Source organism: Impatiens glandulifera, chromosome 2 (genome assembly GCF_907164915.1).
Source record: "Impatiens glandulifera chromosome 2, dImpGla2.1, whole genome shotgun sequence".
Taxonomy (NCBI): domain Eukaryota; kingdom Viridiplantae; phylum Streptophyta; class Magnoliopsida; order Ericales; family Balsaminaceae; genus Impatiens; species Impatiens glandulifera.
Window position 1 is genome coordinate 57,730,506 of NC_061863.1, and position 113,067 is coordinate 57,843,572.

General features: G+C 31.4%; 18 protein-coding genes and 1 pseudogene across 19 annotated transcripts; 14 read left to right on the plus strand and 5 right to left on the minus strand.

The window, feature by feature from the left end:
* The first annotated feature begins 4,016 nt into the window (after positions 1-4,016).
* LOC124925036 (methyl-CpG-binding domain-containing protein 5-like) lies at positions 4,017-4,842 on the plus strand. Its single transcript, XM_047465012.1, has 3 exons — positions 4,017-4,295; positions 4,440-4,568; positions 4,643-4,842. The coding sequence occupies exons 1-3, from the start codon at positions 4,017-4,019 to the stop codon at positions 4,814-4,816; spliced, it is 582 nt and encodes a 193-aa protein (XP_047320968.1). The 3' UTR covers positions 4,817-4,842.
* A 4,114-nt stretch (positions 4,843-8,956) lies between these two features.
* Positions 8,957-11,515, plus strand: LOC124928007 (NAC domain-containing protein 60-like). 2 transcript variants are annotated; one of them, XM_047468525.1, is made up of 5 exons: positions 8,957-9,084; positions 9,252-9,547; positions 9,813-10,066; positions 10,131-10,361; positions 10,789-11,515. In XM_047468525.1, exons 2-5 carry the CDS (start codon positions 9,364-9,366, stop codon positions 11,248-11,250), a joined length of 1,131 nt encoding a protein of 376 aa, XP_047324481.1. In that variant the 5' UTR covers positions 8,957-9,084; positions 9,252-9,363; the 3' UTR covers positions 11,251-11,515. The 2 variants fall into 2 exon arrangements, with proteins under 2 accessions (XP_047324481.1, XP_047324480.1); XM_047468524.1 differs by lacking the exon at positions 8,957-9,084 and having other exon boundaries at positions 9,161-9,547.
* A 2,131-nt stretch (positions 11,516-13,646) lies between these two features.
* LOC124925037 (NAC domain-containing protein 89-like) lies at positions 13,647-17,783 on the plus strand. The gene is made up of 4 exons (XM_047465013.1): positions 13,647-13,702; positions 14,007-14,185; positions 17,224-17,433; positions 17,518-17,783. The coding sequence occupies exons 1-4, from the start codon at positions 13,647-13,649 to the stop codon at positions 17,781-17,783; spliced, it is 711 nt and encodes a 236-aa protein (XP_047320969.1).
* A 2,236-nt stretch (positions 17,784-20,019) lies between these two features.
* On the plus strand, positions 20,020-22,787 carry LOC124928174. The gene is made up of 3 exons (XM_047468703.1): positions 20,020-20,159; positions 20,469-20,655; positions 22,331-22,787. The coding sequence occupies exons 2-3, from the start codon at positions 20,497-20,499 to the stop codon at positions 22,499-22,501; spliced, it is 330 nt and encodes a 109-aa protein (XP_047324659.1). The 5' UTR covers positions 20,020-20,159; positions 20,469-20,496; the 3' UTR covers positions 22,502-22,787.
* A 199-nt stretch (positions 22,788-22,986) lies between these two features.
* On the plus strand, positions 22,987-24,081 carry LOC124928173 (probable CCR4-associated factor 1 homolog 11). Its single transcript, XM_047468702.1, has one exon. The coding sequence runs from the start codon at positions 23,168-23,170 to the stop codon at positions 23,990-23,992; it is 825 nt and encodes a 274-aa protein (XP_047324658.1). The 5' UTR covers positions 22,987-23,167; the 3' UTR covers positions 23,993-24,081.
* A 2,798-nt stretch (positions 24,082-26,879) lies between these two features.
* On the plus strand, positions 26,880-31,972 carry LOC124927061. Its single transcript, XM_047467401.1, has 5 exons — positions 26,880-27,033; positions 27,766-27,841; positions 28,406-31,003; positions 31,082-31,163; positions 31,237-31,972. The coding sequence occupies exons 3-5, from the start codon at positions 30,354-30,356 to the stop codon at positions 31,711-31,713; spliced, it is 1,209 nt and encodes a 402-aa protein (XP_047323357.1). The 5' UTR covers positions 26,880-27,033; positions 27,766-27,841; positions 28,406-30,353; the 3' UTR covers positions 31,714-31,972.
* A 2,264-nt stretch (positions 31,973-34,236) lies between these two features.
* LOC124926725 (probable aspartyl protease At4g16563) lies at positions 34,237-35,939 on the plus strand. Its single transcript, XM_047467006.1, has one exon. The coding sequence runs from the start codon at positions 34,403-34,405 to the stop codon at positions 35,840-35,842; it is 1,440 nt and encodes a 479-aa protein (XP_047322962.1). The 5' UTR covers positions 34,237-34,402; the 3' UTR covers positions 35,843-35,939.
* Positions 35,940-36,577: 638 nt separating this feature from the next.
* On the minus strand, positions 36,578-41,984 carry LOC124925403 (serine/threonine-protein kinase Nek5-like). The gene is made up of 14 exons (XM_047465397.1): positions 41,562-41,984; positions 41,429-41,495; positions 41,270-41,335; positions 41,152-41,198; positions 41,011-41,056; positions 40,850-40,930; positions 40,717-40,759; positions 40,595-40,644; positions 40,392-40,473; positions 40,248-40,297; positions 39,877-39,950; positions 39,307-39,358; positions 38,607-39,224; positions 36,578-38,524 (listed from the first exon to the last, which is right to left on the minus strand). Exons 1-14 carry the CDS (start codon positions 41,657-41,659, stop codon positions 36,866-36,868), a joined length of 3,033 nt encoding a protein of 1,010 aa, XP_047321353.1. The 5' UTR covers positions 41,660-41,984; the 3' UTR covers positions 36,578-36,865.
* Positions 41,985-46,300: 4,316 nt separating this feature from the next.
* LOC124925981 (apoptosis-inducing factor homolog B-like) lies at positions 46,301-48,000 on the plus strand. Its single transcript, XM_047466133.1, has 4 exons — positions 46,301-46,457; positions 46,712-46,968; positions 47,050-47,501; positions 47,592-48,000. The coding sequence occupies exons 1-4, from the start codon at positions 46,345-46,347 to the stop codon at positions 47,850-47,852; spliced, it is 1,083 nt and encodes a 360-aa protein (XP_047322089.1). The 5' UTR covers positions 46,301-46,344; the 3' UTR covers positions 47,853-48,000.
* Positions 48,001-54,223: 6,223 nt separating this feature from the next.
* Positions 54,224-56,042, minus strand: LOC124925983 (uncharacterized protein At2g29880-like). The gene is made up of 3 exons (XM_047466135.1): positions 55,924-56,042; positions 54,817-55,855; positions 54,224-54,741 (listed from the first exon to the last, which is right to left on the minus strand). The coding sequence occupies exons 2-3, from the start codon at positions 55,222-55,224 to the stop codon at positions 54,298-54,300; spliced, it is 852 nt and encodes a 283-aa protein (XP_047322091.1). The 5' UTR covers positions 55,225-55,855; positions 55,924-56,042; the 3' UTR covers positions 54,224-54,297.
* A 9,930-nt stretch (positions 56,043-65,972) lies between these two features.
* Positions 65,973-67,522, plus strand: LOC124925982 (apoptosis-inducing factor homolog B-like). The gene is made up of 4 exons (XM_047466134.1): positions 65,973-66,130; positions 66,368-66,624; positions 66,706-67,157; positions 67,247-67,522. Exons 1-4 carry the CDS (start codon positions 66,021-66,023, stop codon positions 67,505-67,507), a joined length of 1,080 nt encoding a protein of 359 aa, XP_047322090.1. The 5' UTR covers positions 65,973-66,020; the 3' UTR covers positions 67,508-67,522.
* Positions 67,523-78,176: 10,654 nt separating this feature from the next.
* Positions 78,177-79,864, plus strand: LOC124926256 (apoptosis-inducing factor homolog B-like). Its single transcript, XM_047466451.1, has 4 exons — positions 78,177-78,320; positions 78,558-78,814; positions 78,896-79,347; positions 79,438-79,864. The coding sequence occupies exons 1-4, from the start codon at positions 78,211-78,213 to the stop codon at positions 79,696-79,698; spliced, it is 1,080 nt and encodes a 359-aa protein (XP_047322407.1). The 5' UTR covers positions 78,177-78,210; the 3' UTR covers positions 79,699-79,864.
* Positions 79,865-83,172: 3,308 nt separating this feature from the next.
* Positions 83,173-84,481, minus strand: LOC124925038 (aluminum-activated malate transporter 7-like). The gene is made up of 3 exons (XM_047465015.1): positions 84,211-84,481; positions 83,989-84,129; positions 83,173-83,921 (listed from the first exon to the last, which is right to left on the minus strand). Exons 1-3 carry the CDS (start codon positions 84,479-84,481, stop codon positions 83,173-83,175), a joined length of 1,161 nt encoding a protein of 386 aa, XP_047320971.1.
* An 815-nt stretch (positions 84,482-85,296) lies between these two features.
* LOC124925039 lies at positions 85,297-86,217 on the plus strand (annotated as a pseudogene).
* Positions 86,218-88,866: 2,649 nt separating this feature from the next.
* On the minus strand, positions 88,867-90,243 carry LOC124925040. The gene is made up of 3 exons (XM_047465016.1): positions 89,850-90,243; positions 89,281-89,769; positions 88,867-88,872 (listed from the first exon to the last, which is right to left on the minus strand). Exons 1-3 carry the CDS (start codon positions 90,135-90,137, stop codon positions 88,867-88,869), a joined length of 783 nt encoding a protein of 260 aa, XP_047320972.1. The 5' UTR covers positions 90,138-90,243.
* Positions 90,244-91,050: 807 nt separating this feature from the next.
* Positions 91,051-91,959, plus strand: LOC124925041 (putative nuclease HARBI1). The gene is made up of 2 exons (XM_047465017.1): positions 91,051-91,459; positions 91,523-91,959. Exons 1-2 carry the CDS (start codon positions 91,051-91,053, stop codon positions 91,957-91,959), a joined length of 846 nt encoding a protein of 281 aa, XP_047320973.1.
* Positions 91,960-92,459: 500 nt separating this feature from the next.
* LOC124928186 (omega-3 fatty acid desaturase, chloroplastic-like) lies at positions 92,460-94,858 on the plus strand. The gene is made up of 8 exons (XM_047468715.1): positions 92,460-93,184; positions 93,255-93,344; positions 93,438-93,504; positions 93,595-93,687; positions 93,760-93,945; positions 94,027-94,107; positions 94,220-94,357; positions 94,440-94,858. Exons 1-8 carry the CDS (start codon positions 92,691-92,693, stop codon positions 94,614-94,616), a joined length of 1,326 nt encoding a protein of 441 aa, XP_047324671.1. The 5' UTR covers positions 92,460-92,690; the 3' UTR covers positions 94,617-94,858.
* Positions 94,859-95,315: 457 nt separating this feature from the next.
* On the minus strand, positions 95,316-97,396 carry LOC124927423 (zinc finger CCCH domain-containing protein 29-like). Its single transcript, XM_047467827.1, has 2 exons — positions 97,249-97,396; positions 95,316-97,110 (listed from the first exon to the last, which is right to left on the minus strand). The coding sequence occupies exon 2, from the start codon at positions 97,092-97,094 to the stop codon at positions 95,496-95,498; it is 1,599 nt and encodes a 532-aa protein (XP_047323783.1). The 5' UTR covers positions 97,095-97,110; positions 97,249-97,396; the 3' UTR covers positions 95,316-95,495.
* Positions 97,397-108,405: 11,009 nt separating this feature from the next.
* On the plus strand, positions 108,406-111,183 carry LOC124926086 (jasmonate-induced oxygenase 2-like). The gene is made up of 3 exons (XM_047466251.1): positions 108,406-109,008; positions 109,286-109,616; positions 110,796-111,183. Exons 1-3 carry the CDS (start codon positions 108,491-108,493, stop codon positions 111,042-111,044), a joined length of 1,098 nt encoding a protein of 365 aa, XP_047322207.1. The 5' UTR covers positions 108,406-108,490; the 3' UTR covers positions 111,045-111,183.
* Positions 111,184-113,067: the final 1,884 nt, after the last annotated feature.

The window sequence follows — 113,067 nt, forward strand, 5'->3', positions numbered from 1 at the left end:
AAGGGTAGGGCTTGGTTTTGTCGATCCTAGGCTAAGATGAGGCTAGGCTTAATCGTCGGTCCTAGGCTAGGGCTTGGTTTTGTCGATCCTAGGCTAAGATGAGGCTAGGCTCAATCGTCGGTCCTTGGCTAGAGCTAGGGCTTAGTTTTGTTGGTCCTAGGCTAAGATGAGGCTAGGCTTAATCGTCGGTCCTAGGCTAGAGTTTTGTTTTGTCGGCCCTAGACTAAGATGAGGCTAGGGGATGTCAGTCCTAGATTAAGTGTTAAGTTTACCGGTCTTAGGTTAAGTGTCAAGGTTAGTTTTACCGGTCTAGGTCAAGTGGCAAGGTCGGTCCTAAGTTAATTTGGTCTAGGTTTAGTTTGACCAGTCCTAAGCCAATTCTACCGGTCCTAGGCAAATTCCACTGGTCATAGGAGAATTCGGTCGGTCCTGAGTGAATATTGTCGGTCCTCAGTCCTAAGTAGATTTCCTCGATCGAGCTCTGCGGTCCTGTGAAAGTTTCCTCGGTCGGGCGGCACGGTCCTAGGTCAGTTTCCTGGTCCTAAGGCAAAATCTTAGGACCGAGTGTTCTTATTTTGGTCCAAAACTCCAAAAGCCTATAATTTTTGATTGGGATATCGAAATCACAATCCGTAAGCTACGGTAGGTTCATATGATCATGAAGAACAAAAGCCCTAAAATAAATCACGATTTTGAAGATTTTAAGAGAATCAATTTCAAATAACCAATTCTAGGTCAAATTTTGAGATATTTTAAATTAGGCCATTTCAAGGCCTGATTTTTGTTCCATTAACTTTGATATATAGTTAATTCATACCAAAACAAGAACATCATTAAATCATTAAAATAGTTTTTGAAGATTGAATCAAAATTCAACTTTTTTCAAAAACCAAATTTGATCAAAAGGGTGAAACAGTCACATGGGATTCATCCCTACATGTTAACAAACATGTATAGCTACTAATTGAATCAACAAATCCAACTTAGAAGCAAGAACACGAAATTTCAAAATTTTTTTTTTAAACCTTTTTTAAAATTTCATTTTGATCAAACATGATCAAAACATGATTACAGTTACTTAGAAATCCTCCAAACATGTTTATAAACATGTATTACAACTAATTGAATCAACAAAATCAGATTAAAAGCAAGAACACATAATTTTAAAAATCCAAAATTTCAAACTTCTTTTCTCTAATTTCAATTTGATCAAACATGATCAAAATTTGATTACAGTTGTTTGAAAATTATTCAAACATGTATACAAACATGTATAGCGACTATCTGGATCAACAAATCCAATTTTAAACTAAGAACATAAACATTTTTAAAAAATTAGTTTTTCAAAACAAAATTTCCAAAATTTTGTTCTAGGTTGAATTGATCGACTCTTTCTAGCTATAAAGCTCATACATGATTCATATAACAAAGAAATTACACAATCAAGCATAAGAACACGATCAAACTGATCAAACAATAAAATTTGAAGAAAAAATTCAAAATTTTCAATTACAAATCAAAATTTAAGGCTTTTGGAATCATACTAACAACTGAAAAACATTCCTGGGTAGTGTTGGAAGCAATCCAAAAGCCTAGATCGAAGCTTGGATCACTGGAGAAAGTTTTGAAAAAAATTGTTCTTCGCCGGAATCTGCAAATCTTCAATCAGGTTGAATTGATGTGTAATTTGTGAAAATTGTTTGATGATCTAGTATTAGGAGGGTAGGGGGTATTTATAGTAGGGGAAGGTCGGTCGAGGAGGGTTAATTTGAGACGAAATTAACCTCCAGCGAGCTTATCTTTAAATTTTATCCGATAGCTGACAGCCTTATCTACAACGGGATAAAGCCAGAGAATAAGGGGGAAACGTAAGTGTTGACGATAGGAACGTGTAGGCGAAGAAATTAGCGGATTTGATCACCTGTGGCCGAAGCTAAAGCTTCTAAAAAATGGTTGGACGTCGGCGAGTTCGCGATTCTAGCAAAGAAGACGAGCCAAACGACGTCGTTTCGGCTAACGACGTCGCGCGTTCTGTTGGCGGTCAACGGTTTGACTAACGGGGTTAGTCAAGCTCGTTAGTTGATTCAGTGTGGGAGCGTCTGGGCTGTCAGATGAGATTTGAGCGCTTATCTGATGGTCCAGGATTATCATATTTTTATTTTTATTTAAAAGTTATTAAAAATTGAATTTAATTCCTTTAAAATCTATTCTTTTGTCAAAAATTAAAAAAAAAATATTTTAATAATCATAATAACAATTATGATAATATTTTATTTGTTGAGGTGGAATTTTTGAGAATTTTGAGATATTTTATTTAATTATTTTAAATCATGAATTAAATATAAATTATAATTAAATATTTTTAACCCTATTCTTAATCTAATTTGGGTAAAATATATATAAATATTTTATTCTTAAATTAATTTTAATATTTTGAAAAGTTTTCTTAATAAAGGCTTAATTATCACAATAATTAAATTTTAATTACATTTTAATTCTTTTTAAAGTTATTTTAAATATAAAAATTCAAAACATTATTTTAATATTATTAAACATAATAATATTATTTTAAAAATTGGTAAGTCAAATTTTTATATTTACACCTTATTCATTACTAATCAAAATATATTGAATTTTTTTAATAAAATTAAAAAATATTAAAGAATAGTGAAAATAAATAAAAGAACTGAAAAAGTAATAAAAAAATATCAGATTGAAAATAAGATACTACATAAATACTTTAATTATTCCTTATAATTTTTTTATCCATAAATGTGATATAATTATTGAATTTTTGAAATAAACATATATTGTTTAAAATTATTCCATAAAAAATAAATTAGTATACTTATATAATTAAAGTAATACTTTTAAAAAATAAAATATTTAAGTATTTTTGTGAATGATTTTAGAAATAAGTGATTCATATTATAGAAATAAATTATTATTATTTTTGAAAAATAATTATAAAAGTTAAAATCTATCTTTTTTTTTGTAAAGATAATTATAAATATTTGAATATACTTATTAGCATTATTAATAATTCATGTGGATTAGATCAAACAAACATTTGTTTTTTAAAATCTATATATTTTTTTGAAACATATTTTCAATGTAAAATGTAATTCAATATTTAAACCCAAAAAAACTCACAATTTTTTATTATAAAAAAATGGTTGATATTGGGTTATATTTTTACTAAAATTTTAACTAATTATATATTTTCAAGCATTCAATTACTCAATTTATTAACTAAAATATTAAAATATTTTATTTTTATAAAATTTAAATTTTAAATACTAAAAATTATTATTATAGTTCAACTAATTAAAAATCAAACAACTTACTTTTATATAAAAAAAAAACAATTGTATAAAAATTCAAAAATCTTAAATAACCCAACATCAAACAAAACTCTTATATTAATAACTTTAATAATTTTAAAAGAGATTGCAATTAAAAAATAACAACTTCAAAAAATGCTCTATTTTATTGATAAATATTTATTTTATTAAATTATATTCATTATTAATCAAAATAAACTATTCCTTTATAATATTTAAAAATATTAGAGAATAGTGAAAATAACATGATAAAATAAAAGAACTTAAAAATATAATAAAAAATTGAGTAAATGAAATTAAAATATTATGGTACTATTTATTTCTAATTATGGTGATATAATATTACTTTATAATAAAGACTTTATATAGAAGTGATTCATATGACAAAAATAATTTATTTGATTTTTTTTTTAAATGGACATAAAACTTTAAATCTATTATTTATATTTTTGGAAAAATAATTATATTGTAATCTACTCTTGCGGTGAAATCTACTTTATCATTATTAATAATTTCTATTGATTAAATAAAAAATCCTATTTTTTTTGGAAAGAAATTGAAATACTCAACGGTTCACTTTCAATTCAAAAAAAAAAAATCAACATTAAAATAGCATAAAAGGGTCAGATAAATCACAAATCTGTTTACTATTCCGAATTCATAATCTCACCCATGTCGGACCTATTCAATAACCTAGCCGCCGAATCCAGAATCCCACCCATGTCGGACCTCTTCAACAATGCAACTTTGACTAATGATGAACTCCTATCGCCAAACCGCGATATCTCTAAGCCCCAAGAGCGTCCGACGCCAATTTCTGTAAATGGAATGACGCCCAAACGCCCTACCAAAATCCCCTCTGTCCCGGAGAGGCCGGATTGGCTGCCGGAAGGATGGAGATTTGAGCATAAAGTCAGGACTTCCGGCGTTTCGGCAGGATTGTATGATAGGGTAATTAATTAGCTTAGATTCTGTAATTAATTAATTTGATAGATTCTTGATTACAACCAGCTGAGATATCAGATTGAAATGTTATTGATAATTAACTTGGATAATCAAAAACTTATAACTAATGAGTTTTGAGTTTTGTTGCAGTACTACATTGAGCCCATTTCAAAGCATCGTTTCAGGTCGAAGAAGGAAGTTGAATATTTCCTTGAGACAGGGGCGCTCAAACGCCCAGCTTCTAATGCTGTTGTTGATGCTGATGATAATGATGATAATGTAAGCTAGAACATGTTAATTACTTAATAATGTTTCTGATTTTTAATATTTGATTTGATTTGATTGATTCATAGGAAGAAGGAGAACAAGTTGGATGGGATTTTGATCCTAAATGCGTTCCTGAACATGTTAGATGGACACTTGCTGATTCTTCAACTGACCGTTGGGATGCATTTATCGGTGTTGTCATGGTCAATCAACCAACAACTAAGATTTGGAAAGATCGTGTTACCCAGAAAAACAAATAGTTTTTATTTTGTACTATGCAAAGGAAGACCACCTCTTTGAAATCATTAGATGGAAACTGTTGCAATTTAAAAGAGATTATCTACATTTCATAATGGATCTTATTCATTTTATTAAATCAAATTGTTTTTCAATTTTTTATTTGATTTGAGTAGCATTAAAAATTGTTCAAATTATAATGGATTCATTGTTGCTTATTTGGTAAATATAGATGGTATTAGTAAACCTAAATATAAACCTTGACATTTTTTCGAAGATAAAATTATTCAAATAAAGGGCCGAAGCATAGTTACGACAAACGAAACGACAAAATCGTAACTATTATTCTAATCAAAATGTACATAATGATATAATTTACGACAAAATTGTAACCATTATTCTAATCAAAATGTACATAATGATCGGAATTATTCTAGTCATTTTTTTCATGCTTTTTCCGTGGTCTGGATTAGTTAATCATCCCTTCCCAACAAAAATGAATAACATAAATCTTTGGGATCATGTTAAATTACTCAACAAATAATAAATAAACTCGAATTTAAAAAAATAAAAGAAAATAGAATCCCTCTTAAATCCCATCCCTAACCAACATTTAGGAAATCACAAAAAGATAATGTCAATCTAATGAAATTTATTTAATCTTTGATCATAATTCATGTTCATTCTCCACTTAAATTAAACTTCTTAAATTTATGTACTAAAGAAAATTAATATAGAATCCCTCATTTAAATTCACACAATCCCTAGATAACATTTAAGAAATCACACAAAGATATTTGTAATATTAGAAAATTTATGCAAACTTAAGTTAGGCGGCAATTGCATATGCCCATTCTTAATGCCTCAAATTTTTTTAAAATTAAAAAAATATAATATTATTAATTATTTAATTAATAAATATTTTTTTTTATCAATTATATTAATATTTTTTTATATATTATAAAAAAAATTATATAGTGATATTATAATTATATATTTAATTTATGTTTATACTTTAAGAGTAATGATCTTAAGAAACAAAAAAAAATTGAAGTAAATAATGTGGGATACTCTCTCCTCTCCATTAATAATTTATATTTTTTTTTCTTCATTAATAATTTATCTCTCTTTACATATTAATTTATAAATATATATAATTTTGTTAGTTAACTTATTTATTTATATATTTTTGAAAATAATAGGAAAAATAAATAAATTTAATAATAAAAATTATATTTTAGAGTAATAAAAGTAATAATGAATAAATCTAATAAAACATTATTATGTTTTGAAAAAGGAGATTGAAAATAAATATATATTTCATTTAATTTAATTACACTCTCTTATTAACCAATTATTTATTTAACGACAATTTTAAAATGTATACAATAACATTATATAGATGAATTAAAAAGTTGATATTTTGATATTTGAAATATTAGAGTTAGAATTAAGTATCAATTTAAAAAAAATATGGTCCACAATTCTTATTTTTTTTTTGCAAGAGCCTCTAATTCTCGGGTTATGAGTAGCCTTTCTAAATTGCTAAATCAAAACAAAACAAGACAAATTTGAAATGTGATAAATATGATAGGGACATGTATATAAGGGTTCGGGTTAGGCTGAACTCCATTCCGAAAAATAATTATTTTTTTTACGGTAAAAATGTAATATTACCCCTTAATTTCTTAATTTTTTTTTAATTTAATTCATTTTTTTTGTTTATCTAATTCTTAATTTTTTTTTGCAAAACTTATCTTTATCAACGATATTATCCATAATTTTCTTGTTATTTTTTCAAGTTCACCTAAAATTTTTTAGGCTTCAAGGTAGATATTGGGAGAGAAATGAGACCTCAAGGATTCAAAGTGAAGAGAATGAGAGATAAAGGAGTCATCGTCCAACTAGAACCCTTAGAGTTTCAAGCAAGAAAATAAGACCAACGTAGAATAAATAGTCGAATCGTGTTACCATAACTTTTAGGCTTTCAAAACGGAAAGATAAAAAAAGAGGAAAAATAGTCAATTTCCCGAACCCAACGGTAACAAGGAAATAATTGAGGTAAAATGGAGTTTATGCTTTATGATATAACTCTTAGATTTACTATTTAAAAAAGTGTGGAAACCTATTATATACCCACATATTTATGTGGACCTTCTAAATGCATCACCAAGAAATAATGAGCCTATTCAGAGCATGAAAAATCCCATATATAAATGCATTCTTAATGAGATTGTATACGGTATATCTAAAGGGCCAAACACATAAATGGTTAAAGTGGTTCCTTTGCTTTCATTCAATCAAGAAACACTATAATCCTACTTAAAATAGGAGAATTTTCTTTAATAAAAATATGATATAAAATTTAAATTTATAAAAACAATATAAATGATGTGATAAATAATATAGTTTTTTTTCTTCTAGAAAAATAACCCAAAATAAAAAAAAATGTGGTTCACCATCTCTCTTTGAAAACACATATTTGTGTATAGAAAATCAATCAAATATTAAAACATTAATTAATGTATTTGGAAATTCCAAAATGACAATAAGCTAGCACTCCATCCGATTATATTAACTTTCATGATAAAAACTCATATAATGTCAATATAATAGCATGGTGAAGATCTGTAATAGTCGTTTAAAATGGTTGAAAGTTCCTACTTTATTTCAACTAAATTTATAATAAAAAAAAACATTTTAATAATTTATCTTAAAATATTATAAATTAACTCATTTTTTTATCAAACAATATTTTAAAAAAATAGTCCCCCAAAACAAGTTAAAACGAGTTTTGAATGTACATTGAATATGTGTTATTGTCAAAAGACTGTAATATTTCCAACGGTTATTATTTCACAGAATTAATATTATAACTACGGTAATGTCACTGTCGCTATAGAATCAACACTTAATTTTCACAATATTATGTCATGCAGTTTTCCTTTAATAACAGTGAATTTTTAATAGGGACGGTAAAGAGCTTCCTTTACTAATAATAATAATAAATCTTTGTAGTTTATACCTTACATAATCATAAAATTTATACCTTCTATATTTTTCATCAAAAAGATTATGTGGATGTCTATTATAAAGTAAAAGTTGTAAGAAGTTATAAACTATAAAAATATTATGGTCATTACAAATTGATGAACATATTGTCATGGAAAGGCCTATAAAGATTGTGATATTACAACATAGTATTTGTTTTTGTGGATGCACACATTCTAGGAGAGGAGAGGTTGAAGACCATAATCATAATGATGACATGACAGCCTCCAAATCATGACGATCTCGTAGTTCTTGGTCGGTGAAAATGCGTGCTACTTGGGAAACTTGAGAGAGGATTACCTTCATTTTCTACGGAATTGTGTGCAAAAGGATGATGATACTCTTTATTGTGCTGAGACCAATGGTGATGAATGATGATGTTCTTGATAGTTGATACCCATTGTAGACGGGAAAGATCATTTCTTCGTGTGGTGATAGGATCATAGTTACCACGTTGATTGAGGCCATTGTTAAGGCCTCTCAAACGACCTTCAATGAGGAGGTTGCACCAAAGTCAACATACAAAGTACCCACCCGCTACAAAGGAGGAACTTGAGGAATTGATCAATCCTAAGAAGAATGAATGGGTCATTTTCTGAATACAAAATCTGAAAAATTATAAAGAAAATACCAAAAAATGAGAAAATAAACAAAATCACAATGTACAAATTTATCTTCTATTATGAGTAGTTTTAAATTGTCATTCTTTTTTTTTTTTAAATTTTTTGTTGTTGTTGTACTCATTTATTCTATTGTCAATTATTTTTATATTATTTTTTAATAAATATATTTTTATAGTCTTAAAATAGTATTTTACCTTTCAAACAAAGAGTATAAAATTTTAAAAATTGTTTTTTATCACTTTAACTAAAATAACTAAAATAATGACAGTAACTTCTAATTTTTGTTATATATTTTTACTATTAAAAAAAAATTAATGCTGACAATATTATTTAACAAGAATTTAATAATATTATTAAAATTGTTTAAAAAATCATATTAAATTTTATTTTTTTAACAATGAAAATAAAGGATAAATTCGAAAAATAGTAAGAAACCGAAAGCAAAATCCAATCAAAGAGATGCGCGTGGATGCATATGTGTGACAACGGGAGTGTCTTAAAATTCATCGTTCTAGTTATGCAACACGTAGCTGATTGCATGTGATTCTTCACTCTCAGAGTGATGACTCTTCGATTACAGTGTCGGATCAAGTAGAGAGAGGTTTATCGGTGAAGAGGTGAGGTGACTTATAATATATATATACCCTTTGCCCGTCATTAACATAGAAAACACAAATAGGAAGATAAAGATGAGAGGTATAGAATAAAGGAAACAACTCTAGCTGGTGAGTGAGATTCATTTCAATGATTCTTTTGTTGATTCTTTTCTTAATTTCATATGCAGTTTGAAGTTTCTTACCCCTAAAGAAAAGGTAAGATAATTGTGTTTTCTATTATTCGTTTCTTTACACACACACACAACACACCGACCGCGGAGAAAGGCAGAAAAACTTGCTATGGAGGAAACGTTTAGGAAGGAGTTTGATCATATGACGACCAAGTACCCGGGATTTAGGTTTTCACCTACTGATGTGGAATTGATCTCTTTTTACCTTAAGAACAAGCAAGAGGACTTGAATGATGCAGCTTCGGTCATTCCAGTGGTTGAGATTAATAATTTTGAGCCTTGGGATTTGCCAGGTGATTAATAACATGCTCTTTTTCTTTCTTTTTATTCAATAACTTATTTATGTTTGAAATTTTACAACTTCGATTGCTTTAATTGAATATGAAATTGAAATTTTATTCATTGTCTTATGTTCTAAGCAGATGGTAATTAATATTGTATGGAACCAATACCTTAAAGTGTAATTGCTAATAAATTTAGTATATATTTACTCTCTGTTTTTGTGATGCATTCCACATAGATGCATAATTTGATCAGTTTTCCTTTATATGTTCCTAGCTAAATGTCCAATATACTCGGAGTGTGAATGGTACTATTTTACTTCTCGTGGGAGGAAGTATCCCAATGGGTCTCAAAGTAAGAGGGCAACTGAATGCGGTTATTGGAAGGCAACTGGTAGAGAACGGAATGTGAATTCGGGGAACACTCTTGTTGGTACAAAGAGGACACTGGTTTTTCACATTGGTCGTGCCCCAAACGGGGTGAGGACTGATTGGATCATGCATGAATATTGTGTGATCGGCCAATCACAGGTGAATTGTTGATTAACTGATAATAATTGTCAAGTTCTTTTAGTGACATCTCCTTTTTGTTCAGGTACAAGACTCATTGGTTCTTTGTCGTCTGCGAAAGAACAATTATGTTAGCATATTTGATGGTGAGCTGCACCTTGAGCATGAAGCGGAAATTAATGAACAATCTGGCAGTGGCGAAGGAATGAAGGTTGATTATCCAAAACATAACACTAGCAACACCTCAGTTGATCAACAAAATGATTCGGAATTACCCTCTGCTAAGAAATTTGCAGCTGGACCAAGCTCTCAGAAGGTAAAGGTTAACAATTTCACTTACCCATTGTTATCTTATTTGATACTAGATTAGGTATAAGCAATACAATTAGAAGATATTATAAATATGAAGGTTTATTTTGCTTCTTTGAATAATAACTCATTGTAGATACTACTCTAGACTCAACTAATAGAAAACTTTGGCCTAATCTAAATAACCCTTATTCTATCAACAATCTCATTAATCAAATCATTTAAATAATAAACTAAAATAGTTTACTTCAATTTTCATAACATTTTAAATTATTAAATAATCCATTTGTCAGTCTTTTTACTTCATAATAGTTTCTTAAAAAAATGTTAATTAGATGAGTTTGGTGCATCATATTCTAGAATTCAAGCATTCACATTTGGTTTTGCTTCATCACCCACTTTATAATAAGCTAATATATTCTTTTAATGGCCAGATTGATGAGGATGATGAGGAAGATTTATATGCCGAAATACTTAAAGACAATCTCATTGACCTCGATGATGCATTACTTCCTCTGTATCCAAGCAACTTCTTGTTGTCCACATATCCACCCGAGCATCGAAGAACTGCGCAAATACCCATTGAAACTTTCCAGCCGAACACACAAACTGCACAAATACCCACCTTACTGTCGAACACACCACCAGTACAAACTGTAGCAAATCAAAGAGTAAGGATTAACTCAGTAAAAGGACAATCAAGTGCTCAGTCAAGAGGGAAGACATCTGTGACCATCTTCCCAAAACAGAAACAGATCCATGGGAAAAAATTCCCATCTTGCATCGTTAACCTGTTTCAAGACAAAAATATCCGCTTCCGTTATGCATATATATGTGCTGTGTTTATACTGGGTTTGTTGCTTCTGCTTTGGCTCGTGGACATGTTTATGGTTTGAAGAAGGTAGACTTTCTTGGTAAACTATGGTAGATGGACATTAGTGGTCGAATTTTCAAAAGCATGTTTTCTTTTTGTTTTTGTGTTTGTGTTAGTGTTGTTGGAGACACATGTTGTTGCTACCTTTGGTTTGTATGTTTTTAATATCAGAAAAAGGAGCCCCTCTAGTAGTCATGTTTGTCTAAAAGGATTATGTATTATTCTTCTATATGATCATGGCTTATGAAGGGTGGTTTATCTTTAATATAAATTTCACCTTTTCTTGTCGGACCACAATGTATTCGGTTGTAAATTTAAATCATGTTAATAGTATGGCATTTTAAATTAAACAACAAGACAAAATTAATAATTAAAAAATTATCGCAATCAAATGTTAAACGTGTTAGTGAGAATATTAAAAAACTTAATTAAAAATAAATATATAACTCAACTGAAATAATTTGTGTACACTGAAATTTTAGTTGATGATGATAAATGCATACTCCAATAAAATGGTGATGGTCTGATCACCTCTCATATATTGTTTGCATTGTAAAGTTTAATGTGTCGTTGCTAAAATGTGAATTGAACCTCTAGATTTGAGAGTACGAGACAATAAGACTATATTCTTATATTTTCGAATAATTTGGTTATAAATTGACAAATTCAGCTTTTAGAATCTCATTATCTTTTTTAAAGATTTTCATACACATTAATTTTATTAGTTTTATTTATTTGTTTGATTCTCTCTTTTGTTGTTATGTTTTTATTGTTAAGTTTAAACGACTATTTACTTTGTAATAAAATTGCATGAAATGAAACATACAAATTGATTCCACTATTATTAATGTGGAAAAATAATCAATAAGGCTATTCCATTTTAACAAAAAGGCCCACACCCAAGTTCCATAGGTTTTAGTGAGCTATATAGACGAATTTTCTACTAAGGAAGGTCCTTATGACTGGTTGGAGGGATTCGAACTCGACACTGTGGTTCATAACCATGTGCTCTACTACTTAGGCCCTGCCCGTCCCCACTAAATCTGTTATCGGGAGGACCTAAGAAAAAAAAATTCTTAGTCATTTTGGGTTAAGAATATGCAGTGCATTTATGTCTATAAGAATTGTGTGTTTGAAGGTTTGAAGTGGGAGGAAAAGTGAATCAATCTCATTCATATGTTTAAACATTATTATCCTGATATATAATTGTTTTAAATTTACAACTAATTTATATAAAATTTAATTTTTTTTTTATTGTGGAGGACATTTTAACACTTAAACAATTTAAAATGGTTAATTTATATTATAATTTTATGTATGAATATATAAATTATTTGACTAATCATTCAAAATAAACTATTTAATTCACTTTTAAAAAAAAAAAAAAATCATCGTCTTATAATACTATTGTAATCCTCATAAATAAGTTCCCCTTTCAATGTGTTATATTTAAAATCATAATTACATTATTTTAATACTTTTTTGGATTTAATTTGGATAAAATAAATATAACATTTTAATCTCAAATTATTTTTAGATTTTTATTTTATTTTTCTAATTAGGGTCTAATTATTAAAATAATTAATTATAATTTAATTTTTAATCTCTTTTTAATTTATTTTGAATTTAAAATTCAAATATTATTTTATTATTAATAATATTATTTATAAAATAAGATAAGTGAAATTTCCTAATGCTAATTCTTATATATATCATTTTAATCCGATATTTTTTAATTATACATTTTAAGTTTTAAAAACATATTAACCCGGAAACCAACCATCTCACCAACAAAAAGTTTTCGAGTATTAATCATTACAAGAATATTATTATGTTGCCGACACCCAGTCTCACTTTAGTAAACCAAATATTCCTATTTTCGAGGGAAATTGGACTAAATGACCCTAAAGACAGGGGTATTTGCGTCCGTGGTCACTGATAATTAAATTTGATCTGGTGACCACTTTATTTTTTTTGGACGAAATTACCCTTTTCGCGTAACGCGAAGTGGCTTTGCGAAACGCGAAGTGAATTAGGTTAATATAAATACTTAAAATTTCCATTTCCTTCATTTTGCTTCTCTCTCTTTCTCTCTCTTCTCTCTCTTCTCTCTCTCTCTGTTCTTGTTCGTCGGCCGGCGACGGTGACGGCGAAAACTTTGGCGACGAGGACTACGATTATGCCCCATGAATCTACAAAGATAAGAAAACCTTAACCTGAATCGATGTTTATAATACAGATTTATGTTCTTATTTCAATACCTTCATTTCAAACCCTAACTCTAACTCAAATCGATTTATGTTCATGTTTCCAGCATCTCCATCTGAAAACCTTAAATCAATTAAATCTGTTCATATTGGTTCATACTGGTTCATATTGATTCATTTTTTTGTTCATCTTATTGTTCTTATGTCGATGATGATATTTGCAGATCATATGGGTTCTGTTTCGCGAAGTGCTTCTCGTTACGCGAAGTACTTCTCGTTACGCAAAGGGCTTCTCGTTACGCGAAGGGCTTCTCGTTTCGCGAAGGGTTTCTCGTTTCGCGAAGGGCATACTACATAAGCACTACGAATACTAAAGGGTTGATCGTCATGCAAACCGGTAATACTACATACACCCTTGGTGCTTTCATTTGAATTCTTAGTTTTAAATTGTTAAACAAACAAAAGAATTGGAATTGTACCTCTCCCAAACACAGTTAGTGTTTTTTAATCTGAATTTCAGTTTGTGCATTTTGATATGAATGCTTCTAATGTTCACCCCCATCATGTGTAGGGAAAAATCCCGTGAAAAGGGAAGAAATAGAGAGGGTGATAGGGAGAAATCTCGTGAGCGATCTTATGAGAAGCCAAAAGATCGTGAGGAACCGGAGGATGAAGTGGAGGGATTGTATGAACATGAATGTCGTCGACGAGGACAAAGAAAATCAGACAATCATAATAATGGGCGTGGTGGTGCGCAATATGAACAACTAGAACAAATTGACGAGGACAAAGAAAATATTAGGTGAATGATTAGGTGAATGAGAACAATTTTTCATTTCCATAATAGACTACCACCAATATCCAAAGAAAAGATATATCTTATTTGTTCAAATAATAACTAGACTAGTCCTCCATTTTTTGTTTTTTTATAGCTTTATATATGATAACTCTCTAGTCTAGTTTGAAACTTCTTGGTGAGTATGAATGATAAAAACATTACATTTTGGTGAGTTTTGTCTTAAATTTCTATCCCAAATGTAAATAACAAAAATATGTTTATCATTTGATTTCTTTAGGTGACAGGATGAAAGTACAATATTACATTAATAATTAGAAAAACGTTATATATATCTGATTAAAAAAATAAAACAGACAAAAGAAATGAAGCCTCATTTTAATTAGAGAATTTGAGTAAATGAAGCTTATTTTAATGTCCATTAGGATTAAGTTTAATAATGCAAATTGGATTAAAGTCCCTTAATATGAAAGGGAAGTTTATCCAAGTCCAATCTCAATTTCTCTATGTCTCCCCCTTTTCAAAATGCAATTCTATAAATAAACCCTTTAACATATAATTATAGAACACCTAAATGAAAACAACTCAATTGTATTGACTATTGAGAAAATCCTTCATCTATAACGTCGACACTTAGCCGGTTTCCGTCTTGCTGTAAGTACTTCTTCACTGAATCCAGACCCATATGACGAAACATAAAGCCCTTCGCGAAACGAGAAACCCTTCGCGAAACGAGAAGCCCTTCGCGTAACGAGAAGCCCTTCGCGTAACGAGAAGCCCTTCGCGTAACGAGAAGCCCTTCGCGTAACGAGAAGTACTTCGCGTAACGAGAAGCACTTCGCGAAACAGAACCCATATGATCTGCAAATATCATCATCGACATAAGAACAATAAGATGAACAAAAAATGAATCAATATGAATCAATATGAACCAGTATGAACCAATATGAACAGATTTAATTAATTTAAGGTTTTCAGATGGAGATGCTGGAAACATGAACATAAATTGATTTGGGTTAGAGTTAGGGTTTGAAATGAAGGTATTGAAATAAGAACATAAATCTGTATTATAAACATCGATTCAGGTTAAGGTTTTCTTATCTTTGTAGATTCATGGAGCATAATCGTAGTCCTCGTCGCCAAAGTTTTCGCCGTCGCCGTCGCCAAAGTTTTCGCCGTCGCCGGCCGACGAACAAGAACAGAGAGAGAAGAGAGAGAAGAGAGAGAAAGGGAGAGAAGCAAAATGAAGGAAATGAAAATTTTAAGTATTTATATTAACCTAATTCACTTCGCGTTTCGCGAAGCCACTTCGCGTTACGCGAAAAGGGTAATTTCGTCCAAAAAAAATAAAGTGGTCACCAGATCAAATTTAATTATCAGTGACCACGGACGCAAATACCCCTATCTTTAGGGTCATTTAGTCCAATTTCCCATTTTCGAACTGTTTTTCTCTATTTGTTTATAATATATTTTAGGATAGTTTGATTGAGTTTTTCGCTTATATTAAAATAAAAATAAAACGTTCTTATTTCACATTTTATTCACTTCGGTAAAACAATTTATTTTCTTACATATTTCATCACATAATTTTTTCCAAATGAACCTCTAATCTCGTGACTTTATACTTTTACTTTGTCAATCAAATATTTGATTAATATTTAGCATCGTGACCTTACACTCACTTTGGTCAATCAAATATTTGATTCATATTTATTTAACCACTTTCAATTGATACCGGTCTATTATCCATCGGTAAACCACATCCCAATCAAAATTGGTTAAAGATTGTACTTGTTTTTGTTAGGGTGCAAGTTCGAAACATACATATAACATTATTAATTTTATTTTTAACCGTTTTAAGTTTATGAGTGGGTCAACTCACAATCCGACATAAGTATCCATTTACTCTCACATATATATTCAAATTAACACAGCTCTCGATCCGACAATCTAGACACTTTAAAAATTAAGCATCATTATATATATATATATATATATATATATATTAGTTAGTTAAAAAAATCAACTTATATTGTTAAAATGTCCCGTGTTCATCAAATTTGGTGTTGAATTTAAAATATAAAGTGTTTTTTAGCCTAGTTGGTTAAAGGGTTGTGCTTGTTTTGTTAGGTTTATAAGTTCGAAACATACTTATAGTATTTTTAATTTTATTTTTAACTGTTTTAAGTTTATGAGCGGGTCAACCCACAATCCGACCCAAATATCCATTTACTCTCACATATATATTCAAATTAACCACAGCTCTCGACCCGGCAATCCGTACATTTTAAAAATTAATAAACATTATATATATTTAGAATGATTTCTTTGCTAGGATGAATTTAATTATTAACTTTTAATTTTTTTATTATTATTATAAAATGATTACGTGTTCTCAATTATTATATTTTAAAATTCAAAGCTGACGATCTTATTCTCTTTCCAATAACATCTACCACCATAAATAATTTTGATTTAACATATAAAATTTATTGAGATTATATTTATTTATAAATAAAAAAAAACAAATAGTTTAAATATGATTAAGATTCTCTAAATAAAATATTAATTTTTATTTGTACAAAATATTAAAATATTATATATAATAAAAAAGTTACTTTGATAATTTGTAAATTAAACTATTTGAGTCGGTTGTAAAAAAACGATGAGCAAAATCCAATCATAGAGCTGTGGCTACAATGCATATGTGTGAAGCATTAAAATAGCTTATCCTGTCAATGCGACACGTTGCTTCTTGCATGTAATTTTCACTGTCATGGATGACGCCATTCTTCAAAGAGAAGTAATCATATTTGACTAATCATATATATATATATATATACAAGACACATTCTATGTCCTTAACATTAGAAAGCAAAAAGTGAAAGATAAAGAAGATAAGAGGTATGGAATAAAGTAAACTATCTTTTTAGGGTTTATCTTTCTTTTCTTTTTGCTGATTGATTCTCTTGTTAATTAATTTCATATGCAGTTGTTGTTATGGAGGAGGAGAAGATGAGCAAGTTGGAGTTTGATCATATGATGATTAAGATGTCATCTAGGTTCCCCGGGTTTAAGTTCTCTCCTGGGGATGAAGAATTGATCTCTTTCTACCTCAGGAAGAAGATAGTGGAAATGGATGAGTTAGTTTCCATCATTCCAGAGATTGAGATTAATAATTTTGAGCCTTGGGATTTGCCAGGTATATATATATATATATATTTAGTTAGTCTTTCATTGCTAGCTAATTATAATAAATTGTGTGATTTGATTGATTGATTCCCAGCTAAATGTTCAATATACTCTGAGAGTGAATGGTACTATTTCTCTCCTCGTGGGAGGAAGTATCCAAATGGGTCTCAAAGTAAGAGAGCAACTGAATCTGGTTACTGGAAGGCAACTGGTAAAGAACGCAATGTAAAGTCTGGATCCACTGTCATTGGTACAAAGAGAACACTGGTTTTTCACACTGGTCGTGCCCCAAACGGGGAGAGGACCGAGTGGATCATGCATGAATATGGTATGAAGGGCCAATCAAAGGTCAGTTCTTGATTAACTCAAGCTAGCTAGTTAGTCATAGTTAACAGCATCATCTTTTGGTTTAACTATATATAGGACTCGATGGTTATTTATCGCCTACGCAAGAACAGTGATTTCCGCATAACTGATGCTAGGCAAAATAATGATCAGCATTCTCCTGTTGAACCATCTGGTATTAATGGTGAAGGAATTAAGGTGGTTGATTACCCAAAAGATAGTTGTAGCAGCACCTATGCATCTTATTCAGTTGATCAACAAAATGATCCGGAACTAGAATCTGGTTAGTAAATTGGTGAATGATTTGGTTGTTTTCTCGAATTCAAGCATTCACAATTGATATATATTGTTATAATGAGCAGACTGATGAGGAGGAGGAGGACTTGTACCCTGATATACTGAAAGACGAGTTCATTGACCTGGATCTTCATATCTATGCAGCTTCTTGTTGTCCACATATGCACTTAGTCTCAAATAACACGTAGAAACTTTCCAGTTCATGGACACGCCCCGCCTGTACAAAGTGCAGCTAACCGTAGAGTAAGGAAGTGGTGACAATCTTCCCAAAAAAGTGCCATCTTGCATTCTTAACCTGTTTCAATCAAGACAACTATCTGTTGTTTCCGTAATGTTTATGCTTTGTTTGTTGCTTTGGCTTTCGTTGACATGAAGGTATCCTAGACTTTTTTTAAGGTAAACTATGGTAGTAGATGTACACTAAGTGGTTGGATTTTCAAAAGCATGTTTTCTTTATGTGTGTTTTGTTGGTGTTGTTGGAGGCACATGTTGCTGCTGTTACCTAAATTTGGTTAGATTAAGAAGTCATGTTTGTCTAAAAGGATTATGTATTATTCTTGTATGTGATCATGGCTTTTGAAGGTTTTGTTTATCATTAATATAAATTTCCCCCTTTCTTAGACCACAATTTCTTTTTTTTTATTATTATTATTGATTCTCAAATGTTTTTGTTTCAACTTATTTAGAGCTTTACATGTTAAAAATGCAAGTGAAAGAATGAGATAAAATGTTGATTTTTAGTTTATATGGCCATGAAGCTGATAATTTTTTAAACAACAAAATTCATGTCATTTTATTCAAATATTTTAATTAATAAATGATGAGAAAAAATAAAACTTAATTACAATAAATTATGAACTCTAATACGTATAGTGCATTAAAGAGTTTATTTTAATCTCAGTTTTGATAACACTTTTTATACAAGAGTATAAAGAAAATTAATTTTAACATTAATTTTCATAATTAAATATAACACAACATAATAAAATAAATCAAAAAGATTATAAGCATAAACAGATTAATTGACTGAATCTATCTACGACCACCGCTTACACGTGCACGGGGAGTAACTTGGGCACGAACACCAACAAATATTGTTACATTATCTTCTCAATTTTATTTCTTTTCTCCAATTATTAAAAAAACAAAAAAATTTATTATTCGTCCATTCTAGTTAGTAATAGAAGGTACCTATTTATCCTTCCACAATTTATATTTGAGTTTTGAATTTGGTTGGTGCAGAGTCTCATTTAATTGGACGATATTGTTCCGTGATTCACATCTTTTTATCGTGGTTGATTCGTTTGTTGGTCATACTTTTCTATCGTATTTGGTATCTTTTTTATTAGTAATTAAAGAGACAAAATTGTAGGATATGAAATTATTTGTTCATATTTTTAATAATTAATTATTTTATTTGATATTTTATGTATCCTCCTATAATTTTTACAAAATTTACTATTTTGATAATGTACAGACAGACGATCAATTAACATTTATATTATTTTATTTTATTTTTTTATCATTCATTAATTATGAATAATTCAACTGTTACTCAAAAAAGTTTATTAGAAATTCTTTCAATACATTTTCATTTGTTTGCTTACTCTATTTAAATATTTATTGTTTGGACAAATGAATGTGTTTGGAATGACATTCAATAAATTAGATGTTAGGATTTTTGTTTGAGAATTTTAATTTTATAAATGGTTCTCCAACTTAATATTTATATCATTATTTGTTTATATTTGATTTTATATTATTTATTAATTAACTTTCATATGTAACTCACCAATTAAAAAAATAAAAATTAATTCTTTTTTTAAAAAAATATAGAAAAATAAAGAAAGATATTGTCATTGAATTTAAATTTTTAAATAATAATTAATTTGAGTTAAATAAACTAAAACCCGAATTTCATAATGGAATTATAATCTTATTATTATTCCGAACAGCAGCTCCTTTGTCCTCAACTTCTGCCGACCCCTTTCGTGTTCTCATCTCATCACTCGAAGAAAGCAACGCATTGTGCTTTCCCAACGAACAACTCGAACCAGGCCGATTCGCTTCTTGCCGTCCTCCTCTAATCGCCTGGTAGTGACTGAATTTTTCTATTCGTCTCCTCTATTTCCTTGCTTTGTAATTAGCTTCTATTACACCTTCTACATTTCCTGTTCAAGAATTTGTTGTACAAAAGGAAAAAATTATATTGATCTGCTAATTGCTTCTATTTCAGTTTGTTCTACCCTTTCTTCATCTTTTCTCTCTCTCTCTCCATTCTGTTTACTCTCAGCTTCTAGTTTCCATTTTGTGGTTTAGGGTTTACAAATCTGATACATTTACTCACCACTTTATGTTATTTTTATCCACGGGTTTGATTGATTTGAGATTTATTCTGCACAGGTGCGGTGAGAGGAGACTTTGATTGATTATGCCAAGGCCTATGTTGCTTGTGTTTCTTTTGATTATTCTGATAATTACTTCGCAATTTGAATGGAAACAATCACTTGTGAACGATATTGAGGCCACACCAACTATGTCACAGAAGCAACAACTAATCTCTAAGAACGAGGAGGCTATTAAGGAGAAGGTGAAAATTATGTCCTTATTCATATTTTACTTTAGCCATCTTCGTTCAAAATTGAGGAATTTCAATGATTTGCACCATGTTTCTTATTTAAATGCTTTCACTTGATTTGGAGATATGGGTTAGCTTCTGCATTCTATTTTAAGCTAATAGGGAGTATGACTATCTGAAGTTTAGTGAATAAATGTTGTCCAATTGTGTATCAAGTAATTTGATGCACGTTATCCTTATGTGTATTTGTTCTGGCTTGAGAAAAGTGTGAGCCTGGACTAGGTGCTCTTTAAACACTTGTTGAGTAAGCTTCATAGATAGAAGAAATTTTATACCGTTTTTCTTTCTTGGAGGAGGCTAGCTAGCACAACATCCTACTGTGATGACTCACTTCAATCAAGATGCTATGGAAGTGAACATGAACAACCTCAACATCTTAGTTCAATACTCTCACCATGTTGGCTACCTTGGGTGGGTATAGATCAGACAATTTCTTGGACTGTAACCAGTATCCTAAACCTAAAATTACAATTACTTAGAAGCTGAATTAGCTGAAGTTGGTAACAACTAGTGTTACAAGTGGAGAAATGTAGAGAAGAAAGATAAGTTAATATTTAGAGTTTCATTTTACATTTAGTTTATTGACTGTGGGATGAGGTGGGGAGGGTCATGGCAGTAAGATGTTGTATTAGCCTCTTCCAAGGAAAAGTTCGTAGTTGCAAAATAAATAAAACAGAGCATCTCATGCTTTGCTCACTAAAAAATGTTTTTTTGCTGCTGGACATGTTAACAAATTACCCACTGTAACTCTACAAATGGAATTTACTAGGACATGATCTGGGCACTAACTTCTACAAGATTTTCCAAATTTCTATTAACGACCATATTTCATACTCACATTCATCTCAGCTTTGAGTTGAAAATTTATAGTCTGAACTAGTCTAGTCCAAAAGTAGAATGTAAGAAAAACTTTTAAGCCTGCTCAAGTCAAGAGCTATGGAAACAGTCAGTCGTTGATCAGTATGTATGCAACAGAGTAATTACTCTGGAATTCAGATTGACGGGCAAGAGAGTTAGCATGAATTTTAATGCATGGACGGACTCTCTTTTCGTTTATATCATTCATTCATTGTTGCACATTGAGAGGGATAATTGACTGATGACTCCATTTGGCCAAGTCAGTAAATTCATCAAACAGAAGAGCTACTGTGGAAGTTTCTACATTCTCTAGGCATGTTTAATATGTGAAAAAACAATGACAGAACATGTGGTACATACCCATAATTATGTTTTAGGAGTTAAACTTTTTTTTATATAGTGAACCTCGTGTTCTTCCACTAGACTTTTGACAGATAACTTACGGGAATATTCATAAGTGATTCAATTTTTTTGCCATTCCTCTGTTAGAAAATTAGGAGGCATTCAAAGAATGTATGAAACACTACTTGGAGAAACAGTTGTTGTCATAACTTGTAACATAGATCATGTCTTGGCCTTAGGTTGAAGCTCAGCAGCATAATTTATACAGCGATTGATTTTTTTGAAAAGGAAAATATAAATTGTTAAGTGCGACATATGTCCATATCATGTCGTATATCTTTGGTGCATCAAGAAAATTAGTTATATTGTTTTATATCTGCTGAAGATGGAGTCTTATTAAGATATATTTCTTTCTAAACTTGCGCAGATCATCTTATCACAAGAAAAAAATATTCAGAGGCTTAATGAGCTTGTGAGGAGTCTTAGAGAACAATTGCTACAATGTCAAAGTAACAATGAGACAACAAGCGAGACGACGGAAAGCACACTGACTGATAATGTTATTGAGGTTGAGAGGCTGCAGATACCAGAAGACTAAATCCAGATAACACTCTATCGCGTTCATGACTCGTCGACGACATTTCATTCCTTTGCCTGCCTGATTCCTGACAGGTTTCTTTTGTTCTGTAAAGCTTGTATTATAATCATGCAACTAAAATCTTGTATAGTTAGTTATATATATATCTATCTACCAGATTTATCATGTTCTACATACAGAACTAAGTGTTGTATCACACGCATAACTCTAGATTGATTCTTCAAAATGAAAAAAAAAAAAAAAAATTCTGGGGCCGATGCTAATATAAATTTCCTGGTAAATAGTATTTTGAGTTCCCATATGGCTAAGGATAAAGGTATCATCTTCTTCTACCTGTGCTTGGCTGTAAAAATTTTCTTCTTTGGCAAGAAAAAAAAAAGTAACCGATGAGAAAAGTGGTGTTTAAAGTGAGAGTAGGTGGGGGCGGGTGGGTCCCTCTGTCATTAAAGTTAAAGTTGTGTATTTCATGTTCATTTCACCTACATTTCTGTCATCATACCAATCCAATCCAATCCTTTCATCACTTTCTCCTTTTCCAGGTAACTTCTCACTGTTCTAACTCTCTCTCTCTCTATCTGTTAAAAGAGTATTAAATAGCTCTCACAACTCCATTTCTTTTCAAGCTTCAAACTTTTTCCAAGTCCAATTTGAACCAATTGAATCAACATGTCCCAGCCCAAGATATTGATCAGGGAGGTCTGGTCAGGTAATCTCGACTCTGAATTTGACATCATCCGAGACCTCATCGATGATTACCCTTATATTTCCATGGACACTGAATTTCCCGGAGTCGTCTTCCTCCTACCCCCCACAACCACCACCGAATCATCCCCTCCCAGCCTCTCTACCTCTCTTCACTACAAACTCTTGAAATCCAATGTCGACCTTCTCAACATCATTCAGCTCGGCCTTACCCTTTCCGACGCGGACGGAAACCTACCGGAACTAACCACAGGGGAGAGGTGCATCTGGGAGTTCAATTTCCGAGATTTCGACGTGGAACGCGATCCTCACGCGTCGGAGTCGGTGGAGCTTCTGAGACGACAGGGTATCGATTTTGATCGGAATCGGAAGGAGGGGATCGAATCGAAGCGGTTCGCGGAGTTGATGATGTCGTCGGGGGTGGTATGCAACGATTTGGTTAGCTGGGTGACTTTTCACAGCGCTTATGATTTTGGGTATCTGGTGAAGATTCTGAGCAGGCGAGAGCTGCCGAAGGATTTGGAAGGGTTTATGGAAATGGTAAGGGTGTTTTTTGGAGAAAGGGTATTTGATTTGAAGCATTTGATGAGGTATTGCCAGAGTTTGTATGGCGGATTGGAACGATTGGCGACGACGCTAAATGTGGGTAGGGCGGTGGGAAAGTGCCACCAGGCGGGTTCTGACAGCCTGTTGACGTGGCACGCGTTTCAGAAGATGCGACAGATTTACTTTCTTCAGGACGGACCCGATAAGCACGCCGGTGTCTTGTATGGTTTAGAGGTTTTGTAAATTGTTCCAACCCTTTTTTTCTTTTTCTTTTTTCTTTTTTATTAATTCAAATAAGAAGGTACAATTAAATTAAATTCTAGATATTATAATAATTAAAATTTCAAATAAGAAAGATTTAAAAATTTGAAAATTGTTGAGTCATTTTAAATAATTTTAAATAAGAATTTGTTTGAATTCTATTATATATATATTCAAAGTAATGAGAATGGATAAGAGGAGATATACTTCAAAATTATGATATATAGATTATTAATGTTAGGTTGAAATGATAAAAAAAATGTATAAATTATATATTTTTTTTATAATTTTGTGTTTGGTGGTATATAAAAATATAATAAAAAAATAAAAAATTATTTTATTTTTATATTTATATAAATTGTTTTAATATTTATCTTATTTTAAAGTAATAAAATAAATTAACATATAAATATTTTTAAAATAAATAATAATACTATATAATTTTTTATATTTTAATTCTTTTGATTAAATAAATATTTATTAATAATTAATATTATTAAATATATAATAACAAAATCACACCCAAATTAATGAATCTAAATTTTAATTTTTTATATATTAAAATATATAATTATATCTAATAAATTATATAATGTATAAAAAATATATAATTAAAATAAATAATAAAAAATAAATTCAATTTTCGATTTGTCAAATCTTCGAGTTGAATATGGTAAAATTTGAATTCTATTAATGTTTAGATGTCATTTTCTAAACGATTGTTTTGAAGCATCTCGTATTGTTTTGTCATTAAGTTATTTTTTCGATTCGAAAATTAATTTAAAAATCATAATTGAATTTGAATTGGTTTAAAATTCGATTTGAAAAATAAAAATGAAATTCGAATTTGGTGAATACAAATTCGGTTCAGAGTGAACTATTAAACTCTTAAAAAAAATGGACAACAAATTAAGCACATAGTCCGAAACACACTTAACCATTTAACTAAATTTGTCGCCTAACGGGCTTGAACCTAAATTCTTAGGAATACTGAAAATATTCATCATCCCTTGCCGCTAAGTTAGAAAAGAAAATAATATTAAACCCTTACTTCTATTCTATGATGTGTAAGATTAATAAGAATTTAGATAGACCAAGCTGAAAATAAGACTACCTAAACCCAAATCCACTAAAACCAATTTGCCTTAAGAAAATGCAGAGATAACTAATATTACATAACAAGAAGAAGATAGATTCAACATTTGAAGAATGAGAAAAATAAATAAATAGGATTAAAAGGGGAAAGTAAAAAATTATAATTAATTTTTTATACAGGTGGATACTTGTTACAATTTTATACGTGTATATGTTATATCCTTAAAAAGTACTTTATTTATATATTTTTTAACATATTTATAGTTCTGTATATCTAACTGAACAGTCAGATCAGTTATTTATTGAGTTTTCTTAACTATTTTTTTAAGTGATAAAATAAATTAATTTTAATTAGTTAAATAATTATAATATTTTTTATTTTAATTTTAAAAAAATAAAATAATAATGTTTGTAATTATAAATTAAGTAATTAGATGGTTAAAAAATATATAAATAATTTATTTTTATTTATTTTATGTGAATTTTGATTCGATTAAATAAATCTTCATTTAAATTTTGACTCAATTAATTATTATTATTATTTTTTAAATAATAATGTTAATTATTTAAATACAAAATATGTATCAATTATTTTTATAAATATAATATAAAAATAAATAATTAATAGTACTACATTTTATTATTTTAATTAATAATATTATATTTATATAATAATATTTTAAATTAAATAACATATTTTATTATAACAATAATATTAGAATGATTTAATTATAATAAGATTAAAAAAATAAAAATATAGTTTCGATATAAGACCATCTCCAACTGAAAAATTCATTTTCAAACTCATTTTGGTGTAAATGTCACATCAAACAGTAATTTTTCTCCAACCGAAAAATTCATTCTTAAACCCAAAAGAATATTCTTATAATATTCTTCTTTACATCAACTTTTATAACTTTTTAATATTACCTTATATATTTTATAAACTTATAAATTACACCACAATATTATAATATTATTCAATTATTTTAAAATTACAATATATCATTTGGTAATTCTTATAATTATATTTATTATAATATATATAAATTGTTTTTTAATATTTTTATAAATTTTTTGAATATTATTATAAAAAATATTATATAAATGAATTAAAATAATAATTATATAAATAAATTCAATGTAAAATATAGAATAAAAATAAAAATATAAACAAATAAAACATATAAATAAATTTAAATATAAATAAATTATATACATTAATTATATAAATAAGTTTAATATATAAAGTAATTAAATAAAAGTTAAAAAAGCTAAAATGTAAAAAAAAAAAAAAAATGTGATTGTGTACAGAAACAAACAACGCATATTCACGTTTTTAAGAGGAAAAATGAGAAATCTCATTTTGAGTTTCCGTTGTTTGCGAGATTGAAGGAGAAAACCATTTTAAATATAGATTTCCAGTACCATTGGAGTTAGTACCATTGGAGTTGCTCTAAACTTTCTCAATAGCTTAAATTGTTTTAAATATTCGGATTGTCATATCCAACATCAAACATTTAGTTTGATGTCTCATTTATGGGATTACAAACATGTTTTAAATTATTTAAATTTAGATGCATTTGTTTTACGTGTCATATATCTATCCGAGAATGCATGTTAATGACAACTCTCGGTGGAAGCTAATGATATTCGCCGACAAATTTAATATTATCGCCGAGAGCTTTGTCGGCGCTTCGGCGATAAAAATATATTTTGCCCTAATCCGCCGCGGCCTCACTTATTTCTTTTCCTCTCGGCCGCTCCCCCTTCACTCATTTGGTTATCAGAGTTAAGAAAATCGCAGCGTCAATCGGACTTATCAGTTGATTGCTTAATCGGAGCGTCAATCGCAGCGTTAATCGAACTTTTGCTTAATCTTCCTCGCTCTCGACTGCTTCTCCTTCGTACTCGGCGCCGTAAGGTAGGTATATATGCTGCTATTCACTTCTGTCTAAACAAATGCAAATGAAGATAATCCATAATTTCTAGGATGATAACTTATTAGGTAATGAAAAATGGAATTTCTTAGAATTTTAGGGTTCTTAATTTGACTGTAACAAATGAAGATAATCTTGTTGTTCTTAGAATGCTTGCTGAAATGTTTTTAATTCTAGGGTTCTTCAATTGGCTGTAATGTTTTAGAATGCTGCTGAAAAATGTTAAAAGATTGCATCTGTTTTTTTGGATTTCTTGATTATACCTTAGATTTGGATTTCAATCTGGCTCTAGATCTGAATCTAAGTATGTAGTTTCGTTTTTGATGTATCTTTCTTTGGCTAATTATCACTACGTTTGTTTTTGTATTCGCCATATCTATGCTTGCTGTATTATCACCTTGCTTCTTAGGAAGCTTACTAATTTCCGATTGCTAATGAATCTCACTCATTGGGTCTGCATCCAATAGCTTATCACAAATAATGTCTAAACTTCAATTCTACTGTTTTTATTAGGGTTTTACCACTTGGTTGGAATTTTTGCGATTAAATGAAAAATAATGTATGTGATGAGAAGAAGGTGCTGCTCTTATTTGATGTATAGTTCATCTTGAAAAGAAAAAAAAAATCCTGAAAATTAGTATGAATACAAATATTCAGCCATTGTTCTCATTATTCAGCCTTTCTGGGAATGCTGCTAAAAGTTTATTTTAATATACACAGGACTGGACTGGAGCTCAACATATCAGTCTTTCGTATTCTTTGTTGGATCTATTCTTCCAAATTATCAGCCTTTCCGGTTAGTTTTTCTTCATTTCTATGCTGACTATTAATCAATCATTTTCCATGTTTGAATTGATATTCTTTAGATAATAATACAAATTATACTGTGAATTTTGACTTTGTATTTATATAAATTATTGTAATTTTTTCTAACAAACTTAACCAATATAAACTTTAACATAATATGATTCATCGGGCCGTTGCCCATAAGTATCCACTCCTAGTAGCTGAAAGAATTTTAAAATTCATTGATAGTTAGAATAGATTTGTAAATAGCTAGGGACAACTAATTTGTTTTAAATTTAAAATAAAGTTTATTTTATCATTTTATAATTATGATAGTTTGTAGTAGTAACATTTGAATTTATTAATTTTATTTTTATTTTTACCAAAAAGTAATATTATTAATATTATACTATTTTAACTAACACAATAAATTATTAATAAGTTTTCTTCAATTTACGAGGAATCTGATTAGTGCATATAAATTGTATTTCTTCTTCTTGATGTTGTTATAGTACTAGTTGTTAGATTTACTATCTATAGAGATTATATATTTATTGGGTTGGAGACATTACAGTGAAAAATGGAAATTCTGGATAAAAGTTGGATGCCGAGATCATCAACAATATATGATAGGCGTTGAACAATTTCTAAACTTTGCTCAATGCACTACTGGAAGGGAAAAGATTGTGTGTCCTTGCGTTAAATGTGCAAATCGACAATATGAGAGTGTTAATGTTGTGAAGACGCATCTTATTATACACGGTATAAGAAATGACTACGATTTTTGGTGTTTTCACGGTGAAAGGAGGTCCACAAATGATATTGTTGATGTTGATGTTGTTGATAATGATAATGATGACGAATCAAATAACGAAGATGATGTTAACGAGAATATTATAGAAGAGAATACAATGTTTACCAAAGAAACTTTTAACTATGGTGATGACCAGTATATGGAAGATATTCTCAATGATTTGTATCCTAACATAAAAACACTCTAGTTCTGAAGATTCGGTTGACGGTGATAAAACATTCTACAAATTGATGGACGATTCAAAGCAGCCTTTGTATGAAAGGTTCTCGAATTTCAACGGCTTCCACCTTATTGAAGTTGCTTCATATTAAAAATGTTGGTCAATGGACAAATACATCATTCGACCTATTGCTAAATTTGCTCAAAGATGAGATTTTACCAGTAAATTCTCATTTACCTAATTCTTATTTTGAGTGTAAAAAATTTATTACAGATATCGGTCTTACATATGAAATGATCGACGTCTGTAGTAATAATTGTATGCTTTATCGTAAGTTGGATAATGATCTGCAACGTTGTAAGGTGTGTGGCATTTCGAGATGGAAGATTGATAAGTCAAGCGGTGTAGTTCGAAAAAAACAGAATGAAAAACACATTCCAGTTAAGGTGTTATGCTATTTTCCATTAACAACAAGACTGCAAAGGTTATATATGTCTTCAAAAACGGCTTCACTAATGAGATGGTACAAAGATAGTCGAGTAGACGACGAAGTCTTGAGGCATCCTGCAGATTCTATGACTTGGAAGTCGTTCGATAAACACTAAACTGTTTTCTCCTCAAAGCCCTGAAACGTAAGACTTTGTTTGGCTAGTGATGAGTTTCAACCATTTATTAATGGAAAACAACCGTTCAACATTTGGCCGGTTGTTATAATACCATACAATGTACCGCCGACAATATGCATGAACTCAAGTAATTTCATGTTATCCATGTTGATTCCTGGTCTTAAAAGTCCCGGTAATGCGATCGATATTTTTCTGCAACCGTTGATTGAGGAATTGCAGGCCTTATGGCATACAGGTGCTCGAACTTTTGATGCATCAACTTCAGAATATTTTAATATGCATGCTGCATTGTTATGGACTATTAACGACTTTTCTACATATGAAAATCTATCCGGTTGGAGTACTAAGGGAAAATTTGCTTGTCCGTGTTGTAATATTGACACCGCTTCAATGAGATTGACAAATTGGCAAAAAGAGTGTTATATGTGTCATAGGCGTTTTCTTCCCCCTAAACACAAATTCCGAAAAGAACGTGATACTTTTGACGGTAATACAGAATATCGAATGGCCCCCCCTACTATTGTCAGGTACGGAAGTCTATATGCAAGCTCGAAATTTAAAAGACGTTGTTTTAAGTAAACATCATTCAAAAAGAATGAAAATATGTAATGTGCGAGGAGATAATTGGAACAAATTATCTATATTCTTTACTCTACCATACTGGAAATCTTTATTGTTGAGACATAATCTAGATGTCATGCATATTGAGAAAAACATTTGCGATAGCATTATCGGAACAATGATGGATGTGAAAGAGAAGACGAAAGATGGACTGAAGGCTCAAAAAGATTTACAATTGATGGGCATAAGACATTCATTACATCCCGTTGAGGTCGATGGAGTTCTCCAATATCCTGTTGCCCCATACGCACTTTCTCCTAGTCAAAAGAAAAAATTATGTGAATTTTAAAAAAAATTAAAGATGCCAGAAGGATTCTGTTCTAACATTGCGGACTGTATTGACTTGAATGAAAAGAAGATTCGGGGTTTAAAGAGTCACGATTATCATATTATATTAGAATATCTTCTTCCTCTAGCGACACGTGGCTTAATTCCAGAAGATGTCTATGATGCAGTTGTGAATCTATCGAAGTTTTTCCGGTTATTATGTTATAAGTCGTTGAATAAATGTGACTTGGACCAACTTCAACTTGATATTGTTATAACGTTATGCAAGCTCGAAAAAATATTTCCGCCATCTTTTTTCGACATAATGGTTCATTTGCCCGTACATCTGGCGTTCGAAACTTATCTTGGAGGACCCGTACACTATCGATGGATGTACCCTATTGAGCAGTACATGGGTACATTGAAGAATTATCTTAGAAATAATTTTTTTTCAGAGGGTTCAATCAGTGAAAGCTATCTGGTGAATGAAAGTATTAGCTTATGTGCGAGATATTTGGAAGATCAAGATCCTCCGCGTACTTCAGTGCGAGATTCAACACTATCTGTATTTATATGTTTGGAAGAGTTATCAAAGGGAATTAGTTACACGTACGAACCGGGTGATCGAGAGAGGGCTCATTCATACATATTAAAGAACTTTTCGGAGGCAGAATCTATTTACAAGTAAATGCTCAATTATTTGTACATTTTTCTTTCAATTTACATGCATGAACTCAAAATTTTCTTTCAAATTGTATGCAGTGAGTTCAAACGAGAATATGATAATCATTTCATACCAATTGATGAGCGTGATAGATGTTACATAGCCTATTTCAAGACAAAAGTGAGTTACAATTGTTGTATAATTTTATTATATTACATTATTGAGACTAATCTTACTCATCATCTCTTATTAGATTTTTCAGCTTGGGGAAAATATTTCTGAGGATCTAGAAATATTAGGAAGTGGTCCTACTTGCCGTGCGAAGAGATTCGTGTCGTGTCGAGTTAATGGATACAAATTCAACATTGAGAGACACGATGAAGGCTTAACCACTCAAAACAGTGGTTTTACAGTATTGGGTAATAATGATACTGAAACATTGTCCTACTATGGAGTGTTGACAAACATTATACAAATCGAATACTTTAGTGGAAGACGAGTGATTCTTTTTAAATGCAAATGGTTTGATGTCCATTCGGGAGATCGGAGAATAAAAATAGACAAACACGGGTTTATAAGTGTTAATGTGAACCGCACTTTGGAAAATCAGAATCATAAACCGTTTATTTTAGCAAGTCAAGCGAAACAAGTGTTTTACGTTCCATATATGGCATCAAGGCCGGGTTGGAAAATTGTGACGACAATAAATTCACATTATTCGAACGTCTAAGTAAGGTTTCATGATATTTTATTTTAACTTGATTAGTTAGAATTCTGTAACAACTTTTTTTTTATCTAAGCAAAATCAATCAGCGCATGTCTGGACAGTTCGAAGAAGGAGAATCTTTCCGGAATCCATTCCCTTAAGAGGGTGGCTCTAATGATGTATACACTTTTCTTGATTTTTTTTTCTCTCTGTAGTTTTCTCCATTCTGTTTACTCTCAACTTCTAGTTTCCATTTTGTTGTTTAGGATTTACCAATCTAATACATTTACTCACCATTTTATGTTATTTTTATCCACCCTGGATTGGTTTAAGATTAATTGTTTTGATTATTATGATAATTACTTCAATTTGAATGGAAACAATCATTTGTGAACAATATTGAGGACACACCAACGATGTCACATAAGCAACAACTAATCTCTGAGAGAAGTTGAAAATTATGTCCTTAATATGGTGTAGAGGTTTTTGTATAATGTTCCAACATTATTAGATGTTAAACTAATTTATTTTATTTAATAATAATCTATCATATTATATATATCATTTCATTTTGTTTAATTTTATATATCATGTAATGAGTAGTAGATTAAAATCATTATTTTTTTAAAAAACATTTATATTATTTCAAATATATATTATTAAATAAAAAGCTGAATTAAAATTTTTTAAAAAAATTATAATAATTTAATAAATTAAGACGAAAAACTATAAATAAATAAATAAATAAATAACCTATTTTATCATACAAAAAGTTGTTAAGAAAAACTCATAAAATTATAAATAACTGAATAATGTTTTAAAATTATTAATTATTTTCCTAAATATAATATAAAAAAATAAAAAATTAATAATACTATATTTCTATATATTTATTATTTTAATTTATAATATTACATATATACTAATATTTTAAACTAAATAATATAACAAAATTAAATCTTATAAAATATAAAATTATATAAATATTTTAAAATTATTAATTAGATACTATATACTTAAATATTTAAATACCTAATAAAATATAGATTAATTTTTATTTTATTTTAATTTTTGAAACATATTTTTATTAATTTTAAAAATTAATATTTAGTTAAATATATTTTTAATATATTTTAATAAAAAAATAATTATATTTAATATTCAAATTAATAAAAAAAATTAGATAGTAATTTATAACTAAAACATTGTCATTAAAATTTTATTATATTTTTATTATTTTTTAATACTAAATTACTATTTTATTAAAAGATTATAATAAAAATATATTAAAATAATTAATAGTTTTATTAAATTTTTACTATAGTATTATGAAATAATCTTATTATTATTTTATTAGAAAAGTAGAAAATTAAGTTAATTATTTAATTTAAATCAGTTATAATATTAAATTTCATATGTATTAATAATTATTTTGATATTTTATAAATAGACATTAGAAGGAGACATATTTTAAATTCATAAAATTAAATATTTTGAAATATATATTATTTTTTAATTTAAATCATCTATTAATATTTAAAATTAAATTAATATATATATATATATATATTATTATATATAATATTAATTATTAAATAATATTATAAATATAAAATAAATAAATAAATTAAACGTATAAGCTAAATTAAACCTATTCAAATTTAACGATTAAATAGCCTATAAACGAATCTGAGAATAAGCTGGCGTTAATAATAAGAATAAACTGAATGAAACTAGTCCATAATATATGAAGTTTGGATAAAAAATTATAAATATGTCAAATCAATATATTAATATTTTTTTAGGTTGGTTATTTGATAGTTTTTAATATTATTATTATTATTGAATTTTAGGTAAAAATAATATAAAATTAAACGGTGATTATACAGAAATTAGTGAGTGGTCCTAACACCGAGAAAATTAAATGATTTATGGATTGATGTTTCCTTAAATGTGCGGCAACCACCTCCTCATTAACTGACTGACTGACTGACTCCAGCATTTCAATTTTAATTAATTTAATCATCACTAATTAAAGTTTTTTTGGCTTGCCCCTCTGTTATGGATTGGATGTTTGAGCTTGTTTGTTTACGGCAATGTTTTTTTTTTTTTTTAAATAAGTTGGATTTAAAGAAATATCTTATTTAAGTTATGAATCAATCCATCGATTAAGCAAATAAAAATTACTTTTATTTTTATTTCGTAATTTAAATGATTTGATATAATAAGCTAGTTTGATTCAACTTTTTTAATAAAAAGACTAACATTTAGTATTTTTGAGTTTATTCCGACCAAGTCAGCATTGCTCCCTTCCAGGAAGTTTGTGATCAGCATATTATTCATTAAATTTATTACACAATTAAAATTTATTAAAATTAATAAATTTAATTAAACTAGTTTATAATAAAATAAATGAATGAGATATATTATTAGTACATATTTTTTTTATATATAATTTAATTAAAAAAAATAAGATTGATATAAAATATTGAAATCCTAAAATAAAGAAATAAAATTATTGGAACAGTGGCAACGGCTAGATGTCAATGAGAATGACGGCAAGCTTGTTTTAGTGCTCACGTGATGTGTTTCTTCAAGCTCCAGCTCCAGCTTCAGTCTTGCTGGCCTCCACTCTCCATTTCCATTCCTTCTTCTTCTTCTTCTTTTTAACTCCCCATTCTTCACTTCCTCCACTCTCTATGTTCTTCTATCCATGGATCCCCATTCTTCTTCTTCTTCTTCCTCATCATCCCTTCTTCTCTGTTTCTTTCTCTTTCTCCTCGCCGCCCCTTCCTATTCTCTTCCACTTTCCGTTTCCATTCCTCTTTCACTGTCTCCCCCTTCAATCAACAACAACCCATCTGCAAAAACAACAAGAAGTGGTCATTACCCATACCAAAAGCTCGCCTTTTTAGTCTCCCAATCATTAAGCAGAGCCCATCATCTCAAAAACCACCGAAACAACGACGTAACCTCCCTCTCTTCACACTCCTATGGCGGATACTCCATCTCTCTCAGCTTCGGTTCTCCACCACAAACAATCCAATTCGTTATGGATACAGGCAGTGATCTTTCATGGTTTCCCTGCACTAAACGCTACGTCTGCCGTAACTGCACATTCCCCGGAGGAGATAAATCAAGCCTAACCAACCCGCCATTCTACCCCAAATTATCATCATCATCAAAAGTTCTAGGCTGCCAGAACCCAAAATGCGGATGGCTTCATCATCGAAACGTCACTCATTGTGCCGATTGCGATTCAGATTCCTCAAATTGCACTCAGATCTGTTCCCCTTACATGATCTTCTACGGCTCCGGAACCACCGGCGGCTTCGGATTGCTAGAAACACTCGATTTACCTGGAAACAGGCTATTCCCTAATTTCCTCGTCGGATGCTCTGTTTTCTCGTCCAGACAACCCGCCGGAATCGCCGGTTTCGGACGAGGAAAAGCCTCGTTACCGAGTCAACTCGGATTAGACAGATTCTCCTACTGTCTTCTCTCCCGTAAATACGACGAATCAAGCCAGACATCTCCGCTTCAATTAGAAAGTGGGTTGGATTCCGGCGGGAAAACCGCCGGCGTCAGCTACACTCGTTTCGCAAAGAACCCAATTGTCCCCGGAAAAGAGGCGCTCTCTGTTTACTACTATCTCCCCATTCGTAAAATCACAGTGGGTGGATCTACGGTGAAGATTCCGGATGAGTATCTGTTGACTGGGGAAAACGGGGACGGCGGGTCGATCGTTGATTCAGGATCAACTTTCACTTATATGACGAACCCGGTTTTCAAATTGGTGGCGAGTGCGTTTGAGAATCAGGTGAAGAAGTATTCGAAAGCAGAGTATGTAGAATCGGCGGTGGGATTGAGGCCGTGTTTTAACGTTTCAGGTGAGAAAGAGATAAGTTTGCCGGAGATGAGACTGCATTTTAAGGGAGGGTCGGAGATGGTTTTGCCGCTGGAGAATTATTATGTATTGGCCGGGAATTCGGAGGCCGTTTGTTTTGCGATGGTGACGGATTCAGAGCTTGAGTCGCCGTCGAGGGACGGCGGACCGGCGATAATATTGGGAAGTTTTCAGATGCAGAATTTTTATGTAGAGTATGATTTGAGGAATGATAGGTTTGGATTCATGAAACAAAAATGCAAATGAATCCATAGTATATAATATATAATGATAATCTATATCATTTTAATTGACTTGTACACGAATTTTATTATTATTTATCTTAATAATAAACTTTATACAATTTCTACTTTTGTCAATTAGTTGTTTTTACTGTTAATTTTATATTATTGGTTCCACTTGTAAGAACAAAAATGCAATAAAACTTATAACAGCAACCATTTGGTCAAGGAAAATGTGGGTCTTGATTCTTAGCCACTGGCTAGAGACCTTCTTACGAAATGGTGCCGAATATGCGGGGATGGTAGTTTGGCCTCTGTTTTCCCTAATTTGATGCGTCTAAAAACTATCCGAATCGTGGGTCATGTCTAGCCAACGAGTAATTTCTAGTCCCCTTTCTCAGTCGGGTGCTCGAATAATGAGTTAAAAACATCAATGAGTTGAAGGATAACATTTCTATTCAAGTTTCAATGAGGAGGTGGCTCGAGACTTTCCTTGAGATCAAGCATCTCTTTGGGCACGAAGTCGGTTTTGCTATGTCTGAAAATGTTGTGTTACTCGGACCAGAAACACTGTGGTTCTTCTTGAAGAGTATCATGCGGGCACTGGCTGTCACATTAATTTTAGATAAATCATATTTTCAAATGTTATTCCATTGGATTTAATTATTTTTGGAAAATGTCATCTGAATTCAAATGAAACCAATTAATGTACATATATCCATAAAAACCAAATCAAATATGCTGGGTATTTCAAAGCAAGGACAATAATAATAATCAATTCAATAATCACAATTCACAACTGTATATAGTAATATAAGTGTATTCACTAGCTAATGAAAGCTTACTCAGTAGTAGTGATCTCACTGAATCTGTATTGTATGTAACACTATGTACAACAGAATATATATATAATTAAAAAGAATAATTAAATATTCCAAGACACCTCCCACTTCCTTTTAACACTCAAATATATTTGTAAACTTAATAACTGTTTATAATTAATGTGCAGGCATAATGGAATAAGAAAACATACCGGACTTATGAGTAGTTATGAAGTGCGAGTTGTGGAGTCGTGATCAAATTGCATCATTCCTTTCAAACTTCTGGCCAACCATATAGCCGTCTCCCTTGGGGATACCTTGTTATCTTTCCCAAATGGTCTCAACACCACTGCAAGTTCTTCCAGTTTGTGATGCTGAAGCAAATCCGCAGACAATTCTAGTAGTCCTTCAAGTGCCTCTGCTCTCTGTCTGAACGATGACACATCTAAGGCCTCCTCCTTTCCCCCCACCCTTGTCTCATGATCACCTTCTTCTTTTGCACCAACTTCCTCCTTTATGCTCTCCAATGAAGTGGAAGGTGGTTGTTGTTCTATACTCAACTGCTCATCATTTTCTGCATTTTTAATCTCCATCATTCCTTCATCCCTCACAGCATTTATCAGTGTTGTCCCCACATTCACACTTGTGTCTGTGGTTTCAGTAATTATCTGCTGCTCATTACCAACTCGGAAGCTACTATGCCTGATAACATGTATGACGTCATCAAAAGCTGGTGGAAGATGAGCAGCAGCAGAAGATGGCATGACAGTGCCTCTTTTTGGCACGAAACTACTATTGTGGCCAGATGATGAAGAAGAGGAAGAAGAAGAAATGTTTTCAACTGATGATAATAGTTCCTTCACAGTGTACTTATCGTCACCTTGAGAAGATGTAGATAATAGGCTCAACTGGGACACTAGGTCGGAAGTTGCTGTGTCAAGAGGTGTCAAGACTGGCTTTTTTACACTTTCCCCTTCAGATGGGATTAGAGGTTCCACAGGTCCAATGCTGTTCGAATGAACAATTATGTTTTCCAACGAATTATTTAAGACTTCCATAGGTCCAGTGTTAAGCATGCAGCATTCAGGCGAACCTATTTCAGAACTCTTGCAGGGAACCTCTGGATGATGACCTATGGAATCGGACAACTGTTGTTCTGAACACTGTCTTGGGACCTCCAACTGCCCTTGACTACTGCTACGCCTTGAATTTTCATCACCCTTATCAGCAGCAGATATATCAATTAAAATCTGGCTTCCAACCTCCAAATGATCTCCCAAGTTTTGTTTCTCTGAGCAAGGGTCAATAATTTGAGGAGCTTCAGATTCCTTAGCCATAGACATTCTATCATGTCCCTCTGTCTCTCTACTAATAGTACTATCATCATGCATCTCATTTTTCACCAGGGATGGATCGTAAAAACTGGTTGATTTTCTGTTTTCCATCTCAGGAGATATTGCTGTCTCAAGATCAGGAGGAAGTAATTGACTGTCATGGCCGTCTCCTCCAGCAATAAAAGGACCCGTTGCATCATCAGAGAGCTCAAATGCTTGAAATGACATGGACGATGAAACAGAGTTGCTACTGTCTGTTTGCATTCCTTTGGATACTCCGGAAATGATTTTGTGAGATTTTGATACAATGTGACCATTGGACCCAGCAATTTTTGTCAACTCACCTGAAATAATCTTCACATGACTAGGAGAGTTGACACCTATGTGCTTCATCCTTCCTTGAATTGGCGGATGACTGGTCAGACTAGGTGGTGTTTTTTGCCTTGGCTTTAGAGTAAGCCCAGCATCAGCTGCATGACTTACTGAACCAGAGGGTGGTTGCGTCCCTTCATGCCTTGGTCTGACCTTAGGAGAAGAGTCAACAAAAGCTAACTGCAAGTATGACTATTTCTCATCAACAAAAACTTGACAAACTAAATTAACAGTTTGGAGAAGGATGTTTTTACTACAATACCTGATGTTTGAGAGAATGTGATCCCTGGATCCGCTTCACAGAATCAGAGCCAGCCTTTGCAGGGGCAGAAGGTGGTGCCTCTATGCAAGGTTTGGGAACTTGAGGAGAGGGTTCAAGGTTCATTCTGTGGTTCCCAACCCCTCCAGCCTTGAGACGACTACCCCTCAATGGAGAACTGTTTTCCCTAGTTTTTCCTGCCTTCAGAGCCATCATGATACTTTTAATAATCTTAGGGCGTCCAGATTCAGCATTAAATCTACGTACATAGAAGTGTTTCTGGTCTTGTTCGTCTGATTTGTCAGTACACAAATCAGAACCATTCTGCTCTTCAGTTAGGAGAAGCTGATCACAGTCACCATCATCGTCAATAGAAGCCAAATCTGTATCAGTACCTTTGTCTTCAACACTTAATGCTGATGGGTTGTTTTTCTCAATTGAAACTAAGCTTTCTCTATCACTACAAGAACTATTGCTCCCTTGGCTTTCAGCCATGTTTTTTCGACTGCCACGAGCAATGGATAGAGGCTTCTCTGGGGTAAAAGAAGTAGGGGGAACAAAAGTAGATCGATATTGCTCGACATAAGGCTGCAGATATGGATTCTTTAAGATATCTGATGCCTGTTCAAAGGACGATACATATAATGAAGCCTTGATCAATATACTTTTCAAAGAATAAAAGGAGAATTTTATAGATGCTTACATTTGGCCGATGTCCTGGGTTCTTTCTTAACAGGTTTTTTATAAGCGCCTTCCTGAAAAAAGGGGAAAACAAAAAAGGGGATTACAAATAGACACCTGATAATTGTGATTGGGAAATAGAAACAGCACGCATTCACATGAATATTGTTTGTTTGAAGAAGTGAACAGGCATCTCATTTGCAAATAATTAGTCTTAGTTCATTATGTTCCTCAAGGCAGCCGCCTTAAACATACTAAAGTGTTGTATATAGTATGACAACTTGGACAGTCTCTTCTAGTTTAGCCTTCGCATAAAGTAACGAAGAAGAAAAATATCAAGATGTGACTCAACATCTCCTTTGGACCCAACCTACTATTGACCAAGATTGTTTGGATTCTGCTTCAAAAGTTCCATTGACAAAAAGGAATAAGAGTCTGTAGTATGCCATAACATAAATTGTTTGCATGGGCTAACCAATATTTAATGGTCAAACATGATGTTTCAAACTAATCATGCACAATAAACCGTATGAAACTGGAGAGTTAGAAATCGATAATCATATAAAACCACATTATTAGCAGCAAGACTTACAAAGAGGGCGAATAACAAGAAGGTAATGGACCGAAGGATGATCTGTTTATCTTGCTTATCAATCCAGCCATATCCTGAAGTGGAAGAATGGAACTATCATTAGCTCTTATACAAAAAAAAACAACTAGACAGGAAAAAGGTAAAAAAGAATTGGCTCTGGGTTGAAAAAGGCCTCCGGGAGAAAAAGCTTCACCAGTAGACGCTTTCAGTAAGTTTCCATTTGGTACAAGGGGAAAAGAAGGAGAATGATGTGCAATGCTTAGAAGACTTTGTGGTAGAAATGGTTCATGTGAATAGCTTGGCTTACGCAAAAAGCCCAAGTGCAAACAAAGAGAAAACTGCATCTGAGAGAACTGGAAATGGTATCTTACAAATGCCTTAAATGCAGGTCGATGAGCAGCCATCTCATACATACAGCAACCTGTGATCGAGAAGGAAGGTTTCACATATAAAATTGGAATCTAAAATATCCTAGTTATCACTCAATGAAGAGTGTAAAGAAGAATCATACGTACCCAGGGACCATATATCAGATTTGAAACCATATGGAATATCAGCAAGCAGTTCCGGGCACATGTAATTTGGAGTTCCAACTACCTGGTAAAACATAAGTGGAAGAATTGTGACCTTTGAGGTGCATGACCAGCATATATCTTCCCTATGTAATGATATGTTTAAAGGATTAGGCAACACTAATATTTTGGTACTGAAAACATACTGATGAAGTCAAGTCATCTGCCTTCAGAGTTTTAGCAAGTCCAAAATCCCCTGTAACAAAATAGAGACATAAGAGTATGAACCATTTTTCTCATGGAGTTACTCAAAAACCTAAGAACTTACCAAGACGGACATCTTGATCTTTTGTAAGGAAGATGTTGGAACACTGTCAAATGGTTGTTAAACTTCATTATACACTAATCTAAAAAAATATCAGCTGTAATCAAAATAGGTTTCATCAGTAAAAACATCTTACTTTTAGGTCGCGGTGTAAGACGAATTTGGCATGCAAATATTCAACCGCCAATAACAGTTGAGTGTACCACTTCAGTAGTTTCTGGTAATGCACAAATAAAGTAATGCATTAAGGAACATGTTCTTAAAACTCTCACAGATCAATTATGTACCACAAAATACCTCTTCTGGGAAATACTGGCCATTTGATTTTTTCATCAATTCAGCCCTGTTAGCCAATCAAGCATAAAAAATATGTAACTTAAAAGACTGCAGAACAAGTTTATGTAAAAGATCAAAATTTCCGGGTCTATCAAAACTCACATATCTCCACCTTCACAGTATCCGGTAACAATGCATACATAACAACCCTACAAGAAGCAGTGAAGTTCAGTGCATGAAAGCAATCAGTGGGGTTCATTAAAATGAAGAGAAAACAAACCTTTTCAACCCAAGCTTCTTTAAATTCAACAATGTAAGGATGTCTAATCCGCGCAATTAGAGCCATCTGAAGCCAAATTTCAAAAACAAACATTTTGCAGAAACACATTAGAATTTAATACACACAGCAATATCAATTTGATTTGGATATTGATTTTACCTCCTGATGAGCAGATCTCCTACAACGTTCTGTCTGTCTAGCCAGACGAATCTTCTTTAGGACATACCTACAGTTTTGTTAACAATCAGAAATGTACTAGAATCAAAGTGAAATATTTGGAGAAAAGACATACTTCTTTTTCTCCAACTTATGATTGACAAGAATGGCCGCTCCAAAGGCCCCACGACCTATCTGCTCCATGATCTCATACCGATCCATTCTCGAATCCATCTCTCCTTACAGATCCAATGAACACCCAGAGTAGATATTTGTACCAATTCCTCCAATACTATAAGCTCTGAAGGAATAATTTGAAAATGGAATCCAACAATGCAGTCATCTCCATTGCTTTCATACCATTTCTGCTGAAAGATCCCCTCCGAGCATTTCCATATAACTGTATTTGTCGTACGTTACAGTTTGTAAATCAATTGACAAACAGCAGATTTCAGTTGTTGTTTCTATCGTCTCTGATAATCTGCATCAAAATATGCACCTGGCCGCCCTTTCTCTCTCACGCACACTTGTATGTGTAAAAGAGAGTTCGTACAGAAATTTATGTATAATTAAACGTAGGTTAGGTTATTAATCACTGTCTTAAAAGAGAAGAGGAAGAGATAACTCGGATGTTAGGCCCGTAGGAGTGCGAGTGGACAGACTATGTTGTGTGTGTGCGTGAGAGAGAATGGTGTCGCCGACAAACAAGGCCTGATTTTTGTCGCTAGATCTCTTGAGTTGTTTGATGTTGGGTTTTTTAGAAATTTAATTGATTAAAAATACCAATTATTTAAGATTTGTGTACTATTAATTATTATGATTTATTTTTTAAATTTAATGAAAATAATTAAAGATATTTTAATTGATAAATTGAATAATTTAATTATTATAAAAATAATAATGTCATGTATGAATTTTTATTTATTTAAAATAAAAATATAAATAAGATCAAACAAGTTTCACATTGACCACTTGACTTATCCGCATTGTGTTTTTTTTTTTATCAAATAATGGAATCCTATCTTGTTAAAATATAGCAATATTAAGATTTTTGTAATTTAACTTTAAAAAGGTCTTTTTTTTTATAATTATTTTATTTAAAAAATATTTTATTTAGGTTTTTAATTAGTGTTTTATTATAATATTAAAATAAAAAATATTTTTATATTTTAATTAATGGGTGAGTGGTTAGCTAGATAATTAAAAAACTTAAGATGTGATATAAAGTTTTTTTTATATAAAAGAAATAAAAACATAAATTAATTTATTTTTGGTGTTATTTTGGATTTGTAGTGTTTGATAAAAATTATGTTATTTTTTTATTTGTTAAATTATTATAATATAATTTTATAAAAATAAAATAATTTAAATATTTTAGTTGATAATTAAGTAATGGTAGAATTGAAAATAAATAAATATAATATTATAAATAAAAATAAAATCAATATCAAATAAGTCAAATATTTATTTACTAGAAAATGTAATATAACATTTAAACACCACTAACTTCTACTTTAATTAAATTAAAATGATTTCAATCAAATTTAAATTCGAGACTTTAATATGAATTATTTCGGAAGGACATGACATTTGTTATTTGTTGTTGATAGCCCGATTTAATATGAACCACAGACATAGGAGTGGAAGTTGTGATGATTGGTAGTCGGTGAGAAGCTGAGTGGCCCATCTAAAAACTTTTTTTTAATTTGGTTTGAACCAATAAACACAATTTTTAAAATATTATATCTCTAAATGAACAAATATTATTATAAATAAAATTTAATATTATTTTCTTGTAAACAATTAGTTGATTGACAAATGGCAAGGCAAATGAATAATAAAACGGGAGCTTTTGACAGCAAATGCTCTCAACGTCTGTCTGCATTATTGTGGGGATAATGGGCCCATTGCGTTTCTTGCCCCACCCTTTGATGGATAATACTTTTCAAAACAAATTAACTAAATTTATCTTAATCAAGCTATTTTAATCTCATTTTGAGGATATAAATGAAAGAAAAGTAAAATTGAGTAGATTTTGGATGAATTTGTTTTCTAATGAATAAATTATTATTATTTATTAATAGTGTATCAAATAAACTTTTTGTTCAATTAAAGACACTGTGAATCAAATAAATAAATAATTACAATAATTAATATCTCACTGAATTATTCTTATAAACTATCAATTTATTAACTTAATATATTTAATTATTAAAAAAATAAATGATTCAACATGCATAATCAAGTATATTCATAAAAAAAATGGTGTAGTAAAGAGAAAAGTAATATATATATATATATATAAATGGATAAAATAAGCAAAGATAAAATGATTAAAAACAAAGTATAAAACATTAAAATTGTAGTTATTTAAAATGTAATAAAATATATAATAAAAAAAAAGTGAAGAGGAAGAGCCATAGTGTTGTGCTTGGTCTCATGTAATGTTTCTGCATAATAAATATATGGAACCATGTGTCTTTGCATACAGCTAATCTCAAATTAGTAAAATAAAAAATTGAACATTAATTATTTTATTTTTGAGAATTAATTTGCCCAAATACTATTATAATTGTGAGCAAATGAAGACAATCATTTTTATAAAAAAAATATATAAAATGTCAGACTAATATTTCTTAATTTAAAAAAACTTACGACATTATCCTTCAAAATTCTCATAATTTTTCTTTCAATTCTTTAAAATTATATATATGATATGATATTTTGAAAATTTTATAATTATGTATATATTAATTAATTTAATAATATTTCTTTTATTAAAATATAATTTCACTCCTTCATGTTTCAAACTCATTACCTCTCATTATCTTTGAACGTGTTTAATTGAGATTATAAGTGGTGCGTTTAACGTTTGTATAATAATTTATTAGAGTAATTTTGTGTAATAAATTAATGAAAAAAATTATAATTAAATATATTTTATATTTAAATGTAATTTTCTTACTACATTTCCCCCTCTAAAACTCTAACTGAATAAACCGAAATATATAAACTGAATTAAATCATATCAAACCTATCTTAAATATAATTAAATTAATTGTTCCTGAATTAAATTTATCTTTATTTATACATATAAATATAAAAACTTAATTTAAAGCACAATTGTCCTCTCCAAAGTTTTGGAGTCAGGAAATATTAAAACTTTAAATATTAAAGAGAAAACAAAATATTTTTATCAATAAATTCCACCAAAATAATTTTAAAAAAAAAATCATCAAACAACTGTTTATTAAAATAACATGATATAACCCATAAAATATATTTCATTAAACAAGCTCTAAATATTAACTTCAAAACAGAATGAAAATTGAGGTTGGGTGGGGGACTGAAATGTGATAACTATATAAAAATAATAATAATAATAATTTATTTGTAAATGATGATAACTTTGTCAATTAAGGAAAACTAGCATGACACCTCACAACCGTCATAAGTTTAACTACCCACATTTTCATTTAAAACACTTCTATATAAAACCGAACTAGTGACATCTTGATCTCTTAAGTCAAAGCCGACTCTTCATTTACTAATACTATTAAAAACTTATATATAAAATTATATAATCCTTATAGACACGTTATGCACTGACAATATATTGATAGTTTTCATGTGTGATATTATTATAATTTACTTGTTAAAATGATCATATATGATTTTTGTTTAGAGAAATTTTGAGAGTCAAATATTCAGTACAATATAATAGTGTTATAAATGGAACGTTGTTCACGGTGAAAATTTTACGGATAATATGTGAATAAAAATGTTGTATTATGGTAAGTCATTATCGTATGTGTCACGAGAATGTTGAATTGACAAACTCACTTACTTTTACATTGTCGATGAATAATTAGTATCTTGAGTCTTTTGTGGAGTATTACTATGATCGTTGAGTGATTGTTAAGCAGGGTCGACCCTGGGGTAAGCCTAGCAAGCCCTCGGGCTAGGGTAGCCCACTCCTTAGGGCAGCCCATTTATTAAAAATAGTAAGATTTTAATTAAATATATTGCAATTTTGAACATAAGATATTGTAGTCTAATGGTACTTGATAAAAAATTTAAAACCTTTATTTTGGTTATGGGTTCAAACCACACCAAAAACCATTTTTTTATTAAATGTTTTAACTCGACCTAGGGTAACAAAAAATATCGAGCTTTTTTCTAACGGGGGCTGGGACAGCCCAAAACTCGGGTCCGGCTCTGTTGTTAAGCACTTTAGATTTATACGACTAATATGACATACTTTCATATTTGGGTTACTATCTCAATTATTTTCTAGTGGACAATCTGGTTTGAAAATAAATCGTCGAGTTTTCAAAAATCGTAGCCATCGTCTGATGCATATCATTCATAATTATATTATTGTGACGTTTTCTGATATTCGTTCCGAAAAGTCGTTAAGTCGACCAGGGAGTTAATCGTTATTCTCGAAATTTTAAAAGTTCGAAAACATATTAGAAATGTGGTTGTATTATATTATTTTTTTATTTTCTCATTTCATATTTTATTGTTCTTGTGTTTAAACGATTTTTATCATTTTTAATATACATGTCATTTATAAAAAAGATTTATATTTGTCACATAGAACCAATATGAATTTTCTAAATAATAAAAAAAATTTATTTCACTAACTATATTTTAAATTATATTAAAAATTATAATGAGTTTTGAATTATAATTAATAAAATTAACTTAATTATCATTAAAATGTATATTATGATTTTGAATTCAAACATAAATATAATTAAAATGTAAGCTTAATTGTGAAGGATTCTCTTTTGTTGTCTCACATCGTCCACTTCCACTCTGTCAAAAAGTCAAAACCATTCCTTTCTTCTTTGACATGTATATATTTGTATCTGGTCTGGTGGGTGGTTTGAGCCGTGAAGAAGAGAAATTCGATGGAGACCTACAAAAACCAGACCAAAAGGGTTGTCGTCGTCGGAGGTGGCATCGCCGGCTCTTTCGTCGCCAAATCTCTCCAATTTACCGCCGACGTCACTCTCATTGATTCGTAAGTACTCTTTCTTTCCATCTCCCTCTCTCTCGCTTTTGTTCATGTATTCTCCTTACTTTCTTTTCATAAATTTGAACTCCAATTGCACCTATACACCGATTAAGGACCTTGATTCTGTATCTAATTTTGCTAATAACCATTCTACCGACACCCAAAAGAATATTGTGATCAAAAGAGTTAATATTGTGATCAAAAGAATTCCCCCCTTGTTTGATTGTTAATGTGGGTGCAAATAAATGAATCATAAACAGGAAGGAGTATTTTGAGATCTCATGGGCAAGTCTGAGGGCAGTGGTGGAACCACCATTTGCAGAGCGAACACTGATTTACCACAGGGATTACTTAACCAATGGCCTTGTTATAACATCCAGGGCCATAAACATAACTGATACCGAGGTATTAACAGCAGAAGGGCGCCTTGTTCCATATGATTATCTTGTCATTGCCACGGGCAATGCTGATCCTCTTCCACATGCTAGAAACGACAGGCTTAAACAATTTGAACGAGGTAAATATGTTAATTATTGTGAAAAGAGGCTTTGAATTGGCAACTTCTTACTTTTATACATATTCATGATTATTGTGACAGATAATGAGAAGATAAAAGAAGCTAGTTCGATCTTGATAATTGGTGGAGGCCCGACTGGGGTGGAACTTGCTGGGGAGATTACAGTTGATTATCCTGATAAGGCGGTTACTTTGGTGCACAGGGGATCCAGGTTGTTGGAGTTCATTGGGCCGAAAGCTTCTCAAAAGGCTTTAAAGTGGTTGGAGGGAAAAGGGGTTGAAGTGAAGTTGGGGCAATCTATTGACATGAGTTCTGGTTCAGAAGAGAGCAACAAATATGTAACTTCAAAAGGAGAAACTGTCAAAGCCGACTGTTTTTTCTTATGCTTTGGAAAACCTGTAGGGTCGGAATGGCTAAAGGAGACGATCCTGAAGAATAGTCTGGATAGCTCTGGAAGATTGAAAGTCGATGAAAATTGTAGAGTCGTTGGAAAGAGAAATATTTTTGCTGTTGGAGATATTACTGACATCAAGGTAACATTAACAACTGATATCTTCTTTTTTTTATATCATTTGGTTTGATGATTGAAGAGCTCATATAAAATATGTTTCTTTGGGGTGCAGGAACTTAAGCAAGGATATTTGGCAAAAAAACATGCTCTTGTGACAGTAAAGAATCTGACATTGTTGTTAAGTGGGGGAAATGAAAGTAAAATGGAGAAATATAAACCTGGTTCAGCCTTGGCCATCATTTCTTTGGGGAGAAAAGAGGCAGTGGCTCAATTTCCTTTAACAACATTGATCGGAATTGTGCCTGGATGCATCAAATCCAAGGACTTGTTCGTGGGCAAGACAAGAAAGCAATTGGGGTTGTCTCTTGCATAAAGCGACAAGATCATCATCATTTTCATCATTTCATACAAGTTTTATCGGTTACAGTATGTATTCCCTCCCTATGATTTGTTAATTTGATATTTGTATCTTCTGATGTTCCAACTGCAAATTTGTGTTATAATGTATACTACTCCTCTGATTGATTCCCATAATCAATCATATTATGAAACTATCTATCCATCTATGATCAGTTGATCAATAGTAATGCCTAGCCGTGTTGAAATTGAAGACCGGCTAGCTAGGTCACGGGTCATCAATGAGTTTTGGGCCAATCATATCGAGTACATTAACACAGTTGAAGTGCTTTAAAAACTGGTCTGGCATCCTCGCTAAACTGATATAATACAAAAATACAACTGAACCCAAGATAATGGGTTGTAGAGAACCTGATGCTGTGCGAGTCGAAGAGGCGTTTATGCGAAAGTTGCAGCATCCGAAAATATCTCGCAAGTGTCAGATTTCGACGATTGCCTAGTGTTTTTCGGGCGGAAACGTGGTGCTGTGAAGAAGTCATGGCTTTGCCATGAGGTATGATGGTTTAAGGCCATCTGACGACGTTTAGGGGCTCAAAATCGCATTTTTATTAGTTTCGGGTGTTTTTTGCAATTTATTAAAAGTTGTTTATTTCTTTTGCAAGCTAGGGTTTGAGTATTTAAAGAATCTTAAAACACTTTGTTATGGGAAGATTATTAATCAGAAAACGAGGTTTCCTCAATATCTATCAACTTTCGGTATTCGTAAGAATCAACGAATCTTGATAAAGGTTCATCCTAGCCACGCACGCTGCATCAGTTGGTATCAGTTTCCAGTCGACCCTGAGGTATGCCGCCCCAAAGACAGCCGCGCAACCCTACCCCTGGTGCTGATGATGGTGACCTTGCTGAGTTGCGACGTGAAAACGCTGAGTTTCGCCGTGATAACGACGATTTGAGGCGGCAGGTTGAATGGTTGACGCAACGGATGGATGCATCTATGCACATGCACCACCCTGAAGATGATGTTACGGTGACAGATGAAAACCCTCTCGGTGGTCTTCGGAATCGATCCCCTGAACGCCCCAATCATCGCTGGGAGCAGGTTTTCAGGGTGGACATCCCTAAGTTCGATGGTAGTCTACCACCGGAAGAGTTTATTGATTGGCTTTCTCAGGTTGAAGAGATTCTGGATTTCAAGGAAGTTCCTGCAGATCGTCGTGTACCCCTTGTTACGACCCGCTTACATGATCGTGCACAAGCATGGTGGCAACAGTTGAAACAGACACGTGTTCGTCATGGTAAGGCAAAGCTCACGAATTGGGACAAATTCAGGAAGCATATTAGGGCTGCGTTTCTACCATATAATTACGAACGTAACCTGTACCAACGGTTCCAGAATCTTCGTCAGGGTTCTCGTTCTGTGGATGACTATTTCACTGAGTTTTACACCTTTGTGGCTCGTGTTGACCTGTCTGAGTCCCCTCTCCAGTTGGTTTCTCGCTATATTGGTGGCCTTCGCCTCCAGTTGCAGGATATTTTGAATATGTTTGATCCCTTGACTGTTTCTGAGGCACATCAGCGTGCTTCACAGGCTGAGAAACAGCTAGCCAGACGCGGTTCGGGTAGCTTTGGAAAACAGGTTGTCCCCACTAGTGGCATTGGTTCTTCTTCCCAGCCGGCCCATCCCACCCTAGCCCCCCCGCAGGGACGTCCCGGTGGCTTGCGTTGTTTCAATTGTGGTGAAGTTGGCCATCGCCAAGCAGAGTGTCGCAACCCAAAGTCCACCAATCGTGGTCTTTTTACTGAGGTGGATGATCCTGACTCTGCTCTTCCTTCAGATTCAGCCCCAGTGTATGATGTTTATGATGATGAGGCAGCGGAGGAGTATGTTTCTGGTGATGTTGGCCCCCTTTTGGTGATTCGTCGATCATGTTTAACCCCTCGTGCTCCTGACAACGAGTGGTTACGCAATAATCTGTTCTATTCCACTTGTACCATCGGTGGCAAAGTTTGCACCTTCATCATTGATGCTGGGAGTTGTGAGAATGTGATTTCTGAGGTTGCAGTTTCGAAGCTGGGTCTGTCCACTGAACCTCACCCCAAGCCTTATCGCCTGTCCTGGCTGAGTCAAGATTGTGTTGATGCCAAATCAGCCCAAGAAGGGTGCTGCCCCCACTCATCATGCGTCCCCCCTGCCACCTTGTTGTCTCGGGGTCCTTTTCAGACCGCCATGGTTGAATCTGGCATGGTGTTTGCTCTATTTTGTTCGCTGATTACCTGTGGTGCTAGTTCTGAGGTTCCTATTCCAGTGCAGCCGCTGTTACAGGAGTTTGCAGATGTTTTTCCTGAGAATTTGCCTTGTGCCTTGCCTCCTTTGCGTGATATCCAGCATCACATTGACTTGGTTCCAGGTGCTGCCCTACCCAACCGTCCTCATTACCGCATGAGTCCCAAAGAACATGACGAGTTGCGTAGACAGGTGGAGGACTTGCTGACTAAGGGACACATTCGAGAGAGCCTTAGTCCCTGTGCTGTCCCGGCCCTTCTTACCCCAAAAAAGGATGGGTCTTGGCGTATGTGCATTGATAGTCGTGCTATCAACAAGATTACAGTGCGTTATCGGTTTCCTATTCCCCGGTTGGATGACTTGTTGGATCAGTTGGGTGGTGCTTCTGTGTTTAGCAAACTGGATTTTGTCCTTGGGCTGCCACGTACCCAGCGTGGTTCTGATTCGATTTTTGTGGTGGTTGACCGATTCTCGAAGATGGTTCATTTCATTCCCTGCAAGAAAACCTCTGATGCTGTGGCTGTTGCACAGTTTTATTTCAGGGATGTGTATCGCCTTCATGGACTTCCTGCCTCCATAGTTTCTGATCGGGACACTCGCTTTGTGAGTCACTTTTGGAGGAGTCTTTGGCGTTTGGTTAATACTCAGCTGAATTTTAGCAGTGCCTATCACCCGCAAACTGATGGCCAAACTGAAGTTGTTAATAGGTCTTTGGGGAACCTTCTGCGCAGTTTAGTTGGGGATCATCCTAAGGCTTGGGATCTGAAGCTGCCTCAGGCCGAGTTTGCTCACAATCATGCTGTTAATCGCTCCACTGATTTTAGTCCTTTCCATGTGATTTACGGGCTGTCTCCGCGTGCTCCTCTTGATTTGTTAGCGCTGCCCAGCAAGGTGCGTCCTCATTCCACTACTGCGGATTTTGTTAGTCAGTTGGCTCAGGTTCATCAGACCACTCATGACCGCTTGGTTGCAGCTACTGCCAAGTACAAGGAGAAGGCTGATTCGAGAAGGCGTGCTGTTGATTTTGAAGTTGGTGACTTTGTGTGGGCTATTCTGACTAAGGATCATTTTCCAGCTCATGAATATAGCAAGCTTGCTGCTAAGAAGATTGGTCCTGTTGAGATTGTGGAGAAGATCAACCCCAATGCTTATCGTTTACGCCTTCCCAGCCATGTGCGTACCTCTGATGTGTTCAATGTGAAGCATCTTGTTCCTTTTGTGGGTGAGTCTTCTTCTGATGAGGATGATGCGGTTCCAGATTCGAGGACGAATCTTTTCTACCCTGGGGGGAATGATGCGGTGCGAGTCGAAGAGGCGTTTATGCGAAAGTTGCAGCATCCGAAAATATCTCGCAAGTGTCAGATTTCGACGATTGCCTAGTGTTTTTCGGGCGGAAACGTGGTGCTGTGAAGAAGTCATGGCTTTGCCATGAGGTATGATGGTTTAAGGCCATCTGACGACGTTTAGGGGCTCAAAATCGCATTTTTATTAGTTTCGGGTGTTTTTTGCAATTTATTAAAAGTTGTTTATTTCTTTTGCAAGCTAGGGTTTGAGTATTTAAAGAATCTTAAAACACTTTGTTATGGGAAGATTATTAATCAGAAAACGAGGTTTCCTCAATATCTATCAACTTTCGGTATTCGTAAGAATCAACGAATCTTGATAAAGGTTCATCCTAGTCACGCACGCTGCATCAGAACCATTTTTTTAAATCAAACTATAGCCTTAAAATTTAAAAGTGCCAGAGGAGACATTAGTTCTGCACTCTAATAACAACATGACTAGCATTTGGCTGTTGAACTGAATTTCCACCACCTTCTTCTTCAATGGTGTCGGCTACTGCAGTACTTGCGCATGGACATGACGATACAGACACTGACACGGGTGGTTCTTCAACAACACGATCAATATTAGTCTTAAAATGTGCAGTCCGTGCAAGTTCTTTGAACTAACTCCGCCATTCTTTCGGTGCAGTTCACAATGTGTAGTAAACAAGAAGCCATGTTTAGGATTGGCATTATTTGCAGCAGGGGAAGAGTGGCTGTTATAATATCATCATTGTTGGGGATAAATGACAATTTAAGATTATTGTTGGAAGGTTTTCTCAAATTTAGAACTCACCTAATTTTTTGTTATTTTAAGAATTATAGTTATAATATTTTGTTATATTTAAGATTTCTGACGGTGTTAACAATTCTGTTAAATTATTTACAATATTTTTTATTTACAATATTTTTTCTTTATATTTTTTTTTATATCTAGTTAACATTTTCAAGTCTTCAACCACATTTGTAAATATTTCAATCTCCGTTCCTTCCTCTTTCTCCAATTGCATTATCACCTGCAAATGGTAAAAGTTGCATAAATACATAAATTCTCACCTCTTCTTCTCAGTAAGGAAAAAATAGACGGAAAACAATCGCAGCTCTCTTTCTTCTTAATGAGATGATTCTCTTTCTGGCTGTAGCTTTCAGCAGCTTCTCCAACCGAATTTTGGCAACGATTAATGTCTCCGGCGAGTACTTCCGGCGATTTCTAGGAACCATTTTGTGCTCTCAAATCGTCTTTGTGGTTGGAAGTGTAATAGTGATCGTTCTCTACCTGAAATCCGGCTTCTTTCGAATTCAGACAATAATTGTACCTACGAAATTGTATGAAGAATAATGACAATAAACGATAAAAATGAGAACTTTATGATGAACAGAGAAAATAGAGCATTTTCGAGGTTAAGTTGACTATAAAGATGATGAACACAGAATCTTCTACCGACAAAGAAATGAATATTCAAAGGGCAGAAGGAGAGAAGACATTAGTCAAACAAATGAAATTGAGGGAGAGGGTCATCGACTGATTGTCACCCACAGTTTTGTTTGACTGATAATATGCTCGATAAATCGGAGAAGCAATTGTTTACTATCTACAACGTTGCAGGAAGTATTGATCTAAAATATCTTACAATGCCACTATGTTTTCTTCTTTGAAGAGATGATCTTCCGCCTGCAAATAAAAAAAATGGTTTTAGAAGAGAAAATTATGAGCATAACCTATAAGATCAATTGATATTTGAATTACACGAAAAATAGGGCGAGATGATAATGATCGAATCTGAGGAGAAGAGCATTGTCTTGACGAAGAATTATAGCAATGGCAGATTGCTGAGAAGTTTTAATAGACATTGCAAACATTTTTATTAGATTTTTTTATTTGGATGTTTTTCTCTATCCACGGAATAAAAGTTCACTTAACAGCTTAACAGCTTGGTTGATGACTGAAAAAATAATTAATTAAATAATTTAATAATATTTTTGTAATGAGAGATCGCGCACAATCTATCATGACAGCGGTGAAGGATATTGCCATTAAAGCAATTGGAAATGGAGAAAGAGAGAGAAAATCACATTAAAAGATCAAGGAGTGTGTTTAAAACTTGTAAATATTAATGAGATAAAGAAAATATATTAAATAAAAAAATTGTTAAATAATTTAACAGACTTTTACCTAAATTAATACAGTTAGTGAGAAGTCTTAAATATAACAAAATATTATAACTAAAGTTCTTAAAACGACAAAAAATTAGGAGAGTTCTAAATTTGACAAATTCTTTCAACAATAATCTTAAATTTGTCATTTATCCCTTAGGGTGTGTTTGATGAGGGGGAATTGGAATTGGAATTGGAATTGGAATTGAAATTGGAATTGGAATTGGAATTCTAATTCCAATTCCATGAGAATTGGCATTCAATTTCAATTCCTATGTTTGGGAAAATGATAGAATTGCAATTCAATTCCAATTCCTATGTTTGGGGAAATGATAGAATTGTAATTCAATTACAATTCTTTTGTTTGAAAGAAATTATTTTGTGAACATTATTTTGACAAATAATTAAAAGTAACTTTATATCAATAATTTTAAACAAAAATTCTAACAAAAAAACAATTTATTTAAACCAATTTTCAGCAAGACAATTTTTTTACTAAAAAATAGCATAACATCAAACAAGTTATAATAATATTTTGATAGAAGATCAAAGTAACATAGAAAAGTTTATAATTTTGTATGCAATAAGTTTCAAGTGTCTTCCTACCCACATATAAGATAAAAACAGTCTTAATAACAAAAGAAACACGTTAAAAGCCCACAAAATAAGAAATTGGAAATCTCATAACTTGATGATCACTTCTTTATTTGTAACAAAATCCATGCACGCCTCATACGCTCGGGGATTGTTAGAAACACTTCGTACTTCCTCTCGTTTGTTGTGAGTACATCAACCGCTTGTAGAAATTGTGTCTCCTCTAAGTCTGTAATTTTTGATAGTTCATCAAAAACTTGTTGAGCACTTGTCTTTTCAACATTGTATGCCTTACCAACCACGTCAGCCATCTTGGATATTGCAGTGGCCATATCATTATGACGAGTTCTTTTAGAAGGTCGTTCTACACTAGTTGATTCTTTACTTAATTTTGAACAACTCTCTATATCTTCAAACATAGCTCTTGCACCTTCATCAGCCGTTTCAGCTCCACTTCCATTAGCTTTATCTTGTCCACAAATAATTGACAAATCTTCCCAATTCTCAACAATTTTACTTCTATAATGACTCGCATCTGGGTGTGCCTATAAACAAGTCACAAAAATATATATAAAAGTGTTATCTTAAAATAAGAATTCAAGCAACATAAACTAATATACCTTAACATAAGTTGTCCAAACTTCTTCACTATCCACTTTCACCACTTTTCTATCCCAATCCCATCCAAATCCACTCGTACCAAGCATAGCACTTATAACAGCATAATGTTTATCCCAAGTCTTAAGTCGCGATTGTATATTTTCCCTACTAACATTAACATTACATTGATTGTGTAATGCACTAACCGCAGCAGCATATGCAACAGATTTCCATCCATTAGGAGGATGATTTCCTAAATTATGTTGCTCAAGCAATACATTTGTTAGCACATTATCCATCATTGATGTCCATTTGAGATACGATTTAGTCTTCATTCTCCTTATCTTTTCAAAATATAGAGTGAAAATATAAGATTGATTAGAAAAGACACCAACAAAGATTTTATATTGATAAAAGAAGATACACATCACCACAATTATACTAGCTTAACATAAACTAAAATCACTAAAAACATGTAATTAAGTTCTACCACTCCTAACTTGATATTGACTATACATCTCCCTTGCCATATCATCCCTAAAATTTGTCCATTGACTACCACCTTGTACATTTGTTATGACATCTTCATAGTCCACATCAAATACTTCATTTGATTGTTGTGCCAAATCACAATCAACCTCATGCAACAATGGATAATCCAATTCACTTGCAATTTCACGAATGTAGTTATGAAGAACACAACAAGCATTAATAATACGAACCTGTCATTCAAGTAAATTAATTATTGAGACAAATATTTGTGTATATATGTCAAGGAAATAATATGACCAATTCTTATAATTATGTTATAAAAATTCACCTGTGTATTAGTACCAAAAAATGATGGTTGACGAAGTACTGCCCATCGTTTTTTCAGCAATCCAAATGTTCTCTCTACTGAATTTCTTGCTAAAGAGTGTCGTAGGTTAAATAATTCCTTATAGTTAGAAGGACGATTACCATGACTTGACCATTCATTTAGGTGATAACGAGTAGAACGATAAGGAGCTAAAAATCCGGGAGTATTTGCATATCCAGCATCAACTAGATAATAATTTCCTAAATAAAATTCAAATTTATTAGTCTTCTTAATGCTACTAATATAAATAAAATTTAAAAAACAATACCAGTCGGCACAAGAAATGGATCCATTTCTCTCACTAATGCACTTCGTAAAACTTTTGAATCTGATGATGAACCTTCCCATCCAGGAAGAACATAAAGAAATTTCAAACTCTTTTTATCACATACTCCCAAAACATTAGTTGTTATCTGTTGTTTCCTATTTCGATATCTACCTTGATCTTTAAGTGGAATAGTCATCTCAACATGTGTTCCATCCAAAGCTCCAAGGCAATCCTAAAAAAAATTAAAATTAAACTATATAATTTCTAAAATAATCTACAAATATATGTTAAACTTAATTTTGATACTAACCTTGAACCATCTCCATTTATGATCATTCTCATCAACATTCTCAACTTGATTAGGTAATCTTATAAAATCCTTACTTAAACTGAGAACCAAGCGTAGTACTTCATGAAAGCGCCTACTAATTGTCTCTAATGAACGAATATAGATACCTCCAAGTACCCGAAGTTTTACTCCATGTCCTAGTACAAGTAAAAACATGGCTACAGATTCTTCAACCGTCACATTGCTATTATCTTGTAAACCCTTTTCACGCAACAATTCACAAAACATAGTGAAACTGTGTTTTGTGAATCGTAATAAGTCAAAACAAGTCTTGTCTTTTTCTCCATATAATCTTTTTAACAATATTTTTCTTAATGCATTATTTTCCTCAGTGTCATATCGTGGGATTCTTGGTATAGGTTGTTCTTGTAACCAATCCACAATTGTAACAGTTGTTTGAGTTATCACATCAAGAAGTAATCTTCTTTTTTTTAATTGTACTAAACAGTTATCATCCATTAATAAGATATCACGTTCTGCAAAATAAATAAAATTAAATAAGGTTTATATGTATCACATGCTTCATTCACAATTGCAATTAATGGCGACCAATCCACTATTGCAATATGGCGACCAAAAAGATATTGAGTATGTGTCAGCATTAAACTACTCAATCTGAGATTAAAATACTAACTCATCCTAAATTCAACATGAACTTATTAGCCTCAAACCTTAATTGTCACAACTTAGATTTCAATATTTCTCATTTCAACCTGATTTCATCTTATGATCCTAATCTTTAGTTATTAAATTTTAAAGCAGAAAAATCAGAAATGATTTTAGAATCAATCCTAGGAATCAAAATCCTTATAAATAGTCATAATCTTACTAGATATTAACCAACATATTTATCAAACTAACACTTATCATATTCTACATAATCTAATCTTATCATATGCCCCATAAATAGCCACAATATAATCATAAAGCATCAGATATAAAAACAAAGGGTCTACTGCTATTCACAAATACAATACATCACTCAAACTCTATTGCAAAATAGAGGATCCTATCATTAGGATCAAATATCTTTTTCATATGATTTGTGTATTGTAGAAAGGATAATATTCTCAACGAAAAGAATATCTAATCGCATTCAGATCTAGAAACAAAAAAAATAGAAAGTGTTTCCCATAGGCGTTGAAGAGATATATGGAGGTACCTGATGTTGAAGCCGTGAGAGATCGTCGCCGCCAGTGAGGAATCGTCGCCCGTCGCCCGTCGCCGCCCGTCGCCTCCGATTATATAATAGAAGAGAAAGAGATAGATCGGGAAAATGTTACTGGAAAATGTTACTGGAAAATGGAGAAGAAGAGAGAAAAAGGTGAAAGGAAATGAGAAAATGGGAAAATGGGGAAGAAGAGAGAGAAAGGTGAAAGGAAATGAGAAAAACGGTACGTACGGGCTGAAAATGGGGAAGGAGAGAGAGGTGTGAGGAAATTGGTATAATCTGTTTGATTGGAATTACAATTCTTATGTAATTTGACCGGAATTCAAAAGCTAATAAATAAATTGTTTGGAATTCCATCAGAATTTAAATTCCAAATCCAATTCCTAAATTTAATTCTTCAAACAAACACCTGAATTGGAATTGACTCCTCCAATTCCAATTCCAATTCCATGCTCATCAAACACACCCTTATTGTTGTTCATGTGATCAGTTTCTTTGAGCAAACTCTGGAGCCTTTGGGATGTATTCCTCGACATAGCCACATGAAGATCAACCAAACAAGACTTAGTCATAGTCTTCATCGCTAAAGACAAAGTCATTATGGCCTTGCTACATTCTATGCTCAATTCCCTGCAAGTCTCTTGGACTCTCCCAACTACCATTCCTTGATGCCTCATCAATTTCATAGGTATTGTTCTTAATTAGTGCAACATCAATTGAAGGCGCATTCTCAAGTTAGATTTCCAAGTCTCAAGTAAGTTTTCCATGGATGAGAAAACATGAATTTTCCATGTGCAGGTTCCCATCTTGCAAAATTAGCAAAACTTTCTACTTGGATTCTTGAATTGATGATAATGCTTGTGTAATCACAATTAATGATGTTATCAGATAATAAATATTGCAATAATGTTGCAAGTTTTTCCATGTTTAGAACGAGAACATCGTGAAGGTCTTGACCAGCCCAGACAGGGAAGAAGATTATAGAGGTGGCGAAGGAAATAAGTAGGGGTGTTCAACCGGCCGGTTAACCGGTTAATCAGTTAAACGGTTCCGATTAATACTGGTTTTGGCTTTTATTTTACAAACCGGTTAACCAGCCGTTAATGGTATCGGTTTTACCGATTCTGGTCGGTTCTGGCCGGTTAAACCGGGTTTAACCAGGAACCGATAATTCAATTTTTTTAAATTAAGTAATAAATTTATAAAATATATATTTTTAAATTATTGTTTTACTTTCCTATTATATTATTCTCCATCCTTTTTTTCTCTATTATAATATATTATATTATTATTATTATAATATAATATAAATATATTATATTATAATAATATATTTTATTGATATATTTAGGAATATGTTATAATATATAATTTGATTGTAATAATATAATATATTTTATAGCTATCCTGTTAAGTTTGTATGTTTCTTGAGAAAATTCAATAAAATTATGTCGATTAGTCTTTGACCAACCAAGTATAAGCGAATATGATAGAATCCCTTTCTCAACCGATAGAACGGGATGTAAAATCAGTAAATTATAATTTATAACTTTGATTTTAGGAGTTTCCGTATTGGTCATGTTTGAGAGAAAGTTAAAACATAAAGGAAATGTTGAACTTTGAAGACATCAAATTTTAATTTGCTTAACTATTTTGATTTTGTTAATTTATAATTCTTAAAAACAAATTTACATATTTTAATGAAATTATTTCAATTTGTTATTAATTTATTTTTGTAAAATTTTATATAGATTATAATGTTTTTTAAAAATTATTTATAAAATAACTAATACAAATTATAAAATATAAAAATATATAATTAAATTATTACCGGTTTACGGTTAAACCGTTAGAAAAATAAGGAAACCGAAAACCGAACCGTTTAACTGGTAAAAACCGATTAACCGGAACCGCTAGAACCGGTTAACCAATAAATCGTTAAAATGAAACCGGTTAACTATCGGTTGGGTTACCGGTTTTCCGGTTTTTTTTGCACAACCCTAAAAATAACTATACCAATTAGAATGGTTGAGAGTCTCTTAAGAGCTACATCTCTAACTTGTTCAGAATGATGACCAGAAACCGATATCATACTGAATGTTAAAATGGAAGTTGAAAGCCCATAATCATATGCAACCTTCAAATTTGGAAAGAATCTAAGAAATGTGAAAACTGCACCTACAACCACAAACCAAACCAACCAGTTAGTAGTATCTTTAAATAAGTATACACTACAAAAACATGGACAATTAGCGACGCTTTTTACTGACAGGTTTTTCGACGGATAAATCATTTGTGACGGATATTTCATTATTAAAATAAAGTTTGCAAATTAGCTCGTCGGTAAGCATCCGATGGCTATTCAATCTGTCAGAAAATATTTGTGACGGATATTCTGACGTATGTTCAATTTTTTAGCGACGATTTTTCCAATAAATATGCCACATACTTGTTATTATTTCGGACGAAATTTTCAACGGCCAATAAGTTTTTTTTTATATTATTTCCGACGGTTTAAATAAAATTGTAAATATTCTTTGTTACAATATTATGGCAATTTTTATTCCATTCAAAATTAATACTTATTTAATTATTTTATTATTATAGTGAGAAATGATTTTATTCTATATTAAATATTATTTTATAAAATATCAAAAATCAATAAAAAAAATACATTAAAATTAAATATTAATATATCTCATTCTCAACCATGATTTATCACAAATAATTTAATACAAAGTTATAAAACACTAAAACACTATATTCAAATTACACATTAAAAAAATATCTTAATATCCAATCCAAATGCATAATACTCATTAATAACCTGCAACAATATCAACAAAAAGATATAAATTAGATAATTATCTTCACATTATACTACTATTTAAACACAAAATATACCAAAGAACAAAAGAAGTCAATAAAATCACATGAAAAGAATACAAATAGTCATCTAAATTACTAAAATCAACACAAACAAAATATAACAACAAAAAGAATCAATAATGTCAAATGATACAAATTAGCCAACTAGCCTCACAACAAAGAGTAATTAATTTTCCCGAACAAGAAGAATTTGCATAAAAAACTAACACATAGTTGTTCTCCTCTGTTTACCACATCATAAAAGTAAGAATAACAAACATAATAATGTCATGGGAAACACAAATATTCCTCATTCCTACTAGACCTACATACACATTACACACCAAATTAAGTACAATAAATTGTTGGAAATTGCAATATATAAGGATTCCCACAATGAATAAAGAAGTTACAATAACAACCAACCTGGAAAATTGATCGCCCACTCGGATCACCACATATCTTCTTAACGCCTCTTAGATCCACTATCCTAGTAGCTCTCTCCAGGTTTTTCCAAAAATGAAATACAACCTATAAACACACAACACACATATTATCAAAAGTATCTTCAATTTTCAACTTCTTGTTGACCATGACAAACACGCACTTATAAATGTGAGACTCTTTATCAAACTCATCAATAAATCTGATAATCTTTAAATAAGTATATACATTATTTATTAGGTACCTTGTATGGGGAATTTGATTAAATACCCTCAAAGATGAGGTTATTTGATCGGGTGGTGATTTTATAATTAAATTGCGCTCGTGGTTGTATATTTTTTTTAGACGATATTGCCCTTGTAGCGAAACACTAAGGGACTTAGCGTTTCGCGAAGTGGATTAGGTTTAGTATAAATACTCTAATATTATAACAGTGATTCGAAGAAAAATCAAACATCAATAAACATGCTTAAAATAAACGTACCAATTGGAACAGTGCTCGTGCTCGTCGTGGAGCTCATAGTGGATTTCGACCCGTCGCCGCCGAGATCGCCGACGAGATCGCCGCCGGAATTTAGAGAGAAGGAGGAGAAGAGCGGGAAGAGAGAAGGAGAAAAAAAGAAATGAAAAAAAATGAGAGAGATTATATTAAATAGTAAGAGTAATCTGGACATTTCACACATTGTCACTTCGCGAAACGCTAAGGGACTTAGCGTTTCGCTACAAGGGCAATTTCGTCCAAAAAAAATAAATAGACCACGAGCGCAATTTAATTAGTAAATCACCACCAGATCAAATAACCTCAAACTCATCTTTGAGGTTATTTAATCAAATTTCCCCTTGTATGAAGACAAGAATGGCAATGAGTATTGTATGTCCAACTTGTCCAAAAATAGTAGCCATTTTGAATTTTTTATAATTATAAACTATATATAATTTATATCATTTCTTATAAACTAGTAAAAATAATAAATAAACCAAAATCAAACCAAAATTTTGAATTTGACATAAGGTGCACATTTTTTTTAAACTTTATATTTTGTTATATAATTTTTCTTTTAATTCTTTAAAATCGAACATCATTAATTGAGTTTGGGCAAATATATTATATTATATATATATATATATAAATATAAATATAAATATAAATAAAAATAAAGCAGTATGTTCTGAAAATTTTATAATTATGAATATATTAATAAATTTAATAATATTTTTTCATTCATTATTCATGTTTCAGATTATTACCTTTGAGCGTGTTTAATTGAGATTATAAGTTGCGCGTTCAACGCTTTTGTAATAATCTTGCGTAATAAATTAATATAAAAAATTATAATCAAACTTATTTTGTATTTAAACTTTTTTTTTTCTACATTTCTATCATCTAAAACCTTAACGGAGTAAATTGAAATATATAAACTAAATATAAATTGAATCCTATCAAACATATCTAAATATAATTAAATTAATTAGAACAAATAAATTAAGTATATACTGAATTAAACATACGTTTATTTATACATATACATATAAAAAATTAATTTAAAATACAATTGTCCTCTTCAAAGTTTTCTAGTTAGAAAAAATTAAAACTTTATTTAGAATATGAAAGAGAAAACAAAATATTTTTGATCAATAAATCCCGCAAAAAATAATTTTAAAAATAAATCATCAAACAAGCTCTAAATATCTATTTTAACTTAAAAATACAATAAAATTTGAGGGTAAATTTGAGGGTCGGACTGAATTGTGATAGCTATCTAAATAATTTTTATTATTTTTTACTTATTATTTGTAAATGATAATATCTTTGTCAATTAAGGAAAACTAGTAAGATACCTTATAATCATAAGTCTTATGACCTACAGTTTTATTCAAAATGCTTCTAGATGAAATACTCGTGATGTTTTGATCTCTTAAACCGACTATTCATCTTTTAATACTATTAAAAACATATATATATAATTATATAATCCTTATAGACACGTTATGCATTGACAATATATTAATAATTTTTATGTGTGATATTATTATAATTTGTGTTAAGAAAAGAGTCAACAATAACAGGAGGTTGACCAAATATTGTTAACCGCAAAGACCTTCGTTTGATATTAACTCTGTTAGAAGTTAATATTTGTTTATAATCTTCACAAGTCTTCACAAATCTTGAACAAAATCAAGTGCGGAACTGTTTGTTTAGACTTGAAACGACATATAAAGAGATGGAAAATACGGAAAGTAAATAACACATGACACAAAGTTTGTTTATGGATGTTCGGAGAAAAATCTCTTACGTCACTCATTCTTCTCAACCTTGAGAAAGATATTCACTAAAAGATTTGGTTTGAGTACAACGCTTACACAAACTAGTCGGACAACTAGGACTTAAACAATGCATGTTTTCGAACTCCTAGTACACAACACTTTGTTGAACATAACAGATTCTGTCAACTTACAATACTAAAATCTCACACAGAAATAACAGTATGTAATACAACTTAATGATCTAGCAAACTTATAGACCTTTAGAACTTAAAAGTTTGAGCGCTTGATCATAGAAAAACTTAAGACTCGTGAAAGTAATTGAAGAATCAGGATGCTATTTTTTTTTAAAAAAACGGTAGGTGCAAATTGTCCTTCAACTTCTTCTTAAATAAATATCTTTTCAACGAACAAATTTGTTTAAGAGAACACTTGTCCTATTTCGATTGGATGTGTGTCAGGGTAGTACATCAGAGAATATTTGTTAGAACGTGGATGTACTGGATGAAGGTAGTGCGCCGAATATCCTTTAGGAGATCGTGGTGTACTAAGACGTACATCACATGAATTTGAATTATCTTGGCACGTGGCAGTCTTCTATAGGATTAGCTTCGTTGCTGTGTCAGACTGCCAATAACGGATGCTTGATCAAATACCGAATTTGATAAAGTACCGAAAACACTTCATAAAATCGAGGTTCTAGAAAAACCGCAAACGTTTCATATAAAACCGAATTTGATCAAATACCGAAAGTGTTGATATAAAACTGAACTGGTTAAATACTAGACGCGCTGATATAAAACTGAAATGGTTAAATACCGGAAGCGCTGATATAAAACCGAACTAGTTAAATACCGGAAGCGCTGATATAAAACTGAACTAGTTAAATACCGGAAGCGCTAAAATAAAATCGAACTAGTTAAATACCGGACGCGCTGATATAAAACTGAACTGGTTAAATACCGGAAGCTCTAATATAAAACCGAACTAGTTAAATATCGTAAGCGTTGATATAAAACTGAACTAGTTAAATATCGTAAGTACTGATATAAACCGAACTGGTTAAATACCAGAAGCGCTGATATAAAACCGAACTACTTAAATACCGGAAGCACTAATATAAAACTAAACTAGTTAAATACCGAAAGCGTTGATATAAAACCGAACTAATTAAATACCGAAAGCGCTTAGTAGGAGACGAGCCAAATAAAATACCGGAGACACTTCTGCAAAACTGAAGTGAACATAAAATCAAAAGCGCTTGTCTAAAAACCGATTTGGACAAACAACCGGATGCGCTTCTTCAGAATACCGAAGATAGATAAAACCGGAAGTGCTTGTACACAAACCGATTTGGACAACCTATCGGATGCGCTTCTTCAGAATACCGAAGTTGATCAAATACCAAACATAAAACTGAGCGCGCTTTTATAAAGCCGAAGCCGAATAGAAAAACTGGACGTGCTTTTGCAGAAAACCGAAGTTGATCAAATACCGAATTTGATCAACTACCGGACAGATTCCCTTTCCGGTTTTCTTCACTTTGTCATACACAAAATCAATAACACTATTTAATTTTATTGATACACTTAAAATTAATCAAAAACTTTAACTTAACAATTTTTTTCTTTTTGATTATTTAAACTAAATTATCAAAATCTGATAGAGTCATTATAGTGAGTGTCCTAGATTGATTTTATCTAAAGATTTCTCCATTTTTGATTATTTAAACTAGATTATCAAAACTCGGTAATTTTATAGCGTTGATTAATTATCCTAAGTTAATTAACAACTTTAATCTAACAATTTGTTTATTAAAATGATTCTATATGATTTTGTTTGGAGAATTTTTGAGAGTCAAACATTCAGTATAATATATCGTTCTCTAAATGAAACGTTATTTACAGTAAAATTTTACGGATGATATGTGAATAAAAAAATATTGTATTATAGTAGGTTATTATCGTATTTGTCACGAGAATATTAAATCGACAACTCACTTACTTTTACATTGTCGAAGGATAATTATTATATTGAATCTTTTGTGGAGTATTACTATGATTCGTTGAGTGATGTTCAAGATTATGGATAGTTGTTAAGAACTTTATATTGATAAGACTAATACGACCGACATTCATATTTGAGTTACTATCCAAATTATTTTCCGATGGACGGTCTGTTGTAAAAATAAATCGTCGAACTTTTAAAGTTTGTAACCATCGTTTGATGCATATCATTTAAAATTATATTATTGTGACACTTTCTGATATTCGTTTCGGAATGCTAGTAGAGTTGATCGTTATTCTCGAGAACCTAGAAGTTTGAAAACATATTAAGAATGTGGTTGTATTATATTATTTTATTTTTATTTTTTAATATTATATTTTGTTGTCATGTTTAAACAATTTTTATTATTTTTAATATAAATGTATCATTTAAAAATTTTAATTTTTTCATAGAGAATATTTTATTTTTAAGTTATTTTTAAAATTATAATAAATTTTGTGTTATAATTAATAAAATTAACTTAATTTAATTATTAAAATGTATATTATGATTTTGAATTCAAACATAATAAGTTGTGAACCTATTCTCTTTTGTTGTCGCGCATCGTCTACTTCCACTCTGTCAAAAAGTCAAAACCATTCCTTCTCCCTTGATTAGGGCCTAAAAGCCTTTTAAGCCCTATATAAATTTAAATTTTGGGCCTAATTTTTTTTAATTTTAATTAATAAAATAAAATATAAATAATTAATATATAATAATACGAGACTAAAAATAAATAAAAAAATTATTTTTATTATATATATTTAATATTAAAGGAGAAAAAAAAATAATATTAATAATATAATATTATTAAATATGAAAAGACGAGGCCTTTTAAAAATGGACCTATACTAGTGCATTGGTTGCTTTACTTAAACCCTAAACCCTACCCTCGATATATATATATATATTTGTATCGGGGGCGCGGTGGTTTGAGCCGTGAAGAAGAGAAATTTGATGGGGACTTACAAAAACCAGGCCAAGGTTGTCGTCGTCGGAGGTGGAATCGCCGGCTCTTTCGTCGCCAAATCTCTCCAATTAACCGCTGACGTCACTCTCATTGATTCGTAAGTACTCTTTCTTTCCATCTCCCTCTCTCTCGCTTCTGTTCATGTATTCTCCTTACTTTCTTTTCATAAATTTGAACTCCAATTAAGGAGCTTGATTCTGTATCTAATTTTGCTAATAACCATTCTACCGATACCCAAAAGAATATTGTAATCAAAAGAGTTAATATTGTGATCAAAAGAATTCCCCCCTTGTTTGATTGTTAATGTGGGTGCAAATAAATGAATCATAAACAGGAAGGAGTATTTTGAGATCTCATGGGCAAGTCTGAGGGCAATGGTGGAACCACCATTTGCAGAGCGAACACTGATTTACCACAGGGATTACTTAACCAATGGCCTTGTTATAACATCCAGGGCCATAAACATAACTGATACCGAGGTATTAACAGCAGAAGGGCGCCTTGTTCCATATGATTATCTTGTCATTGCCACGGGCAATGCTGATCCTCTTCCACATGCTAGAAACGACAGGCTTAAACAATTTGAACGAGGTAAATATGTTAAATATTGTGAAAAGAGGCTTTGAATTGGCAACTTCTTACTTTTATACATATTCATGATTATTGTGACAGATAATGAGAAGATAAAAGAAGCTAGTTCGATCTTGATAATTGGTGGAGGCCCGACTGGGGTGGAACTTGCTGGGGAGATTACAGTTGATTATCCTGATAAGGCGGTTACTTTGGTGCACAGGGGATCCAGGTTGTTGGAGTTCATTGGGCCGAAAGCTTCTCAAAAGGCTTTAAAGTGGTTGGAGGGAAAAGGGGTTGAAGTGAAGTTGGGGCAATCTATTGACATGAGCTCTGCTTCAGAAGAGAGCAACAAATATGTAACTTCAAAAGGAGAAACTGTCAAAGCCGACTGTTTTTTCTTATGCTTTGGAAAACCTGTAGGGTCGGAATGGCTAAAGGAGACGATCCTGAAGAATAGTCTGGATAGCTCTGGAAGATTGAAAGTTGATGAAAATTGTAGAGTCGTTGGAAAGAGAAATATTTTTGCTGTTGGAGATATTACTGACATCAAGGTAACATTAACAACTGATATCTTCTTTTTTTATATCATTTGGTTTGATGATTGAAGAGCTCATATAAAATATGTTTCTTTGGGGTGCAGGAACTTAAGCAAGGATATTTGGCAAAAAAACATGCGCTTGTGACAGTTAAGAATCTGACATTGTTGTTAAGTGGAGGAAATGAAAGTAAAATGGAGAAATATAAACCTGGTTCAGACTTGGCCATCATTTCTTTGGGGAGAAAAGAGGCAGTGGCTCAATTTCCTTTAGCAACATTGATCGGAATTGTGCCTGGATTCATCAAATCCAAGGACTTGTTCGTGGCCAAGACAAGAAAGCAATTGGGGTTGTCTCTTGCATAAAGCCACAAGATCATTACATTTTCATCATTTCATACAAGTTTTATCGGTTACAGTATGTATTCCCTCCCTATGATTTGTTAACTTGATATTCCAACTGCAAATTTGTGCTGTAATGTGTACTACTCTCTTCTGATTGATTCCCATAAACAATCATATTATGAAACTATCTATCCAACTATGATCAGTTGATCAATAGTAATGCCTAGCCGTGTTGAAATTGAAGACTGGCTAGCTAGGTCACGGGTCATCAATGAGTTTTGGGCCAATCATATCGAGTACATTAACACAGTTGAAGTGCGTTAAAAACTGGTCTGGCATCCTCGCTAAACTGATATAATACAAAAATACAACTGAACCCAAGATAATGGGTTGTAGAGAACCATTTTTTAAAATCAAACTATAGCCTTAAAATTTAAAAGTGGCAGAGGAGACATTAGTTCTGCACTCTAATAACAACATGACTAGCATTTGGCTGTTGAACTGAATTTCCAACACCTTCTTCTTCAATGGTGTCGGCTACTGCAGTACTTGCGCATGGACATGACGATACAGACACTGACACGTGTGGTTCTTCAACAACACGATCAATATTAGTCTTAAAATGTGCAGTCCGTGCAAGTTCTTGAACTAACTCCGCCATTCTTTCGGTGCAGTTCACAATGTGTAGTAAACAAGAAGCCATGTTTAGGATTGGCATTATTTGCAGCAGGGGAAGAGTGGCTGTTATAATATCATTATTGTTGTTCATGTGATCAGTTTCTTTGAGCAAAATCTGGAGCCTTTGGGATGTATTCCTTGACATAGCCACATGAAGATCAGCCAAACAAGACTTAGTCATAGTCTTCATCGCTAAAGACAAAGTCATTATGGCCTTGCTACATTCTACGCTCAATTCCCTGCAAGTCTCTTGGACTCTCCCAACTACCATTCCTGACGCCTCATCAATTTCATAGGTATTGTTCTTAATTAGCGCAACTTCAATTTGATAGGCGCATTCTCGAGTTAGATTTCCAGGTCTCAACTAAGTTTTCCATGGATGAGAAAACATGAATTTGCCATGTGCAGGTTCCCATCTTGCAAAATTAGCAAAACTTTCTTCTTGGATTCTTGAATTGATGATAATGCTGGTGTAATCACAATCAATGATGTTATCAGATAATAAATATTGCAATAATGTTGCAAGTTTTTCCATGTTTAGAACGAGAACATCGTGAAGGTCTTGACCAGCCCAGACAGGGAAGAAGATTATAGAGGTGGCGAAAGAAATAAGTAGGGATGTTCAACCGGCCGGTTAATCAGTTAAACGGTTCCGATTAATACCAGTTTTGGCTTTTATTTTACAAACCGGTTAACCGGCCGTTAATGGTATCGGTTTTACCGGTTCTGGTCGGTTCTGGCCGGTTAAACCGGGTTTAACCAGGAACCGATAATTCAATTTTTTTAAATTAAGTAATAAATTTATAAAATATATATTTTTAAATATTGTTTGTACTTTCCTATTATACTATTTTCCATTTTTTTTTCTCTATTATAATATATTATATTATTATTATTATTATTATAATATAATATAAATATATTATATTATAATAATATATTTTATTATATATTTAGGAATATGTTATAATATATAATTTGATTGTAATAATATAATATATTTTATAGCTATCTTGTTAAGTTTGTATGTTTCTTGAGAAAATTCAAAAAAATTATGTCGATTAGTCTTTGACCAACCAAGTATAAGCGAATATGATAGAATCCCCTTCTCAACCGATAGAACGGGAAGTAAAATCAGTAAATTATAATTTATAACTTTGATTTTAGGTGTTTCCGTATTGGTCATGTTTGAGAGAGTTAAAACATAAAGGGAAGGTTGAACTTTGAAGACATCAAATTTTAATTTGCTTAACTATTTTGATTTTGTTAATTTATAATTCTTAAAAACAAATTTACATATTTTAATGAAATTATTTTAATTTGTTACTAATTTATTTTTGTAAAATTTTATATAGATTATAATGTTTTTTAAAAATTATTTTTTTAAAATTATTTATAAAATAACTAATACAAATTATAAAATATAAAAATATATAATTAAATTAATACCGGTTTACCGGTTAAACTGTTTGAAAAATAAGGAAACCGAAAACCGAACCGTTTAACCGGTAAAAAACCGATTAACCGGAACCGCTAAAACCTGTTAACCAATAAACCGTTAAAATGAAATCGGTTAACTATCGGTTGGGTTACCGGTTTTCCGATTTTTTTGCACAGCCCTAAAAATAATTATACCAATTAGAATAGTTGAGAGTCTCTTAAGAGCTACATCTCTAACTTGTTCAGAATAAAGACTAGAAACCGACATCATACTTAATGTTAAAATGGAAGTTGAAAGCCCGTAATCATATGTAACCTTCAAATATGGAAAGAATCTAAGGAATGTGAAAACTGCACCTACAACCACAAACCAAACCAACCAGTTAGTAGTATCTTTAAATAAGTATACACTACAAAAACATGGACCTTTAGCGACGCTTTTTACTGACAGGTTTTTCGACGAATAAATCATTTGTGACGGATATTTCATTATTAAAATAAAGTTTGCAAATTAGCTCGTCGGTAAGCATCCGATGGCTATTCAATCTGTCAGAAAATATTTGTGACGGATATTCTGACGTATGTTCAATTTTTTAGCGACGATTTTCCCAATAAATATGCCACATACTTGTTTATATTTCGGACGAAATTTTCAACGGCCAATAAGTTTTTTTTTTATATTATTTCCGACGGTTTAAATAAAATTGTAAATATTCTTTGTTACAATATTATGGCAATTTTTATTTCATTCAAAATTAATACTTATTTAATTATTTTATTATTATAGTGAGAAATGATTTTATTCTATATTAAATATTATTTTATAAAATATCAAAAATCAATAAAAAAATACATTAAAATTAAATATTAATATATCTCATTCTCAACCATGATTTATCACAAATAATTTAATACAAAGTTATAAAACACTAAAATACTATATTCAAATTACACATTAAAAAAATATCTTAATATCCAATCCAAATGCATAATACTCATTAATAACCTGCAACAATATCAACAAAAAGATATAAATTAGATAATTATCTTCACATTATACTACTATTTAAACACAAAATATACCAAACAACAAAAGAAGTCAATAAAATCACATGAAAAGAATACAAATAGTCATCTAAATTACTAAAATCAACACAAACAAAATATAACAACAAAAAGAATCAATAATGTCAAATGATACAAATTAGCCAACTAGCCTCACAACTAAGAGTAATTAGTTGTTTTAATGATTTGAAATCCAATATATATCAAATTGCAAAAATATTTTGCACTGTCTAATTATTAACTCATTAAACTAGTTTAAATTTAAATCTTACACTTACCAAGCTAAGAAATTAATTTCAAAACAGTGAATACAAATTTGAAAATTCAAATCAATTTCAAACTATCAAACAAGCATGGTATAAAGTTCTTACTGACATAATTTGAAATCGTGTAGGATCAACTGCGTAATCTGATGACTATTGGAGTATGGTTGAATTTTTGTCTCTTACTAAATTGTTGTATTGACCTTTCTGAAACGAATTCTCGCCCTATTCGTCCTGATTTGACCAATTACACTTGTCAACATCTCAAATTAATGCTTATAATATCACGATTGAAACGCTCCGTAGAGTCGTAGTTGGACGAGAAAATTCAAGTAGAGACGAAAGATTAGTATAGCTAATTCACCTAACTGAAGAAGAACACACGTATTGAAACCTGAGAATTTGGTTCATACATTGCAGTCATTGACTAAACTTTTGATATCATGTTTGACTACTTTACCATTAGAATCTAAAACAATTATTTGTAGAATAATTGATCAATTGCAACGATAGAGGTTAATTTTATAAACAAACCAATTAAATTAAATAGTTAGTTGAAAAGGAAACTACTAGATTTGTGCAGTTTGAGAGATAGGGAGCTTCAATATCCTTAAAATATTTTATTAGAATTCATCTTTTTGCATTTGGTTCAATGTTCCACACTGTTGAGTCCAAATTTTCAGAAAAACAATTAAAGTGGACCATGAAGGTGGAAATTTTATCGAAAAGAACTAACTTAATTTACATTTCATTTCATGTTTACTAATTTACCATTGATTGTGTTACTTACCAATGATATGCTCTCTCTTGTGATCCTCTTCAAAAAGTGAAACAATTATTCCTATATGGGTTCCATCTCTTCCTAAGCCTCCTGCATTAATGTTCAAATAGAATAGAATAAATGTAAGAATGATACTGATTTTTTTTATCTAATGTGAAACGACAATCAAATGCTACCATAAAAATATTTGTTGCGTAGCCAGTTGAACCATCATTGTTTGATATCACCTAGACAGACGTGTGACATTTAAACATGGGTAAAAAACTGGTAATATGTAAAAGAACTTCTTAGAAGGATGATATGTTCATGTATTTACTCAATAAATAAAAAGTGTAAACTACAGCTAATGATTCTCTAGATTTCTAGAGAAAATTCAATTGATATATATAACAAGATATTGTTTCACATTCTTTAAAGAGCAAAGGCTACCCAACAAGTATTTCAAACAAGCACAATATTTTAGGTCACAACAATTAAACCATTCCAACGCTTCTAAGAAGAAATTACAATTGAAATACAGAGGAATTCTTAATTTGTTGACAAGTGGAAGAAGAAGAAACTCATACCTTTGTTCATTTTTCTAGATCGTTGATTTAGTCCGAAGCTAATATGACAAGTATTAATATGTTATCTATAAATTCAGTTCAGACACCATCTCAACGTTATTTGGACAATTTCTAAAAATATTAGATAGAATAGAAGTTAGAGGATGGCAAGACCTAACCATGAAAATACATTAAATACCATTTGAAAATACATCCTAGAGCTGGAACTGAATTTGGAAGAGTCAACTTCGAAAATTTCCTTGAAAACCCTTTCTGTTTATCCAATTATATGAGATCATGACTTAATTAGACAAATATTCATAAATTTGTTGATTTTTAGTGTCCAAACTCAGTTTCAGCTGCTCTATAAAGTGTTTCCAAATGGGATTATATGTTTAATTTTCCCGAACAAGAAGAATTTGCATAAAAAACTAACACATAGTTGTTCTCCTCTGTTTACCACATCATAAAAGTAAGAATAGCAAACATAATAATGTCTTGGGAAACACAAATATTCATCATTCCTACTAGACCTACATACACATTACACACCAAATTAAGTACAATAAATTGTTGGAAATTGCAATATATAAGGATTCCCACAATGAATAAAGAAGTTACAATAACAACCAACCTGGAAAATTGATCGCCCACTCGGATCACCACATATCTTCTTAACGCCTCCTAGATCCACTATCCTAGTAGCTCTCTCCAGGTTTTTCCAAAAATGAAATACAACCTATAAACACACAACACACATATTATCAAAAGTATCTTCAATTTTCAACTTCTTGTTGACCATGACAAACACGCACTTATAAATGTGAGACTCTTTATCAAACTCATCAATAAATCTGATAATCTTTAAATAAGTATATACATTATTTATTAGGTACCTTGTATGGGAAATTTGATTAAATAACCTCAAAGATGAGGTTATTTGATCGGGTGGTGATTTTATAATTAAATTGCGCTCGTGGTTGTATATTTTTTATAGACGATATTGCCCTTGTAGCGAAACACTAAGGGACTTAGCGTTTCGCGAAGTGGATTAGGTTTAGTATAAATACTCTAATATTATAACAGTGATTCGAAGAAAAACCAAACATCAATAAACATGCTTAAAATAAACGTACCAATTGGAACAGTGCTCGTGCTCGTCGTGGAGCTCATAGTGGATTTCGACCCGTCGCCGCCGAGATCGCCGACGAGATCGCCGCCGAGATCGCCGACGAGATCGCCAACGAGATCGCCGCCGGAGTTTAGAGAGAAGGAGGAGAAGAGCGGGAAGAGAGAAGGAGAAAAAAAGAAATGAAAAAAAATGAGAGAGGTTATATTAAATAGTAAGAGTAATCTGAACATTTCACACATTGTCACTTCGCGAAACGCTAAGGGACTTAGCGTTTCGCTACAAGGGCAATTTCGTCCAAAAAAAAAATAAATAGACCACGAGCGCAATTTAATTAATAAATCACCACCAGATCAAATAACCTCATCTTTGAGGTTATTTAATCAAATTTCCCCTTGTATGAAGACAAGAATGGCAATGAGTATTGTATGTCCAACTTGTCCAAAAATAGTAGCCATTTTGAATTTTTTATAATTATAAACTATATATAATTTATATCATTTCTTATAAACTAGAAAAAATAATAAATAAACCAAAATCAAACCAAAATTTTGAATTTGACATAAGGTGCACATTTTTTTTAAACTTTATATTTTGTTATATAATTTTTCTTTTAATTCTTTAAAATCGAACATCATTAATTGAGTTTGGGCAAATATATTATATATATATATATATATATATATATATATATAAATATAAATAAAGCAGGATGTTCTGAAAATTTTATAATTATGAATATATTAATAAATTTAATAATACTTTTTCATTCATTATTCATGTTTCAGATTCATTACCTTTGAGCGTGTTTAATTGAGATTATAAGTTGCGCGTTCAACGCTTTTGTAATAATCTTGCGTAATAAATTAATATAAAAAATTATAATCAAACTTATTTTGTATTTAAACTTTTTTTTTCTACATTTCTCTCATCTAAAACCTTAACGGAGTAAATTGAAATATATAACCTAAATATAAATTGAATCCTATCAAACATATCTAAATATAATTAAATTAATTAGAACAAATAAATTAAGTATATACTGAATTAAACACACGTTTATTTATACATATACATATAAAAAATTAATTTAAAATACAATTCTCCTCTTCAAAGTTTTCTAGTTAGAAAAAATTAAAACTTTATTTAGAATATGAAAGAGAAAACAAAATATTTTTGATCAATAAATCCCGCAAAAAATAATTTAAAAAATAAATCATCAAACAAGCTCTAAATATCTATTTTAACTTAAAAATACAATAAAATTTGAGGGTCAGATTGAATTGTGATAGCTATCTAAATAATTTTTATTATTTTTTACTTATTATTTGTAAATGATAATATATTTGTCAATTAAGGAAAACTAGTAAGATACCTTATAATCATAAGTCTTATGACCTACACTTTTATTCAAAACGTTTCTAGATGAAATACTCGTGATGTTTTGATCTCTTAAATCGACTATTCATCTTTTAATACTATTAAAAACATATATATATAATTATATAATCCTTATAGACACGTTATGCATTGACAATATATTAATAATTTTTATGTGTGATATTCTTATAATTTGTGTTAAGAAAAGAGTCAACAATAACCGGAGGTTGACCAAATATTGTTAACTGCAAAGACCTTCGTTTGATATTAACTCCGTTAGAAGTTAATATTTGTTTATAATCTTCACAACTCTTCATAAATCTTGAACAAAATCAAGTGCGGAACTGTTTGTTTAGACTTGAAACGACATATAAAGAGATGGAAAATACGGAAAGTAAATAACACATGACACAAAGTTTGTTTATGGATGTTCGAAGAAAAATCTCTTACGTCACTCATTCTTCTCAACCTTGAGAAATATATTCACTAGAAGATTTGGTTTGAGTACAACGCTTACACAAACTAGTCGGACAACTAGGACTTAAACAATGCCTGTTTTCGAACTCCTAGTACACAACACTTTGTTGAACATAACAGATTCTGTCAACTTACAATACTAAAATCTCACACAGAAATAACAGTATGTAATACAACTTAATGATCTAGCAAACTTATAGACCTTTAGAACTTGAAAGTTTGAGCGCTTGATTACAGAAAAACTTAAGACTCGTGAAAGTAATTGAAGAATCGGGATGCTAACTTTTTTTTTGTAAAAACGGTAGGTGCAAATTGTCCTTCAACTTCTTCTTAAATAAATATCTTTTCAACGGAGAAATTTGTTTAAGAGAACACTTGTCCTATTTCGATTGGATGTGTGTCAGGGTAGTACATCAGAGAATATTTGTTAGAACGTGGATGTACTGGATGAAGGTAGTGCGCCGAATATCCTTTAGGAGATCGTGGTGTACTAAGACGTACATCACATGAATTTGAATTATCTTGGCACGTGGCAGTCTTCTATAGGATTAGCTTCGTTGCTGTGTCAGACTGCCAATAACGGATGCTTGATCAAATACCGAATTTGATAAAGTACCGGAAACACTTCATAAAATCGAGGTTCTAGAAAAACCGGAAACGTTTCATATAAAACCGAATTTAATCAAATACCGAAAGTGTTGATATAAAACCGAACCGATTAAATACTAGACGCGCTGATATAAAACTGAAATGGTTAAATACCGGAAGCGCTGATATAAAACCGAACTAGTTAAATACCGGAAGCGCTGATATAAAACTGAACTAGTTAAATACCGGAAGCGCTAAAATAAAATCGAACTAGTTAAATACCAGACGCGCTGATATAAAACTGAACTGGTTAAATACCGGAAGCTCTAATATAAAACCGAACTAGTTAAATACCGTAAGCGTTGATATAAAACTGAACTAGTTAAATATCGTAAGCACTGATATAAAACCGAACTGGTTAAATACTAGAAGCGTTGATATAAAACCGAACTACTTAAATACCGGAAGCACTGATATAAAACTAAACTAGTTAAATACCGAAAGCGTTGATATAAAACCGAACTAATTAAATACCGAAAGCGCTTAGTAGGAGACGAGCCAAATAAAATACCGGAGACACTTCTGCAAAACTGAAGTGAACATAAAATCAAAAGCGCTTGTCTAAAAACCGATTTGGACAAACAACCGGATGCGCTTCTTCAGAATACCGAAGATAGATAAAACCGGAAGTGCTTGTACACAAACCGATTTGGACAAACTATCGGATGCGCTTCTTCAGAATACCGAAGTTGATCAAATACCAAACATAAAACTGAGCGCGCTTTTATAAAGCCGAAGCCGAATAGAAAAACTGGACGTGCTTCTGCAGAAAACCGAAGTTGATCAAATATCGAATTTGATCAACTACCGGACAGATTCCCTTTCCGGTTTTCTTCACTTTGTCCTACACAAAATCAATAACACTATTTAATTTTATTGATACACTTAAAATTAATCAAAAACTTTAACTTAACAATTTTTTTCTTTTTGATTATTTAAACTAAACTATCAAAATCTGATAGAGTCATTATAGTGAGTGTCCTAGATTGATTTTATCTAAAGATTTCTCCATTTTTGATTATTTAAACTAGATTATCAAAACTCGGTAATTTTATAGCGTTGATTAATTATCCTAAGTTAATTAACAACTTTAATCTAACAATTTATTTATTAAAATGATTCTATATGATTTTGTTTGGAGAATTTTTGAGAGTCAAACATTCAGTATAATATATCGTTCTTTAGATGGAACGTTATTTACAGTAAAATTTTACGGATGATATGTGAATAAAAAAATATTGTATTATAGTAGGTTATTATCGTATTTGTCACGAGAATATTGAATTGACAACTCACATACTTTTACATTGTCGAAGGATAATTATTATATTGAATCTTTTGTGGAGTATTACTATGATTCGTTGAGTGATGTTCAAGATTATGGATAGTTGTTAAGAACTTTATATTGATAAGACTAATACGACCGACCTTCATATTTGAGTTACTATCCAAATTATTTTCCGATGGACGGTCTGTTGTAAAAATAAATCGTCGAACTTTTAAAGTTTGTAACCATCGTTTGATGCATATCATTTAAAATTATATTATTGTGACACTTTCTGATATTCGTTTCGGAATGCTAGTAGAGTTGATCGGAGAGTTGATCGGAGAGTTGATCGTTATTCTCGAGAACCTAGTAGTTTGAAAACATATTAAGAATGTGGTTGTATTATATTATTTTATTTTTATTTTTTAATATTATATTTTGTTGTCATGTTTAAACAATTTTTATTATTTTTAATATAAATGTATCATTTAAAAATTTTAATTTTTTCATAGAGAATATTTTATTTTTAAGTTATTTTTAAAATTATAATAAATTTTGTGTTATAATTATTAAAATTAACTTAATTTAATTATTAAAATGTATATTATGATTTTGAATTCAAACATAATAAGTTGTGAACCTATTCTCTTTTGTTGTCGCGCATCGTCTACTTCCACTTTGTCAAAAAGTCAAAACCATTCCTTCTCCCTTGATTAGGGCCTAAAAGCCTTTTAAGCCCTATATAAATTTAAATTTTGGGCCTAATTTTTTTTAATTTTAATTAATAAAATAAAATATAAATAATTAATATATAATAATACAAGACTAAAAATAAAATAAAAAAATTATTTTTATTATATATATTTAATATTAAAGGAGAAAAAAAAATAATATTAATAATATAATATTATTAAATATAAAAAGATGAGGCCTTTTAAAAATGGACCTATACGAGTGCATTGGTTGCTTTACTTAAACCCTAAACCCTACCCTCAATATATATATTTGTATCGGGGGCGCGGTGGTTTGAGCCGTGAAGAAGAGAAATTTGATGGGGACTTACAAAAACCAGGCCAAGGTTGTCGTCGTCGGAGGTGGAATCGCCGGCTCTTTCGTCGCCAAATCTCTCCAATTAACCGCTGAAGTCACTCTCATTGATTCGTAAGTACTCTTTCTTTCCATCTCCCTCTCTCTCGCTTCTGTTCATGTATTCTCCTTACTTTCTTTTCATAAATTTGAACTCCAATTAAGGAGCTTGATTCTGTATCTAATTTTTCTAATAACCATTCTACCGATACCCAAAAGAATATTGTAATCAAAAGAGTTAATATTGTGATCAAAAGAATTCCCCCCTTGTTTGATTGTTAATGTGGGTGCAAATAAATGAATCATAAACAGGAAGGAGTATTTTGAGATCTCATGGGCAAGTCTGAGGGCAATGGTGGAACCACCATTTGCAGAGCGAACACTGATTTACCACAGGGATTACTTAACCAATGGCCTTGTTATAACATCCAGGGCCATAAACATAACTGATACCGAGGTATTAACAGCAGAAGGGCGCCTTGTTCCATATGATTATCTTGTCATTGCCACGGGCAATGCTGATCCTCTTCCACATGCTAGAAACGACAGGCTTAAACAATTTGAACGAGGTAAATATGTTAAATATTGTGAAAAGAGGCTTTGAATTGGCAACTTCTTACTTTTATACATATTCATGATTATTGTGACAGATAATGAGAAGATAAAAGAAGCTAGTTCGATCTTGATAATTGGTGGAGGCCCGACTGGGGTGGAACTTGCTGGGGAGATTACAGTTGATTATCCTGATAAGGCGGTTACTTTGGTGCACAGGGGATCCAGGTTGTTGGAGTTCATTGGGCCGAAAGCTTCTCAAAAGGCTTTAAAGTGGTTGGAGGGCAAAGGGGTTGAAGTGAAGTTGGGGCAATCTATTGACATGAGTTCTGGTTCAGAAGAGAGCAACAAATATGTAACTTCAAAAGGAGAAACTGTCAAAGCCGACTGTTTTTTCTTATGCTTTGGAAAACCTGTAGGGTCGGAATGGCTAAAGGAGACGATCCTGAAGAATAGTCTGGATAGCTCTGGAAGATTGAAAGTTGATGAAAATTGTAGAGTCGTTGGAAAGAGAAATATTTTTGCTGTTGGAGATATTACTGACATCAAGGTAACATTAACAACTGATATCTTCTTTTTTTTATATCATTTGGTTTGATGATTGAAGAGCTCATATAAAATATGTTTCTTTGGGGTGCAGGAACTTAAGCAAGGATATTTGGCAAAAAAACATGCGCTTGTGACAGTTAAGAATCTGACATTGTTGTTAAGTGGAGGAAATGAAAGTAAAATGGAGAAATATAAACCTGGTTCAGACTTGGCCATCATTTCTTTGGGGAGAAAAGAGGCAGTGGCTCAATTTCCTTTAGCAACATTGATCGGAATTGTGCCTGGATTCATCAAATCCAAGGACTTGTTCGTGGGCAAGACAAGAAAGCAATTGGGGTTGTCTCTTGCATAAAGCCACAAGATCATTACATTTTCATCATTTCATACAAGTTTTATCGGTTACAGTATGTATTCCCTCCCTATGATTTGTTAATTTGATATTCCAACTGCAAATTTGTGCTGTAATGTGTACTACTCTCTTCTGATTGATTCCCATAAACAATCATATTATGAAACTATCTATCCATCTATGATCAGTTGATCAATAGTAATGCCTAGCCGTGTTGAAATTGAAGACCAGCTAGCTAGGTCACGGGTCATCAATGAGTTTTGGGCCAATCATGTCGAGTACATTAACACAGTTGAAGTGTGTTAAAAAATGGTTTGACATCCTCGCTAAACTGATATAATACAAAAATATAACTGAACCCAAGATAATGGGTTGTAGAGAACCATTTTTAAAATCAAACTATGGCCTGAAAATTTAAAAGTGGTAGAGGAGACATTAGTTCTACACTCTAATAACAACATGACTAGCATTTGGCTGTTGAACTGAATTTCCACCACCTTCTTTTTCAATGGTGTCGGCTACTGCAGTACTTGCGCATGGACATGACGATACAGACACTGACACGGGTGGTTCTTCTACAACACGATCAATATTAGTCTTAAAATGTGCAGTCCGTGCAAGTTCTTGTACTAATTCCGCCATTCTTTCGGTGCAGTTCACAATGTGTAGTAAACAAGAAGCCATGTTTAGGATTGGCATTATGTTACGGTCTGCTTATCAAAACCTCGGTCCTAAAATATTTTATGCACCCGTCTCTCGGCCCAAGTGTGCATATGGGTCAATTTATGTTTTTTATGGAATAATTTTGTTTTGTTTACTTTCTCTCTTATTTCTCTTGAAACCGAATTCTGTTATGTTAGAAGTTGTTGTAACCGAATACTTTTGGGTAAACCAGCCTCTTTAAATGGTGATGCCCACCCCATTTTTTGGGGCTATGAATTGAATATTTTGGAACTTGGTGCTCTAAGTTATCTCTCGGCCCTCCTCCACCTTCTTGGACTACTAGGTGTAATCTAGTGGTATTTCTCTTCTCCCCTTTGACTCTTCTTTCCTTAACCTCGAATTCTCATATCATTTTATGTCCGCTGCGCTTGAGTGTTGAATTTCATCATCGGTTCGATCATCAAGAACCCGTTTCTTGAATTAAAGAACTTGAAAGACCCGGTTATAGTTTAAAGCCTAACAATTGGTATCAGAGCTGACCGATTCTCAACATGGTAGAAACTCGCCAGCAATCAGAAATGGATGCGCTCAAGGCCCTTATTGAAAACCTGTCCCAACAAACAGCTGCGATGCAAGCCGCCATAGACCGAAGATTTGATGCGGCTGAAGAACGTATGGCAGCCTTTGAGAGCGGGGCATCTAGAAACGTGCAAGAACCCCGCCACAGACCCTATGATGATAATTTTTGCCACGGTCCTTCACCATTTAGACCCCAGCACCCTGGCCAGAACCGCGATCAACACTATGCTCCTCCTACTCGGCTAACTTGGGTCGATTTTCCTCGGTTTGATGGGTCGGATGTCGAGGGCTGGCTAATATCTGCCGAGCAATTTTTCAGGGTGGACAAAACTAAGGATGCCACTAAATTAGAAACACCCATTCATTTTTCTGGCGAAGCAAGAATGTGGTACGGGTCATATCTTTAAAACCGAAATCATATGGAGGCCTTATCTTGGGACGTGTTCAAGAGAGACCTTATGACTCAATTCAGGTCATCTATACATAACACACCAATGAGACAGTTGATGAATTTAAAACAGGTTGGGTCGGTTCAAGAATATAATCTCCGGTACATGTCGATCTCTCAAAAGTTATTACATATGTCAAGGGACTACGTCATAGATTGCTACTTGTCCGGTCTAAGGGAGGAAATAACAAACTGCATCAGGTTGCGATTCCCGGATTCTTTAAACGAAGACATAACCATTGCTAAAGTCCAAGAAGCAACATATCGGTCCTTAATGAGCAGTGGTAACTTGTACAGCGCTGAAGCATCGTTGCTGCCCACGCCATCCAATATCAACACAGCTGGGCCGAGCACCAATACCAACTTCAAGAATTCATCATATGGGTCCTCTTCAAATGCAAACCAGGGCCACGTTAAGCAATTAGACCCAGTCTCAATGGATGAAAAGCGAAAGAAGGGCCTATGCTACTCTTGCAATGAAAAATGGCAACCAAACCATATGTGTAAATCAAAGTTATTTATGGTCTCGGCCAATCAAGAAGATCAAGAACCCGACCAAGAACCTGTTTTGGATGATCTACCTTCATGGCTCGGCCCAAGGGATGAACCAGCCATATCTTTACATTCCTTGACCGGGTCTAAAGCTTTCCAAACGCTCCAGATTTTTGGCAAAGTTGGGAACCTGCCGGTGGTGATCTTGATCGATACAGGCAGCACCCACAATTTTATCAATAGCAGGATTTTGGAGAAAATAGACCACAAAAGCATAGCAACCCATGTGCAATCGGTTAAAGTGGTCGATGGGTCTAATTTGTTATGTTCTAGTGTTTGCAAGGACTTGAAGTGGTCGATGAAGGCAATGAATACCAAACAGAAATAAAGGTACTTTCCATGGACGGATATGATATTGTGTTGGGAATTGAATGACTGATTATTCTAGGCCTGTCTTCTTGGGACTTTGAAAAACTGACCCTATCTTATGAGAAGCAAGACAGAACCACGGTCCTAAAGGGGATTCCTCGGTCGCAGACCAGTTTGATGCATGGAAACCAGCTGGAAAAAACTTTAGATGAATATAGTGTTGCTGCTAAAATGCAAATAAAGAGTAAGCCCGAAGGCCAAAGTGTTTCACTCGCGGCAATGACTTTAGATGATATTCCTAACGATCTAATTAAAAGCTATGGCTCCTTTGATGCTGCTGTTATGCTGGTTCGGGAAAAAGACTTGGCCTGGATTTTTGAGCCAAGTATGGAGTTTAATCGAAGTTGGAAGAAATTATTTTTGCACCAGGCGCTGGGGACATTGCAGCAACCAAGGCCAGCTCTAAACACTGAAAAACTCGACCTTGGGTGCACAGAAATTTTAAACATGGGCGGAATGGCGAGGACCCGAGCAGCTCCACTACTGAAACGATTCTGCCGAAAGATTTTTAAGATGACCGGTCCTATGCGGCGAAGCTTGCTGAATATTCTGAAGCCCGACCGAAGCAATTGTTTTGAAGTTGAAGATGCGTACTAGAGGCTGACCAGTCCACGTTCTTTTCGTCGAGGGCGACGAACCTCGAAGGGGGAGATTATGTTACGGTCTGCTCATCAAAAACCTCGGTCCTAAAATATTTTATGCACCCGTCTCTCGGCCCAAGTGTGCATCAAATTCTCTCCTTAACCTCGAATTCTTATCTCATTTTATGTCCGTTGCGCTTGAGTGTTGAATTCACCATCGGCCCGATTATCAAGAACCCGTTTCTTGAATTAAAGAACTTGAAAGGTCCGGTTATAGTTTAAAGCCTAACACATTATTTGCAGCAGGGGAAGAGTGGCTATTATAATATCATTATTGTTGTTCATGTGATCAGTTTCTTTGAGCAAAATCTGGAGCCTTTGGGATGTATTCCTTGACATAGCCACATGAAGATCAGCCAAACAAGGCTTAGTCATAGTCTTCATCGCTAAAGACAAAGTCATTATCGCCTTGCTACATTCTACGCTCAATTCCCTGCAAGTCTCTTGGACTCTCCCAACTACTGTTCCTGCTGCCTCGTCAATTTTATAGGTATTGTTCTTAATTAGTGCAACTTCAATTTGATAGGCGCATTCTCGAGTTAGATTTCCAAGACTCAAGTAAGTCTTCCATGGATGAGAAAACATGAATTTGCCATGTGCAGGTTCCCATCTTTCAAAATTAGCAAAATTTTCTTCTTGGATTCTTGAATTGATGATAATGCTTGTGTAATCACAATCAATGATGTTATCAGATAATAAATATTGCAATAATGTTGCAAGTTTTTCCATGTTTAGAACAAGAAGATCGTGAAGGTCTTGACCAGCCCAGACAGGGAAGAAGATTATAGAGGTGGCGAAGGAAATAACTATACCAATTAGAATAGTTGAGAGTCTCTTAAGAGCTATGTCTATAACTTGATCGGAATGAAAACCAGAAACCGACACCATACTGAATGTTAAAATGGAAATTGAAAGCCCGTAATCATATGCAACCTTCAAATTTGGAAAGAATCTAAGGAATGTGAAAACTGCACCTACAACCACAAACCAAACCACCAGTTAGTAGTATCTTTAAATAAGTATACATTATTAATTAGGTACCTTGTAGGAAGACAAGAATGGCAATGAGTATAGGATGTCCAACTTGACCGGAAATAGTAGCCAAGAAATGAGCTCCAACAACTAGAACACCACTTATTAAAGTTGCTAATCTCCTGTTTAGCCCTTTACCAATGGTGGCACCTAATTAATTAAGATTAGTAAGTAATTATCATCAATTAAGAGAGATCAAGAAAAGATTAAGAGCACTTTGGCAATTATTACCAACAGAAAATTCAAGTACAACAACCACCGTGATCAAAGTCCAAATAGTGTCGACACTATAAGAGTTGTAAACAGGGTGAAGATAGTAAAAAAGTGAAGCAAAAACGACTGCCATCCCCACTTTTACTGAATGTGTAACTCTTCTTGGGTCATCTTTCCCAACTTTCTTCGCTAACTTAACACTGCACATTAACCAACTCTCCATCGCCGCATTCAGGCATGACCACCCCTTTTCTGCGTGACCCGAGTACTCATGAAGAACACAACCCATGATCAATCTGACCACCTTTAAAGTTGGTAAAACTGAAGAACTAATGATAGAGTTTACTTCTAATGGATTGATTGGACATATATGCTGGAATGCTTGGGTATTTATGAAGATAATAATATTAATTTTATCAAAAAAAAATGTTTTAAATTTAATTTAGTATATATATATGGATATGAATCATATGATCCATGTAAATTGCTTTCATTTTATTGGCCTCAATTAATTATAGCATTAATAGACTCTACTAATATTGCATGTATGCTAATATGATCACATACTTTTTACTTTATTGATTCTTTTAATTAATTGGTTCATTTACAAATTTTGCATTTTCACCTTAGTCTATTGCAGTATGTGTAGTATGTGTTGTTTTATTAAAGCTTTCAAATCACTGAATCGTCCTTTGATTAATTATACGGTTTTAAAAAGTAATAGTTAATCTCAACTTTATAAGAATTAACTCTTGGTGAAATGAGACACCTTAAACCATTGTGATAAAAATATAGGTTTTAAGGGGAAATTTGAAGAAATGCCCTACTAATAGCCTTAATTCCAAAAAAGGCCCGTGCATGATAATGTTTGTAAAATGGACATTTTTGTCCTGCGAAAAGTCTGTATTATCCCTTGCGCGCCTGTTTTACCGCTCAATTACGAGAAATGTCATTTACGCATTTTCATCTAAAAAGCGTGAGTTAATTAACGCGTTTTAGATGAAAATGCGTGAATGGTATATTTCTCGCATTTGGTATTTCTCGCATTTGAAAATTTTGGTCTTAATAAGCCTCCCTTTTCTATATTTCTCTATTCAAGCGTCAATGGATGAACGTACCCAATCAGTGAAAGTGCTTGAGATTTGTAAGATACCACCACGAGATCCAAATTCAATTCATAAAGATTCTCTACCTCTTACGTTTTTTATCTCTTATGGCTTAGAAATCTTCCAAGCCGTCGCCTTTTCTTCTTCCAATACCCATATTCACTCCACTGCTTCTCTCAGACTGTCCTTCCTCGACTAAAACAATCTCTCTTTGCCGCCCTAAACTCATATCCGCACCTCGCCGGAAACGTCACTTGGGTCAAAGATGAAAAAATCCCAACTCTTCACTTTTTCCCTGGCGATGCAGTCTCCGTCACTATTCCGAAGCCACCACCGCCGTCAATTTCCAACGCATCTCAAGCAAGGAGAACCTCTACCAAGTAGACAACCTTTTCTCCTTCCTCCCACCTTGTCTGTATCTCCCGAACGGACTGCCGTGATATCCCTGCAGATCACCCTGTTTCCGAACAACGGTTTCTGCATAGGTTACACCTCAAATCACGCCGTGATGGACGGAAAAACTACGACATTGTTCATGAAATCATGGGCTTGGTTTTACAGATCCAGCGGATTCACGAAGATGTTACCGACGGATTTGACCCCGTTCTACGATCGGAATGTTATAAATACAAATTTGAATGATTTGGACGAAGCTTATTTAGCACATTACTTGAAATATGGAGAGAGTTATAAAACACTTATAAAACGGGAAATCATCTCTCTGCCAGATATGGTCATAGGCAATTTCATGTTAACACGGGCGATCTTCAGCCTGTGTGGAACAGAAGCCGGATCTTTCATTTTCAGGATGCTGGAAGAGATGCTAACGGTGGTGGAATCGAGATTTCTAATATGCATTTGCGAGAAATATACCAAATGCGAGAAATACATCAAATGCAAGAAATATACCAAATGCTAGAAATACCAAATGCGAGAAATATATCATTCACGCATTTTCATCTAAAACGCGTTAATCAATTCACGTTTTTTAGATGAAAATGTGTGAATGACATTTCTCGTAATTGAGCGGTAAAACAGGCGCGCAAGGGGCATTACAGATTTTTCGCAGGGCAAAAAGACCCATTTTACAAACATTATCAGGCACGGGCCTTGTTTAAAATTAAGTCTATTATTAAGCCATTTCATCCAATTCCCCGTTTTAAGAATCCTAGTTACCTAAATTTTTCCTCTATAAAGCAAAGTCACTAAATTTGCAGAACCAATGTTTCTCAATTATATATGGTCACATTTTCAGCCACCAAATTCAACCCCTAGCTCCCTAAAATTTATATTGTTTACTTAATAAACGGGAACTGAGAATGTAAAGCAAATGAACTGGCTATAATTAATATCCCATGAATATGACATTTTGTATGGAATGTGAGGAATTATTTTTTATTAATACAAACATATTGTCCTACTATTCACTTAATTTAATATTAAAGATTACAAAATTTAAGTTGAATTCTTATATGTGATAGTAGGATTTCTTGACAGTCCAATTAATGCATATTATTTTGAATTTATTACTTTAAATGTACTTAGTTATATAATATAAGAGTTACATTCCGCGTATTTTTTTGGACCACTTGTTAGTCATATTATATATATATATATATATATATATATATATATATATATATATATCAATTTAATATGATTAATAACTTAATTTATCCAAATTAATCTTAATTAGATTATTTAATTTATATATATATATATATTTCTAATATTTTATTAAATAAAATAAATCAATAACAATATTAAGGGATTATTTAATTAATTAATCATGAGCAGATGACAATGGGGAGTTTGGGCGGTCAATGCATTTATCATCTCGTCCCCGTTTTTATTTTTAGAATTTTTTTACCATCATCTCTACCCCATTTGGTTTTGAGAATTCTTCGCCATACCTTATTCTCAAAAAAAAAAAAATTTATATAATCAAATTATATAAACATATTTTTTAATATAATATATTAAAAAATTATATTATTATAAAAAATAAACTTAAATTTTTTATAAAATATAATGAAAGAATAAATATATTACTGAAGGGGTGCTTGGTTCAAATAAAGAAATGAGAATAGGATTGGGATTGATAGAGGTGTGGAATAGGAATGAATATGATTGATAGAAGTGTAGTGTTTGGTTAATAGTTTTAATCATTCTCATTGATAATGTTTGGATTTACAAGAGAAAAGTTATAAATATAATTTTGTTATTAAAATTATGATTAATATTTTAATTTTTTTTATTAAATTAAAAATATAAAATATTATTATTTTTATAATATAATTGTTTAAAATATATAAAATATTTAAGGGACATAATTTAATAAAATATAAACATTTAATATTTTATTATATTAATTATATTTTTTAAAAATAAAAATAAAAATACTTATAACAAAAAATGTTGAATGTTTCAATAAAAAATAAAAATACTTATAACAAAAAATGTTGAATGTTTCAATTTTTTATTAATTATAAATAAATAATTATCTATTTTATTAAATATAAATAAGATAAGATAAAGTCTTTTAAATAATATATAGTAATAGTAGATAAATACATTTAAATTATTTTCAAATAATATATAGTAATAGTAGATAAATACATTTAAATTAAATATAATGTTTTATTAATAATATATTATAACATGGTATAATTTTTTTAATAATAATTTTTGTAAAAATATTTTATTTTAAATATTTTTTTTATATAAAATTGTTATTTTATTTTTAATTTTATATTTTAATTTTATTATTAATATATAATATTTAAAATTTATTATATAAAATTAATTATATTATGCTGCCACATATATATATATATATATATGTAAATATATATATATATATATATATATATATAATAAATTTGAAATGTAAATATATATATTAAAATATAAATAATTAAATTTATAAAAAAAATAATTTAAATTATATATCAAAATATAAATAATTAAATTTATAAAAATAATAATTTAAAATATATATCAAAATATAAATAATTTAGTTTATATAAATAATAATTTAAATATATATATATATATAATAAATTTGAAATGTAAAAAAAAAAAAAAATTTAAACAGTAAATTAGGTTAGTTTGGGAATAAATGAACAAACTAGGTTATTTTGGGAAGGTGAACGCCAAACAAGGTTAGTTTGGAAAACTGTTCATCAAATCAATATTCTGGAATCAAAACCACCAACCAAACATCTTATTTCATTCCTTTTTCCATTCCCGAATACAAAATCCACATACCAAGCATGTCCTGATTTTATATGTTTTTAATATTCGGGGCATAATCATGATAAAATTGAGACGGTACAAAAATACCATCCCAATTAACTATCGATCAAACTGAGAAAAAACCGTCCAAACAACACAACTCGGTTTGGTTATAGAGGGTGGTTCAAAGGCTCCTTAAGGGCATCTCCAACCCTACTGCAAACTGGGTTTGCAGTAGCCCATTCTCCTCCAACCGGCCTCCAAATCCTCCGCCAAAATAAAGTTCCGGCATATCTAAAGGAAGAAGACTTCATATATGGCGGAAGACTATTCATGCCTGCAATTATCCAAAATATGTGAAAAGGTCCTTGTACTTTTTTATTTTAATTAAAATTTTCTTTAAGTTTTCTTTTATATTAAACATTTATTTAATTATATATATTTATAATCTTTTTGTATTTATTTATAATTTATTTAAGTATTTAATAATTTTATTTATTTATATTATAAATTTATAATTATAAATAATATTGATAAAAAAATTAACAATTTTCAAAAAATATAAAATAATAATAATTCGTTATATGTTATAAAATTTAAAAAACACACTTAAATTATTACTAAAACAATACTTAAAAATAAAAATTACAATAATTAAAATTACAACATAAATAATACAATAATTAATAATCTGATAAATTAGAATTACTTCCTCCAAGATTATTGAAATATCCTGAAAATGTACCCGTCGCGAATGGATCTGGTTGATCTCTTTCAATAAAATTTTACTCGAATCTTTCAATAAAATTTTATTTTCTTCCTTTATCTCTTTCAATGCATTATGATATTGCATTTGTTCATTTATCCTTCTTAGTTCTTCAACCATTTTTTCGCTTGTTTCCTGCATACCATTTATATGCAATGATGTATTATCATCACTTTTTCTTTTCAGTTTTGCCTTTTTCACTCCAATAGGTCTTTCTGACAGAGAACCAATTACTGAATCGTTTAGGTTAAGAGAAAAGGAAGAGACGCTGGGGGATGCCTGCCCAACAGAATCTGGAGTTGGATTTTCTGACTCGGAAGAGGGATAGTTGAAAGATGGATTTCTCCTGCTACTTGAAGAACAATCTTTAAATTTTTCAAAATTTTTTATAATATCCCACACATGCTCGAACTTCCAACCTGATTTGAACTTCGTGTCTTTTGTGAACAACACTTTAGCTTTGAGCATCTGTCAAGTTCAAATAATTAAATACAACGTGCATGAATAATAATTTTAAAAACTATATCAAATAATTAGTTAATACTCACAATATCTTCATTTGAAGCACCACTTTGATGCATATTTTCAACTTGTTTTATGCAAGCATGAAGTCTTCTTGCTGCTTTTTGGATAGTGTCAAGTCGGAATTGCATAGATCTCTTAGTACGCATCTCCCAATGCTCCAATTTTTCTTTGTTGAAAGCATCTTCAATACGAGACCACAATCGGTCACTTGATTTGTACACTCCAATAATTGGATCTTCAGAAGTTTCGATATAAACCCTACATAGAAGGATATCTTCATCGTGGTTATAGGCAGCGGATCGGATAGACATTCTTAACAAAGGTTGTGTATTATACTGAATTCAAATGGTCTGAGGTAGTAAATTATATGTTACCACCGTATGTCAATATATATGTAAAATCCACACACTTATGACACTTACTTAGAAATGACTACACACTAAAACGATTCTCACGTTTCTCTAAAAAGCTGAAAGGATTCTCATGTTTCTCTAAAAAGCTGAAAGGATTCTCATGTTTCTCTAAAAAGCTGAAAGGATTCTCACGTTTCTCTAAAAAGCTGAAAGGATTCTCACGTTTCTCTAAAAAGCTGAAAGGATTCTCACGTTTCTCTAAAAAACTGAAAGGATTCTCACGTTTCTCTAAAAAGCTGAAAGGATTCTCACGTTTCTCTAAAAAGTTGAAAGGATTCTTACGTTTTTCCATAAATTTAATTTTATAAGTGACTATACAACCATCATATTGCAATTACACTACTATAAATATATAACATATAGTTTTCTTATCATTCATAACTTATAACATATAGTTTTCTTATCATTCCGAATGAATTCCAACGTTAGCGATTCATCAAATTCATCTTCTTCTTCTTCAGATGATGATGATATGATGATGAACACTCTTCATCAAGGAGCTATAGTATTATGTCATAGTATCACTCGTAACAATATGATCATCCAACATCTTCTTGAACAACAAAACGAGCAAGTGCTCCATGGTGGTTCAATTCCTGGACATATTAATGTTATTAATCGTGATCGGGAGAATGCCCATCATAGGTTGTACAATGAGACCATGTTTTGTCGGAGATATCGAATGTCTCGCTCATTGTTCATTCGAATTGTTGATGCAGTCAAAGATCATGATCGCTAATTCCAACAACGATGCGACAACACAGGCAGACTTGGATTATCTCCAATACAAAAAATAACTGCTGCTTTTCGTATGTTGGCATATGGTGTTCCAGCAGATGCCACAGATGAGTATATTAGAATTGGAGAGTCCACTGCAATTGAAAGCATGAAAAGGTTCTGTCGAGCTATGGTTGAGATATTTAGCGAGCAGTATCTCAGAAGGCCAACATCAAATGATATTTCTAGACTTCTTTATGTTGGCCAGAAACGGGGATTTCCTGGAATGTTAGGCAGTTTAGATTGTATGCATTGGAAGTGGAAAAATTGTCCAACCGCGTGGGCTGGACAATATACAGGCCGTAGTGGAAAACCTACAATCATTCTCGAAGCTGTAGCAGATTATGATCTTTGGATATGGCACGCATATTTTGGTTTGTCAGGCACCAACAACGATATAAATGTGTTAGAGTCATCTCATCTGTTCTCGGATCTAACTCAAGGTATTTCTCCTCCAGTTCATTATGTAATCCAAGGAAAATAATATAACACGGGCTATTATTTAGCTGATGGCATATATCCAAAATGGTCTACTATTGTGCAAACAATTCATGAGCCTCGTGGTCCGAAGAAAAAATATTTTGCAATGAAACAAGAAGCATGTAGAAAAGACGTTGAACGTGCATTTGGAGTTCTTCAATCACGTTTTGCCATTGTAGTAGGACCGGTACGATATTGGAGAAAAGAAGTGATGCATGATATAATGACTACGTGCATAATTTTGCATAATATGATTGTTGAGGATGAACGTGACCTTACTGCACCTATTCAAATTGAAACGGAAACGCTTTCACCGGAGGTCGAAATGGTGATAGATGAAAATACTCGATTTCAAGATTTCATTTCTCGATATGGAAAAATTAGAAACAGAGAAGCTCACATAGAACTTCGTAATGCATTAATTGATCATCTGTGGGAGGAGTACACCAATTCCGAGAATTGATATCATTTTTATTATTTGTACTTGTGTAAGTTCTTTTTTAATAATATTTAATTTAATATAATTTTTATTTTATAATTTTTGTTTGTTTAAAATATTATTAAATTATATTTATGTGTATGAATTATTAATTTATAAAAAAAATTATAAACAAATGAAAAAAGATTGGGGTTAAATTTATAAAGTTGATAAATATATAGATAATATTAGTAAAAATAAAAAGTTGGTGTAAAAAAGAAAATATTCTTTTGAGTTTGGAAATGAGTTTTGGGGTTGGAGATGAATTACTGTTTGATGTGCGTTTACTGCATTTTGGAGATGAAAATGGGGTGAGAGTTGGAGGTACTTCCATAAAGATGTTGGTCTCAATGTAATTATCTTTCATATTTAATTCTCGATAAAAAAAACAATTCCAAACAGCCAATGAAAAAAATTGCCTAAGCTTATGTGACAAGTACAATTTCTACAAATTGCACAACCATACGCAAAATTAATTAAGGCCACAATAGCTTTAATGAGAGATTTTGATACAGTAGAAAGAAGGTTTAGAGAGAGAGAGAGAGAGACGGAGGGAGAAGAAGGAATTGTGAAGGAACAGGATCTCGTAATCTATCTGCATGTGGACGAGAGAAGCCCTCCTCGTTTTATCTTCTCCCAATTCTCTACTAGTACGAAGAAGAAGAAGTAAGAACTGCTTCTCTCTTCTTTGATAGAATCCAACCAGGGTTTTCTCAATGGCGAAATGGGTCTTATCTGAATGCGGCATAAGACCCCTCCCACGAATCTATTCTCATTGTTCTTTCAGACCCAACAAACCTTCTAACTTGCACATCAACTCGGTTCCCCTGACTGCTGCATCTCCTCTCCGCTCGGTGATTAGGTTTAGAGAGAAAACCTGGGGGCTTAAGGTGAGTGTTCCATTGAAAGTTCAATTTGTAGACGACGAGGGAGAGGAAAGAAGAGAAGAAGAGGGGACATCATCCGAAAGAGATGAGTTCGACCCTGGTGCGCCTCCTCCGTTCAAGCTGTCCGACATTCGAGCGGCAATTCCGAAACACTGTTGGGTGAAGGATCCATGGAAATCTATGAGCTATGTAGTTAGAGATGTGGCTGTCGTGTTTGCTCTTGCGGCTACGGCGGCTTTTTTCAACAATTTGTTCGTTTGGCCTCTTTACTGGCTTGCGCAAGGGACAATGTTCTGGGCTTTGTTTGTTCTCGGCCATGACTGGTAACCAACCACATTTTTTAGGTTTCTTCTATCTGTCTCCTTGATTTTGATCTGTATTTCGTGCTTGTAGTGGTCATGGAAGCTTTTCCAACAATCCTAAACTGAATAGTGTGGTTGGGCATATTCTTCACTCTTCAATTCTCGTCCCTTACCATGGATGGTTCGTCTCGTTTTATCACACCATCAGTTTCATTTTCTGCATTTAACATGTTTGACATAATGCCTGACTTGAGAAATTTGAATACAAATTCAGGAGAATCAGCCACAGAACTCACCATCAGAATCATGGTCATGTTGAAAACGATGAATCATGGCATCCAGTGAGTCAAATCAATTCACCCCAGTACAGTACTTTAATTCTTCTCTGAATCTTGAGTAAACAAACAATATTGAATCATTTTAATTTTCAGCTGTCTGAGAAGATTTACAAGAACTTGGAAAAAGCTACAAAGATGTTGAGGTTCACATTGCCTTTCCCCATGCTTGCATACCCATTCTATCTGGTAAAGTCCTGCCTAATTCCTTTTAGTTGAATCAAATTAATCAAATTTCTGATTTCTTGTTGTCAATGATAGTGGAGCAGAAGTCCTGGAAAGTCTGGCTCCCATTTCGACCCTAACAGCGATCTGTTTGTCCAAAATGAGAGGAAAGACGTGATTACTTCTACAGTTTGCTGGACAGCCATGGCCGCTCTTCTTGTGTGCTTATCTTTTGTAATGGGTCCGGTTCAATTGCTTAAACTCTATGGCATTCCATACTGGGTTAGTTTAGTTTAACCTTTCTGGGACCATTATATTATTATTCAATTTTCACTAATTCATTCTTCTTCACGATATATGCAGATGTTTGTAATGTGGTTAGACCTAGTAACTTACTTGCATCACCATGGCCACGAAGACAAGCTTCCTTGGTACCGAGGAGAGGTAAGAATTGTTGCTAACACACTACATTCTAGATTTGGATCTGATATGTATCGAGATGATAAGTGTATATATGAAAAGAGGGTTGTTAATTGTGAAATGAAATGGGCTGCAGGAATGGAGTTATTTGAGAGGCGGGTTAACGACACTTGACAGAGACTATGGTTGGATCAACAACATTCATCATGATATTGGAACGCACGTAATTCACCACCTATTTCCCCAGATCCCACACTATAACCTAATAGAAGCGGTAAGACTTCACATCTTCTGTTTAATTAGCTGCTCAAACTCGATTGATACATAAATAAACGTTTGCATGTTATATCATGCAGACGGAAGCTGCCAAGCCGGTGTTAGGAAAATACTATAGAGAACCGAAGGGATCAAGTCCTCTACCATTTCACTTACTGGGAGTTTTGATAAGAAGCTTGAAGAAGGATCATTATGTGAGTGACGATGGAGATGTTGTTTATTATCAAACAGACCCTACTCTCATCAAAGCTCCATGAACAGGAAGAAGATTTTGATGACCATTCTTTGAGACTGTTCTGTTATTGACATATTTATATGAAGATTCAGTTACTTAAGCAAGCAACTAGAGGCAGACAGTCTTTTTCCCATATTATATAATTTATACATTTTTAATATGTTCAGCAGCCTGAAATATAATTTAGTGTAACTGGAATCAAATCATTGAAAGAGAAACATTATGGAAATTGTGAAATAAATCTTTTTTTCTTGTTTTTATCTATAATTTTTCTTTCCATTACTCATATTTGAGTTGAGTTATATTTTGTTTGGTATAATATTTTGTTTAATTGGTTCGAATTTTTATAATCTGAATAATTAGGTGGGACGTTTAATGTACATGCTTGCTTTCTCGAGTTTATGTATATATTTTTTTAGTATCAAATAAGATTAAGTTTTTATGTAGAACATTTTCCACTTATTAGTACAGCTTGTAATTTTATTTTATTTTTTTTTAAAGTTTCTCTTGATACCGCATTATTGGTTTATTAGGCTTGTTATTCTTCCATCATCGGTATTAAAACTTGGAGTGATTCTCATGAAATTTCAAGTTAGATTTTTTTTTTATCAAAATGTTAATTTTTATAAATTTGTAATACTATTTTATATAATCCAACAAATAGGGTTTTATATTTTTTTTTAAGAAAATAAACTCAAATTTAAATAAATTTTCAAGATAATAGCACTTAATTAGTTAGTCCTCCATCTTTATTTTCATCTTCCACTAATGATTTGGGCAAACATATGATAACAATAACAATAATAATAATACAGTCAATTAATCATCGCGAATTCATGCTAATTTGAATTAAAATAATAAAGAAATTTGGAGGATTTATTATTATTGCTCTTGCTCTTGCTTAAGCAGAAATCTTCTCCTGCTCAAACATGTAGAATTGTTGGGCCGACCACGGCAAGTTTGAATGAACCCAGGAGAGTCCCGCCGGTGGGTTCAAGGTCGAGGGCGCCATCGTGGTTCTGTTTGTGGTCACATTCCCATTTCTATAGCCAAAAGAAGCCGATTTCTTCAGCTTGTTCATCTCCTCTTCCTTGCTGAATCCCCACTCCAGTTTACCATCGGGAGACCCCCACTCCGCAAGCTTCGATGAAGTCAATCCAGCCGAATTAGCCGCCGCAGTCAGCCCCAGACTGACCGGGCGGTTGCAACTGTTCACGGCTACTCCTCGGTCAATGAAACTCTGGCTTCTATTGCCAGCAAAAGCAGAGGACCTCGAATTCATGCCTGCCATGGCCATGGATGAAGAGTCAAAGTCAAACCCATATGGGGAAGACATCCTGACCGGAGATGATGATGATGATGATGTCAATTCTCCCATCCGATTACTATATGGGGAAGACGAAAGACCGGAAAACTGCCTTTGATTTTCTAAGTTGATCAATTGCAATTGCAATTCCAATTCCAATTCTCTAGACGTCTTAAGTCTGCTGGGCTTGTTCTTGTTCGCTGCCCACGAATTAGCCATCGGGGACATTGGCGGTGTCACCTCTGTTTTGGGCGAGGGTAGAGCCGAACCAGTTAAAGCATACAACGGGCGAAGCTCATCGCGTTTGTGAGCGAAAAAACAGATTTTTCGAGAGCAACCCGTCTCGTCTTTACACAGCCTGGTCCTGTATTGAGCAGGATGAAGCCAAGACTCGAAAACGCCGTGAGCGAATTCGCAAGTATCGGCTTTTATGCAACTACCCTTTCGGAATTCCGGGCAGGGAACGCAAGTGTACTGAAACTTGGTGGGATCGCGCCTTCTCGCGTTTTCTCCAGGGTGAACAAAAGGGCACTCGGTCCAATCGTGGGAGTAGGCCCTGGAACAGGGCTTAACCTTAAACGAGTACATTCTGAAGTCATCTGTGCTGTAAATACCATTGTTAATATCTGGTAAAGGCACTTCAATGGCGTATTCTTTCTTCTCTCCTGCCCCAATTTCTTTACCCATTTGGCTTTGTGGGATTACATAGTTAGTAGGCTCTTTCTCTATATCATCAGTTTCTCCTCTAAACAACATCTCTAATCTCCTCCTCTTCAAATGGCTTGAATTCTTCAACCTAGGAGCAATCAAGTCTACGGGAAGATTACCGTTGACGTCAATAGCGTTGACGTCAGCAGAGGCGTTGATCAAAAGCTCGACGACCTCAGCAGACGAATCCAACCCGCTGGCGGCGGCGAAGTGGAGGGCGGTTAACCCATCAGAGCCAGAAGCTCTGTTAACATCGACTTTCCCGGTTTTAAGAATGTAATTCAAGACCCGGAAGCTTCCATAGATGGAAGAAATGAAGAGAGGAGTCATCTGTTCGAATCCCATCTTTCTGGACCCAATTCTTCTCCCGTACCATAAACCCACTTGGTCGACATGAAAACCCAGGTATTCAACTGCGTGTTTGAAGGCCTCGAGATTGTCAGTGGCAGACAACTCGAGCAAAATCGAAGCATCATCATCCCCCATATCCAAATTATACGACCTGAGAGATTAACAAGAGCGTATAAATAAACAAGGTTTGGAGATTGAGGATGGATTTGTTAGAAGTTGATTTGAACACGAAAGGAGAAGATTTATTAGATGAAAATAGAAAAGGATTCGTTCCTTCCTTCCTTCCTACCTTGAGAAGAAGATTGGATGACTTAAGTTGTAAGAAGAAGAAAGATATGATTTTGAGTTGAGAAAATTGCTGTTTATTTATAATCTGATTCTGGGTTAAGAAGAAGAAGAAGAAGGTGTGCTGCTGTTGCTCTATCTATCTTTCTTTCTTTCTTTCTTTCTTCCACAAATGGTCAAAAGTCAAAATTTCAAAGGCCCTCCTTTTCTCCCTCCTTTCTGCGTCTTTTCATTTTTCTAAAAACTCAAATGAAATGCAAATGCAAATGCAATTGAAACTTAAGCTTGACCTCACAGTTGACGCCAGCCAGGCCGCCGTTTCAAAGACTTTCTTTTTATTTTATTTTCTTTAAACAAATTAAAAAGAAAAAGGATAAAACATTATTATTTGTCCAATCCAAATGATGAATTCAATTAAATTAACCTTCAAACTCTATTTATTATTTTACATTTGTTGAGTTATAAAATGATAATTTATTAATGTAGGAAAGTGGTGCTATATTTGTAACTATATATTATTTTGAAATCTAAATATAACTTGACTATATTAAAATAAATGTAGAATTGTAAATTTAAGAGAAATATGTTGAATTTGAAACTATGACTTGTTAGCTTGAGAAGTTGGACCAAGTTTTATTTTTATTTTTATTTTTATTTTATTGATAATTAATTAATTAATTATATAGACTTGGGAAAGAGACAGGGATAAGTAACTACGGGCTATAACCGGTGGTTGCATAGAAGTAATTCCACGCGGTTCCCACTCGTTTGTTCCCATCTTCCTGGAATCGGACTGCAACTCATTCTTATTATTTTTTAATTTTGAATTACAATGACTTTTATCATAATTAATTTGACCAGTAGAACTTCCGAACATTTTATATAAAAAAATTATATCTTTTCGATACCATTTTTACAATTAACATTTTTCTCCTTCAATTATTTCATTGTATTATTACCTTCTCCTAATTTTTTGGTAAATTATTAATATTTTTGTTCCGATAATTCATTATTTAGTCTCTCCGAGTATTTTGTACTCAACGTTCTCATTTATATTACCGACCTTTTAGGCACTTACTATTATTTCGATCAACTAATTGTTTAATTCACATATTTAACCATCATTTATCATTTATTTCTCAATTAACATTTCACAATTAAAGTCTCCTTACCTCATACCAGTTTACATCGCAATTATCTTAGACCCCTCCTCATTTTAGTTAAACTAACAAAATCTCATTCACAATTAGCTACAATTATTAACTTCACTCCAAACATTTTGTACACAACCATCTCTCATCATTATCCACATACTTTCATTCACATATTTAATCACATCCATTTGTTTCCCTAATCAAACTATAATTAATAATATTGTGATCTCATTTCAAGCATTTTATACCCTCAACCATCTTTTTTAATCAATCATTTCATTTACATATTTAACCACCCTATATCACATTGTATACCTTCTATTCGAACTCTCATTACAAATCTCATAGTTCCATTTTGAAAATATTTTGTACAAAATTATATTAACATCGTTACCGCCTTTAGTCAACTAACAATCTCGTTCACATCATCACATGTTTAATCACACCATTATTTATTTATTTATTTCGTGACACCACTCTAAACATTTTGTACACAACTATCTCATCGTTACCGACCTCTTCGATATTTTTGTAATTAATTATTACTTCGATCAATCGACCTCACTCGAAACATTTTATACTCAATCATCGCATCATTTCCTACATTTTCAATCAACCTTATTTTAAGTATTTTGCACTCAAATATTATTACTTAGTCACCAACTAACTATCCCATTACACATTCATATAAATTTTTATAATGGTTTAAAATTACACTTCACAAAATATATATATATATAAATATATATAATTGATATAATTAACAACTTAAAATAAATCAATTAAATTACATTAAAAAAATATCCATTTAACATTATAAAAAAATAAAACTTATAAAATATAAAAAAAAATGTAAAAAATTCATCATTGTATATTTATAAAAATATTTGTTTTAATTTAAAAATATAAAAATTAAGTAGTTTAGTTCACATATAATAATAAGTTCAAACTTCAAAATTTACTATAAAAAAAAATAGATGCTAAAACTTGTAAATTTATTAATAAATATTATTATTATATATATCATTATTTTAAAATTGAAGATTATTTAATCTACCCAATATTTCATGTTCTATGAACTTTTTGGATATAAAAAGATCTTGAATGAGGAATTATTTTAATCCAACATCATTAAAAAAGAAAAAAATGGAATTATAAATGAATATAACAACAAGAAAAACGAGACATTGCAGTTGGAGTGAGAGAGAAAAAATAAATAATAGTGGGGGGAGAATTATTGGATGTGCAGTGTCATCTTCCACTTTGTTTTGTTGGATGATATCGATGTGGTAATTTGGCATACTTTCTTTATGTCACGTGTGAATTTCTTTTCTCTACCAATTATTAATTGAGCGATGAATACTATATATGTTTTTAATGATCTTATCTTATAAATAATTATCTCAATTTTCAATCTTAATTATTAGATACTATATACAAGTTAGTTTGAAAAAATAAAATAAAAAATCAATCATATTATTATTATTCATATATGATTAAATATTTTAAAAGAATGTTAATTATATATTATTATTCATATATATATAATTAATATAAAAAACAATAATAAACACATTATATTAAAAAGTTACAAAATTAATTATATGAGTAGGTTATTTGAATAATTAATATATATTTTTAATTTATAAATATAAATATATTTTATTCTTTTTGTAATATTTTATAATTGAAATAATTCATTAATTATAAATTTAAAATAATAAAAATTAAACTATTTAAATTTTTATAGAAAATAAATGGTTAAATTTAAAAAGTCTTTAAGAATTTAAATTATTTGAAACTAAAATTAAAGTTTTAAAGTAAGGTTTCAAAATCATAATAAAATTCAGCCTAAAAGCTAAATAAACGGTTATCAGTTTCCATTCAAAGATTTATATGGACTGAACATATTCTTCCTTTTTCAGATATGCTAAGGCCTACATACGTATTGGACTGTCAAGAGGCCCAGCCAGGTCCAGCCCAGCCAGGTCCAGCCCAGCATTCTAAGATCAATTAACCCTTCTCTATCTTTTGACCCATCCACACTTTTCATATCTCATCTTCGATATTTTTTTTAAATGATTTGTGAATGAATTTGGGAGAGGAAATTTGAAAGGATATAACTTGGGTAATTTTATTTTAAAAAAATAATAAATTTTCTCTCTCTTTTCTCTATCTTTTTTCAACCAGTGATGTAGTGACATGTGATTCCCTCTCCATATCATTCCTCTTTTTGTTTTGTACTTTTGCACCATTTTCGATATGAATTATTTATTTTTACGTTTTAATTTTAATTTTTTCAATTTAACCGGAGTATGGAAAGAAATAATGGGTAACCTCTATTCCATTCGAACACTAATAAACACAATTTTTTTTTTTTTTATAACATACATAAAAGAAAATAAAAAAATAATAGTTCTTAATCACTCTATTAATGCATATATTTGGTGGGCATATTCAAATATTTATATTGTTTATTATTCAAATAATCCAAGATTTTTATGATCTTACTAGCTTCAAACTAAGTTAAGATTTCAATATTCAAACTAAGCCAAATGATTACGAATCCAACCTCTAATCATCACCATTGAAAAAGTATTCCCATTTTCTATCTAAATATGCCCTTGATTTATATAATTTTTAGTAGATAATAATAATATATTCAAAATAAGTCAATTTTCAATATTCAAACTAAGAAACAAAATATTTCTTGTTTTAGTATTAAACTAAGCCAAAAGGATCACTCACAACTAATAATATCACCATTGGAAAAGTCTTCATATACCCTACCAAATTAAGCAAAACTAAATCAAAACTAGCTCAATCTAATTAAGCCAAATTAACCAAAAAATTCAAACTAAACCAAACAAAGTCTTTAGATTATTGTTTCAATGATGTTAGGATGTGACAAAAGAAAATGGATAAAGTCCGATAAAAAAGCGACAACTCTCGTTTGAGCGATGAAGCAATTGCCAACAATCGAAGAAGTTTGTGACAACATGTTTTATTGGGTTGAAAGTCTCTTAGACATAGGATATTGGTTGAAGATCAATTTTGGTTCCTTACAAAATTTGACAAAACAAACTTTCTTTCATTTATTTTACGACTATTTTCTTACCCGATTGGATAGAAACCTAAATTACAACGTGAATATAATAAATTGTATTAGGTTCGGGTTTGGTATTGGGTTTACCGAAAAAATACTTACCCATAAATCTAATCAACAATAGTCACTATGTGTCAGATGTAGATTGGTCCATATACATTTGTTGGGTCACTTTCACTTTAATATTTTAATCAGTTCTATTCTTGATTTTTATCATGTGATGTTTGTTTATTAATTATTTGGTATTGATTGTCAATGTTTATGTTTGGATGCTAGTTAATATATATATATATATTATTTGATATCAATCAATTGATGTTAAAAAAAATTACATTATATCTGTTTGATTCTTTCTTAAAATACTTTATATGAAAAATAAATTCATAAATTAGAGTTAAGGTACCTAGAAAATAAAAATAAGAATATATAGTTATAAGGAATATGATTTAAAAATAATGTAAGACTAAAAGTCACAATGAAACTAATATAAATATTAGTATTTTTAATAGCTCGAGATATTAGAATACTTTGATGTTAACTATTTTAAAAATTATTTATTTATTATAAAATACTAGTTAGATATAAAAAAGAAGAAAAGAAACCATAACATAACAAATATCATAAATTATAAAAGTACTCAAATAACTATATCAAACAAAAAAAAAAAATTAACCTATTCACATATTTTCTCACTCAAATAGCTATAATCAAACAAACCTAATATGTTTACTAGGGGTAAACGAGTCAAATTAAGTCAAGTCGAGTACTATACTACTCGAACTCGACTCGATTTGCATTATATATACTCGAACTTGGATTTGAACTCGATCGAGTACCAAAATTTATACTCGAATTTGAAAAACTCTCAAATTAAATTTTATTATTTATATTTAAACATTTCATTCGAAATTAATTAGTTCATTTACTTAAATGTGGAAGAAGATCAATTGCTCATTTAATTGTAAGACAGAATAAAGGAAGAAAGGAAATAGTTAATGATTTCTATTATATATATAAAAGATATTATATATTATAAATATAAATATTTATAATATTTATAAAACAAGCGAATTAGAGATATAAAACTTGAACTCGAGATCGATTATAAAATCGAGCTACTCGAACTCAACCGTGTTAGAGCGGAGCTTTGACAGAGTTAATCAAATAAATTATAAAAATAAAATTATATATATATATATATATATATATATATATATATATATATATATATATATATATATATATATATATATATATATATATATATATATATATATATATATATGTTAGGGTTAGGGTGGGGTAGACTAAAGTTAAGCTTAGGGTTAGGTTATATTAGGTTAGGTTAGGTCTAGGGCTGGGCTTAAGTCCCTCCAGCCCAGGCATAGCTCTTCTCTGCGCCTATGGTAATGCTAGTTTCTACATTCTATTATAACTTTTTTTGAATAGGCTCATCTTAGCTTTCTTAAAATAATAAACTTTAATAATTTAAAGTTAAAAATTAATATTAATAAATGTAGCGTAGAGACATAATTCATATAATAAAAAAAAATGCAAATAAAAATGTGTTAAAATGTTAATTAATTGATTAATTTATTAGTATGTTTGAATGAATAGCTAATGTAATTTTTAATTCATTATTCATTGATGGGAATACTCTTTATTATTTTATATAATAGGTAGCAACGAATGGTTCAATAACGCCTACAATAACTTGGCCGACCTGAATATTAAAATGTGACTTAAAGTATTAATGACACCTAAAGTTCATTTATATATGAATTTTACTTAAAACTGAAATTATTTTCGGTTTCACATACAAAATTTGAGTAAGACCGTAACAAAAGTATTGTGTGGACATTATTTTTTTTTTTTTATTAGAGAAATGATTGTTGAAGGGAGTTTTGGAAAGAATGACGTGACGCAATCTGATTCGTTTAAAAATTAACAAATTTCTCTTACACTTCATTATTTTTCTAATAAGTGATGTAGACTAGTGACACGTATATTTATGTGTCAAATTAAGAAAAGGGTAAAAATATATTTAGTTAAACTTTAAGAGGGTTTATGATGCAAATAAAATTTAGGTGACATTTAGAATTTATAATGAGACTTTATATCTCAATTTAATATTTTTATCCGAAAGAAAAATAAATAAGGAAAAAGGAAAAAGACTATATTACCCTCCACAAGTTGTTCACGGCGCCGAAGTTTTGAAGTGACAAAACAACCAACAACTAAATATTGTAATAATAGACATGTAGTAATTAATAAGTAGTGGACATTATCAAATATGGTATCTTTATTTTCTCATTCCATGTTTTAAGCATGTGCTCAATTATCCCTCTTCATAAATAAATATATAATTAAATAATCAATTCTACTCCTTTTTATGGATAAGTAGTTAAGTACTTCCATTTCTTTTTAAACCTAAAACTTTTAAATACATTATTTCACTCTGAAAATCTTAATTTAGCCCTTGAATTTGTATAAATTATTTCATTTTCTTTAAAGTTGCAATAATAATATTGTTCTGTTCTTATGGGTCCTTGAAAAAGTGAGAGTGGATGGTTGAGAATGACTCATTATTCTCTATGAATTTGGTTTATTTTTTATTTTAGTTTCTTAATATAAAAAAAAATAACATAACTATTACCGTCGTTATCCTTCGTTTCAAATTAATTAAGAAATTTTAGTGGGAATCTATCTTGTAAACCAAACATTTTATACTTGAAATACCTAATTTGTTTTTAGTTTAATATTTCTTAAAAATGAGAAAAAATAAAATTGTTTGGTGACAATGAGTGAAATGTAAAGATGAAAAAAAAAAGTTTTCTATGATATTTATATATATAATTTAGTGGTGTGATATAAATTATTAGGAAAAAGGAATGGTCAAATTTTTCTTAGCAAAAGATGAATGAAAATGAAGTTTGAAAATATATCATTTTTAGTGGTGTTTCCACTTATTAGAAGGTGGAGAAGAAGATACAAATATTTATTAGAATTATTTTTTAAATGAGAAATTGAGTGGGATAAAATAATGAAGACATCTAATTAATTGATCATCATGAAACTAAAATAAAAGATTTGTTTTAGATAGGCTTACAATTTTGTGACCGACACGAAAACAAGACCCGGATCGAACACGAAAAAATTAGGTTAAAGTTATGTATTTTTTGTTCGAGTCAAAATTAGGTCGACCTGTTTAACTTAATTAATAAACAGGTCAAAATGGAGTCGGCCTGAAATGATCCAAAGTAGACCCGATAACCCATTTATAATTTTTTTTGGTTGAATTTTGTGTTATTCTTTCTTATTAACTCACTCATTTTCTTTTGTAAATTTTTTATAAACAGATTTGTGATTTAACTTTATTTTTGTTTTGTGTTAATGTCATTTTAATTTGAAACAGAGATGTATATTAATTATATTGTGTTTGGTTCGAGTTGAGATAGGTAAATCAGGTCAAACGAGTTATTTTTGGGTCAATCACAAATAAACAGGTCATGTTCATGTTAGAAATTTTTTACCCGAATTACTAAACTAGTCTAGTTCAAGTTAATATTGTTAACCCGTTAACTAGACGATCCAAACCCGCAAACTTAAAACTGACCTAAATTCTCACCCTTAATTTTATAAAAAGGATTTGTATTTAAAAGTATATTTGAATTTGTTTATGTTTTTATTTATTTTTAGTTTTGGGTTCAAAATATATTTTGATATTCAAAACACATAATATTGTATTGTTTATTTTTGAGTTTTAATATAATATATTAACTTTATTTTAAAAAAAAAACTTCATATTCATTTATATAAAAAAAATTAAATTTATAAATAATACAAAATCAAACAACTCAATCATAATTTAAATGTTAAATAGTAAGATAAATTAAAATATATAAATAATAATCTTATAATTTATTGAGTGTCACTTCAAAGACTATAAGTTATTTTGTCGGAGGGTCGATTAACAATTTTTTTTTTAATATACATTTCTAATATGGTGAGAAATTCATAAATTTTTTTTAGATGTTCACGATAAGAAAGCTTATCAAAAATAAATAAAACGTCATTTTCAAAAACAATTATTAAAAAAATTAAAAACAATTTTAGAATTGAGAACATTATCTTATTTGCTACTATGAATGAAATGGAGAAGAAAATATCATCAAGTCAATCATAATGTATGAACCCTAAATAACTCACTAAATGTTGAAAATATTTATTTGGATTAAAAAAAATCCACTCAACTGGTAAAAATAAAAACAACCAGAGTATGATAATAAATAACATTGGATGAGAAAAAATAAAAAATATTGATGGCTTTTCTTTATACAGAAAAAAGAAAAATTAATATTTTAAATATATTTATATATATATATAGCTCCTCTTGTGTGTAAACTGAATCGTCATCATCATTGAACGTGCGCGAGCGCGACATATCATTTTTATTGGATTTTTTTAAAGGAATTAGTTGACTTGTTTTTTTATATAAATATTTAAAAGCAAAAAAGTATGTTGCGTGCTTTTTAAAAAATAAAAAAAAATACATTTATTAATAAATTTAAGAATATCAATATTATTATATATTTGTGAAAATACAAATTAAACATAAGCTAGGTTTTATTAAGTTAGGTAGGATGCTTATATAATTAATATAAAGATATATAATTTTATTCTATAGGATTTTTAATCGGTATACCGTTGAACCTCGATAAATGAATGTTCGATAAACGAATAATCCCGTATAATCAATAAATTTATTCGGTCCCAACTTGGTCCAATAGGCTTAACGAATAACCTCGCTTAATACATTAACGAATAAATACAAATGAAGTTCTTATAAGCGCACAAGTTCACCCTGAAAAGAGTTAGGATTCAGACCGAGTACAATTCAATGAAGTTTGTCGACCATAATCACTATATTTTAAATAATATATTTTTATTTATATAATATATCATATACAACTAATCTAACATTTTAAAAATATGAATATAATTAAAGTTTGCATAAAAGTTATAACTACATTGAGTTTTAGGTAAATTGAACTTTAATACGTACAAAATGATATAATTATAAATAAAAAATTAAAAATATCATCTAAATGTATTATTATTTATTTATCAATAAATAAATATTATATTCATTAATCGATAAATAAATAATTTTGCCAAATTAATATATATTTTTTCCCAAATGTATTCATTTATCGAGATTCTATTATAGTTAGACATAATTCATATAATTGAAATGGAATCTCATCAACAAATAAATGTGAAGTAAATAATCATTTATTGTAGTATATGTCATGTAATTATCTACTAACTAATTATATTATGATATAAATTATATATATTTATTGAAAGTTGAAAAACTCTTCTAAACATATATTTTACTTTAATTTAAATAAGAATTGAATCAGTGTTTTTATAATATTTTTAGATTATTGAAAATAGTTTATTCTTAAAAAGAAATAAACTATGAGTGATTAAAAATATATTTATTATTTTTGTATAATATATATTTTCTTATAAATTAAGATTAGAGTTCTCAGTGAGAATAAAGACTAAAGATTACAAATATACTTGTTATATTGAACTAAATTAAAGATTTTTTTGTAAAATCTTTAATACTGATTTACCTTTTTTAGAATAACTTTTAATTACTTATAATAAAAAGGATAATTAAACTATATAACTTATGATTGATTGACTAATGAAAATAGAATAATTAGTATAAAGTTTCAATAATTGAATGGTCATTTTCTTTTAAGATCATGATTTATTCCTAACATTTTTAATGAAAAAAAAATATTATTCTCATAAAAGACTGGAGATAAAGACTTTTTATCAAATTTATTATTATCCTAATATATTGTAATTATTGTGATTGAATAGTTTTAACATATTTTATTCATTATTTTCATTTAAAATATTTTAAGTTAATATAAAGTAAGGATGGTATAGGTTTTCTTAGTTTTCTTAAATTAAAAAGAAAATTTTAAGTTTGAAAGATTTGATAAGTTTAAGGGCTGTTTGAATTAAAAACAAATCTTAAGGACAAACTTAAATATCTTGTACAAATTCAGCTATGGCTAATTGTATACTGTGTCCATTTCTAAATTAAAACATGTTTCTAGAAACGTACTTTTAAATAGAGGTTTATCATAGTCTATTATATGATTTTGAATTAATATATTTTGTATGTGTTTTAATTTTTTTTAATAATTTTTTATTTTATAAAATGGTTCATGTATATTAAAAATAATAAAATTATTTAATTACACCGACAAAGCATAAAAGAATTTTTAATATGTCCTCGAGAAAAATAATTAACTATATATATACCGATTTAAGTGACTTTTCAGAACGAATATTAGAAAACGTCGTGATAATAACATTATGAATTTTATAAATTAGACAATTACGACGAAAAATTCGACGATTTTTATCTAATCAGATAGTCCACCTAAAAATAGCTGAGATAATAACTCAAATAGGTAAGTTTGTCATATTAATCGAAGAAGAGTGATAGAGAGAGGGAATTTTGTGAGGGAATGATTTGACATCACTTTTATTGGTTGGAAAGTGTAAAATTAGGAGGAAAGAGAGAATAGAGATAAATTATTTAATTTTTCAGCCGAATAAGATTATGCCAAGTCATTCCCTCACCTAATCCTTTCTCTTAATCGAATTCATTTAATTTTGTTCGTAATTACCCAAATAATTATTTATTTATATAAATCTATTATTTAAATTAAGAATAAGATTTGATTTGAAAGAGTAATAATATATAATATAAAATATATGTCCTTGATCCACTAGGATTGAAAATCCAACTATCATTGATATAAAGGCATCTTTATCCGCCACGTTCTTCTCATCTTTTTCCCGGGCATCATCAAGATTCTCTCGGACCCTTTCTCTCTCTGAGACCACCACAATTCGATCAACAACAAAAAAAAAAAAAAAAAAAAAAAAAGATGAATTGCCTACAAGACGAATGGCCTGAGCCAGTGGTCCGAGTTCAGTCCTTATCAGAAAGTGGTCAATCCACCATACCCGACCGCTACATCAAACCGCTAGCCCAGCGGCCTGCGATCGATTTCATTAACAACGACGGCGGAGGCGGCGGCGAGGACATGAACATCCCGCTCATCGATTTAGAACCCTTGAATGGAGACGACGCGATCCTCAAAACGCGCGTTTTGGAGAGTATATCGGAGGCATGTAAAGAGTGGGGTTTCTTTCAAGTAATAAACCACGGGGTCCGACCGGAATTAATGGACCAAACACAACATGTCTGGCGCAGCTTCTTTCATCTATCTATGGAGGAAAAGGAAGCCCATTCCAACTCACCTAAAACCTACGAGGGTTATGGGAGTCGACTCGGAGTTCAGAAAGGCGCCATTCTTGATTGGGGAGATTATTATTTTCTTCATTGTCTTCCTCTTAGGTTAAAGGATTACAACAAGTGGCCATCCTCGCCCCCTTCTTTTAGGTAAGTACGAACCTAAATTAACGATAAAAAAAACATAAAAAAATCTAGTCCAGTGAAAAAAGTCGACCTCAAAAACCAAAAGGTCACTATAAAAAGTGCGGAGAGTCATTTTAGTTCTTCGTAATTAAAAACTAAATCAAAACAAATTAGATGGTAGTGTGCGGATCATGACAAATTATAATTAATTAATTAACAGGTTCGATAGTGACTTTTACAATATTAAAAAGTCATATGTTTTTATTCGAAATTAACAAGTTGTAATATTTAATGTATGTAGGGAAGTGCTGGATGAGTATTCAGAAGGGGTTATGAAGTTGTGCAGTAATTTGCTTAGGTTTATGTCGACAAACCTAGGATTGAGACAAGACTATCTCCAAAATGCTTTTGGTGGTCACGACATTGGTTCTTGTCTTCGTGCGAATTTCTACCCAAAATGTCCTCAACCGGAGCTAACCCTAGGTCTGTCATCTCATTCGGATCCTGGAGGCTTGACCCTACTCCTACCCGATCAACATGTCGCCGGGCTGCAAGTCCGAAAGGACGGGAAATGGCTAACTGTGAAACCGGCTAGTCATGCTTTTATAGTCAACATCGGGGATCAAGTTGAGGTAATAATATATCTTACTTTCAATAATACTCACATATATATTATCCACAATGTTTGGCTCATGTGATCTCATCTCATCTCTAGAGACAGATGCATAAGTTTTGAATTACAATTTATTAATTAATTAATTGCATGTCATTAACATTTTATCATGTTAACATATAAAAAAAAAATGTATCCAAAAATTATTTTAATTTTGCCTCCTCTTATATTATTATGTCTCGATGTCAATTATAATCCTTCTGTTCGTAGTTTTTAATTTGAATTGTCCTCTTTTGGATGATTTTTTCCTTGTTTGACCGGTAATTGACCGGAAATAGGGTTGGGTTGGGTGATATTTTTTTCATTCGCCTCCATTTTTACCTCGAATATTAATAAATATAATTAAATATATAACATCATCAACTAATTATATATTCATTTATTTCTTATATTTATAAAAGTTTAAGTTTATTTATTTATAATAATAAGAATTTTCAATATTATATATATATATATATATATATATATATATATATATATATATATATATATTTATAAAAAATATGATAAAAACGGTGTCTCGTGAGAATTTTTCAAAACTGAAAGTATGATAGTAAAAGAAAATCTCCGATGTAAGATGAAGCAGATATAATAAACGCGCCCGTCTTGATGCATAGGATCCATTGATATTCTTAGTCACATTCATCTTTCATAGAAAATAAATTGTTACATATATTGAATATAAAAGGAAACCTGATATATTATAAAAGGTAACATTTTATTCAATTGTGTTTCTTCACTATTAGGTTATTGTCATTAATTATTGGTGGTGTCATTTTCACAATAAGTGTTCTTATCTTTTTAACTATTTCCCGACCACCATGTGACAATTGCTTCATTATATTAATCCTCATGAAACATACACTTCTTTCTATTATAATCACACAATTAAACCTTCATTGACTTACTCGTTATTTTACAATCAAGTTTTTATCTGGTACAGTCTTTGTAAATGCATTTTTCTTTTCTTTAATATAATATTTAATTAGCCTTGTGAATAAATGACAATTTCAACCACATAAATAGTAATAATAATAATAATAATTTTCTTTGTGCCCATACTTACATGTCAATATCCTCATGTGAACATATATATATATATATTAATATAATGTTTGTTTTTTTCTTTTAAATTTAGGTTATGAGCAATGGAATTTACAAGAGCGTAGAACACAGGGTGATAACTAACTCGAACAATGAAAGATTGTCAATTGCTTTCTTCTATAATCCGAAGAGCGATTTATTGATTCAACCAGCTCGAGAGTTAGTGACTCCAGATCAACCGTCCATGTATGATGTGATGACTTTTGACCAGTACAGACTTTACATTAGAACAAGAGGTCCTCAAGGAAAATCTCAAGTGGAGTCACTAAAATCTCCAAGATGATGTTATATAGATGTATGTAGTAATAATTATGTGCATGATTGTAAATCTTATAATAATATATAATCATTAAAAAAAATTGTGAGCCTGTGGTCATTAATGATTAGTTCTTCAATGATATATAATTATGATTTTAATTTTATATAAACTTATCAAGTATAATATTAAATATATATGATTTTAATTAAGTTGGACGTCTAAAGAAAACTTAGGCCACTCTATTAAACAAATCAGTGGCTCAAGTTAATTTATTGGACAAATCGTTAGTTGTAATATTATTCATTTCTCTCATAATTGCAATATTACATGATTAGTGTCACAAAGTCAACATTTTTATTTTATAAAATCACATGTCAATATTCCAAATATGAGATAGTTAATGATGTACTATCTTATTGGGGTCATATATGTCATCATATAGTTTCATGAAATATTGAACTCTTTGGAAATGTTTTAAAATATTAGTATTGTGTCATAGATCATATACTTTCTTATCGCAAATGTTTAGTCTTAGTCTTGTGTTATCGTATACAAATATACTATCTTATTGTGGTCATTTATATTCCATCATTGATATAAACAATTTTAGACCGATTAATATTGTGTCGTCATTTTATAAGATTGTATCCAAATGTTTGGAGAACATGTTGCATGGAGTTCTTAAATTGGTGATTTCTACTAATCATATAGTTTTTATGAAGAGTCGTCAAATTTTTGACGCAACACTTATCGCAAATGAATGCATTGACTCGACAAATTATAAGGGGGATAACTGTGCATTTATTAAGTTAGATATCGAAAAAATATATGATCACGTGAATTGAGATTTTTTAGTCAAATGATATTTTTTTTTTTAAAGAATCAGGGCCCGGAGTATGAGTTGTTTAAGTTGGATATTGAAAAATATTTTTAATATAAATAGAACATAAAATTACTTTTAAAATATTAGACAATTTTATGTTCAATTTATATTAAAAATATTTTTAATTAAGTGGTTGGTTAATAAATTGGAATTATATAACCTACTTAAAAAAATAAATTCTAGTTACAAAAAAAATATCATTCTAAATGAATCACAATGACTTTCTTTTAAAATAAAATATTACAACTTTATTGCAAAATAAACTTAATTTTATTTGTGCTCTTAGACTATTCACAGCAGAGTCAAATTTTTTCATTTACCCTGCCACGTCAGCTTAACACATATTTTAACACCTACTTTTTAGCATATCCTACAACAGAGTGTTATTCAAGGTATCAAAATTATTTTTTCACTTTCTCTCACTTCCAATTTTTTTTACGTGATTGATTGTTTCGCCTTTGAAACTCTTCGAGAAGTTCTTTTTGCCTTTTGAGTAAAGATTTCTCTAACTCCCATTGTTGTTGAATCTCTTCGAGATTGAAAAGGTATGGGGGAATTTCCATATGATGATATGAAGAAAGGTGATACAAACAAAGATGATAATATGGTGGAAAATTTCAGAAATTTTTTGGTGTCCAAATGACACAAATCAAGTCTCTATTTATAGATCTCGAAAAATAAAAAATAATGATATATATATATATATATATATATTGATCAATTATTATGCAAAAGTGTATTTAAAAAAGAAAACAAAAATAAAAAAGTAACCACCAACACTGTCACTTGACACGTTGTGATTGGGCCACATCAAATTTGGTCCCGTATCAAAATTTGATACCCATATTTTAACACTTAATTTTGATACTCTGCTGCACCATTTGATATTATTTTAACACCCATTTGATACCTTATTTGACACCCTGTTGTGGATAGTCTTAGGCAACATTTTCATCACATAGCACAAAACTTCTCAAAAACAATATTTCTTCATAATTTCTTCTAAGAATCCAACATAATGGGTCATCGATTTTGAATACTTTTTGGAGATATGAGATGTGTCATTCCTTAAGAGTAGTATATATATCTATCCCCAAAGTTATAATTCCATTGATAGCTTCAACAATTTCTTCTTTCCTTTATTAGTTATTAGGTTGTTCTAAG

Excerpts from the sequence above, each read along its gene's own strand:
- LOC124927061 (XM_047467401.1), top strand. The coding sequence starts at position 30,354 with ATGCCAGAAGGATTCTGTTCTAACATTGCGGACTGTATTGACTTGAAT. Across the intron at positions 31,004-31,081 it reads GAGGCAGAATCTATTTACAA|TGAGTTCAAACGAGAATATG; the intron begins GTAAATGCTCAA and ends AATTGTATGCAG. Across the intron at positions 31,164-31,236 it reads TAGCCTATTTCAAGACAAAA|ATTTTTCAGCTTGGGGAAAA; the intron begins GTGAGTTACAAT and ends ATCTCTTATTAG.
- LOC124925403 (XM_047465397.1), bottom strand. The coding sequence starts at position 41,659 with ATGGATTCGAGAATGGATCGGTATGAGATCATGGAGCAGATAGGTCGT. Across the intron at positions 41,199-41,269 it reads AAGAAGCTTGGGTTGAAAAG|GGTTGTTATGTATGCATTGT; the intron begins GTTTGTTTTCTC and ends TGCTTCTTGTAG. Across the intron at positions 39,359-39,876 it reads TCTTGTTATTCGCCCTCTTT|GAAGGCGCTTATAAAAAACC; the intron begins GTAAGTCTTGCT and ends CCCTTTTTTCAG.
- LOC124928174 (XM_047468703.1), top strand. The coding sequence starts at position 20,497 with ATGCCAAGGCCTATGTTGCTTGTGTTTCTTTTGATTATTCTGATAATT. Across the intron at positions 20,656-22,330 it reads AGGAGGCTATTAAGGAGAAG|ATCATCTTATCACAAGAAAA; the intron begins GTGAAAATTATG and ends AAACTTGCGCAG.
- LOC124925037 (XM_047465013.1), top strand. The coding sequence starts at position 13,647 with ATGATATTTGCAGATCATATGGGTTCTGTTTCGCGAAGTGCTTCTCGT. Across the intron at positions 13,703-14,006 it reads AGTGCTTCTCGTTACGCGAA|GGAAAAATCCCGTGAAAAGG; the intron begins GTACTTCTCGTT and ends CATCATGTGTAG. Across the intron at positions 14,186-17,223 it reads TCATAATAATGGGCGTGGTG|TTGTTGTTATGGAGGAGGAG; the intron begins GTGCGCAATATG and ends TTTCATATGCAG.
- LOC124925040 (XM_047465016.1), bottom strand. The coding sequence starts at position 90,137 with ATGTCTATCCGATCCGCTGCCTATAACCACGATGAAGATATCCTTCTA. Across the intron at positions 89,770-89,849 it reads GTGCTTCAAATGAAGATATT|ATGCTCAAAGCTAAAGTGTT; the intron begins GTGAGTATTAAC and ends TGAACTTGACAG.
- LOC124928186 (XM_047468715.1), top strand. The coding sequence starts at position 92,691 with ATGGCGAAATGGGTCTTATCTGAATGCGGCATAAGACCCCTCCCACGA. Across the intron at positions 93,345-93,437 it reads CTCGTCCCTTACCATGGATG|GAGAATCAGCCACAGAACTC; the intron begins GTTCGTCTCGTT and ends ATACAAATTCAG. Across the intron at positions 93,946-94,026 it reads TCTATGGCATTCCATACTGG|ATGTTTGTAATGTGGTTAGA; the intron begins GTTAGTTTAGTT and ends CGATATATGCAG.
- LOC124926086 (XM_047466251.1), top strand. The coding sequence starts at position 108,491 with ATGAATTGCCTACAAGACGAATGGCCTGAGCCAGTGGTCCGAGTTCAG. Across the intron at positions 109,009-109,285 it reads TCCTCGCCCCCTTCTTTTAG|GGAAGTGCTGGATGAGTATT; the intron begins GTAAGTACGAAC and ends TAATGTATGTAG. Across the intron at positions 109,617-110,795 it reads ACATCGGGGATCAAGTTGAG|GTTATGAGCAATGGAATTTA; the intron begins GTAATAATATAT and ends TTTTAAATTTAG.
- LOC124927423 (XM_047467827.1), bottom strand. The coding sequence starts at position 97,094 with ATGGGGGATGATGATGCTTCGATTTTGCTCGAGTTGTCTGCCACTGAC.
- LOC124925983 (XM_047466135.1), bottom strand. The coding sequence starts at position 55,224 with ATGTGTATCTTCTTTTATCAATATAAAATCTTTGTTGGTGTCTTTTCT. Across the intron at positions 54,742-54,816 it reads TTTGGACAACTTATGTTAAG|GCACACCCAGATGCGAGTCA; the intron begins GTATATTAGTTT and ends ACTTGTTTATAG.
- LOC124926256 (XM_047466451.1), top strand. The coding sequence starts at position 78,211 with ATGGGGACTTACAAAAACCAGGCCAAGGTTGTCGTCGTCGGAGGTGGA. Across the intron at positions 78,321-78,557 it reads GAAGTCACTCTCATTGATTC|GAAGGAGTATTTTGAGATCT; the intron begins GTAAGTACTCTT and ends AATCATAAACAG. Across the intron at positions 79,348-79,437 it reads GAGATATTACTGACATCAAG|GAACTTAAGCAAGGATATTT; the intron begins GTAACATTAACA and ends TTTGGGGTGCAG.
- LOC124925036 (XM_047465012.1), top strand. The coding sequence starts at position 4,017 with ATGTCGGACCTATTCAATAACCTAGCCGCCGAATCCAGAATCCCACCC. Across the intron at positions 4,296-4,439 it reads CGGCAGGATTGTATGATAGG|TACTACATTGAGCCCATTTC; the intron begins GTAATTAATTAG and ends GTTTTGTTGCAG. Across the intron at positions 4,569-4,642 it reads CTGATGATAATGATGATAAT|GAAGAAGGAGAACAAGTTGG; the intron begins GTAAGCTAGAAC and ends ATTGATTCATAG.
- LOC124926725 (XM_047467006.1), top strand. The coding sequence starts at position 34,403 with ATGGATCCCCATTCTTCTTCTTCTTCTTCCTCATCATCCCTTCTTCTC.
- LOC124925038 (XM_047465015.1), bottom strand. The coding sequence starts at position 84,481 with ATGGGTTGTGTTCTTCATGAGTACTCGGGTCACGCAGAAAAGGGGTGG. Across the intron at positions 84,130-84,210 it reads TGTACTTGAATTTTCTGTTG|GTGCCACCATTGGTAAAGGG; the intron begins GTAATAATTGCC and ends TTAATTAATTAG. Across the intron at positions 83,922-83,988 it reads CATTCTTGTCTTCCTACAAG|GTGCAGTTTTCACATTCCTT; the intron begins GTACCTAATTAA and ends TTGTGGTTGTAG.
- LOC124925041 (XM_047465017.1), top strand. The coding sequence starts at position 91,051 with ATGTTGGCATATGGTGTTCCAGCAGATGCCACAGATGAGTATATTAGA. Across the intron at positions 91,460-91,522 it reads GTTCTCGGATCTAACTCAAG|CTGATGGCATATATCCAAAA; the intron begins GTATTTCTCCTC and ends GCTATTATTTAG.
- LOC124928173 (XM_047468702.1), top strand. The coding sequence starts at position 23,168 with ATGTCCCAGCCCAAGATATTGATCAGGGAGGTCTGGTCAGGTAATCTC.
- LOC124925981 (XM_047466133.1), top strand. The coding sequence starts at position 46,345 with ATGGAGACCTACAAAAACCAGACCAAAAGGGTTGTCGTCGTCGGAGGT. Across the intron at positions 46,458-46,711 it reads GACGTCACTCTCATTGATTC|GAAGGAGTATTTTGAGATCT; the intron begins GTAAGTACTCTT and ends AATCATAAACAG. Across the intron at positions 47,502-47,591 it reads GAGATATTACTGACATCAAG|GAACTTAAGCAAGGATATTT; the intron begins GTAACATTAACA and ends TTTGGGGTGCAG.
- LOC124928007 (XM_047468525.1), top strand. The coding sequence starts at position 9,364 with ATGGAGGAAACGTTTAGGAAGGAGTTTGATCATATGACGACCAAGTAC. Across the intron at positions 9,548-9,812 it reads TGAGCCTTGGGATTTGCCAG|CTAAATGTCCAATATACTCG; the intron begins GTGATTAATAAC and ends ATATGTTCCTAG. Across the intron at positions 10,067-10,130 it reads GTGTGATCGGCCAATCACAG|GTACAAGACTCATTGGTTCT; the intron begins GTGAATTGTTGA and ends CTTTTTGTTCAG.
- LOC124925982 (XM_047466134.1), top strand. The coding sequence starts at position 66,021 with ATGGGGACTTACAAAAACCAGGCCAAGGTTGTCGTCGTCGGAGGTGGA. Across the intron at positions 66,625-66,705 it reads GCTTAAACAATTTGAACGAG|ATAATGAGAAGATAAAAGAA; the intron begins GTAAATATGTTA and ends TTATTGTGACAG. Across the intron at positions 67,158-67,246 it reads GAGATATTACTGACATCAAG|GAACTTAAGCAAGGATATTT; the intron begins GTAACATTAACA and ends TTTGGGGTGCAG.